Raw genomic sequence first — 143,860 nt, 5'->3', positions numbered from 1 at the left:
AGAGAAGTGTGACTAGCCCAAGGTCACCCAGCAGCTGCAGGTGGAGGAGCAGAGACGCGAACCCAGTTCCCCAGATTACAAATCTACCACTCTTAACCACTACACCACACTGGCTCTCTCAGGTTAAGCTTGTGGTCCACTAAGGCCCTTAGATCCTTTTCACAAGCCAGGTGTCCCCCATCTTAAATTTGTGTAGCTCCTTCTTGCCTGTGTGCAGAAACCTGACATTTGTCCCTATTGAAATTCATTTTGTTAGTTTGGGCCTGGTTCTCCAATCTGTTAAGGTCATACTGAATCCCAATTCTGTCTTCTACCCCTCTCAGTTTGGTGTCATCTGCAAAATTGGTAAGCATCTCCTCATTCCTTTTGAAAGATGTTGAACAACAATGGGCCCAGGACAGCACTCTGCTTGTCACTTTTTTCCAGAATGACAGCCAGTGCCATTGCTTGGGCTGGTTGTAAGGAAGATGGCAGGCTGAGGTGGAGGCTGGATGAAGGCTGACTGAGGTTGGTGGAGCTGTGCTCCTTTTGGCCGAATGAACCAACCTTCTCCAGCTATGCTCGTGGCTTGTGGTTTATCTCAAGTGTTACAAAATAATTTCAAGATTCTGTGAGAGAAGTAACTTGGGAAGGAGGGTGGTAGCAGTTGTGATGAGAGTTCGGTGCTTGTCCCTGGTTGTACTATGTAAATCACATCCACAGTGTGTGTGTGCATGCTCACACACAGACACTTTTAAGCTGTTGAGAATTAGCTGGGTTTCCCTGACCTGTGTCCACTGTACAACTTCAGGTTCCACCTTAAACAGGAAAGGTGTATGCATAACCCTGAGGTTTTATAGCTGTGGAAATTTGGAATGAATCCCAAATGCAAAACAAGAAAAAGGAAATCAAACAAAGGGATCTTAACTGAGGAAGTCTTTTATTCACAGCTAAATGCTAGCATTACAATCTGGCTATCTGTTTTTAAAAGATTAAAGGGGAGGGGAGAAGAAGGTTAAAACAAAACATTTATTAAAAAATTAGAAAGGTTTTTTTTTTTTTTTTTTGCAAAGCTTGACTAGAACCAGCTTACTGGGTCTGCACACCAAACTGTACAGATATTCTAGCTGAGCAAGTAAGCAGTTGAGAGAAAGGAGCGAGATTTCCCTCCCCATGCACAAAATGCAATTGAGAAGGTGGGAGAGGCAGCAGCATTGTGTAACGCGGTCACCCTTTCTCTCCCGCCCCTCCAAAGACAGTTACTGTACACAAAATAAATACCTTTTACAAGAGGCTCAGTACAATGCTACAGTCCTTCACTGAAGGGAAACATATATACATATAAATCCTGTATATAACTTATTTTACGTACATCACCATCAATGCTACATGTTTGTTTGTTTTTATTTGAAAAAAGAAGGGCTAATTCAGGCAGGCATTCCAAATGCAAAAAAGATAGTAGCATTACAGGAGTGGGCAGTGCAGAGTCAGGAGGTTGGGGTTGAAGACAAACAGTAGAATTTGAGTAGAATGATCCCCAAGGAAGCATCTTTATGCTACAGACTTAGGGCCCTTCCAGACTGGTGTTAAGTTTGTTTGCGTAGGTGGGTGGGTGCAGACATGTATTCTACAACATGTCATTGACACAATAACAGTGCATGAGTGGTGGAATTATACTGGGCAGTCCACACATTATTTTGCTGTATTGTTTTGTGATACTTCTCCAATGTTACCACATTATTGACTTCTGGAGGAGCACCCTTGTGCTGTAGCGCACCAAAGGCGGGACAGTCTACCCCCACATAAAATTTGTGGTGTGAAAAGTTACAAGATTTCAGCAGAAAGCTATGGGACATGCACTGACTGGAAGCAAAGCAGTTATGTCTGCCCCAAAACCTTTGTAGGCACGAACAGTATTGAAAGCAGAATCATGTATAACCATCCAGATACCACCATCACGAGCACAAATGACCATAAGTGCACAATAAAAAAGGACTCTGAGGAGGTCCCTAAACTAGTTTAAGTTGGGATTGTGTGAAACCCTTTTGAGAAATATTTAATCTTACCCAGTTTGTTGGGGTGTGTGTATCCTTTAAGGTTTCTTGGTTGTTTCACCTAAGAAGGAACCTCCAAATTTGCTGTGAACTTCACTTCAGTTGAAATCCAACAATAACCTCAGGCATACGTGGACTTTCCCAAGAGGAATTTAATTGTATACATCTTGCTGTTTCTTTCTTTTTTTCAGCAAAGCATAACAGAACGAAGAACCAAATTGGGCTTTAAAACGAGCAGCTTACTGAGTAAGGTCTATTTTTCTGTATAAGGGAAAACCAAAGTACTGCTCTGACAGTACTGATAGATGAGATGTTGCTCTCCCCAATTCCAAGACTAGCACAGGCTTTATGACAGCGTACATATCTCTAACACAGCCTCAGGAAAATGTCAGGCTAAAATGCCGGGCATATTCCAAAGAAGTGTTACTTACAGCCCGACAGAAAAGACGCACACAGTGACCTTTTGAGTTTTTGGAAGTGCATTGCGAGAGAGAAGAATGAATCGGGGAAAGGACAGCATCCAGCATCATGTTAGAGTGACTGGAATTTCACTTCCGGTAGATGACCTCATACATGGGGTGAAGACACACAGAGGATTTTAAGCATGGTAGATGTGGCATGAATGCACTTTTTCTGCCTTGGAAAAACATGTCACTTCTTCCAGTGAGTTGGGGAGGGAATGGTTTTGCAAGTTTCTGATGTGTTGGAGAAAGGCTGGCTTAAGTGGGTACCTCTTGACAAGTGCCCCATTAGCCTGGGCCTGTGACACTGGCAGCGTACCAGGGAGTTCATTATTTTTTTGTAGGGCAAAGGATGGATGCATGGAAGAACAAATGTGCATGTGCTGCTTTGATCTAGCATTTGACTTACCAGGCAAGACAAGATGCAAAGTTTGGTTGGCTAACAAAGAACTCACAGATGTTAAGAATGTTATGACTAACTGGATAGCTCAGTTAGAGTGTGGTGCTGCTAACAGCAAGGTTGCAGGTTTGATCCCCATATGGGATAGCTGCATATACCTGCATTGCAGGGGGTTGGACTATATGATCCTCAGCTCCCTTCCAATTCTACGATTCTGTCTTCAGAATACAGCACAACTCATTTTCACAGTGCTGCTGCTTTTGCCTGATCTCCAGGTAGCATCACACAATATGTAAATATAAATAGCTAGTAATCTCCCCTTTCTTATCTACCCATTCTGTTTCTCAAAAAAGCCCAGATATTCCCCCTGATAAATGTAGTTTTCCTGCAGTTATTAGAGATAGGTCTGATTTGCACACAGCAGGGGTAGAATTTAGCACTATACCAAATTTTGAGGCTGGCCTTGACTTTTCTTTTAAAGGGCACATTAGAAAATCTGGTGCTAGTCCTACATATAGTAGACACATTAAAGTTAATGGGCATGACTAACTTAGGTTCATTAACTTAAGTGGGCCTACTCTGAGTAGAATTTAGTTGTATACAACATCCCAGAAGAAATAGTGTATGGCTTGGATTCATCTTTTGTTTAATGGGAAATGTATTATACCAGTAAAAAGATTTATACTATTTTTTTTAAAAGAAACTGCAGTTTAATGCGAAACAAGGACAAAAAATAGTGAGAGGAATATAGGTATTATTTCTTACAAACGAAGGAGAATATCCAAGGATTATCCCAGATATCTGAAAGAATGTGAAGTGCAAGACTTGTGGTTTGGCTCAGGAAACTAACCCTCGGTCATAAGGAACCCTATCTTCTCTTCAACCTTCTTCATAGGGTAATAAATGTTCTTGGCTTCTATAGGAGCTCTCTGCATCCTGCAAAAAGGGAGAGTGGGATTGTTGTTGCCAAATGTCTTGTGTCTACAAAATTAAGATAGCTGTTTGGCAAGGAAAAGCTTTCTGGCTAAGAGTTCCAGTATTTCCTGTACTGGTCAGGTCTCTCAAACTACTTTTTGTCCTCCTGGTGTTTAGGAATTTCTGCTTCTGGTTGCACCCAGAACCTTGAAAGGCAGTGGGAGCATCCAAGGTTTTTTGACCAGACAAAGTTCAAATTGGTGGTTAAAGACTGCGGGAACCCTTTTTCTTTCCTATCAAAAGTGGGATCTAAAACTCCAGACCACCTTACTCCCTGGTTTAAATAAACCCTCTTCTCCTTTTTTTGTCCCTTTAGAGGATTTGGAATTGCCTTTTATGGAGAAGGGCTGTAGCATGGGGTTTTTGTGTGCAGGTAGTCCTAGGTTCAATGCCTGGCATATCCTGTTAAAAAAGCAGGGCTGGGAGCATTGGTGCAGTAGTCCAGGGTCATGGTGGGAAATCAGAGACCCCTTACTCTTTCTGTAGCAGAGTCCCAGTATTCTACAGCCACCCTATTCAGCATGAAAGGGAAGCTTTTTTAGTCACTGTGTACTTCAAAGATAAACATTAAGAAACACTGAAAACATAAGATGCTTCAGTTACTATGCATATTAGATAATTAGGTATATTAATTGTATACAGTAATGTGTATATTAGGAGAAACTTGCACTAAAATACTGCTGAAGTTTCAGGATTAGAGAGAGAGAACACAAACAGATGTGGAATGCGGAGATCTGAACTTAAAATTGGAAAAGTGAGAAAGTGAGAGAAACCTAAATTGGCAGATTCACCCATCCCTGATCACTACCAACTATATCTGTTTCAGGCTGCAGCTGTTCCCTCCCTCTGGCCGTTCCAGCGGGATAGCTTTTAGGCAGTCATTAACTGGCTCCGTTCAAGGGGAACAAAAACAGCTTCCCCTTTATTGTCAAAAAGGTGCTGAGGGTCAGAGCCCTTGCGTAATGGTGGATCCTCTGAGAAAAGTTCTTTTCCTTTTCATGTAAGCAGAATGAAGCTGCAGCCTTCACACAAAGCCGAAGCAGCAACAGCCGAGGAGCCCATCTTAAAACCTGCACCCACTGTGCAGAGTGGCTTTGTTTGAAAGGTTGCCATCTGCAGGAAACAGGGTCATCCTTGCCTTGGACTCACCCGTCTCAAAGCTGCCAGAGCACATTCCGCACTGTTTCAGCCCCGAGAGGGAGCAGCCAAGTAGCACCACGGAATTCCATTGCTTTTTCCCAAGAATGCACCACATCTCCCAATCTCCCAACAGCCAGATGCTGAATGACCTTCAGCGCTGGCATCCCAAATCCTGCATGTGCTAGATACAGAAATCTGCCTGTGCCTTGTTTCCACAAGAAAAAGCAAAGAGGAAACAGGCAGCAGCTTTGATCACACCAACCTTCTGCTGATGGATGTTGCCCAGCAGCAGCAAAGAGTTGTTCCATGCGTTGCGCAGAACGAGTTGGCAGGCTTCTGGACTGTACCATTGAGCAGTAGATGGGGTCATTGCCAATGTTCCCTCATGTAAAGAAACTCTCTGTACACCATGAACTTGCACGTCAGGGAGAAAAGAGTAGGGCAGCCCTCTCTGGGATCCAGGAAGCTTTCCAAGTGAAGCATTTCAGGAAAATATGACCCCCTCCATCAACAGTCTGATGTGATTCAGTCTAGCATTATACCGCCTCAAGGTTTGCAGTCGGTAGAATGTCTCTAAATTTTTGGCCTCCGTCCGCATTATACATTTCAATCCGTATCATAGCACTTGAAACAGTCACATATTCCCCTAAAGACTCCTGGGAACTATAGTTAATTTTAAGGGTGATGAGAATTGTTAGGAGGCCCTTGTTCCCTCACAGGGTTATAGTTCCCAGAGTTCCCTGGGAAAAGAAATTGACTACTGAACCACTCTTAAGAATTGTAACTCAGGGGAGTTGGGATCTCATAAGAAGCCTCAGAGAGCTTAACAAACCGCAGTTCGAAGGATTCTTGGGGGAATCCATGCCTGTTTAAAGTGGTTTGATACTGCTTTCAGTGTATAGTACAGATGGACCATTTGTCTACATGGGCATGGGCATTACATTTCCAAAGCAGGAAGAGCCAAACTATCCTATTTTTGTCCCCAAATGCCCAGTGCTTTCCTTGGTCTGTTTACATGAAGAGCAGCACGGGGCCTTACATTGAGCAAGGATACCAAATGTCATGTTAAGTTACAAGGTGGAGGCATTTAATTGTGGGGAGACTCCATGCTGACCCTTTTCCCAGACGTGTCAAGATGGAACTTTAACAAAGTGAATCTGCCTTTCTTAAGGTTGAATCCAGCCTAGTTTCTCATACAACTGAATTCTTAAATAAGAAGCTATTCCCCCTTCTCAACACCAAGTTAATTCAGGATATAATTCTGAGTCATTTGAACATTGGGGGCCTTAGAAAAGAAATTTGAGGACCACACAGGTTTTGATGCAGGAGGAAGCTCGTTACAAGCCTGTTGTGCACTAAATGTAAAGGAAGGTGTTAGGCCAACCTTCACTAAACTGATGCACTGGATAGTGCTGATGGGAGTTGTAGTCTGAAACATCTGGAGGGCCCTTGATTGGCAAAGGTGCATTAGACAAACCAGGACTGACCTAATGGTGTACAGATTACTACATGGGTAACCAACACCATGTTGGCTACCCTTGGAGTACTAACTCTTACAGCAGAAATGAGCAGGCTCCAGGACTTGAAGGTTCCACTAAAATAGAGACTGGGTTTTTTAGTGCATAGGTGGATAAAAGAATAGGGTGCCCCTATATTGGGACGCAGGTGGCGCTGTGGGTTAAACCACAGAGCCTAGGGGTTGCCAATCAGAAGGTCAGCAGTTCGAATCCCCGCAACGGGGTGAGCTCCCGTTGCTCGGTCCCTGCTCCTGCCAACCTAGCAGTTTGAAAGCACATCAAAGTGCAAGTAGATAAATAGGTACTGCTCCGGCAGGAAGGTAAACGGCGTTTCCATGTGCTGCTCTGGTTCACCAGAAGCGGCTTAGTCATGCCTGCCACATGACCCGGAAGCTGTACTCCGGCTCCCTCGGCCAATAAAGTGAGATGAGCGCCGCAACCCCAGAGTTGACCACGACTGGACCTAATGGTCAGGGGTCCCTTTACCTTTAAGCACATGTTAAGCCCAGGATTTTGTTGTCAGTACCACATCACTCCTTGCAACTACTGCTTGTGTGCTTTTTTGTGTGTGCATACAGGGGTGGAAAGAGGAAAGTATGTTGTATGTTAAAGCCTTCTCTATATAAAAGAATTTTACTGGGAGATAAAATGTTCAGTTGATAGACAGTACATCTCAGGATGGTCCTGATTAAGCAGAAGTGAGGAAGGAACCACATGTTATGGAGGCACACCCTTGTTTCACAAATATGTACACTCCAGTTAACACAAATGCAAGGGTGAGGAGGAGCATGTGCAGGAAAGAAGTGGCAGCTTGGAGGAGTGCATAACTCTCCACACCTACTAGCTCTCCACTGCCACCCACTTCCAGCCCCTGGAATATTAGCATGCGTGATCAACATAAGCTGCTTTATAGTACTGGTCCAGCTAGCATAGTCCTGTCTGCACTAGCTGAGGGCAGCTCTCCAGGGTTTCAGGTGGGAGTCTTCTTCAGATGTACCTGGAAACTGAACCCTGGGACTGTTCACATGCAAAGAATGCATTCTACCATTGAGCTATGGCGCTTCCCCAGAGGTCCGAGAACCCAGTCTTTTCTCCCCAACACACATGCTTCTCTACTACATGCTGAATCCCATTAATTTCAGAGGAATCCAACTCTCACTGCTTAGGAGACAGGGGTGTAAGTTTACATGTGCCTCCTGCACTAACTTGTTCTTTGGCTTCCAGTATTTAACCACTGGGATTACTAGCAGGATCGTGCCTGCTGGTGTAAGATTCAGAATGAAATGTGATATATAGTTAGGGCTGCCGGATAGTGTTACTGCCAAGCATTGGAGCAACGTGCGCATTACAATGGATAGCGAGGATAGTTCCTGGAACTCAGGGTAAGTATTTCTGTCCTCTTGAACAGAAACAGTTGACTAGAGTATCCACTAGCAATGCTGCATCCTTCAACCTCCCTTCCTCCCTGCAACTCTATAGAGCTGAGGGTTGCTTTCTGAAGCAGCTTGTCACACAATCTCCACCTGCTGAAATCTCTTCTGCACAACAGGTGCAGGAGTCCTGTCCTTTTTTGCTTCTGGCCATCCTAGTTCTCTTCTCACTGTCCCTGGAGATGCCAGAGATTGAACTCAGAACCTTCCCCATTAAAGCATATGCTCTGCTATCCTGGTATGGCTCAGTGCAAACTTGCCCTAGTGAGAGATGGGAAGGTGTCAAGCTTAAGGCTTGGGTGCTCACCTTATACTACCAGGTAGCATGGGGAACTAGATTCCTCCTGCTTTCGGCAGCAATCTATGTTCTTGAGTATCTCCTTTGCTGCCAGGGAGCATGGGAAATATTGCTTACAATGCATTCCAGTTCAATTCACTGAGACAAGCAAGGACTGGGAACTCCATTTTCCATGCGTCCCAGTGGCAACAATAGCACTGGGGCCTAAGCTTGAGGCCTCTCCAGTGCTTTTTATAAACTATATAGTGATTTGAACTTTAAGGATGGATAAGCCATTATGAAGAATGTAGGGCTCTTAATTGGTGCACAGTAATTAGAGCTACAATCCTAAGCGCAAAGTCTTGGGTAGAATTGGAATACAAGGGAGATATGAAAGATTTAGCAAAATAACAACATCTGCTGGATATTCTCTTAGTTTTTTGGGATGGAAAGTTGCAATTTTGATTCAGTGGAAATATTTCCTGAAGTTCTACATACTGCCACTATTTTCCCTGGCTGCTATAGCTTCAGCACCATTCCTGTCCTCCCCACTCTCCGAGTTGCTACTTCTCCTTTCTTCCTAGGTAACACATGGTTTTTAAGGGATCACATGGTGTGGAGGATGGCACTAGAATGTCACGTATCCAATCGGATTGATGGCAACTGAGAGAGGAAGGGCAAATGGAACGTAAGGAGAGGCCCTGCTGGATCAAACCAAAGGCCCATCAATATTCTTGCATTCTTTTTCACAAGGAATGCCAAAAAATACCATAGAGGAGATGTTTTTCAGCTTTTCCAAAAGTGCTTATAGAAACTGAGTAGCCAAAGCATGTGAAAGCCACCAATATCTTTCTAGAATATATAGATTATACATTCATACCATACTCACATACCACTTTTAACTGTCATGGACTGTAGTTTATTAAGGGGGTTGGGAACTGTAGCTCTATGAGTTCAGCATCTTTAACAAACTAAGGTTCCCAGGTTCCTCTGGGGGAAGTCATGATTATTAAAGTGGTCTCATAATGCTTTAAATGTGTGGTGTGGATATGACCTTATCAGCTTTGGGAATGTTAACACTGTCTATGAGCATGATGCCATACACTTAAAGCAGAGACAGTAGAAATTGCTTTAGCTTTGATGCCTACTTGATCCAATAGCTGTAATGTGATATTAAATCACTGTTTCCCTGTTTCATGTGCATGAACCTTGAGTCACCTTAGCTTGAAAGCCAGTATGAAGACATGGTACATATAATAAATCCACAAGTAAAGCAAGCTGTTGGGTGGGGAGAGGTACTGGGGAAATATGCGTAAATATAATCACATCCATATTATTATATACACTGAAACTGAGCCAACTATTTACAAGTAATGAAATACCCAGTAGGTATTCCGGTTTCTTTTTCTGAATAATCGCCTTATCCAAACATGTAGCTGACAATCACATAATGGCCTGGAAGCAACAAAGGTTTCCATAGAAAAGGAAATGCTAAACTGTGCTCAACCCAAGAGACGGCTGAGGCTCCTTTCTTAGACTGTATTACGCAACTGAGCAAAGGCATCCAAATGTTTTGGATCAATGAGCCTGTGTCAATTTCCAACGTATTTTGTTGTGTCTCAGTTTATAGAGTTTGTTTGCTGAACTCACTTCCTGATTTACAAAGCCTGGATCCAACTGGGAAGGGAGTTTTCTTTTCAGGCCATGGCGGGACATTGCTTGGTGACATCACCAAGGAGCCGTTTTCAAGGACAATACTCAGAGTAGATCAGTTGAAATTAATTAACCCAAGTTAGTCATGTCCTTTAACTTCAGTGGGTCTGCTTTGAATAGGACTAGCCCTTCAGTGAAGCCCAATTGTGTCTCCCTTCCTAAAATAAGGGGTGGTGGTATACCTTTCACAGAGTTAAACCTATATCATCTTTCTTTTGCTCACAGCATTAATATTGAGCTTAACAAAGCTTCCAAACTGGCAGATGTTGTTGCATGGCAACGAAAAGGAGGATGAGCCACACCTGCCATTCTCAATCCCTAAAAGCCAGGGGTGAGGATTGAATGCTGCATGTCAGTGCCATTCTGCTCATGCTGCTTTTAACCATGACATGATGCTCTAGTCAGAGAGCAGGTGAAAAGAGAGGTGAAAGAAGCTGCCTTATACTGAGCTAGATCCTTGAGCCATCTAGCTGAGTCTTATCCACACTGACTGGCCCTCCAGGGTTTCAGATAAGCTTGCATTTGATTGAGCCTGGGGCCTCTTGCATGCAAAGGAGATGTTCTACCACTGAGCTACAACTCTTCCCAGGGTTTCTATGTCCCTCATGCTGCTGTTCCCAATGACTTGAGAGTGCAGGTATCAGATCAGTCAGCTGCAGAATTTTGATCTAATGGAGAACCAGTCTATTGTAGACCATGGCCAACAAATCACTGCAAGAAAAACATCACCATATAATAACACTGTATATAATAAGCCTTCGACTAATCCTGACGAAAGCCTGCAGAACAGGTTTGAATTGTGTACCTTGTTTTGCAGCTGAGACAACCGTCGGAAAGTCAGTTACTCTGGCAGAATCCTTCTGATTAGGAGCTATGAGTATCATGGCCAGCGTGGGATTAAGTGGCCTGCTCATTCATATACAGATATTCAACATGGGGGCTGGGTTAGGGGCCCACAGTAGATATTTGCTATACTGATTATGGGAGCTGCGTACTACTGAAAAACTGATTGAGTATCCCTGTATTTGAAGAGTGATAGGTTCTTAGATGCCATTTCTGTGATAAGACCCACAAAAAAGCTTGGGGAAAGTGTGAGGAAAATTCAGGTCCAGCTTAGGACCTGTTTATAAATTCTCCTAGGTGTAAAATAGTGGCCTGAAAAAAGAAGAAGAATATTTTCCAAAAAATAATTACCATTATTCATCCAAAATCCCATGCTATTCCGCGCTCGCGCCCCTGAGGTAGATGCCAATTTGGAGGAAGACAATGCAAGAGAGAGAGATAAAGAAAGTGGTTGGTATTCAATGCCTGCTATTCTTTCAAACAGGTCTACCCAGCAGGGCCTGTTCAGGTCAAATAGTGCACATTTGCCTTTAAACCTACATCCTTGCTTGGCCATGCCAAGCCTGGTTCGGGTCAGGTTAGTAGCCTATGTTACACATGCCTCTGATCATGTGTTGGCCATCCCTTTGCCCTCAGCACTCCTGAAGCATGCAGGCGGTGGTAGCTGCTGGCGGCCGCGGCGAACCACATTTCTCTGAGGCGATAGGTTTCCCTGTGTAGTCAACGCACAAGGCGCTTCGTGTCCGCATTCCCTCTCCACACGTTTGAGAACAGGGGGACCAAGGCCCCATCTGCCAGATAGGGCACGGGAAGTCACTGCAGGGCTTGATGTCCTCAGGCTTGAGGGATTTGTTGCAGGCTGAGGAGGCCTGCCCTTCCACATCCAGGCACTCCACCGCTCGTCTCTGCCAGCCAGAGCCGCATGATTTCGAGCACTCGGACCAGTCTCCCAGGACCCACTGTGACGTTAGCATGGGCTTGATTACGTTGGCCAAGTTCTTCTCCTTGCTCTTCTGTTTGCTGAAGTGGACGTCCTTGGGGATAAAGAAGGTGTATCTCACCCTTGGGGGGAACAGCTCAGCGGAAACGGTCAACACCTGGACAGTAAGTGGCTCCGGGAGCTTCTGGAAACTTTGGATGCGTTCCAGGGTGGTAAGAGAGCCACTGTATCTCAGTACAGTCCCCTTGATGAAAATGTCTTCTTCCATAGCTGAAATGGCAAGGTTTCCATTCAAGAGGTATTTGCCATCCAGGGTTTTCAGAGCTAAATAGTTCTGGTCGGGCCACACCCCTCGGCGACCGTGTTGCTTGATGTCAATATTGGTTGCTCCTGCGGGGATTGTGACAATGTCGTTATATCCAAATCTGTGGAGACCAAAGAGACGTGTTTGTTTGTTGTATTAATATTGTGGTTGCCTCTGGCTTTAAACAATAAAATTTTCCTTTATTCCTTCCTCCATGGTCAGATAATTTTGTTACGTCCGTGGTTTTTAAAGAGTTGTTTTTATTTCAATTTTCAAATAATTATTTCATACCATTTTATGCAAATGCTTTTAAAAATTAAGTGGCATGAAATAAATATTTCCAAATAAATAATAAAATAAATCATGAATATGTATTATATCTAGCACAGAATGAAATTGGCTTAAGTTGTCATTTCTCCCAAGCTACCCCTAGGAACTGTGGCTATGTCAGGGGACAAAGGACCGCTAAGGGAATGCCTAGCACCCTCACCAAACCTGTAAGTCCCAGGATTCTTGGAGGTGGGGGAGAGAGGGGTGATAATTCAGAAGCAGTTAGGGCTGTTGCTGCATCAGGTGCAGCATCCTAGAAATGTAGCAGAAGCTAGAGAGACACTTCATTTCCCAAGAAAACAGGGAATTGGACAGATAGGGCAAAAACAATGAGTTTTGATCATAAATGCAATGCTTTTTTTTTATTTTTAACAATTCCTTTATATATACCTGTCTCAAATCCCCGGATGAAGTATTGAAAGAATATTGCTATCTGCCTGAACTTCAAGGTCTGTATCTCCCTTGAGGGTTGTTGGAGAACTAAGCTGACATATCCTTAAGAATGGTAGCTGGCAGATCCTTGTTCTTGCTTGCACATCAGAGCTGTTTCTGGATTCCCCAACTCAGTTACACAGCCCATGCCCTACTGGTAGGAACATACACTGAATGGCAGCAGCTCTCCTGGGCTTTAGGTAGGGTTCTCTTCCAGCCCTACCTGGAAACACTGGGAAGTGAACCTGGAATCTTCTGCATGCAAAGCAGATGCTCTGTCACTGAGCTGCTGCTATTATTATTATTATTATTATTATTATTATTATTATTATTATTATTAACCTACTTCACGGCAGAAAGCCATCAAAATAGCATACAAAATAAAAGTGGAATAATACACAAGCTCTCAAAACAGTAACACCATTACTACAAACTCCAGAAACAGCACAACAAATTTCTTCAGCTACAAAATTGATATTCCATAAAGGACCATGGCCCCTTCTGCAAAGGAACTCTCCCCTGTCCTCAGCAGGGAAACTGCTTTATACATCGGTCGATCTATCTTATTACTGTTTGCACTGATGGGCAGTGCCTCTGGAGGGATACAGACAGGGAACATTCCTAGCTGTGCCTGAAGATGCCAGGAACTGAAACTAGGGCCTTCTACATGCAAAGCTACGAGCTTTCCCCTTTGATCTATGATTTTTGTGCTTCTGCAGCACCATCTTTAAATCCAGCTCCAGAACCATGATAAACAAGGAATCAGGTCAGCCATCGCCTCCTATGCAGTCTTCCTCTGGTCTACCCCGCCATCACCCAACCATCTCCCTCCTTCGCAATACTGGGATTGGCTGAAGCTGCCCTGGTCTGCCTCATACTTAGATTTGTTGAGTGAGCCAGATATTTTCTTGCAAGTTGAGCCGTTGCCACCGCAAATCCCACACTTGTCTAACTTCTTGGGCGAACCAATGATGTGGTCACAGCCAGCCTTGATGCACTGCCCACTCACACAAACAGAGAGGGTGTCGGGTGCACAGAGGGTCCCATCAGCTACCTGAAACAAAAACAAAGCGAGAGCAAAGTGAGGTTCCGTTGCCCTTCTCTGTGATACCATGATTTAGGACAGGCATCCCCAAACTCGGCCCTCCAGAGGTTTTGGGACTGCAACTCCCATCATCCCTGACCGCTGGTCCTGTTAACTAGGGATGATGGGAGTTGTAGTCCCAAAACATCTGGAGGGCCGAGTTTGGGGATGCCTGATTTAGGATAACCCCAGTCTGCTAAAATGTACATACAGTTTGCACATAATTCATTTTTTTGCTTTTTCGTTTAGTTGCAAAAAGAAGCTCAAATATTAAGAAAAGTGAATAAGATGGATTATAATTGGAAATTGTTTTAGTTTAAGAATGATATTGGAAAGCTGTTACTTTCAACTACAAGGAAACTCAGAAGGGAGGGACTAGATGAAGTCAACCAATATGTTTAAAAGGTTGGATTTGTAAAGAATTAAGTTTGTTGTTATTGTTTATTGTTCCTTTTTTCTTTTTTCGTTCATTGATGTATTTTTCTTTTTTCTGTTTTTTCCTGTGTTTGTGTGTCATTCTGCTTTGTGTTTTTTGTTATAATTGTAGAAAATCTAATTATTATTTTCTTAAGTGCTGTAACTGCTCGAAGGGATTTTGAGGTTACTCTCAGAGCAAAGAGCAAGTCTTACTTTGGACTCAAACACTTTGAATTGACGGGTTCCCCCTTTAGCCCGGCAGAACAGCTTGCAGCGGTCGCGAGGTGACACGCCTGTGTACATGGGGACCCACTCCAGCAGATTCCCGTTTGTGTCTGTATAGTTGTAAGTGTCATACTTTTCACACTGTTGCTCTCGAAAACTCTTGCCTGCAAAGGAAACGAAAGGCAGCTGATTGCACATGAAGACATGGAAGCCCAGAAAAATAGCCATCCTGGCTAGTAGCCATTGATAGCCTTCTCCTCCATGAATTTTCCTAATCCTCTTTTAAAGCCATCTCGGGTTCTCTGGGACATGCTTCTGTAGCAAGTCCTGATCTTGTTCATGTTAAGGGGCATAGCTAGACTGCAGTCATCGGTCGTGTTCACATCATACATTCGAAGCGCTATGTTATCACGTTAGACCAGAGCTTTCCAACTTTTCATGTTGGTGACACACATTTTAGACATGCATCATTTCACGACACAGTCATTCAGTTTTACTAGCAAACCGGAGGTTAAACTAACCCCTTTCCAGCCCTGGGAGGAGGACGGGGAGCGCTTGCCCGACACACCTTCACACTGCAGCCAACACACTAATGCATCGCTACACACAGTTTGGAAAGCTCTGGGTTGGACAGTCGCAGCTTCCCCCAAGGAATTCTGGGAGCTGCAGTTTGTTAAGTGTGTTGAGTGTTATTCAGAGACTCCTATTCTTCTCCCAGAGCTACAATCCTCAGAGTGGCTTAAAAAGCAATCTCTCCACCCAAGGAACTTTGGGAACTGTAGTTCTGGGAGGGCAATAGGGATCTCCTAGCAACTCTTAGCAGTCAATAGCAGACTACAGCTCCCAGAATTCTTTGGGAGAAACCATGATTGTTTAAAGTGATATCATACTGCTTTAATGGTATAGTGTGAATTTGGCCTTAAACTAAGTTAGTAGTCATTCTGTCATTCCAGGGACCCCAGGTATTGTAGTTTTCTGGGGGGGAGGCAATATTAATGATCTCTAACAGGTCATTCTCTGCATCCTGACTAGACTAATAATCCCAGGATTCATGACAGATAAAGCAATAGAAAACTGACAAATGTCTGCAGTGTAGTTAACCCTTACAATATATTAGCTGATATCTTAACGGCTTCCTGCCCATCCTTACAATGGTTGCATTCTTGTCACAAGCTATTTCCCTTTGGTTGGGGTGGGGTCAGCTCTGCTTCTTCCTTCTGGAGTCAGTGGGAATTAAGGTTTGCCGGGAAACAGCTGATTACCATTCGGTGGGCATTCCTCAGTGTGGCATGATTCATACTTGACTCTTTGGCCTTCGCAGTATTTGCCTCCATTCTTAGGTGTGGGGTTGTCACACCCTCTTTCGGAGAAATGGACTCCTCCACCACATGTCCTGGAACATGGCCTCCATGGGCTCCAGGGTCCCCAGTTTCCATCCACTGCCGGCTGCAAAATACAAATCCCTGAGTTAAGGCCCTGATTCCAGCTGATTTGCCATTGGGAGGCTGCCCCAGCCCCTGTCATCATGGCAGAGAGAAGACCAGCTTGCCCCCATCCATTGGCCATCCAATGTGGAAGTTGCTCCAATGCTGGTTTCCCCTCTTCCCTCCCTGGTCCTCTTTCCTTTTGTATCATGTCTACTGGATTTGTATAGCAATTAGAAATTTTTGCATGCTTTAGTTAAATATATGACGACAACGACAACGACAACAACAACAACAACAACAACAATAGTATCAGGCATGAAGGGAAAATACACGATCCCTGTATATTTTTCCATGTGAGTGGGAAGGTGTTCTTGTGTTTATAATTTTGAAATGGCAGAAAGAGAAAGGGGTACACACCCCTTCCTGTTTGGAGGAGAAATCATAGAAACTGTGTTATTCAAGTGTTATCTGGCGTTTAGTCAGAGGTGGGCTGCCTGCTTCTCACTAGATGATTACCTCAGGCATCACTGTGTCTTGGGCCACACAGTGTCCATCCAAACACATCTTCTCTGCCCCACAGGGTGTCCCATCTGCCCAGGGCAAGCTGCCATTCCTGGTGTGGCACAGGCGCTCCCCTGCCTCCAGCTTACACCAGAGCTGGGAACAGATGTCCTCCTGCGTGGTGTTTGGGCAGTGTCGAAACTCCTTGCCAAAGATCTGCTGGCACTGATGATCAAGGTTGTATAGGGGGACTTGGCCTGGAAGGTCTGTGGGGAGGGCAATGGGTTCGGCAGGTTTGTCAAGCAGGCAGTCACCTGGTGAGGGAGAGAGGTAAAGAAGGTCACACCAAAGGCTACTTTTTATTCATTTCAATAATGAATAATAAGGATTTCAAAATATGGTTGTATTTTGGCTTGCATATTGTTTAGGAAAGTGTGAAACAGGTAGGTATGTCTTTAAATGTCTACTGAATCAGCTTCCCAGCTACTGCACAGCCAAAGTCAAATCGCATACATAACAAAAGAAGTCTGTATTCCAACTGGAAATATCACCAAATCTAGAGAAGCTAAGGATTTCCTTGCATAAGAACAACCTCCTGGATCAGGCCAATGACCCAATGAGTCCAGCATTCTGTTCTCACAGTGGCCAAGCAGATAGATGCCTGTGGGAAACTCACAAGCAGGACTTGAGCACAAGGGCACTTGCCCCTCCTGTGGTTTCCAGTAACTGTGTTCAGAAGCATTGATACCTCCAACCATAATGGCTAACAGCCACCCACTCTCCTCCATAAATTTGCCCAATCCTCTGTTTTTTAATTTTTAATTTTCAATGCAAAATTACAACAAAAATTACAAACATAAAATCCAGAAAAAAACCAAACAAAAATAAAGCAAAACAAAACAAACAGAAACAAAAACAAAAACACACACACACAAAAACCTACAGAGAAAACCATGTCATCATCATAATCTTTACATACATATACACATATTGACTTCCGTACGTATACACATATTGACTTCCTTCCTCTGTTTTGAGACCTCAAAATTTTTAATCTTTCTGAATTGTTGTATCTAATGTAAATTACCTCTATCTTTATACCCTTTGCACCGTTTTTCAATTTCTTTAACCCTGCAAAGCTTCATTCGTTACATACCGATATACTTACTCCTGAACAATGTTTTTTTCATATATTCTTTAACACAATCCCATTCTTTTGCTAATTTTTGGTCTGATTGTCCCCTTAAGAATGCTGTGAATCTTGCCAAATTTATATATTCACAAAGTTTAATTTGCCATTCTTTTATTGATGGAATTTTTTTATTGATGGGGGAGGGGAATGCCCAATCCTCTTTTAAAGGCCATCTCTACCTCCTGTGGGAGCAACCTTCACTGCTTAACTATGCGCTGCATGAAGAAGTACTTTGCTTTACCTGTCCTAAAATCACAAAACCGTAGCACATGAAAAGTTGCAAAAGTGTTCAGATTCTGACACATAGCCTATCTTGAGTTTGGCATTGACTAAATGCCTTGTGCAACTGAAGAGGGAGAAACCACAATATTGTCAATATTGTCAGAGATGTAATCTTGACATTACCAAGGAGTTTCTAATAGCCATTCTCAAAAGATGGATGGGCATCAATGGGACTGTCCCAGCAGACATCTGAAAAGGATAGCAAGTTCGATACCTACCGTGCCCTCCATCCAGAAATTCTGTGATGTGCATGGCACTGCAAGGGGACCATGGCAGAGTCTTGTTTAAGTGGATGAACAGAGGGGCCATCATGTGATGCTTCCCTAAGGTCCCAAAGTTCTTCTCACAGGCCTTGGAATCGTCATGAGGCATGCTGAGTACATGCCCTGGAATGAAAGAGCATAGAAACAGGAGGTGAATGAGCTATTCCTGCCTTTCTGAACTGATAATTGTCCTTGGAGATGGCTTCATTGCCCTAAATTCCTTTGCAATGTCTCTCCCATCCCCAAACAAAGTGCTATAATACCCTAGTAAACTTCTTTCCAAGTCTGCCATCTGAAAGCTCTGCTCACCCTGTACAAAAAAGGCCACTGAAAATAAAAAGTTACCCTAAAACAAAGCTTCGGTTTTCAGTGCCATGATCCCTGTTACGCAATAAGAAAAGCTGAATTTTGAAACCTGCATTTTGCAAAGCTGCAGGTTTTCTATTTTTGCAGCACTCTTCTGCAACATTTGCATACTGCATAGTTTATTCTGCTTTTGCTAGTTAATTACACAACAGTGCACATGGCAATGAAAAACTTGTTCAGCAACTACTTGGGAAATGACTGTAGTTCAATGATTGAGAGCATGCCATGCAGGCAGAGAGTTTCGGGTTCAATTCTTATCACAGGACTGGGAAAGGTTTTTGGCAGCCACTGCCAGTCAGTGCAGACAATATTGAAGCAGATGACCAGTGTTCAGACTCCGTAAAAGACAGCTTCTGAGATTCCATTGGCTTCCTAAATTTCAGCAGTCATTGTTTAAATATATGCAAGCTTATATTTCCAACTATGAGGGCTAGAAAAGTGTGGTGGTTTTTTTTTAAGAATGGCACTATGATGGGCTTCCTCCCGCCTGCTGTGCACATCAATATGGGCATGGTAACTACCTAGTTCATGGGCCAAGGTGTAGGCTGCCTGGAGACCCTCATCTTCGATCACAGAACAGCTCTTGTTTGGGTTGCACATGGTGCCTGTCTCAGCCACTCCAAGGGTCCTGCAGCCCTGGTGTCCACAGAAATCCTGTGAGTGAGAAAATGAAGCAGAAACTAGTACACAAAGGAAACGGAGCCACCGTCATCCCCAATGGACCTCTCACACAATAATGTAAATGAACAGATCGTTCCACACTTGAAAGGAACTGATGTTTCAGTGGGGTAGCACCTGCCTTCTGGAACTGCCTTCCCCTTGACATCAAGGCAATCAGTATTTCAATGCCGGTTCTAAGTGTGTTTTTATTGTATTATAACTATTGTTTTTAACTGCTTTGTCTTTATTACTTTGTGTTTTAAAATTGTTTTTAAAATTGTACGTTGCCTTGAATCCCAGCTTGGGATTTTTTAAAAAATTATAGCCCTGAGGTTTTTCTTAGGTCAACTTGTTTTTTAACTTCTGGTTTATACCAATAATTTTAATGTATATTTTATGTAAACCACTGAGAGTTTTTTTTTTTAAAAAACCACACCAATTAAGCGGTATACAAATCCTGTTTTTTAAAAGCAAATAGTGAGGAGGGCCACCTAATAGCTATTCTGTTATCTTTTTAGTGTCAGGGAAAGACCTTGTCATTCTCCAATGGCTTTTTGAACTTCTTAGAATTTGTTAATTCTTTTAAGCAACTGTGAGGGTTTTTTCATAGAATTGTAGAATTTTAGAATTGGACGGTACCCCCAAGGGTCATCAACTGCCTGGAATGCAGGAATCACAGCTCAAGTGTTCCTAGCAGATAGCCCCCAGTGAAGGAGAGTCCACCACTCTCTCCCTTCCTCTCTTAGTGATTTGTTGTATGTTTCAGTTGCTGGCTTTGCTATATTATTTTATCAAGCAGTATTGTTTTCAACCTTCCTGCTAGTCCAGCCTTCTAAACAAACCCTTATGTCAGGCATCCCCAAACTCAGCCCGCCAGCTGTTTTGGGACTACAATTCCCATCATCCCTGACCACTGGTTCTGTTAGCTAGGGATGATGGGAGTTGTAGTCCCAAAACCACTGGAGGGCCGAGTTTGGGGATGCCTGCCTTACGTATTTGGGGTGTGTGTGTGTCATCCCTAATACAGTGGTACCTCTGGATGCAAATGGGATCCGTTCTGGAGCCCCGTTTGCATCCTGAAGCGAACGCAACCTGCGTCTGCGCATGTCGCGATTCGTCGCTTCCGCACATGCGCATGATGTCATTTTGAGCATCTGCGCATGTGCGAGCGGTGAAACCCGGAAGTAACACATTCTGTTACTTCTGGGTCACTGCGGAGCGTCACCTGAAAACGCTCAACCTGAAGCATATTCAACCCGAGGTATGACTGTAGATATTTACTGCAAGTATACTCTTATCTCAAACATTTTGATATGAATGCAGATGCTGTTTCCCACTCTGCATACAGTTCAGACTTCTAACGGTCATTTTTCTGGTTGCCTATTGCAAAGAGGAAAAAATGGCAATGTAACAAAGGGTGCTCCCAGATGACCTCTTTATTGAACCTTCAACCTGGTTTGTTTGCAGGGAGATTAGACAACGCTGGCCTCTGAGCAATTCTGTCTACACACCTGACTGCAAGCGTCTACACACCTGTCTCGTCAACAAGACTGCCGTGTCATAGTGCTCGGGGAGACGGTCACTTGCAGGGTTGAACTGCTGCTGCCACTCGCAGAAGTTCCGTAGCATGAGCCCTCCGTTGTCAGACACTTCTGGCCCAACCTTCTCATCTTCCACCACCACCACCTTCACCACCACCAAACTGATGGAGTTCTTCAGGCTGGGGTGCTTGTAGATCTGAGCAGCCACAGACATCAAGGTGAGGATGTGATTCTGAAACATAGAAGCAGCCAAGCGGGTCAAGGCAGGGGATGATATCTCATTCTTCAGTCAGGGGGTGATACTCTGCATTCTACAGAGGGATCTATTTTGTTTTGTTTTGTTTCAATTTTTTTATTGATTTTGACAAATATAACATATATATAAAAAAAGGAAACACATTACAATACTAAAAAAGAAAAAGAAAATAAAAAAGAAATAAAGATATAAATACATATTCCTTCTAAAGTTCATTTTTTTATTTTTTTTTATTTTCAATGCATAATCATAACAAAAATTGCAAACATTGAATCCAAAATAATACTATACAAACAAAAAAGAACGGAACATAAAAAAAAAACAACACAGAAAAAAGCAAAAAAAAAAGCAAAGGAAACAAAACAACACTAAACAAAAACGAAAAAGCACACATCTACAGAAAAAAACCATATCATTACGTACATATACATATATTGACTTCCTTCCTTTGTTCTAAGACCTCAGAAATTTTACTCTTACTATATTGTTGTGTCTGGTTAGATTACATCCATCTTTGTACTTTTAAAAAGCAACAACAACACAATTCCCCCCCCCTTTAACCCTGTAAAGCATCATTCATTACATACCAACCCTAAAGTTCATTTTAATTTCCTCGAATCCCCCCTAACTGAATTTCATTATATCCCCTTGTAACAGCTCTCCTCTTCTTTCTAAAAATAAAATTAACTCTCAGTTTACTATCTTCTAGTCTTTTCTTGATGTTCAAAATCCACAATGTTTAACAAATCATTCTTATTTTATTCCTAAACCTATTTAATATTGTCAAGTGACTTCAAATTATCTTATATTAAAATATTTGGCTAAATAGTCTTTAAATTTCTTCCAATCTTCTTGATACTCCTCTTCTTTCTGGTCGCGGATTCTTCCAGTCAGGTCGGCTAGCTCCAAAAAGTCCAACATCTTCATCTGCCATTCTTCTACTGTTGGTATTTCTTGAGATTTCCAATTTTTAGCTAATAGCAGTCTTGCTGTTGTAGTGGCATACAAAAACAATCTAACGTCTTTTTTGGGCAATTCCAATCCTATTATTCCAAGCAGAAAGGCTTCTGGTTTCTTAACAACAGAGGGATCTATTTTGAGGGTTTGGTTTGGAAGCCGTGAGCTGGTACAGAAGTATCCAAAATGCATTACAAAAAGAGAGGGGCAAGTTGTGTTTTTGTTGCTCTTAAATATTCCTTAGAGCAGGGAGGGGGAACCTGTGGCCCTCCAGATGTTGCTGGACTGTAACTCCCATCATCCCTGACCATGGACAGTCATGACAGCTGCTGATGGGACTTCGAGTCAGCTATATCTGGAGTACGAATTGTGCTTTACACAATGAATAGGGGAGTGAAGGAGTTACCACACAGATTGTATTTAAAATATTGATTCCAAGCCATTTTTGCCTCCATTCTAACTGAAAGGCAATTTAAAGTTTCAAAGAACGTGCGTACTGAGCTGTCAAAGAAAATATGTCCAGAGACATGTAACAGACAGCTTAATCCTCGGTGCAAATAATTTAAGCCACCCTTCTTTTTGTGACTTCCTTCCCACCCCTCCAAAACAATCCGGATAGGATTGTTTGCTTTGCAGAGGCACCTACAGTAAATGTTTGCCTTACAGGATCAATTTGCCTTCAGTAAAGAGGACTATTCACTTTCCAGAAGCCTTTGTATGGCGACCCCCCCAGCGAGATGCTCTCTTCTTTAATGACTCAACAGGTTGCATTATCTAGCCTAAGATAACCTGTTGAAACTCCATAAGGTAAAGGATCCCTGAACGGTTAAGTCCCGTCAAAGGCGACTATGGGGTGCGGCACTCATCTCACTTTTCTGGCCGAGGGAGCTGGCGTTTGTCCACAGACAGCTTTCTGGGTCGTGACCTGCATGACTAAACAGCTACTGGCGCACAGAGGGCTGTGATGAATGCCAGAGCACACGGAAACACCATTTACCTTCCTGCCATAGCGCTACCTATTTATCTACTTGCACTGGTGTGCCTTTGAAGTGCTAGGTTGGCAGAAGCTGGGACAGAGCAATAGGAGCTCACACAGATTCAAACCACCAACCTTCCAATTGGCAAGCCCAAGAGGCTCAGTGGTTTAGACCACAGCGGCACCCACATCCCTAAAACTTTGTGTCTGATACTAGTTGCGATGGTAGAATCTGGCAATTTCAGTTCTCATTTTTCCAAACTTATGCTTAGTTCTCCACATTTTTATGTTGGTTTGCCATGATGATGATGATGATGATGATAATAATAATAATAATAATAATAATAATAATAATAATAATAATATCCTCCTGAAAATTAATCTATTTAGGTGCAACTTTCTCTGAATATACACATTTTCAATGCAATTTTGCCTAACTGTATTTTTGCCAAGCCATTCTCCCTAATATGCATTTCGGTACAATATCTTCACTAATTTGTACATTTAATGCACATTTTACTCAAATATATGCTGCTTGGCTGGAGAACTGTATTGCAAAATTCAGAAGTGCAAACTTTGAAGAATGTCTGTGTGTTGGGTCGGTCCACACATTGTTTCAGGTGAGTCTTGCATGTGAACTGAATTGAATTCCTCCCTCATCTCTAGCTACTAGTGACATGGTTTTCCCTACCTTGGCAAATACAGTTGAACACAGCAAGAGAAATGGAAGGCATCAAAAGATAATTGACACCCCTAATCCCCCCTGATACTGATAATTCTAATGTCTGAACTGCAATGTACCACAAGTAAGAGGTCAGAAGCAGTTAAAAAAGAGAGATGGTTATAAAGGTTGCCAAAATTGGGGGGCTGTGGACACATTTGCAAAGCTGAGAAACTGTTGAGGGCACCACACGCCCATACAAACACACACACACACACTGCAACCTGTTCTATTGGATGCAATAGAATGCTTCATTCGAGTCTAATTTCATTGTGTGGGAGGGGCTCTAATTGATTGGTGTTGACTTCAAGCCAGCATGGGATTAGCTACACTCCAGAGTTTCCAGTCAGGAACTCTGGAGCGTAGCTGATCTCTGCCAAAAATGGGGCTTGATTGGTGCTGACTTAAAGCCCCACATTCAGCAGGGACAGGCTCCACTCAAGAGCTCCCAAGTGGAAGCAATCTCAGCAGGATTGCCTTTGGTGCCAAACTTAAACAGTGAGAAATACAAGCCTCACTTGCCAAGGAATAATCACAGCACAGCAGAAGAGGGCTGTTGCCTTCATACCCTGCTTGTGAGTTTTCCAGAGGCACCAGGGGCAGAGCATCAGCTTAGCATGCAGAAGCTCCCTGGTTCAGTCCTTGGCATCTCAAGGGAGGGTTGGGAGAGAACCCTGCCTGAACCTCTGGAGACTTGTTGTCAGGTAGTATAGACCAGGGATTGCCCACGTGTTCTGAAGACATCACAGTCCACAATTCTCATCATTCCTGCCCACTGGCCATGGTGGCTGGGGCTAATGGGCATTGTAGTCCATCTGGAGGACACCATGTTGGCTACCCATGGGGTTGGTTGGCATCCATTTGTCTTGGGAGACAATGGAGGTGCGTGCCTTTGGGGGTGAAACCAAACTGTTGGAAGGTCACAGCGTCTGCTGTGGCTGTAGAGACCAGAGGTCGGCAACCTAAGGCCCATGGGCTGGATACAAGGGGAATCTGTGGGGTTTTTTTTCATGGCACGGGCACCGCTCCCCCCGCTGACATTTTCCCCGCTCTCCCTCACTGCGGCGGAATCTCCCCCTCCTCCCAGTGTAGCAAATCGCTGGCCAGTCGCCTGCTAAGGTTTCAGACCCTGGCCAATGGGTGAGCGGCACCTGAGCGTGGCCAAGAGGAGGAAGGGGGCTGGGCTGAGCTGGCCGAGTGCATTTCCAGCAGCCCCTCGTTGGAGCAAGCTGTTTGCTGCCGCCACCTGTGCCACTGCTGCTCTGCCCTTGCGAGCGGCAGAGGCTGTCAGAGGAGGAATAAGCAGCCCGAAAGCAGTCCTTTTGGGCTGCTCATTCCTTCTCCGCCACTTCTGCCACTGTCGTTGGTGGAGGAGGAGGAACGAGCAGCCCCAAAGCAGCCCTTTGGGACTGCTTGTTCTTCCTCCGCCGCTGCTGCCACCAGCCTCTGCCTCTCAGCAGCACCCTAGGTAGGCAGGGGGACGGGAGGGACTGGGGGGGTGGAGAGAGAAGCCCCCTCTGCCATGTGCATGTGCGCACCCACACATGCACTCTGGCTCACCAGGAGGTTTGTGGTGCGGTGAACCGGCCCACCCCCCAAAAAGCTTGCCGACCCCTGGGAGAGACTGATGTGGGAGAGATACGTTTTGTTGCACCTGGGACAGATGAAGCTGTTTGGTTGTGTGGCTGCAGATGCACCACAGCATTTCTTCTCTCTGCGCTCCTCCCAGCGGTCATTCCTCCTCTGGTCACTGCTATGGATGCTCAACCTGACTGCCTGTCTCCAGGCACTGCAGTCGTGTGCAAGGGATTCCCACATGGCGGGGTTGATGTTGCCAGCCTTCATGCTATGTTTGCAGACATCTTTGTAACACAGAGTTGGTCTGCCAATGGGCCTGGTGCCTGAAGCCAGTTCTCCTAAGGGCATGTCCCTTGGGATCCTGCCATATTCCATTCCGAGGACATGACCAAGCCAGTGTAGAGGTCACTGAGACAGGAGTGCAAACATGCTGGGAATGTAGGCATGGGAGAGCACATCTTTGTATAGAGTGGCAATACTTATCTAGAAGGACCATCTATAAGGCAGCTTCCTATGCTCCTATCTGGTTGGCCAATGGATCAGATGGACCTTTGGTCAGATCTTTTGTTCTGCAGCCTTTTCAAAGAGGCCCAGCAAGGCTGACTCCAGCCTTGCCTTTGTGAGATGTAGGCGATACACACCAATGACACATTTGTGAATGGGATGTCTTCCTACACAGACCATTTGCGTATGCTCTTGAGCCTTCACCCTGCAGCACCTCCTGCTCGGGTAAACAAGACAGTGGGGAGATGACCTCATATATCAGACACTCCAGCTATGTTTAAGTCAGATGTTAACATCTTATCAGAATTCTGGCTTCTTTTGGCACTGGCTCACGGAACCGTCTTCATGACAGAAAAATGCAGGCGTTACACAACGACGCGGCTATTGAGAAACAGCAAACGGCCCCTGCATTCCCAGACGTGCTTCCCTGTGTCAGCTTCTTGCCTTTGTGACTTCACCATAATTGTTCAATTAAGGCACACCAATAATGCTTAGAAGCAACTGTGCAGACTGTGTTCTACTCCCTACTCCATGCACCTTCTCTGCCAACTGAAGCCGGGGAAGTTAACACAAATACAGAAGAGATTAGAACATTGGGCCCAGTTCTTAAATAGCCAGCCTTGCTTTTGAATGAATAGTATCTGCTACCAGTCAGTGGATTATGATTGTGTAGGCCAGGGATGGGGAACCTGTGGCCATCCAGCTGTTGTTGGACTCCCATCAGCACAGCCAACAGTCAGAGATGATAGGAGTGTCGGAGCTTCCATACAACCGAGGTGTAATAGCTCTCCTCCTCGTCGTATCTTCGGAATCCATCAACCTCTGCTCTGACAGTGATTAACAACCTAAGTCTTTAATGAGGCTTCAGGCACGCTCCCCATTACGCAGAGTACACGGACAGCAGACAGAGCCAGGAAATATGTGCTACATTGCTACATTTATTTCTATCTACGCAGGACAGAAAAGAATATGCATCTGTTCTCTGTGAGAGACAGTGAATAACAGGAACAAAGAAACAGGAAACCAGTAACTTCAACATCCGTCTCCCGTGAGACTTCCAACAGTCTGGAATGTCAACAGAGTCTTGTGACTCCAAAAACTGCACAGTGGCATAACAGAAATCTAACAAGGAGTTGGAGAGCCAAAGGTTAGCCAGCCCTGATGTGGACTGCGGATGAATGACTTTTACTCCTCTGAAGTTCAAGTGCAGCTGGGTCTTTTGGTCAGGTGGCAAGCAGGCAAGCTGAAGGTGTTCAGAAGAAGGCCCTGACAGGCTCCCTCAGTGACATCATGCCCAGATGAAGGGAAGGCAGGAAGTCTGAGAACTTGACATCACCACATGTCAACAGATTAGCCCTGGTTTGCCAGGCCAAGATGATTATGGGCTGTGGCCCGAATGCCTGTTATTCCTTTCACTAACCTGGTGAAACAGGAGGAAAGTCAGTGTCTGATCTGGAGGCTCCTGGTCTGAAAAAGTCCTACCATGTATTTCATCAGGCCCTTTTCAGAGGTTATGGCAGCCTGAATGTGGATACCATCTGGAGGAACCCAGACCATGTGGGGCCTCTCCATGGGATGGGCTGCTTGTGCAATGCTGACTATGCCTATGAAACTTTGCATCGTTAAAATGGACCTGAACTGTATGGCTCTTGCTACACACGAAAAGCCAATTTAGCAGCTGCATGGTTTGATTTCCCATAAGCAACCAGAACCCACCCCCAATATTGTATGAAGCTGGCCCAAGGCCCCTAATGTTTGGAGCAGAAGAGAATACAACATTTACTCAGGCTGTGTACACACGGTACATTTAAATCATATGTCTTCTCCCAAATAATCCTGGGGACTCTTAATTTGTTAGGGATGCTGGGAATTGTAGCTATGTAAGAGATAAACTGTGGCTGACAGGATTATTTGGGGAAAGTCATGTGCTTTAAATGTGCTTTAAATGTATGGTGTGTGCACAGCAGTAGAGAAAGGGCAAGTGTCCACACAAGCCACTGGTGTGGTTGCTGGTTATGTCCTTCTTGCTATTTCCAGGCTGACAGTGGATAGCAATCACATCACTGATGTCTGGTCACATAAGCTGAGGTCGCTTTTCTCAGCACAGATCCTTTAATTTTTTTCCTCCTCTTCTTATCCCCTGTCCTCCACCCATCCAGCAGCCCTGCATACAAATGCTCTGGCTCCTTATCCCTGCCTTGAATCCACAAACAAATAAAAAAGCTGGAAAGCAAAGATGTAAACTAAACTGAGCAAACAGCTATTTGATGAAGATTATGAGGTCAGGTTCACTTGTTCCACCATCTGGTGTCTATTTACACCCTTTCCCTCAGCTCTTTTCTCTTTCAGGAGGGGAACAAAGACGCTCGGCTGGCCCCAGAGTGAGAGAACCTGGCTGCTCTGGGGTAAACAACAGTCACCTGGGTAAAGAAGCCCCTTGGGCTGGTGATGGAAGGGACATTTACGGTAACTAGGCTGGACTCTTGAGGAGGCGGATTCAAGAGAGGTTGGTTGGCCCTGTTTTCTCAACTGAAGACAGATCTGTTGCACGGGCCTTGAGCTTCTTCAAAGGTGGGCAGAATTCCTCTTGTCCCACTGCTTTCCGCAGGGGAAAACCACTCTTTAGCACTCAGTTGGAGCAGACGGCAATAGGATTTTCTGTGGATTGCCATTTGTTCCGATTTAGAGCTAAAGAGTGGGTTTTCCCTTGGGAAAGGAGCAGGGTGAGGGGAAAACAGCTTGGACCCGTGCCTAGAAAGCATGGGTCAAGCAGAAAACTGCTCACCCCATGCTTTCTAGGCATAGGACAAGGGGAAGTGTAGACAAGCCCTAACTGTCTCCAGTAGCTTCTCCAAAGCTGGTTATTAATGGTCTTGACATCAGCCAGGTTGTCATTCTGCTTGTGTGACTTGCTAGTCTTGTTCCAGGTATTCTTCATCTGTCTTGCTCCTTACCACTTTCCTGTCTGCCTGCCAGCTTCCCAACCTCTTTGCTGCATCCTTCTTCCCAACCCTTTTGAGCTGTCTTTTCCAGATTCACAGACCTCCAGGTTGATCCTGCCAGGATTTAAGGTAGTTGCTCAGGCCTGCAGGCAAACATCTATGGGCTCATCCAAACTTGTGTCACGATTTGTAAGCACAAGTCCGTGCTTTCCAGGCACAGGTCTGAGTAGGGGTTTTGTTTTTTGGTCTCCTCAGGAAAACCTGCTGTTCACTGTTGAATCAGAACAAACGCCAATCAGTTTTTCTGTGGATCAGTGTTTGTTCCAATTCAGTGGTAAACAGCGGCAGTGTTTGGCAGAACAACAACAAAACAAAAACAAGAAACCCTGCTCAGACCCATGTCTGGAAAGCATGGACCTATGCTTACAAATCATGGCACAAATGGAAGTCTGGATGAGTCCTCTGTCTCTCTTCCCAAGCCACACACCCTTAAGGGTTTTTTTTCCTGCCTAGAATGTATCCTCAAAACTCCTGCTTCCTTGGAGGGAGGACATAGAGGGGTGTGTGAGTGTGCATAGACTTTGCTTCTGCCCCACCCACCACTGGCATGTGGGCCCAGGAAAGTTGCCCAGAAGGGAATATGGCTTTCGGGATGAGAAATATTGTGGGTAGGGAACCTATCTAGGCTACTATTGTCTGTTTTGACTGATGGAGTAGAGCTTTTTGCCGCCACCTGCTACTTTTAGTTGGAGGTGTCAGAATTTGAACCTGTGACTTCCTACCTGCAAAGCATATGTTTTACCGCTTTCCTTCCTCGGTTGTCCCTCAGCTTCCCATGTGTTCAAACAATTGCAGCTCTTCACTGAAACCACTTAAAAGATGATGGAGGTAAAGGGATTGCAGCTTCCTCAGGACCACCCAAAGAGTGTTTGAGCTGCGTTTGACCTCGAACTTTGGGTCAGAGTCTAATTTAAAATATCACCATTTGAGTCTTTTAACAGAATTCCACTTGTAACAATAATAACGGAACTATTATAGTGACTCAGTTGCACCTGATTAACAATCTACAGTGCAGAGATTCTCCACAAAACATGACTCACTGAACTGTATTCATATCCTTGGCATTCACTTGGACCCCTGTGTAAAACAGAGTGGAAACAATCCACTTGGCACTTCTGTGTAGCTTAGAGCTTGCTGATGACTCTTGGTTGAAATATTCGGTTAAATATGTCTATTGTTATAGTCCAGTCAGAGGGCAAATATTTAGCATGAATAAGGTGCCAGCTTCAGCCTCTGATAACTCCAATTAGAGAGTCTAAAGTAGCTAGGGAAGAAGCAGAGCTAGGAAACACTTTTGTTGGTGTGTACAGACATACATAATCAGAGGTGTCAATCCTGGATAAAGCTGAGGAGGAAATTGGTTCTATTAATTTCCATCCTGCAGAACTGATTGGCTAGACTTTATGACACAACACACATTGGCTAGCTTTTGTGACATCATGGAGCCAGCATATGCTGACTGATTAGTTTTTCTGATGTCATGGAGCCATCTCTCCCCACGCCCGATTCTCTAGAGTAGTTTCTCAAGGAAGAAGAGAAAGGGGAAAGAAGAAATTGAACAAAACCTAGTAGGAGAAACCCAGTTGAGTGTCCCCTTGATTGAAAACGCAGGCTTGTGCCGGTACACGTCAAGCATGTTCAGTGTACACTTCCAAAGTGTGGCTGCGTCAACATATTTTCAAACCTATCTAAGCTCATTAGGGAGTCCGAACTGGCTGCAGCTCTATTGTGTGTACACTCAGAACCATTTCACAACTTCCACAGTATCAAATCCAGGTTTGCCATCAGGTACACGCTCAATTGGGAACTGCAGCCAATCCTGGCTCCCCAATGAGTGTATTGTGCTACACATTGCATTTTTGGAGTGTACAACAAATGCACTGTAAGCGCACAAATAAGAAAAGCAAAGTGAGAAGAATCAGCTCCAAGAATCAACGCTCCGCTGGTGCCTTGCGGTGGAGACACTATCAGGTCAGATTGTGTCTGAGGGAAGGCCTGACCACAGTAGCTGGCCACACAGAACAGACTCAAGAGGCACCGTCCTGGAGCTAGTGGTGCAAAGCTAATAAGAGTCAGCTTGTTGGGAATCATTTGCCTTGGGGAAAGGGGAGCGAAGCCGGCAGCCTGTGCTGTTTACCAGACTATCAGCAGAATTCCTGGTAGTTTCTGCAAGGGCCTTGGCTCCCATCTCAAATATAGCACCTCCGTTGGCGGTTTAAAGTGCGAGCCAGGAATTTCCTTGCACAAAGCCAAGTGGCAGTCAAAGGATGCTGCAGGCAGTGTTTGGGCATTGGATAGCTGGAGAGGGGCTGAATCACCCCACACCTTGGCTTCCTCCTTCCCTTCTCCCCCATTGGGACTGCACCCACATTTCATTTCCCTAAGATCTTTCTCCACCTCTTTGTCTTGCCTCTTAAAACAAATCCCTTCTCCCTTTCTCTCCTGCATTCTTTCACCTTCTCATTTCATCTTTACAACTTTGATCGTTTCAGACCTGCATTGAGGGGCTGTAGCTTTGCATGCAAAAAGTCCCAGGTTCAGTCCTTGGCTTCTTCAGGTAGGACTGGGAGAGAGACTCCTTGTCTTAAATCCTGCAGCACCACTGCCAGTCGGTGTAGACCAGGGATAGTCAACCTTTTTATACCTTCCGCCCACTAATGCATCTTTCTGGATGGTAAAATTTCCTTTCCGCCCACCAGTGCTTGATGAAAGAAGGATTCAGCTTGTGCCCTAGAAGCCCCTGCTGCCCACCTAGAATCCTGAAACGCCCACTAGTGGGTGGTAGGGACCAGGTTGACAACCCCTGGTGTAGACAGTGCTGAGCTAGATGGATCACTGGTCTTACACGGTATAAGATAGATTCCCATTGTTGTGAGTTTGGGCTGTAGATTAGGCTGTACAATGTCCAAGTCCCTTCTAATTCCTGGGTCCTGCAAAGGTTAAATTCAAAAGGGTTTAAATGGGCCCTTTCCCTCTCTTGGCTGGTAGTGAGAAGGGCAATAGCCAGTGTGAGAGAGAGAGCTGGGCTCTAAGCAGGTGTCAGGAGTGCGTGCAGGAGCCAGGCCCTGTGACCAGTAGGGCTTCGCAGGACTGGGGCCTTCCAAAGTTTGTTCTGGAGAGGCAAGGTGTGGCCGCACAGGTGAGTCCACTTGGTAACTCACTGCACCTGGTGGCAAGAGCCGGGAAGGGATATAAGGTCAGCATTTCCCTTTGGCTCTTTGCCACAGCAACACTTTCCCTGCCTTGCTGTGTTTGGCTCCTTGCTTCCTGATCATCGGACCTTGGCTCCTTGACTCCTTGCTTCTCGACCCTCGGACCCTTGACTTCGTGACTCCCTGCTTCCTGACCCTCGGACCCCTGGCTTCTGGACTCTCGTTCCTGCTCCCACCCCGCCATCTTGCCCCTGGTCCTGACGTCCTCAGCCGGGACTTTGATCGCCCATAGACTGGACCATGACAGCAGGCTGCAGGCAGAAGCCTGAGAATGAGAGTAATGCTTGATTTCTGCTTGAAGCCAAGGCTGTAGCTATGGAAGAAGCAATACTGAACCTTCTAGGGTGCTAATGCTGTGAGCCCTTCCATCTTTGGTTTGGGTTGTATATATGTGTAAATAAGCCATTTATCCTAAGTCCCCACTGTCCCTCATTCCAAGGAAACTGAACCCTGGGCAAGTGTCTGGAAGCACTGAATCAGCTTTCCATGACAAGTTAGTAGGAAGAAAGAAGTGGAGGGAGAAAAGGTTAGATTTAGCAAGGTCCAAAGTCAAACTCTTTGATACGTTCAAAGTTCAATTGTGGGAAAGTAATTTCTAGGAGCATTTGCTGCAGTTTTGATAATTGGTCATTAATTTTTTTTGTAATTTTGTTTTGATTTGGTATCACAGTGCTTTAAATGTATGCCATGAATGTGGCCAATGTCCAGTTGTAATCCGAACAACAACCCTGTAGAATACGTCAGCATTGTTATCTCTCAGGTTGCAGATTGGGCAAGGGGAGTAAGACCGAGGGAGGGTGGCTTGTCTGCAATCACAGAGTAAGTATTTTTAAATTAATAGCTGAACAAAAACTTAATTGATTCTAATTTGCTTCAGTAGTCTCATATAAATCTTCTTTTCTGTGTGTCACTTTGAGACTTTGTTTGTGGGGGAGGAAAGCAATCAGATAATTAAATTTAACGCCTGCCCTTCACCATGGCTTTTAGCAATTTAAAATTTAGAATTAAAAACAGTTAAAACGGGTTACAGGAATAGGGTGGGTCCTGAAAACGTCTCAGGTGTCAAACAAGAGTATGGATTGAGCCTTCATCCCATCTTGTAGTATTTTGGCTCAAACATTGACCTCCCCATAATCCAATTCCCCACTTGTGGGAGGAAAGTGGCATCCCTCCCTACGGCTGCTTTCCCATTTCCGGTGTCTGTCCCCTGCGATTGCATTTCATTGTTTAAAAAAAGTGTTGGGAGAATGTTACGTGTTTTCCTTCTGCAGTGCCTGAGCTTGGCCCAGAGTCCTATAAGGGAATTTAAAGCTATCTTATTACAGCAGGAATAAAGGGAGGCACAAAATGGGAAGCATATCTTGGCAAAAATCTCCCGCTGAGCAGGCGAGAGGAGGGCCAGTTCCAAAACTTTTTGCTGCAACGATGGTTCCCTGGTTCCTCAAAAAATCCTGCTGGAAATCACCGGTGAGTCTTCAGAAACTGGGGCATACCCGCCCATCATTCTCCCTGACCTAAATCCGGACTCTACCCTTATTTGCCTATCTGCATTGTATGCAACATGGTCCAATGGACCTTTGCCATATCCCGTGAGCCACACACAGAAGCTGCTCCCCATAACTCATTTGGGGATTCTGCTCTGACCCTCCACTTAGGCATCCTTCCTCTAGATCATGTTTCCTGCCACAAGCAGAATGCTGGAGTCCCTGACTCTGTCCATTTAAAATATGTAGACCAGCTATTTGTAAGCTGGATGCCATCCAGTTGCTAGTATGGCGTAAAAAAGTACAACCCTCTTCCCCACAGGGCGGCTGCCTGATTTATCTCTGCACTATCCGTTGCTTGGGATTTGCCTCCTGCCATTTGTTGGGAGCGGGCAATTCTGTCCCACTAGGAGGAGACTGGTGTATTCAGTCACTCGAAACAATATCAGATAGCCCCAGATGGGGCTGTGTGCTGTGTGTATATGCATGAGTCAGGCACCGAACTGTGTCCTGAAAGCACAGTGCAAAAGGAAGTCTGGATGAGCCCTTACTCGTATGCCGTTTTGGGGTGAGAATGAGGCATGCATCATTAGACCTTATGAAGCACCTTCATGCATCAAACCAAAGGTCTGTTTACATCCAGCATCTTTCCCCCACAATGGCCAACCAGATGTCGCTGGGAAACCCACAAGTAAAAACGGAAAGCAGTATCCCCACTTCCAACAACTGGTGTACTCCTGGAGTACTAGAGCTGCCATGGCTGGACTCTCCTTCTATGAATTTGTCTGATCACTTTTTCAAACTAATAGATGGCAGGGAGTTCCATAATTGTGTTTAGTTGGATGTACCTCCTCATTGAATGTACCTCTTCCACCTATCAATCTCACTGAGTGACCCTGAGTTCTGGTATTATGGCAGAATGAGAAAAAGCTCTTTAATGCACATGCATAATTCTACTAGATTGATTACATCACTTGCTGCTTAACTTTCTTTTTCTGAACTAAAATGTCCCAATTACTGTAGCCTCTTCTCATAGGCCAGACACTGCAGCCCCCTTGATAATCTCAGTTCTCCCTTTCCTGCCCCCTTTTTGAGTATCCTTTTTGAGAGGTTCAATTTTTATGGGAGTTGGGGGGAGGAGTGTGTGTCCTCCATCAAAGTCTTAGGAAACACTGACACACAGGGGACATTTCACAATGAATTCTGAAGCAACGTCACCTGTTTCTTTTCAGCGTGGGACATGAGCAATTGTTTGACAACCTGATAACCATAATACTATTCCAGGGCTGGCCTGCTTTCCTCCCAGCCCTTGGAAGCTACTCACGCTGGGTCCTCAGCCATCGCCTCCAGAATAACAATGTTCACTTGTGTGGCGCGTTTTTCATACCAGAGTGCTTCATAATCAGTTGTTTTGCCAATGTTTGCTCTAGAGGAGGACTGTGGCAGCTGTTTAGCATTACATAGAAGGTAGAGGAGGAAGTGGAGAAGAATCCTGTAGTCCACTGTGTGTGTGTGTGTGTGTGTGTGTGTGTGTGTGTGTGTGTGTGTGGATTGCAGACTTGGAAAGAGCCCTACAGCTTTTGTGTGGAGATACCGGTATGTTTCAGAATCTGCATATTAACTCCTCAAGCTTATGGCTCCAAGCAGATACCAAACACAGTTCAAGCTGCTGTGCATGAGAGCAAACATCTAGTCAGGTGCTTTGGAAGAGAGAAGGGCAAATACCTAAATGGCCCTTGGGACTCTCCTCAGGTCACACTCACTTCCCCTGTTTCCTCCTTCCGTTTACTTCCTGGAGTGTTTCTACCACTGTCCATGAACTCTGATGATGCCTCTTTCTTGCCAGACTGGGGACAGAGAGGGGTATGTGTAGAAAGCAGCCTACTGCACAAAGGTGAAATGTATATTCATTGTTCCGCCCAGTCCTGGCACCTTGATAGTGGCAGAAGGTTGCCCAGGAGGGAGTGGTTCGGAAAAGGTTCCCCACCCCTGACCAAATGGAACTAGACCCTCATTTTGCTTATCCTTTGGGTCTCTTCCAAGGATGTAGTCAGACTCCAGATGCGGCCTGAGCCGAGCCTTGCAAATTGCGCCCCTCCCCATTATCTGTCTAAGCAGCTTGACCCCTCTGGGAGCCACATGTCAGTGGTGGGCAGGGCCAGAAGCCAAAGTGGGGCAATGACAAACATACGGTTTCCCTTTGTGCGATGGATTATTGGGTCTTCCCTGAGTATAGCTAGCGTATGACTCACTCTATCCAGAGCAGGGGACAGCAGCCTAGGCAACGATACAAAGCAGGAAGGTATCTTGTGATGGTTGTTTGGGAGGTAAAACAGAAGCCACCCCCTCTTTGTCCATCTGTGTGAATCTGAGCTATTTCGGGGGCCCCTCCACCACAATTAATGTTGGAAAACAACTTGCAAAGGACGCATCTGACCTTTTAATGTTTAGTGATGAAAATGCGGCTGCGAGGATTGCAAGGAAGCCAAGTAAACATGGACCCTTCTGACTCAATGTTTCTGCGACATGTGTGTACCTTTTCAGGCAGACCAGACCGACACACACGTATTTCCCCTCCATCTAACCCCACCACCAGTGCCATCAGAAACAGCTGTGGGCAAGTGATATACATGGATCCTTTTGTTTGGTTAGTCTTCCACAGGAGATTGGAATGATGTACTGCTGCTAATGTAGGCCTCCTGAAATGTGAGGAAGATGGCAAAGAGCTTTCATTGAACACTATAGACTAGGGGAAGCCAACGTGGAGCCCTTCAGATGTTTGCTGCATTTCAGCTCCCATCATCCCTAACCACTGGCCATGTCGGCTGGGGCTGATGAGAGATAGAGCCCAACATCTGAAGGGCACAGCATTGGCTATCCCTGCTTAGCTTTAAATGAGCTTAGCTATCATGGATTCCCCTCATGGAAGTCTAGAAAATATATCCCTGTAGCTGTTGTAGGCTAGCCCTCCACAGCCTGATGGGGATCTACACAGCATTGCTTTCTCAACTGTTATGACTTCTCCACAAAGCAATCTTGGAAATTGTAGTTTGAGAAGAGAGATAAGCCTTCTCCATTTGACATCTGTAGCCTGGAACAACCTTCCCTGACCTGATGCTTTCCAGATGCCACCCAGCAGCGGCTGATGAGAGTAATAGTCCCAGGCATCTGGAGAGCATCAGGCCCTGCAGACCTGCATGCCATAGGTCAGCCGCTTAGCACAGTATTTGAGTGTCAGTTGGGTGGTAGAGGGAGCAAGATTGGGGGCAGGTACCCAGCACCTGTTGCAAATGCCTAACCAACCCACACTATAAAGTTAAAGGGGCATAGGAAGGGGTGTGTGGTACGCCCTGGGTGCCACCCTGATGGTGGGTAACAAAATGGCCGGCGGCACTCACTGCAGGGTCTGCAGCGCGCATGAGCCACGTGTCTTGGCACCTGCAGGCTCCGCACTGTCTGCTGGCTGCCTCCCCCTGTTATGTACTGAAGTTCTCACCCTGGGCCAGCAGGGGGATACTGTAGATAGTTTTCACTCAGGTCCACATATGCAAATAAGGGATTGAAAGTGATGTTCAGTGATTGGATAGTTACAGAAAGTTGTTACAGATGCGTTGTAGTGGAGCTCTATATAAGCAGGCTGGCTGAACCCTTCAGTTCAGTTCTGTGAATAAACAAGAGCTGTTTGAAGAATCGCTGTGTCGTTTGATATGGTCACTCACAACTTAACACCCCCCATCTGTGGGGTGGCTGAGGCCCCACGGCATGCCCAGTCCCTCCCTAAGGGCACCCCGCGCTCTGTGCCGCCCCTATGGATGCTGCGCGGCACCCATAGGGACAGGACACGTGGTGCACATAGGGAAGGCACAGGCCATGCTGTTCCTATGGGCGGTTCGCCCTGCTCCTATGGGTGGTTTGCCCCACCCCTGGGCACACCTCCCCAGTTGCCCAAGTTCCAGTGCACATTTAAAACACATGACTTCCTCCAAAGAATCCTGGGAGCTGCTATTCCAACCTCACAGGGCTACAATTCCCAGCACCCTTAACAAACTATAGTTCCCAGGGTTCATTGGGGGGAAGTCATGTGTTTTAAATGTGTGTCTTTAAGTGTGTGATGTGGATCTGCCCCAAGGCAGTCTCTAACGTCATCCCAAGTCTTTAACAGGGGGAAACACACCCGAGCAAGATCCAAAATTCCCAGTGTGCAGAGGATTCCTATGACTATGTATGGACTGTGAAGGACTGTAAGGGGGGGGGGAGCTTCCAGATGGACATACTGTTCCCATTTGTTGCGTTGAGATCAGAATCCCAGGCTAGGAATACTGCAAAGCACATGGGTTTGGCCACTGCTTGGATGTGCTGCTGCATGGGACGTGATGTATGCTGCTCTGAAAGGCAATCATAGCTGTCAACGTTTCCCTTTTTATAAGGGAAATTCCCTTATTCCGAATAGGATTCCTCGCAAGAAAAGGGAAGAGTTGACAGCTATGAAGGCAATACTGTTAAGAAATTTAAGAAATCAGCACACTTGTGCCCAGCCCTGCTCAGGGATTCTAAGAAACCAAACAAAAACCAAACACAAGTGCAGTTTTGAAACCACAAGTTAAATCAGTGCAGCTTTGAAAGCTTCAGCCCGCCATCTTGATTCAAAATGGTGAACAATTGTACCCAAACAGAGACAAAAATCTGATGCTTGTTCTCAGCAGTCATCATCCAAATATGGTTACAATATCTTAAGAGGTGTCTAAAGGCATAGCAAACAGACAAACAACTATCCAAAATAAATCACTTCTAGGGAAAAACAACAATTGTCGTTCAATATCTTCCTATTTTGGGAAATCCATTGTATTTCTTGACTACTGTACAGATTTACGATTCATATTTTACCCAGTTTAGACATTCTACTGCTGCTGGCGAGATTCCCAGATCCGCATGACGTCTGGATATAAGGGGGTTATTAGTATTACAGAGGTTTGGCACTGTAGCAGGGAGTCTATCGTCTGAGCCAGAGTTCAGCTTAGTGAGATGTCTACTGAAGCATTATGTATTCGTATAGCACCATCCAATGTCTACCATTTTTCAAAGCGACATAGCAGTTTTATATATTTATTTATTTACTCACTTTACAAAATTAATATACCACTTTTGTTTGTCGCGAAACCTCTAAGCGGTTGACAAAAAATATTAAAATAAACAATGAAAACGGATAAAATAAGTAAAACATAAAAAAATTAAACCAGCAGTTAACTAAAAACTGATTAAAAGCACAGCAACATATACACATCTCAATAGGCCTAATAAAAAATGTGTTAAGCAGGCACACAAACAAACGAAAAATAGTAGAAGTCCCTGCCTGATATCAATAGGCAGGGAGTTCCAAAGTGCAAGTTATGGCAAGCTAAAGGAGGAATTTCTGAAATGTTTGGAATGGGTATTGTGCGACTGTGTGACTGCCAGTTCTACAGATTGAAACTGTCGAGTGGGAACATAGGGGGTAAAGCGATTACATGAGTAATAATAATAATAATAATAATAATAATAATAATAATAATAATAATATAATATAGGTCCCTACCCTTAAGGATCCTGTAATTTTAACTCCAGTAATGGAGAACACAGCAGACGGAAAAGGATGGAGAAAGGGAAGAAGCAAGAGCAGCAGGACGACTGAAGAAAATGCAGTTCTGTGTACATAGCCTTCTTTGCAATTGGGGATAAGGATTAAAGGGTTAAGCCAAAGGCTTGAAATAAATCCTTTCTATAGGGAGATGATGGATGTAATTGACTCAGCTCTAGTCTTCCTACAGACAAAGGACTAGAGTGTTATTTTTATTGAAATCGTTTTGAAAAAGTGATAGCTGCTTGTGGCATATGTGCAGCCGTGCGGTTTTCACCTCAGGCAAATAGAGCTGGAAAGTTTTTTTCCATTGTTTAAAAAAATCTGCAAAATCTGTTTGATCGAGAGCAAAAGTAGGATAAAGGAAAGTTACACTTGTACGTATGTCGTGTGTGTGTGTGTGTGTGTGTGTGTGTGTGTGTCGACACCATAGGAAGCAAAGTCTCTAACCGTTACAAACTTTTCTCTCTTCCTGCCCTAAGAGTCACGGTTTCTTTAGTTCAGCAGTTCCATGTCATTTCTGCCAGCTGTTCACTGAGCACACATTCAGATTTGTTTGTTGGAAGGGTATATCAACCTGTGCCAAGCAACTATTATCCCTCGCTTTCCAAGGGTGCGTTTCCCAATCGTTTCCCTCATCACAAAACGTCTGATTTGAGTGGGGAGGGTGGTTTGTTGCACAGAGCAATAACCAGCTTTATTTGTGCAATCTGAGTTTGCTGGCATGTGGTTGAATCCCACCCCAAAAGAGCAAAAGTCTGGAAGAGACCAAAGTGTGATTCCACATGCATCCGGCCTATCATGGAAATGTTTCATACATCTTACTGCGTAATAAATATTCACATTTAACATTTCTGAAGTTCCACCTGCTATGTGCTGAAAGAAGGAGGTCTCCCGAATAAACCTGACTTGTACTGAGCCCATTCCTGCTATTAGCACCTCAGATAAAATACTGTAACTTCCCCACTAGAAATGCAGGGACTGACGAGGAACATGCCCCCCCACAAATACTCTGTTAGCAGAACCCCTTGTAATGGCCCATGCACCTCTGTTCCCCTCTCATTTTAATAGAATGTCCTTCATATAATTTCTGCTTAATTTCACCACTGTGAAAGCCGCTGTCCTAGCAGAAGTTAGGATTTTCCTTGCACACAAGTTCCAGGATAGAAACTTCCCTTTTAGAGCTAACAAAGCTGAGTAAGACTTTCACACGGTGAACATAAATTTACTGATGTAAATGGTACTTGTGAAATCTGTGGGTCTCCTGGTTCAAGTGGTTCTCTTCAACCACGGCTTGGGGTGGGGGTGGGGATGCAGCCCGAGAGAGAGGGAGGCTCCCATCAAAACATGACTTCTAGAACTTTTACTAATCTTATGTGGCTACTAATAGAGACTGTGCCTCTTCCCCTTCTCCTACTAAACAAAGCCCCAGCTCCCCCCCCATTAGTCTCCAAAAGGTAGTATCAGGTACCAAATTAGTATACCAAAGAGGCAGACCTTACAATAATGAGGAACACAGATTAGCTTAATGGCTGTAATATCAAATTGCTTTACAGTTCTCATGTCATCAGCTGAGCATAGGCAAAATATGCTGTGCTTGTTTCCCACAATAAATTTTTTTAAAAACCCACAAAATACGTAGTTCAATTTTGCCTCTCTCTGGACAAAATTATGCTTTGAAAAATACCAGCTTTCAAGTTCTGCAGCGCACTTTACCAGGTACAAAGAAAACGATGAGTTAAAATACAGACGTTTCATCTCCACCAGACAAGGTGCAACTACATGTTACGGCAGACTCAGGCAGCTGCTAGAAATGTCATCTGGGTGTTGAGCTCCTCACCCCCACTCCATAACATCTAGGAACATCCATCAGATGTATGACTTCATCACACTGTGCAATATTTGATGATGTGAAGCTGGGGCGGGGAAATGCAGAACGTGATGACATCATATTGCGAGGGATGTGTTAATTGTGTTATGGGGGTGGGGCGGTGAGCAGGGGATAACTCTACCCAGAGATGCTGTTTAGTGGAAGTTCCTTGTTAACAAGTCTGCCCTTCTTTAGCAGTCTCAAAGAAGTGTGTTGTCCCACAACGACCCCGTGCACACCCCAGCATGGAGCATCATTCCCCCAGATGTTTTCCACTATGATCATTTTTGCTATCATGTGCCTTAAAGTGTTCACAGTGCTTCACAAGTGTTATTCCCAGTAAGTAGCTCTGCAAAGTGGATCAGAATTATTATGGCCCTTACCCCATAAAATTACAGACAGGAGGCTGAAAGACAGCAATGAACAAACCACACATTTAAAGCACATCACACACACACCCCCCGCAAGAATTCTGGGAATGGTAGTTTGCTGGGGATTGTAGCTGTGTGGGGTGAACTACAGTTCTCAAAGATTCTTAGGGTATGTGTGTGCTTTAAATGTGCTTTGTATGTGTTGCATGAACACAACGAGGAGTTAATGTGCATTAAATGTATGGTGTCTATGCAGCCAGAAGTTGAAGGCAAGCGAGATTTGGAGAAGTACTGCTCAGGGTTCATGCTTTTACCATAACCTGCCCTTGACTGCATCACCCCAGATCTACCACCCCACCCACAGCTCAAAGATTCCCTGCATATTGGCATGCACCGCTCAACCTGCACCTGCTCTGAGCATCTAAAAGGAAGAGAAGGAAAGTTGTAGCGCTGCTTACCGTCAGGTCTTCCCCATAGAACTGGAGCATGGAGGCATCAGCCACCAGCAGGGTCTCCACATAGCGGGCTTCTGAGATGAACCTCTTGGTTCTCCTGGTGCTGTTGGACTCTGCTACCCGGGATCCCTCTTCTGGGATGTCCTCTCCAGCTTCTTTTGCCCACCCCTTCTTCTGGAGCTGGTGGGCCTGCAGCAGAGGATCTCCATTCTCATGACCTTGTGGGTGGATGACATATTTGTCTCCATCCACCAAGAAGGAGCCACGGATGCCCTGGCACAGGCTGACAGCCACCAGGGAGTCTGGCTGGGAGTTCACAGTGCCAGAGTAGAAGCAGCTCCGGAGCCCCACGTCCTCCTTAGCAAAGAGCTCCTTCCTACCCACGTGCTGGATCTTCAGCCCAGGTGCCAAGAAGCTGGCATCTGGCTCCAACTGCAGGACAAACTCCTTCCTGAAGGCACGGATGGAGAAGGAAACCTGCCCTTCGCTTCCCGGAGGGACCATCCAGACTGGCACCACCCCCTGGGAGTCGCTGTCCTGGGTGGGCAGCGCCCAGGCATTGCCAAGCAGCCGCAAGACCAGCAGCAGAGGGAAGAAGAGCGTGCGGCCAGCGGCCAGCCGGCCAGCCGAGGGCTGCGGTGCTTGCAGAGAAAGGGGCATTGATGCTCTCAGGGAGCCAGTCAGTGACGGGATGGGAAGAGCAGGCTCGGATGAAGAAACAGCAAAGTCCCCAGCTGTGTATGCTGCAAATTGGCAAGCCGCGATCCCCGGGGGGAAAACTGTGGCTTGAAATGGATAGGAGAGGAGTGAACAAATTTGGGGTTTTAATGCCAGGTTTAGTCAGCGACAACTTGCCCAGCGTAGAGGGAGAATTGAGGGGCCCCGGGAAAATCCTCTTTCTCCCCAAAGGCTGGTTTGTGGGGTTCCTTCTGTTACCAGCTTCTAAAGTAGCTCTTGCACCTTTCCGGGCAAAAGATGCAGCAGCAAAGCGGGCTGTCCACTTGGAAAGAAGTGTGTCGAGTTGAAAGAGGCTGGGGCTGGGTGGGTGTTGGAATCCTGATCTCTCTCTCTCTCTCTCTCTCTCTCTCTCTCTCTCTCTCTCTCTCTCTCTCTCTCTCTCTCTCTCTCTGCCTCTCTGAGTTTCCCTCCCTTCCCTTCCTAAGAAGCTCTCTAGCTCTCTCCCTAGGCTCCTCCGCTCTCTCCCTGGGCTGCTTCTTCTCAAGCCTTTGAAGCACCAAATCTGGCTGCAGAGTCCTCGGTATTTATACTTTTCTTCCCCCCTTGCTTTGACATAAGAGGTTTATTTTTGATCTCTCTCACTATTCCACATTCTCCCCTGGGACCTAGAGAGCAGGAGGAGGAGGAGGAATGAAAAGGGGGGGGGGAGGGGAGGTTTTTGGATAGAACTTGAAGCCAATCAGGAGCTAGGAGGACACGCCTCTCTTGTTTAAGTGTCAACTCAAACATCCCCCCCACCCTTTTCTTATTCTCTTTGTGTTAACTCTTTCCAGGACTTTGATCACCCTTTGGCAATCAGACATTCTTTTTAAAATTTACTTTTAAAAGGCTGCATTCCAAGAGATTTGTCATCAGTTGCATTAATTCTGCACTGTACGGGGTAAAAGAAGAAGAGGAGGACTTTCACTTGTTCCTTCCTTTTTTAGGGGCTCTTGGGGAAGGGAAATAAGTCTGCCATGGGGAAAAGTTCCAAATCCTAAAGAGATAAAACTCCATTTTATCAGATGCTAGCATACATCCGGGTCCTCCCAAACGAGTTCTTCTTCATCCCTAAAGGAGCTGCTGCTATCTAAAATCAGGAATATTATCATTGTGCCAGGGAGTTGGACGTTTCATCTGAGAATGTTCTTCAGAGGATACAGAAGGAAGCATAGGGTGGTTTCCTAATGAAAGCATTAACAGGGCCATTTGGAAAATTAGAAAAGCAATGCATTCAGTTCTTCCACACAAGTATAGCTGGTCATGTTTTCTTTCCTTTTTTAAAAAAAGGAATGTTTTAATCAGAATTCAGCTCCGTCCCCCTTCTCCAAGTACCTGATAAACTTGGAAAGGAAAAATAAAAATAAAAGGAAACATAGAGATTGGATTTTGTGCTTATTTGGTTTTTTTTTTTTAAAAAAAAACAAGCACCCCAAACATGAACCATTTTTTGTCTTATGACTGTCTTTATTTACAGCATGTCTTTTATTACTCACAAACCGCCCACTGCACAAAAGTATCCGTTTTTTATTCCGGTGTATTGCTGATGTAGCTGTTAGATACGCTTTATTTTAAGCAGCTTCGCTTCCTGTATACATCATGACACTGCAGAACACCAAGAGTGGCCTTTCATTTCATTCAGTGGACTTTTGCTTCTCTACATAGCTCTCCACATTCCAAACACTACAGCTCTGGGCAGAATGAAATACTCATGTGTATAATCCTCCATCCCTTCATTTCATTTTAGTAAATAATTATTCTTCAAAAAAAACCCCAAAATTTTTCTGAGCTTCCCCATGCACAGGCCCCTCAAGGCAGTTTACAATCAACTTGTTTATAAAAATCGCATAAAACAAACTTTTTAAACTATCCTCTAATTAATGAGCAGCGACAACAAAGAAAGTTCAAGAATTAGCACTTTAGCCAAGTACAGGGTTCTTTAAAAAGCCAATATTGATGGGGCCGTGCCTATTATTCCCTAGGGGAGAGAAGTTCAATCATGTGGGGCCATCACTAAAAAGTCCCTGTCTGTGATAACTGTCAATATAATAGATCATGACAGCAGCACAAGCAAAGAACAAGGGACTCTGAAGCCCAGCTTAAACTGGGCAGGCTTATAAGTATGGATGCAGACAGTTTGGAAACATTTGAGCTGGTATCTCTTCTTAACTGTAGAGGACATACGATGCATTACATTTACCATGATTGGTCTAGATTCTGGAAATCCCATTGTGCTTGACCAAAAGGAACTGATTGATAAAGGAGAAAAATATTTGAATAAGGAACAGCTAACTGTGAAGAAAGGAGAAATCGTTTTAAAAGGTCCATATGCCATGCACACTGGAGGTAACTTCCACAATGGAATTCTGCCAAGCCTCGTCCCAGTCCCACACACCCAAAGGGATGCATTTTGCACGGTGGAAAGGGACCCACAGTTGCCCCATTAGTTCTAAGGGGAGTTGTAGGTTATCAGGGATCAGAGAAATTTCCTTTTTCTCAAAGCGCCACAGAGGAATCCCCTTTCCTCCCCCTTAAAACGTGCTGTTCGAAAGCTTTAATCCTCAAACTATTTGAAAGGATAATATAAGCAGTGTTTTGAGGTTCCAGATACCTTCCTCCCGGGAACCTAGGAAATCAGCTTTATGGTAAATGATTGAGGACGAGGGTCAGTGTTTAAAGGCTGTTTACTCTGGACAAATATCTGTGCATCCCTTTGAGGGGGATTATTTACATCTGCTTGGCTCTGTTGAAAAGCCACCTCCTTCTACTAAGACACACACTAGCTGTGTCTCTAAATAACTGCATCTTTTCCGGGGTTGGGGAGTGGGCAAAGTTTCTGATTACCGAATTTCTTTTTATAAAGTGTGATTCTTTTGACTGTAAAGAAATGAAGCATGATGAGCATTCGCTGATGCGTGTTCTAAACAGTCCCATATCAAATATGCTGTCAGCGGAGGCTCCAATGATGCAATAAGTGATGGCAGGATAAGATCCATGGGGTGTGACAGTCAGCAGCCTAGCATAAACTGTTGCAGAGAAAAACCGGTCCATGGCCAGAGATGGTCTTTTGGTAAAGGGAAAGAGAACAAGATTGGAGACGGGCAGAAGATCTGAATGGACAGAGCAGGAGTTCTGGGCTGAATCAGGAGCAGATCGCTTAGTGAAGAGCCTTTTATGCCAGGAGGATTGACCCGGGAGCTGAACCAGCAGAGGTTAGAGAGAACCAGTCCTGAAGCTGGTTTGTGGTCTGATGATGCCAGGGAAAGAGGCCCTCTGCTGGTGTTTTTAACAAGAGGATTTGTGGAAATTCTGATCGCTGTTCCTAGGGCAGCAAAGGTCCTTGCTCAGTCCTATCAGATGTTCAGTTTGCAAAGTGAAGGGACTTGTACTTAACAAAGGAGCATAGGAAGTTGTCTTATACTGAGTCAGACCATTGGTCCATCCATCTTAGTATTGTCTACACTGACTGGAAGTGGCCGCCCAGGATTTCAGGCAGAGATGTCTCCCAATCCTACCTGCAGATGCCTGGGATTGAATTAAAACAGAAGTTACACACAGCATTTAATATAGTGCTATGCAGTTCAGCAGTGCCCTTCCCTACAGCCAAGATCCTCCTACAGTTTTTACATAGAATTCAGTCTCAGTCAAAAACATAAAACTGCCCTGGTCTCCTTTGAAGGCAGTAATAATACTTAGCGCTAAGCCCCCTGCAATGTTAATTGCAAGTTTCCTTTCTGCAGGTTCTGGCTGCGCTATCACTCCCCGTTCAGATTTGCTGGAGGTTAGTGATGAATTTCCCCTTCGTTAAGTCAGCATCTGCTCTGGGAGGAGACAGTTTTAACTTATGCAAGGAAGCCAGCAATTAGAGCCCACCCTAACCCCTCCACCAGAAACGTAAGCTTACTAGTCCAGGCACCAATTCATTACACCCCACACTGCCCCAGACAGGAAATAAAATGGGTGGAACCTGTATTGAGGAAACCTAACAATTGGGCATTGTCTGTAAAATAAGAATGGAGCAAGCATGGCGGTTCCAGATAAATGGGCGAGTGTCAAAGCAACCTAGCACAGTTATGGGATTTGTTACTATGGTAGTCCTTTCCTGTCTTCCTAAAACCCAAAGCAGCTACTCCGCAGAGGTCTTAGGTGTGGAATTCCACAGCAGGGAATGCTGTGCACCTTGTAACCTCTTCTTAAGCACATAGGGACATGGGAAGAGCCTGGTGGATCAAGCCAATGGCCCATCTAGTCCAGCATTCTCACAGTGACCAACCTAATGGTGATGTTGCCATTGAGGACTTGTTTGCTTTATATCCCGCCATTCCTCTTGAAGGAGACCAGGGTGCCAGATGCCTTTTGCTTGCAATTTCCAGCAACTGATACTCAAAAGCATCCTGCCTCCAGCAGCGGAGGGGGAACTGAGCCATGGCCATTGTGGTTCCAGGCCCTCCGAGCAAGCTTCCAGTTGACTACTCACTTGAGCTACTCTCTGTCATGCTCCATGCCACAAGCATCATGCATGCAACATAAGAAAGGAACCTTCCCAGCAAATGTCTCCAGATCCATCCCTCAAACTTAAGGAGACAGCCTCCTTGCTGCAAAGGGCCTCCCTAACCCTTCAAAGTTCTTCAGCTAAGTTTGGGGTCAGTTTCTTCCTGTCTGCAGATAGAGGAAAAGAAGCACAAGCCCACATAGACCCCAGATTGTGGCTGCATATACCCCATACTATTAAAGCATATCCCCTCCCCACTCCACCCCCCAAAAATAGTCCTGGGAATCTTTGGAGAGGTTAATGTGCTTTATATCTATGCCAAAGTGTGTGTGGGGCTAGCTCTGGATCCTAGCATGTATGTGGGAGGGGGTAAAGAGGAAAAGCAAGATGACCTGTTTATTGTGCATTCACCCTGATTCGTTTGCAGGGAATGTGGGCTATTTAAAGGATAGCCATTGCAGGGAGGTTAGCTGATGTTGCAACAAAGCAAGTGTTATTGCGCATTTTCCAGTGTATTTTTTTTAAAAAGATATTTATTAAAGTTTCAAAAGTTATATAAAAGAAAAAACAGTAATACAAACAAAACACAGACAAAAACAAGTATAGTTTCAATCCCTTATTTTCTTATAACTTACTTCCCCGACCTCCTCATACCTCCCCTTTCTGTATTCCAATTTCTAATTCATTAGTTCAGCAAATCCTCTCCCTTAATTTTACTTGATTTTTGACCTTTCTTTTCTTTTTACTTAATCATTACAGCTGACAACCACTTAATTTCTAAAATCAACATCGTTCTAACATTCATTAATTTTGCAATGTTTCCTGAGATAGTCTTTAAATTTCTTCCAATCTTCTTCCGCCGTCTCTCTTCCCTGGTCACGGATTCTGCCAGTCATTTCGCGCATTTTCCAGTGTAGTCACGCTCATCACTTTCCGTATGGCAAAAAGTCAGACCTTTGGGGGAAGCAGGTTTGTTGCACAAAGACCTCCCAAGCAACTAAATTTACCTGCATGTGACTGAATCCCACCCTGGTAATAGTGGCAGTCTGGAATTGTAACCCAGGCACCCTAAATATAAGGATCATAGATCTAGCAAGGTGGCAGAGGAACCCATTTCATACATAGCTCTGATGAGGCAGGCTCTAGCAGAATCAAAGCTCACATCAGCTACTTAAATATTTTGTTGTTTTATTTCCTTTTTTAAAAAGAGCATTTCCTTCTACTACAGTGAACTGGCCTCTTCTTATTGCAGAAAAGGGGGTACTTTCTCTTGAGGAACACTAGCCTCTCTGCAAAACTCTTATGTAGAATAGAAACAGGTTTCCTTTGGGACAGCACCATCAGTTTCTAGATGGTCACTCATTTTCAGTGGAGCTGTATCATGAACTTTGCAAGTGCTGAACAATACTCACTTATCTGCAAGGCAAAGAGTTCTACCAGAACCTCTTTCAGACTCCTTTGTCTGCACCACCTTTTGCAGAACGATGTGGTTGAGGTACATAAATAAGGGAGAGGTCCTTGGGACTGAGGACTGCCCTAAGCACCAGATGGGAAGCCTCTGCTTGCTGGATTGAGCCATATTTCCTGCTGTAACAGCAGCAATGCTATTGCTGTGATTTGTCAAGGCTGAGATTTGCCTGTACAGATTCTGCAGCCACTGGACTATTTGCAAGTAAGTAAATCAGTTTGTTGGCTCTTGAAAGCATCACCAAGTACAGAATGCTGCCTGTAATAGTCCAAAGACAATACTTTGGAATGGGACACACTTCATTCCCATGCCTTCCCTTTACCTTTGAGCTTAGAAGAAAGACACTTTTTGGTAGTTGTTGATTCTAGGTCGTCCTGGTTTTCATTAAGTGTTCCTGGTTAAATAAAAGGAAACCTGGTAGCTCCAGCCAACCTTCCAAGGGCTTATTAAAGCAAGTCTGGAAGAATTGTGTTAAGGCATCCCAGGCAATCAAGATTTCCACCTTTCCAGAATCTCCTTTAATCAGAAGAGCAGAAGATGTGAATGGGAAAAGTTCCAAGGGTGTAATGGTTGGGTCTAGTCTACCTTCACCTGTCATCATTAGAGATCATATTTAAAAAGGGTCCTAGCTAATGTAAGTTAATTTAAGTCTAACCCTGAAGAACTCACGGTCTCCCCACTGTTTTCAGAAAACCACTCATTTCGCCTTGCCCCTGCAGATCCTTGTTGAGATAAGCTGAACTGGAAGGGCGAATTGACTTGCCCCTTCTGGAAAGGCCAGGCTGCATGGCTCCCCTCTGTCCTTCCTGCTCTTTCAAATATCCTATCCCTGTTATGCTCTTGAAATCACAGGGAGTAATTCACACAAAGTGCCCCGTGCACATTGATGCACTGCTTTGCATTTTGTAGAAAGCAACACAACCATCTATGCTACACTGATCTATGCTACACTGAATGTTGCTTCTGAAGCTAGTTCCCACATTATTCTGCAATGGGATTTTGCACACATTGGTGCCATTCTCCTGCACCCGCACCCATGGATGCAAGAAGCAAGTGGGTCAGGTTCTCACAAATGTCAGCTTTGACATATTGAATGGTATGAGTCTCTGAACAAACAAACAACCCATGCTAGAAGCTGATGCTTCTGGCAGCTGCTATCTGCCAGCACACCAGCTGCCTCCCTCACGCAAAACTCATACCCTAATGTAACTTGGGAACCAGTCGTTAGGCCATTGCATTTCAATATGAAAACAGGGATACCATTAGTAGTTGCACAAGAAGCTCTCATTAAGACATCAACTTGCAGGGTCTTTGTGATAACATTCTGGTTGCTTTCTACTGACTCCTGTGTACAAAGTACATTCTACAAACCTTTTTGCAAAAACAAAATAGAAAAGGAGTACACTTGAGAATGACAATATCTGCATTTTGCCCAAAATGTACCCCTTTGATGTTGGAACTCATGTTTTTATTTTTTGTAAAGGGCTTCCATGTACTCCAAATTACTGTTAGTAATTGTCACTCACTAAGTTATTTCTGTTAATGCAGAACTTAAAAATATAAGACCATTAAAAATCAAATTCAAATAGCTTCTTCTTATTATTTTTAAAAAAGAAGTTTTGTAGCACTGAGAAATGAAAACAACCCCAGTCTGTAGCAGTAGATGAGGAGATGTGCCATATCCCCATAGAGTGGAATTGAGAACGAGAAACCTTCAGGCCAGATCAGCTTTCTCCCTGTAGACATTTCCTTATTCACCAAGGACACTGAACAGTGGGAGATTCAGGACAGACAAAAAGAAATACTTCTTCATGTACCGCACAGCTAAACTATGGATTTTGCTGGCACAAAGTTGAATTACAGCTGCCATCTTGCACAACAATAAATGGGGATTAGCCAAATTCAGGGAGGACAGGTATAGGGGCCCCTGACCATTAGGTCCAGTCGTGACCGACTCTGGGGTTACGGTGCTCATCTCGCTTTATTGGCCAAGGGAGCCAGTGTACAGCTTCCAGGTCATGTGGCCAGCATGACCAAGCCGCTTCTGGCGAACCAGAGCAGCGCACGGAAACACCATTTACCTTCCCACCGGAGCGGTTCCTATTTATCTACTTGCACTTTGACGTGCTTTCGAACTGCTAGGTTGGCAGGAGCTGGGACCAAGCAACGGGAGCTCACCCCATTGCGGGGATTTGAACCGCCGACCTTTTGATCGGCAAGTCCTAGGCTCTGTGGTTTAACCCACAGCGCCACCCGCGTCCCCTTCAGGGAGGATACATGATGGCTATATTATCATCAATACCAGAAGCAATATGCCTCTGTATACGTTGCTGGAGGTTACTGATGGGTTAACGCTATTGCACTGAGGTCTTCTTTGTGCGCTTCCTGGAGGTATCTGAGCAGCCACTGCAAAAACAGTGGGCTAGATGTGTCTTTGGCCTGCTCCAGTGTGGGTCTCTCCTAACATTCACCTCTTTCTCAAATGAGTCCAAACTAGCTGGCTTAGAGTCTCATTAGCTTATTACAATGTGAGCTCTTTTCCTTCCAGGTGCACATAGTCATCCAGGACCTGCACTCGCAAAGCGGCCGAGATACATTGAACATGCACACAGATGTCTGAAATCCCCAGTCGCAGGAAGTTGGCTGTTCCTGTATTGATGGCACTCTCAGCCTGGAATGCAAATGTCAGTAGGAACAGAACAGCTCTCCCCTGTCACAGAAGCCTGCCAAATGTTCTGGCAAGACAGTTCCTAAAACACCCAGATTTTAAGACCTTAACTTAATCCGTTCCCTGTCCAGTGACTGTTACAATTTTTTTTATGTTTAAACAACTTCACCCGTTGATAACAGAGCCCATTTGTTGTTGCCCTTTTATAAAGCCACCACCAGATGTCAGTGTTGTCTCTCTGGTTTGTTGTGAAGTGTAGGTACAGCACATGTGCCCACAGCCGATCTGCAGAACTGATGGTGTTATGGGGGCCGCGTAAGGTTTGCTTCACAGTTGCAAGAAATCAGCCTTTTAGTGTGGCAGCACCTACACTTTGGAACTCCCTGCCTATTAAAATGAGGCAGGCGCCTTTGCCGTTGTCTTTTCAGTGCCCGCTTAATACATTTTTTGCTTTGGTGAGTGTATCCAAACATGCAGATGTTGATCTGATTCTTTTCTTTTTTTACTGTTAATCTGAATTATCTTATTGTCTATCTTTATTGTTTTTAACTGCTTTGTTGATAATTGTAGTATTTCTTGTAAACTGCTTAGAGGTTTTACTACAATCAAGCAGCACCTAAGTTTTGTTAAAATAATAAAATAAAATAAATAAAATAAAATAAAATAAAATAATAAAATAAAATAAAATAAAATAAAATAAAATAAAATAAAATAAAATAAATAATGGAAGAGCAGAACATGCCCCCCTCACCCCACTGCAACAGGTAGTGTGCTCTGGCTCTAACTGATGGAGTAGCAGCTCTCCAGGGACCCCATCTGCCACAAAGATGGACATTTTGCTAGGAATGGGGCAGGGGATAGGAGAATGGCATGCAAACACCCAGAATTTTAATTTCTCATGGAGTGCTGAATTGCAGGTATGCAACACAGCACTTTCCCCAGTTATAACAGCTGGGGTGTTTCTCCTTGCTCTCTCTTGCTTTGCTGCAGATACAGAGATGTGACCTTAAAGCAACTCGTAGGACAACCTATGCAAGTCTCTGTTGAAGTAAGTCCCGCTGTGTTTGATGGTGCTGACTCCTCAATGAGTGTGCATAGAGGTTCAGCCTTAGTGCACGATTAAGAGAGCCAGTGTAGTGCAGTGGTTATGGTGTTGGACTAAGACTTGGTAGAGACCAGGGCTCAAATCCCTACCCAGTCCTCAAGCTCATGGGCTTGGTCCACACTGCCTTAGCCTAACTCACCTTGCAGCCTTGTTGTAGGGAGAGAACTGGGTAAGCCACCTTGAGCTCCTTGTAGGAAAGGTGGGCCATAACAATAATAATAATAATAAGAATAAATTAATCAGTAAATTAATATTTAAGTAAGCACCAGGGGGCACTCTTGTTTTATTCTAGTTTAGTATAATGTGGTTTGATGTTCCTTTGAAAAAGGAAATCCTGGTGGGATCCCTCGACTTACAACTGCAACTAATTTTTCAGAGGGTCTTTGAAATGAAGAGGACCACAGCAACACCTGCTTAGCCCAGGGACTCACACTCAGGAGAGACAAGCAAAAGGGCTGTTTAACTTCCTCCTTCCTGGTGGGCACAGCCACATGCTTTGGCAGAGTCTTCCAGTTACTGTGGCCCTTGGCTACTGCCCCCTCATTCACCACTGGTTCAGCTTCCGCTTCCGCAACAAAGCCAAACGTTGAAACGCAAAAGGGAAGAAAACTGCCAAAGGTTTGCACTGTTAACGCAGCAAAGTGGATGCTTCTCCCTTTGCCCTGACTAGGCCAATGTGTGCAAGTGTAAAGGACACAGATTATCAGAGTTGGGAAGGGTCCTCGGAGATCATCCCAGGAAGCTTGGAATGACAGCATCCCTGCAGAATGACCACCCAACATTGATGGAAAATTCCTCCAGTGAAGGAGAGCCCACCTTGGAGAACTGTACAGTTAGAAGGGACCCAAAGTCCAACCCTCCTGCAAAGCAGCTCCTTCTTAGGCAGTCTGTTCCATGGTCAACATAGGAAGCTGCCTTATCCCAAGCCAGACCATAGGTCCAACTAGACAGCATATACTGACCACCAGTGGATCTTCAACAGGGGTCCCCCCAGACCTACCTGCAGATGCCCACCTGTCAAAAATGGCCCACAGAAGGTGGATCAGTTATGGATCTGATTCTCTGGCTGGATGCAGTTCCCCACTCCTGCTATAACTGAACTATGTAATGTGCACAGAAGTGCTTTCTTTTTCCCCTGCCTGCCATCTCCTGACATGAGGGACGTGGGTGGCGCTGTGGGTTAAACCACAGAGCCTAGGACTTGCTGATAAGAAGGTCGGCGGTTTGAATCCCTGCGACAGGGTGAGCTCCCGTTGCTCGGTCCCTGCTCCTGCCAACCTAGCAGTTTGAAAGCACGTCAAAGTGCAAGTAGATAAACAGGTACCGCTCCAGCGGGAAGGCAAACGGTGTTTCCGTGCACTGCTCTGGTTCGCCAGAAGCCGCTCAGTCATGCTGGCCACATGACCCAGAAGCTGTACGCCGGCTTCCTCGGCCAATAAAGCGAGATAAGCGCCACAACTCCAGAGTCGGTCATGACTGGACCTAATGGTCAGGGGTCCCTTTACCTTTTATCTCCTGCCACTGTGTGAGTGTATCAGATGAGCCCAGAGTTTTTGCATTATGAAAGCAAGAGGGAAAAGTTATTTCCATCTTTCTTTACACTGTGTAATGTTTTATAAACTTCTACTTTTTGGGGGTCTGTTGGTTGGAATACTTTTTTTTTGTCAGTTTAGAGAAAAGAATGTTTTGGATAAGGAAGTATTAAGTTGATGGGGGGGGGGAACTGCGTCCAACTAGGAGCAAGTGTCCCTGACATTGTGCGTTTTTGTAGGCTTAGTTTTAATGCAATGGATGTGCAGGTGGAATCAACATGAATTCAAAAACTTATGTCACATGGTATGGCTTAATTTCAAAATAAGAGGTATGGAGTCAATCTTTTTGTCAAAATCTTTATTGGATCCTCTTATATGGAAGTTCTTCACCTGCCCATAGATGTGCAAAGAAAAAGATATTTTGTTCAGCCAGGAGACAAAGACATTCTGTGCATGTGTAACAGCACACTGCCCTAAATAAATGTTGCACAAGCCCTATTGCGATCAAAACAACAAGGTTAAATATTGCAGTCCTGCTGAGTCAAAATGTCACCAGTTGCCTTGCATATTCCCTAGCAGTTCAAACCTCATCAGTGTTGTGAAATCAGGATTGTTACTATTATTGTCCCAATGTGTGTCTCTTATCGCTTGTATTTTTGTTGCCTATTTATCCAATCTGGAAAGTTCACAGTCTGTTTAGGCTTTCACCATCTTGAATAATTGGGTGTCATCCACAAATCTGGCTGTCTCATGGCTCACACTTTATTCCAAATGAACAAGTTAAAAAGCATCAATAACCAACACAGACCCCACTCCTTACTTCCTTCTATTTCAAGACTTGTTTACTCCTATTCTCTGCTTCCTGTTGTTTAACTAGACAGGAATCTTTAGGAGAACTCATCCTCTTATCCCTGCCTGCTAAGTTACTCAGGAGCCTTTGATGAAGGATCTTGTCAAAATCTGGTTTAAAGGACCAGTTATACAATGGTTACTGGACCACCTTTCTCCACATTCTTGTTACTCTTAGCAGGCAGCTGATGCCCAAAATAAGGGATTCTCCTTGAGATCAGAGGTCTCTGTGCTGGGGCATGGAACAGATTAAGCCCCAGGGCTGTCAGCTGCCAATCCTCATCCTAAAATATAGAAGATGTGTGTTCTGGTTGTAGTACTGCTGCACATTCCTTGGATCACCTCTGACAAACTAAGTTAAGGCTGCTCCATTAGGGCATGTGGGGCACATCCAATATTTCGCGGCCATTTTAGGTGTTGTGATCTCACACACTCTTGCTCTGTGCTCTCACCCTGAAAAAGTGCTTTTTTGGGGGGGCGAGAGCAATGCTTGGGTCACATGACTTGCATGGCAGCTCATCTTGGAAGATGAGCTTTGGGTCTCCAAATGTTGGGTGGTATAGTGGGGTGCTGCCCCCATACCCCAGTCCGCCATCTATCTGCCTTATTTTTTAGAACCAGCCCAGGAGGTGGCCCTGCCTGCCTGCTAGCTTCTTCTTCCTCCTTAGCTTCATGGTTTTCATTGTAGGGAACAGCAAGGAGGAGGATGGGGACAAAACTAGAATCTGTTGGCTTTGCCTGTCATTGGCTCTGGCGCCACCTACTGTTGGGCCTCCAGCCTTCCACCCCACCAGTCCAACAGGCACCAGGTGACACTGGACCAACCTTACGTTCAGAGCAGAGTCATCCAGAGACCACAGGAGCCTTCTGTCTGTGCAAAGGCCTGCTCTCATTTTCTTTTTTTTCTTTCAAACATAATTTTTATTGATTTTACACCATAACAACAAAAATAAAAAGATTTACATCTTGTTATCACAAATTTCTTTCTTTAGGACTTCCTTCAGCTTCTCCACAAATCATCCGTGCCCTTATTTAGAAAATTTACGCAAATCCTGCTTTATATTGACATTATTATCTCCTTTCTTTCTTTTCTCTTTAGACAATATTCCTACTTTTTCACAGAGCTTTTTTGAACCCAACTAGCGTTATCTGACCTTCACTTATATTTTCCAGATACTCCACAAATTTCCCCCAGTCATCAATGAACCTTTGGTCTTTTAGATATCTAATTTTTCCCGTCAATCTATCCATCTCCGCGTAGTCTAACAATTTCGTTCTCCATTCCTCAACTGTCGGTATATTCTGTTGTTTCCAATTTTGGGCTAGTAGGACTCTTGCGGCCGTTGTTGCGTATTGAAAAAATTTACCATCAATATTCTTTATATCCCTTCCTGCTAATCCTAACAGGAAAGCTTCCAGTTTTTTTTCAAAGGTGTATCTTAAAATTCTCTTCATTTCATTATATACACTTTCCCAAAAACCTTTTACCTTTTTGCATTCCCACCACATGTGGAAGAAGGATCCCTCTTTTCCCCTGCATTTCCAGCACTTATTACAAGTTTTATACATTTTTGCTAATTTTGCAGGGGTTATATACCATCGGTACAACATCTTCATCAGGTTCTCCTTCAACGTTATGCAAGCTGTAAATTTAAGGTTTTTTTTCCAAAGTTTTTCCCACTCTTCATAATATATGTTATGACCGATGTCCCTAGCCCAGTGAATCATCACCGACTTCACTTCCTCGTCTATCAAATTCCACTCTAATAGCTGATTATACATTTTAGATAGGATTTTATAGTCATTATTTATTATTTCAATCTGGAATTTAGAATCCTTGTCCGCATATCCTCTCTCTTTAATATCTTTCTTGAACATTTCATTTATTTGAAAATAGTGTAACCAATCAAATACTTTTTCTTTAACCTGGTCATACGGTTTCATTTTCCATTTCCCCCCTTCTTTAATTAACAGTTGTTCATAGGTAATCCAATCACCTCTCATATTTACCTTTTTCACACTCATAGCTTCTAATGGGGATAGCCAGTGTGGTACTTTAGGTTCTAATAGATATCTATTCCTCTCCCACACTTCGATCAAAGGACCTCTAAAGATGTGGGTTTCGAAGCCCTTATGGATTTTCCACTTCTCATGCCATAAATACGCGTGCCACCCTGCTCTGTTGTCAAATCCCTCCAGATCTAAAAGTTCCTTGTTATCCAATTTTACCCACGTTTTCAGCCAGCAAAGGCACGATGCCTCATAGTATAGTTTTAGGTCTGGCAGGGCAACCCCCCCCCCCTTTCTTTAGCTTCTGTTAAAAGTTTAAACTGAATTCTTGGTTTTTTGCCCTGCCAGACATATTTTGAGATCTCTCTTTGCCACTCTTTAAATATCTTAGTGCCCTTAATTATCGGTATATTCTGGAACAAAAATAACATTCTCGGGAGCACATTCATCTTGATTAAGGCTATCCTACCCCAGAATGACAATCTCAACTTCCCCCACCTCTCGAGGTCCTTCCTTATCTCTTTCCATACCAGCTCATAATTATTCTTAAATAAATCTATATTTTTCGGGGTTATCCATATTCCTAGGTATTTCACCTTTTTAGCCACCTCTATTTCTGTTTGTTGTTGCATTTCCTCGATTGCACTTGGATCCATATTCTTCACCATTATTTTAGTCTTTCTTTTATTTAGTTTGAAGCCAGCCACATTACCAAATCGTTCAAGGCCTGCTCTCATTTTCAGAGATCCAAGATGTTCTATGAGCGTGAGCAGCCGGGGTAGCCCTAATGATCCTCAGCCCGCTCCGAAAGTTGGAGGGTTGTGTGGTTGCTGTGTTTACAGGCTGTTCAGAAAAAGGAATGAACTGTAAAACCATTGGCCTGGCCCGTAAGTGTACATCCTTGGTATTTGGGTTGCAAACATGCTGAGAGCCAGGTTTATTCCAGATGTGTAAACTTTGAGCAACCTCTTGTGGTCTGTTGCTTTGCAATACTGGAGAGGCAAGCTTTCCTCCAACCCAAGCTAGGGCTCTGCCTACGCACTTCCAACAGGGACACTCAGCACGAGGCTTATTAATCTGGAATGAACCCTGTGCCGAACAAGTGTGTGCAATATAATGCTATATCAATATTGGCTGGACGCTCCGGGGTTGTCTATTAAACCTCAATCCCAGGCCCAATGTGTGGGAGACTGTTTTGCTGCAAAAACAGAACAGCCTTGCCAAACATTTCCAATCTGTCTTTTGGCCCAGCTCACCTCTCAGCGGTTCACACCCAGCTCTAAGCACTTTTTCCCATCCCAGGGGTAGGAGATCTGCTCCCCTCCCACCAAATACTGCATGTTTCCCCTCCCCAGGCTAAACTTTAGGCCACTAACCCAGGTGTGCTGCTGAGTTTGCACAAAGCAGAAGGCTACCACTCATTTTGTCATGTGCTACGATGTGTCTGCAAACACATATTTGCGGCCTTAATGCATTGTCCTTTCAACACGCTTTTGTTTCATCAATCAATTACACTTTTAGATGCATGCACTGTTAAATGGGAAGAAGCTGCCCTGCATTTGATTGTCTGGGAGCTGTGGGCTCTCATCAGTACAGCACATATTTGGATGCAGTCAGTTAACCTAGAATAACAGCTCTACTCTCAAAGTTCATTTTAACTTCTGTGGTTTTTTCTGCATCAGATCTGAATACCTTGTGATCTGTTGAACTGAGTGCAGACTGCCAGAAGAGAAGACACAGAGGTGACATGCTAGACATCTTCAAATATCTGAAGGGCTGTCACACAAAAGAGAGAGCAAGCTTGTTTTCTGTTGCTCCAGAGGGTGGGATCTGAACCAATGGATTTAAAACACAAGATTAACAGAGACAATTAGGGGACAACCCAGACAAGAATTTCAAAAAGAATGGGGAAAATGCAGAGAATACTTTACCAAACAGTGCCCCCCAAAAATATATCTGGACTTGTTTCAATTAATTTCTACAGGAGACTTTGTGGTTTTTAAAACTCATAACTAGGAAAAATTGTAATAATCACATATAAGAAAAATATACAAGAAGTAAATAAGGAGGCCATTTACAGGATAAAGGAAGTCTTTTATTTTTATATTACGTTTTCTTTATGTAAGGGGATAGGAGTTTAATTTTGATAATTGAATTGTCAATGGTGGTGGGTTTGTTTGTATGTGTGAGTTGATGTGGACTATGTTGTAAATAAATTATTAATAAAAAATAAAATACAAGAAGAGATTCTGACTAAGCATTTGGAAGAGCTATATGACAGTGGAATGGACTCCCTTGGAAGGCGGTGGACTCTCCTTCATTGAAGGTTTTTGAACAGAGGTTAGGGGGTCATCTGTCAGGGGATTCTTTAACTATGATTGCTGCACTGCAGGGGGGGCTGGGCTAGATGACCTTTGGTGGTACCTTCTGCAATTTTGTTATTGTATTGTGCCCTGCCAGGTACTTCAGAAATCCTGCTTCTGCAATCCCAAGCAGGCAGCAAAATAAAGCAACATCTTGAGTCGCTGGTGGATGAATCAACTATTTGTGGTTGGTGGGATGTTCCCAGTGCGGTGGCTCACACTCAGCACTTTTTAACATGTTCAGGGGATGAATCAGAAGAAGCTGACACTAGTAATAACCCCGAATTTTGCATTTATCTTATTTAGAGTATGGATTTCTGTGGTTCACAAGGCTTCGATGCAATTGGTGATTTCATACAAAGGTCGTGTCCACACCAGAGCATTTAAGCGCACACCGGGATCAATTGCTGTGTGTTTGTGTGCCATCATCTACACATGAGCTTGTTCTGTTTTATGGATCTTGAAACGTGATACTTCTCATCCACATTGGTGGGTGGGGCTTGACGGGATGGGATACACCAACATCACTTGGCTAGCTCATTCTGTAAGAACATCTCAGTTATCCACCAGGAACCTTTGCATGCAATTAATGTCCATGGTGTAAGAGCCAATATGAATTACTTTTGACATTCGCCGTTTCACTGCTCAAATGTGTTCTCAAAGGCTGTTGAAGGAAACTGCACAGTACTATTGATGAAATGCCACTGTCTCAGTTTGGGGCCAATGAAATAAAAAATCGACAGACCGGCTAGACGCTGATGTAAGAAAAACCTGCACCCTCCTTAGATTCTTCATCCCAAGTGTTGCTTATTGATTTATTTGTTGGCAAAACATGCTAAACTGTAAGTCCCTAATGCAGTACAAGTCTGTGGTTTTCAAGGTATGTTAAAAACCCAACATCAGGGTTATTTGGCTGCAAGGGAAGAACCTTCAAGACTCTAAATCCATCACCTGGAGTTGTTTAAATTCCCCAAATGCAAACAGTCCCTTTGCAATTGCTAGAGATGACCCACTACAGTTCAGTCTAATAGGATGTCTGCCCAGATGTTCTAGGGTACAGATTTGGAAAGCAGTAAAAAAATAAATAAATAGCCAATCTGATGGGCATCCTATTGCTCTTCTAATATAAGCCCTTTTGGGGCTCTGTAGGCATGGCCAAGGCTGACACCGTCGCCGCTGCCTTATTTGGCGACCATTTTGATGACTCCAGAAAATGGAGGACTGTGTGTTGCGGTTGCTAGGCAACACCAGGATGTGCTTTCCAGCCGCATAGGTGACTGAGGAGCATCTCCTATGGTTGCTTAGTAACCATGACATGCTCTCCCTGTTTGTTGGAACTGGCAGAGTGGCTGGCTAGATTTGCAAAGGCGAAGCTGGGGAATGCCACAGGCAGCCATATTGTGGAGAGAGGCAGCAGTAACCATGTGGTTTTAGATGTAGTGAGGATGTGTTAAGTGTAGCTTTTAAAAATGCAAAATGAACATGGCAAGCAGGTGTTTGAAAAAGGTGGGCCGTACACACCAGGGAGCCTGGTGTGAAAGCACATCAGGTGGCAAACGCAGGGTCTGTTACCAGGAAGGAGCAAGGGTGGGTAGGAAGAGAGCTGGGTAGATGGCAGAGGTGGGAGGAGTAGGGAACCTAGTTCTGTCTGGGTTGCAGCTATGGGGGGTCGGGTGGGCTGGATATCAAAGAATAAGAATACAGTGGTACATTGGGTTAAGAACTTAATTCGTTCCGGAGGTCCGTTCTTAACCTGAAACTGTTCTTAACCTGAAGGACCCTTTAGCTAATGGGGCCTCCTGCTGCCGCTGCATGATTTCTGTTCTCATCCTGAAGCAAAGTTCTTAACCCAAGGTACTATTTCTGGGTTAGCGGAGTCTGTAACCTGAAGCGTCTGTAACCCCGAGGTACCACTGTAATATTTATTAGCTGTCCTTCACCAGAAGTTCCCAAGGTGGGTTACAGCAATAAAAAATGCAGTATTAAACACAGCTTTAGACAAACTATAAATGTATCTAGAATGGCTCCGTGTGTGTGTGTGTGTGTGTGTGTGTGTGTGTGTAGCCAAAGGTCATGACAAAGAGGTGTGTCTTCAGCATACAACAATAGCTGTCCAATGAAGGTGGTGGATGCACCTCTGTGGAGAGGGAATTCCAAAGCATAGGGGTCACCCATGTGAATCTCTGAAGATAGTGGAACCAACAAGAGCCCACCCACCCACCACTGATCACAAGACCCAAGAGGGTCTATAAGGAAGGCTGCCATCTCCTATTTATTTGGGACCTAGGACATTTAGGGATTTAAGCACTAGTGTGAGCACCTTGAACTGGATCCGGAAACAAAATGGCAGCCAACATAACTTTTAAAAAATAAAACGGGTGATATGAGTTCTAAAGGGAACCCCAGCTGGTAAACCGGCCTCTGCACATTGGACCAGTTGAAGTTTCCAAGTTGTCCTCAAGGGCAGCTCTTGTGATCAAGTCATCTCTGTTCAAAAAGCCCAAAACTGGTGGAGCAGCCGGAGCTGGAAAAAAACCCTCTCCTTGCCATCAAGACCACCTGAGCCTCCAAGGACAAGGTTCAACCCAGGATATACAGAACTGCTTTTTCCAGGGGAATGCAGCTCCCACTATGGCAAACCATCTCTCCATGTCCCAGACTTGAAAACTCAGTGCAACGGATAATCCCTCTGCCTTTTCAGGCTACAGCTTCATACACAAATGCTCACTAGGGAGCCTGACTTGGGTGTGTCTGCTGGCACAGCAGGTGGCGTTGCGGTCTATATCACTGAGCCTCTCAGGCTTGCTGATCAGAAGGTTGGCAGTTTGAATCCCTGCCGTTGCTCTGTCCCAGCTCCTGCCAACCTAGTAGTTCGAAAGCATACCGGTGCAAGTAGATAAAGAGGTACCACTGCGGTGGGAAGGTAAATGGCGTTTCCGTGTGCTCTCGTTTCTGTCACGGGGCTCCATTGCACCAGAAGCAGTTTAGTCATGCTGTCCACATGACACGGAAAGCTGTCTGTGGACAAACACCAACCCCCTTGGCCTGAAAGTGAGATGAGCGGCGCAACCCCATTGACTGGACTTAACCGTCCAGGGGTCCTTTACCTTTTACCTTTTTTACCTCTGCTAGCTAGCAAGACAAAGTTTACCACTTTGGGATGAATGAAATGGCCATAAGTCCCATGATGCAGCTCTCCCACAAGCATCTGATTACATTTAGGTTGGGCTTGATTTTGTTCCACCGCAAGAAGCCATCCTTCTTGGTCAGCCTGAGAGCTGTTGGCCCAGGCAACAGGAAGAGTGTGTCCCTTGCACACTCTTGGGCCGGTATCCAGCTTCTTGCTGCTGCCAGCCTTTCAAGTGAAGGCAAGTGGAGTGGAGAGACAAAGAGAACATTTCCTCAGCTCCTCAAGCCCTTTCCAGTCTATCTTTGGCTTGGAACTCTTGAAAGGGCTATATTAAACCAGAGTGATTGTTGTTTTCGAAGCAGAATATAGGGTGAGATCTCTGGGTTTTCCTCATCTTTCTTCTGGCTTTAAATTACTGACATTTCACACAAGGCTTCCAGAAGAGACAGAAATGTGCCTTTGTAGTAGGGGAAGATGGATGCAGTCAGAGAAAGAAGAGGGTGAATGTGAATCCAGAATAAGTGCTCTGATTTGCAGATTAAAGGTAAAGGTACCCCTGCCCGTACGGGCCAGTCTTGCCAGACTCTAGGGTTGTGCGCTCATCTCACTCTATAGGCCGGGAGCCAGCGCTGTCCGCAGACACTTCCGGGTCATGTGGCCAGCGTGACAAGCTGCATCTGGCGAGCCAGTGCAGCACACGGAACGCCGTTTACCTTCCCGCTGGTAAGCGGTCCCTATTTATCTACTTGCACCCGAAGGTGCTTTTGAACTGCTAGGTTGGCAGGCGCTGGGACCGAACGACGGGAGCGCACCCTGCCGCGGGGATTCGAACCGCCGACCTTTCGATTGGCAAGTCCTAGGCGCTGAGGCTTTAACCCACAGCGCCACCCGCGTCCCCATGATTTGCAGATTAGGGCAGGGTAATTTGGATTTACTTAGCCAGAAAACTTCATTGCAAATTTTTGGAGAAATGTGAATTTCAAAGGATAGCTATGTTTGGAAAATTCAAATTTGCTTCAGTTCACTTTTAAATGGGAACTGAATTGAATTTCTTCCTCTTCGCTGCTCCTCAGATTAGTTAAACCCACACAGACTTTGAGTTGCAGATCTTGATGTATTTATGTATTAAAAAAATTGTTTGGAGATGTGATGTTAAAGGGTATATACTATGTCTTTAACATCACATCTCCAAACAATTTTTTTTCATAACGAAGCAAACTTCCATAATTTTGGGGTACCTTTGCCAGGGACCACCAGATAAAGAGACCAGGCACAAGGCCATTGGATAAACTAAGGTACCCCAAAATTATGGAAGTTTGCTTCGTTATGAAAAAAATTGTTTGGAGATGTGATGTTAAAGGGTATATACTACGTCACAAGGCACTCAACCAAGATGATTGGTCGAAAATTGGTTTAGAACTAACTTTCATGGTTTTGACTGATGAGTCAACTGATTTAAACAGTCCCTTGTGAACTGGAGGTGGTTTGATGATTCAGAATGAAGAAAATGGCGCAGTAATGCTGGAGTGTAATTTTAATCTATCATAGTTTGCCCCACCCCACAAGCCGAAATCAGATTTAGGTGGCAAAAGCAGCATTTTGCCATGAGCTCTTGAATCCTTCTCCAGATGTTCCTCTCCATCAGAAGCTGAAGTCCACACCCCTCATCATAAACGTTGGCTCAAAAAATGCAACCAAAGCAGGAACTGCAGTTTCAGTCCTCTCACCTTCCACCTGGCAATTGATATTTTTCCATGAATTGGCACAGATGAGGAACATGTTCACACGTCGTCATAATGCGCCACAACCACCAACATCTAAGACAGTCCACATGAAATCTTCTGGCCGTAGGACCTCACCTTCTGCATCATAAACCATTAGTCTTCTTGATGTACTGTGGCTGTTCACACACCGTAACTTGAAAGCACATTTCTCACCCCCATAAAGAATCCTGGGAACTTTAGTTCACCCCTCACATTCCCTCACAAACTACAGTTCCCAGGATTTCCCTTTTTGGGGTGGAGGAGGAAATGTTCTTTATCTGCTCTTCAGCTGAAGTGTGTATTTCTGCCCTTAATGATACAATTAAAAAGCGCTTTGCTTTCATGGGTCTGCCCGTTATCAGGTGCCTTTTGAGAGTCGGTGCTCTACCGGATGGAGTTGACCTGCCCATTGTGTTTCTGTGCCCCTCCTTCGGCAAAGTCCTCATTCAACCTTTGCCAAAAAGTCTCCAAGTGCCCATTAAGGGGAGGCGTTTCCTGTTGACTTAGCAATTAATGACCTTTTCCTCGACTGCTCCCCTCTCCTTCCTCTTTACCCTTCCGTACTCGAAACACAAATACAAAAACTAAGGGGTGGCGAAAAGAGATCTGTGCAAACGCTACAGTGGCGGTAAGTTGACTGCACACAAGGGGAGGGCCAGGATTTCTTCCGGAGGCTTATTCTGATGTCCCCCCCCTCACAACACTATAACTTAGGGTTGCCGTCTTTGAGCTATTTTTATGGAAAATCCAGACATATGGCAACCCACTAACTCGTGAACATCCAATGGAGCTTAGGGTTGGAAGATTCAGGCCATTTTGGGTGCCCTGAAATAACGTGATTTGGGGCCAAGATCTTGTCCTGGAAAAACAACAACTTTTCATGGCCGCAGTCATTTGCGGCACCCAAAAATGGTGCATTTTGGGGCACCATGAGAGCACATGTTGAACAGTATGCAAGTGTATTTTAGCAGATTCCTCCCCCCTCTTTTGTCACTGGGCCCTGGTGGGCTTTCCAGTAATAGACAACTGTGGCAGCAGTGGTGCTCCAAGCAGTTACCCACAATGCACTTGGTGCAGGGTTACTTGCAGCTATTTGGGGATGTTAAAATGGTGGCAAGACCCACATTCCTTGCACTGTTTGAAGTACCCAGTCAGAAATGTTTTTAAAAGGAGCGGGGGCTTAGGGTATAGGTGGGGAACCCCCAGCTCACAGTCTGAACATGACCCACTAGGCCAGAGTGGGAAAGGTCCAGCCTGCTGTAGGTATATTGATCCAATGGCATCAGGGATGGGTAAGCAGATTTTAGGACTACAACTCCTATCAGCCCCAGCCAGTGTGGCCAATGGTCAGGGATGATGGGAATCATAGTCTAAAAGATCTGGAATGTATCATGTTGACTTTCCCTGCAAAACACACACACACACACACACACACACACACACACACACACACACACACACCAGTGCATAATACCCATTAATAGGATCACATACCCTCCAGCGTTTCTCCTTTGAAAATCAAGACATCCCGTTCCATAACGATAACTTTACTATTTGTACCCCACATATCTTACTTGGTTGCCCCAGCCACTCTGGGCAGCTTCCAACATGTATAACAACACAATAAAACATTAAACATTAAAAAACTTCCCTATACAGGAATGGCTTGGGGGTCGGATAACTCCAGACCCTTCAACATTCCTTCAATGAAAATAGGGACATCCTAAGGAAAAACGGTTTCTCTAAATCAGGGATGTCCCTGAAAAATAGGGACACTTGGAGGGTCTGGGACATGAGTAGGCAAACTAAGGCCTGGGGGCCGGATCTGGCCCAATCGCCTTCTAAATCCAGCCCGTAGACGGTCCGGGAATCAGCATGTTTTTACATGAGTAGAATGTGTGCTTTTATTTAAAATGCATCTCTGGGTTAATTGTGGGGCATAGAAATTTGTTCATATTTTTTTTCAAAATATAGTCCAGCCCCTGACAAGGTCTGCAGGACAGTGGACTGGCCCCCTGCTGAAAAAGTTTGCTGACCGCTGGTCTGGGATCAGTGTAACTGCAACCCTGTGCAGAGTTTTCTGGGTGTAAATTTCATTGAGCTCTGTTGAGCTTCCTTCTGACCTTGTATGTTAAACGCCCTGAGCTCTCACCTTTGGCCTTTAATTAGAAATACCTCGGGTATTAGAAGTACCTCGGGTTACAGATGCTTCAGGTTACAGACTCTGCTAACTCAGAAATAGTACCCCGGGTTAAGAACTTTGCTTCAGGATGAGAACAGAAATTGCTCAGTGGCAGTGGGAGGCCCCATTAGCTAAAGTGGGGTCTCAGGTTAAGAACAGTTTCAGGTTAAGAACAGACTTCCGGAACGAATTAAGTTCTTAACCTGAGGTACCACTGTATTGACAACTTTGCAAAGAAGTGCCACCACTGAAACTCTTCATTCAAAACTGTGTATCCCTTTCTACATCAAAAGAAAGAAAGGCCCAGCCTCTGCCTCATTCATCTCCTCATCCTCTGCTTTCCTCTATGCTAACCTCCCACCCAGAAATGATAAAACTTGAAAGCCATGTTATCTCCTCATTCACTTGCTAGAGCCACGAGGATCCCTCAATGACCCCGGTGCTCTGGCAGATGACATCATCACTCTAATTCTGAGAAAGGTCCCGGAGGAGCCCCACTTGCCTGCATTCTCCCTCCCTTCCAGCAATGATGGGAACGTCATTTTTGTCTCTGAAGGATCATCTGACATGCATCTCAAGAGGTACACACAATTAGGGCCCAGCACTCTTTCGGAGGAGACAGTTCCAATTAAAAAAACCACACGTCAAATATGCAATTACTGAATCAGCCCATTCAGCTATACTCATTCGTCCGTCCCCCCCTTTTCCTTTTCCAGCAATAAACTGTCACGTCCCAGAATAAGGGAGAATCTTTTCAAACAAGGAACATCTGACTTTCTCTAAGTGAGTGAGGTGCTTCTGGGTGGGGAAGTTCTGTTAAGTCTCTGAAGTCCTTGAGCCCTGTAAGTGCAGCTGAATAAAATTCCCTCTTTTCATCCGCAAAGTACTGTTCATTCAAGTAACTGAGCTCATTAGCTAAATTCACCCATTCACTCGCTCTGAGTTGCTCAGAAAGCTTTTGTGGGTCACAGGTTTGGCCCAAAAGAGGCCTTGATGATGGCTGATGTGAGCACTAGCAACAGATCTCTAATTTTATGCGCTAGCAAGACAGGCTTGTGGGGTGGAGGGAAAGCTCTCTCTCAACCTCCTGGTAGACAGCCCCGTTGGTTTAGATTTCAGAAATGCATAAAATTCTTCAGCTGCAGCTGTCTCCCTGCCAAATCTTTAAATCAAAGCAGAAACCAGCTTGTCTGCAAGGACGGCTTCATTTACCATTAAACCATTTCAGGGCAATAAAAACAAGCATTGGTTTTGACTACGTGACTTATGTGCAAACGTGTTGCACAGGGGCGGGGAAGGCGGACACCACAGGGTGTGTGTGTGAGAGTGGGGCAGGTGTCAAGGGGCACAGATTGCTGGCAGAAACTGGCCAACTTGATTTTATCAAACTATTCCCATGTGATTTGCACCAGCTGCCAGTTAATTTCTGGGCTCAATTCAAGGTGCTGTGGTTCACCTTGAAAACCTTTAATGGCTTGGGACCTGGGGCATCTTTTCCCCAGTGCTTTTGCCACCATTAGGCAGAGTGAGGCAAGTGCCTCAGGTGGCAGATGCTGAGGGACAGCTCCCTGGCTGTAGTTTCTATTGGGGGACAGAGCTGGGTTTGCCACACAGCCCAAGGCTGATCCTTCCGATGCAACAGAGGACACTGTGCCACTTCAAGTGCTGAAGGCACATTGAACCGCCTGTCCAGACAGCTTATGGATCAGTTCTGCTTTCCCCATATGTTTTCCCTTGCATGTTCTGATTGCCATCTGAGCCCCTGCTTCAAATCTCTTGGCCTCAGGGTGCAAGGCTGCTGTTAGCAACCAGTGGCAGGGCCTTTTGTGTTGTGGCACCTACCTTGCCAAGTGTGGGTTGTCAGGCTCCATCGCTATGCTGCTTCAGGTGATTGGAGAAGGCCTGGCATTTTCCTTTTCCTTTTCATAAAAAAGATCTTTTGTTATTTATGTTCTTTCTGTGCTACTGAAATTTGCTAAAATACACTGAATATTGATAAGTTATTCGTCAGAGGTCAGTATAATGGAACTCCTTCCCTAGAGAAACTAGACGGGACCCCTCCTTGTCCTCCTGCCGGCAGGTGAATATGTTCTTGTTCCAACAGGCTTTTGGAAAATAGCTACAGTGGTACCTCTAGTTACGAACTGAGTTCGTTCCGGAGGTCCGTTCTTAACGGACGAAGCTGTTCTTAACTAGAGGCGTGCTTTCGCTAATGGGGCCTCTTGCTGCCGCTGTGCCGCCGGCACACAATTTCCGTTCTCATCCTGGGGCAAAGTTCTCAACTCGAGGTAACTCTTCCAGGTTAGCGGAGTTTGCAACCTGAAGCGTTTGTAACCTGAGGCATTTATAACTCGAGGTACCACTGTACTTTTAATGAAATGGTTGGTGCCCTGCTGTTTTTATTGTAATTACTGGTATGGTTTTAATAGATTTTAAGGTCGGCAGTTTGAATCTGCATGATGGGGTGAGCTCCCATTGCTCTGTCCCAGCTTCTGCCAACCTAGCAGTTCGATGGCATACCAGCGCAAATAGATAAATAGTACCACTGTGGTGGGAAAGTAAACGGCATTTCTGTTCGCTCTGGCACTCATCATGGTACTCCGTGTGCCAACAGCAGTTTAGACATCACCTGGAAAGCTGTCTGTGGACAAACGTCAACTCCCTCAGCCTGAAAAGCGAGATGAGCACTGCAACCCCATAGTCGCCTTAGACTGGACTTAACCATCCAGGGGTCTTTTACCTTTACCTTTACCTTTAATAGATTTTAATGTATTTATGTAGCTTTAAAAAAACAATAAAGCATTGATAGAATTAAAGCTACATAAATACATTAAAATCTGTTAAAGGTAAAGGACCTTTTGTTATTTCCCTGTGTTTTTAGCTGGTCTTATTTGATCTGTAAGCCACTTTGAGTCCTTGTCCAGGAAAAGGGTGGGGTGTAAATAAATATTTGATAATGATAATAATCATATAAGGGGATTGTGTATGTTTTATTCTGTTTTTATTACTTTTCATTAGCCGCCTCAAGTCTCTTTGGTAAAGTAGGTGGGATGGAACTTTTGAAAATAAATCAATAAAAATAAATCACTTCTCCTAGCAGAAAGCCTTTCAACCATGTGACTAGAATAATATTTAAGATGAATGAATGATTCATCTTCATGAAGGAATAATCCTGCTTTGATCAGGGCACAGGGATGAAACAGCAAGTCACAGGGGAGACCTGGGCAGGATGCAGTGCCCAAAGCGGTCATGTTTACATCCCTTTGATGATAGAACCTTATAGTCTCCTCTTCCATCTTGCGTGCCTGTCCAGCAGACTGTCAAAACCTGCCTTTTCCTCCTCCCTGCTATCTGCTGCATATCCATAAACTTTATTTAATTGACCATGCACACCAGCTCAGAGAAACTATGAAGGGAATGTACAGCGATATACGCAATAAGACATCAACCACCAATAAAACAATACCTATTAACTGCCCCCTCTTTTTATCATGTCTTTAAAAGTCCTGAGCGCAGAAACAAAGAATTTAAAAACACTAAATAAGCCTGATCTATAACCAGCTGTTGTCAGTGTTTAGGAAATACTTTACATCTTCCGAAAAGACTGCAGTCCTACAAACAACATGGGGGTTTGTGCCACTGAACTCAATATGGTTTATATATAGGATTGCATCACATGGTATAATCCCAAGATGCAGACGTCTTGTATTTTTTGAAGGGACGTTCTTAATTATTTCAGATTGCTTAATAAACGCCTCCTCTGCAGTTTTCAAATGGCTGACCTTTGTGTCTGTTTCAACTATGGATGGGAGTTAACCATTTTCAGTCTTGCATTTCTTTCTGTTTATGCTTTGGCCAGCTCTCTCTGCTCTGTTTTGCAAGGAAAAGCAACAGACAGCATCCTCTCATTCCTCTGCTGATGTCAGCATACAAAGCTCATATGATGTTGCTAGTGATAAGAAGAGGTTACTGGAGGGTTGCGAATCCCATGGAGACTTTTTCACATCCACATGGATGCTTCCCTTACAATTCGTTGCAGACAACTTGAAAATAATACTGAGCATTCATATAGCACTAGTTCCCCAGTGTTTTCGGGGGTGTGTGTGTGCTTTCAGGTGGGGAGAGGGTTTCTTACTGCAAATGGGTCCTTGAGATATTGCAGATGTGGCACTGGCAACAGCAGGTTTTTCCAATTGGATTTCCCCCAGGAAGAGAACATTGGGTGAAATGGAGGAAAAATACAAGCTGTTTCATTCATGCACAAGTTTAACATGGTGTGTGTGTGTGTGTGTGGGAGCAGCACAGTCCTGCAACGTTGGTGGGTCTGCCCCAATCGGAGGGGACCTGAGAAAATGCTTTCTGTGTCCACACGTAGGCAGTAAGCACTTGAGAAAGGCATTCTCATTGGCACAAAACGGATTATAACTTCTCCGCCGAACGCGATTTAGGTTGACAAAACAGTGTGGCACAGGGACAACATAGGGAATGACATTGTGTGTGCAGCACCCCTGGAAGGCACTTGCCTGCAGCACTGAATGCACATTATCACATAGTGTGTACCATATATATTTGTTTCATAAAATTTATACACTGCTTGTTTTTTGTTTTAAAAAACAACAACCCCAAGAAACCAAAGCGTTTTACAAGGAGACATACAAAGGTTGAAACACTGAAACAGATTAAAATTACCACAACTTTCTAAGCATCTGGACATGTTTCTAAGCATCTGGGCAGGAATGTTTTTATCAGGTGCCGAAAAGTATAGATGGAAGACACCTGCTAGATCTCAATAGGCAAGGAGTTCCAAAGAGCTAGAGCTGCCACACTAAATGATTGAGTTCTTACAAATGCAGAATAGGTATTGGGTGGCAGCTGCAACAGTGTCCTTCCCACTGATAGAAGTGGCTGAGTGGGTTATGGCAATGTTGTAGGCCGGGTGACTGGAGGCCCCTTCCTAGGGCCTAGCCAGACTTACACCGCCATGCCAGGAATGCACTGCGAGTTTATAAATTTCTTCTAGCAAGACTCCTCCCCTGGGCCTTAGACAAGCTCTGCATTGGCTTGCTCATGGAAACAGATGGATAGGTAGGCAGGTAAATAGAATCAAGGGCCAGGATAAAGGCAAACAACTGCCTCATGAAGGTGCCGGATACACCTCTTTCCCGAGGGAATTCCATCATCAACACCCATCGGGAAGCACCCTCCAAACCCTGACAGACAGGAATATTGTCACAGTCCTCACAACAGTCCATGAAAGTCTGATCAGCAGAAAATTACGCCCATTTTTCTGATGAGGGGCTGAGGCTGTGTGAGCAAGAGAGGTTTTTCTAAGTCCGTCTCTGGACTTTGTAGGCGAGGCGACAGTCAAAACCCAGGCCTTTGCAACTCAAGAATTGGCCTATTTCTTCGTGACTCCATACTGGCTGTTGTTAACCCACCTTCTTCTCTCAGGAGCTCAAAGTGGGGTACAAAGTGATTCTCCCCCCTCATTTAATCCCCACAACAACCCTGTGAGGTAGGTTAGGTCGAGAGGCAGTGACTGGCCCAAGGTCACCCAGTGAGCTTCGTGGCCACATGGGGGGATTTGAACCCTGTTCTCTGACAGTTCCATGGTGAAAACAAAAAAAATTCCTTCCAGTAGCACCTTAAAGACCAACTAAGTTAGTTCTTGGTATGAGCTTTCGTGTGCATGCACACTTCTTCAGATACACACCTGCACACATCGCATGCACATGAAAGCTCATACCAAGCAGCGGCGTAGCGTGGGTTGTCAGCACCCGGGGCAAGGCAAGTAATTTGCGCCCCCTAACCTGTGGATTTGCGCCCCCTAACCCGTGGATTTGCCCTAACCCCAGATGTTGCGCCCGGTGCGGCCGGCCCCCCCTGCACCCCCCACGCTACGCCACTGATACCAAGAACTAACTTAGTTGGTCTTTAAGGTGCTACTGGAAGGAATTTTTTTTGTTTTGACTATGGCAGACCAACACGGCTACCTATCTGTAACTAGTTCCATGGTGGTCACACTGTTCTGAGCTACACCTGCAAGGTCTTTTGTCTCTAGGCTGCAAGGTGTGTGTGAACACAAGTGTGAAAATAAAGAAGGAATATCTGCAGACGAAGGAACGAGGACAATGGAAAAGGTTATTTGTTCAATTGCAAGCGGCCGGTAACAGGCGCTGCTCAGAAGTGCACACAGAGTGCTTTCCAAGTAGGAAATGATAAGGCGAAGGCTAATGAAGAGAAGGGAGACGGAATGCAGCAGCCCAAGGCACTTTTTGGCACATTCGGAGTGCATCTTTCTTTAGAAAAACACATACACGCACACACAAACATCCTTTTGGCTGGCTGTTTTGGCTTGTCAAGGCTTTCCTGGGGTTCAGGAAAACGCAGAAGATCTGGCCACAAACACAACAGCCCTGTGAAAAAAAGCAGAGTCAGTGGAACTGAGGAACTTCAATGAGAGAGGGGCTGCGCTGGAGTGGGGCGAAGGGGCTGCAGAGGAGGCAGGAAAAAGAACAGCAAACGCTGCAGATGGTCTCACTCTCTGAGCGAGAGAGCGAGAGCGAGAGCGAGCGAGAGAGAGAGAGGAAGCCCCATAATTGCAAAAGTCAGCTAAACTCGCTCTGGCTCTTTAAAACGCGAGGCGAGCGCGCCGCAGCGCGCTACTAGGAGGCACCGGGCGAGCTGCAAGTGGCTGAGGGCAGGCCCAATAAGCGCCTTCAGCACCTCCCCTCGGAGAAAAAAGCAGCAGGCGAAGGAAAAGCAACTCTGGCTCCGAAGCCTTGATAAAAAAAAAGAAAAGAAAAGGGACAGAAATTGGCACACGGCGGCGATGTATATAAAGCTTTCCTAGCAAGCGCGCTGCCTGTTTGCAAAGCCAGGCACCGTCGAGGGGGGTGGTAGCAGGAGCGCGCCGGCCGCGATGCCTCGCTGAGTGAGTGAGTGAGTGAGCGAGCGGGCAGCGGGCTGCTCCCCGACGCGGAGGACCTGCAGTTGCCCCGGCCGGCCCGGCCCGCGCCCTCCCCGCCGCGCCATGCCGCTCCTCCTGCTCCTCCTCCGTCGGGGTGCCCTCTTGCTCTGCCTGACCGTCCTGCGAGGGTTGTGCGCCCCGGCGGAGACGGAGCTGGTCACCCCCATCCGCCTGGACCAGTCCCCGGAGGGCGGCCGGCCGTATTTCCATGGTCCCCCCGAGGACACCCCTGTCGGGCAAGGAGCCACCTTCCAGATCACGGCTTTCCACCAGGATTTCTACCTGCACCTGCGCCCCGACGCCCAGTTCCTGGCGCCCGCCTTTGCCACGCAGTACCTGGGCAGCGCCCCGACGGCGGGGGCGGCCGAGCAGGAGGGAGACCTGCGCCGCTGCTTCTACTCCGGGGACGTCAATGCGGACGCGGACTCTTTCGCGGCTCTGAGCCTCTGCGGAGGGCTGACGGGGGCTTTCGGCTACCGCGGCGCCGAGTACCTCATCCGCCCCGTCGAGAACAGCGGCGGGAACCGGGCGCTGTGGAGCGGCCCCGGGGAGCACCTGCTGCAGCGCCGGAGCGCGCCAGGTCCCGCCGTCCCGACTTCCCGCTGCGGCGTGGGCTCGGGCTGGAACCCGGCCATCCTGCAAGCCCTGGAGAAGTACAAGGGGGCCCCCGGGGCCCGACGGGACCCCCGCAACGGGACGGGCCACGCGCCGCAGCCTCCACCGCCCCGGGCCAAGCGCTTCGTCTCCATCCCGCGCTACGTGGAGACGCTGGTGGTGGCGGACGAGTCCATGGCCAAGTTCCATGGCGGCGACTTGCAGCACTACCTGCTGACCCTCATGGCCACGGCGGCGCGCCTCTACCGGCACCCCAGCATCCAGAACCCCATCCAGCTGGCCGTGGTCAAGTTCCTGGTCATCGGGCAGGACGACAAGGGGCCCAAGGTGACGAGCAACGCCGCCCTCAGCCTGCGCAACTTCTGCGCCTGGCAGAAGAAACTGAACAAGGGCAACGACAAGCACCCCGAGTACTGGGACACCGCCATCCTCTTCACGAAGCAGGTGGGTGGGGGCGATCTGACGGGGTGGGTTGACGGGTTGCCTCATGGCTCCTCCGGCTCGTCCCCTAGGGCAGGAGGACCAGGAGGTGCTGCCAAGCGGGGTGGGTGCGTCTCACCTCCACCCTAGTGGTCCCTGCAGGGGCGTCGAATGGGTCCTTGGAGGGGAGAGCCTTGAGGTTGGACGCCAGCGCGGGTGAGGCTGATTCCCCTCCTTGGCCAGCAGGAGGCGCTGTAACGATGGTGGTTTTTACTAATCCAACATTCTCTGTGTGTATGGTACCGGGTTCTGGTTTATTGCATCTGTATCCAGCCTTTTCCTCCAAGGAGCTCAAGGTGGCGAGACTGGTTCTCCCCTCCATCATTTAATCCCCACAACAGCCCTGCGAGGTAGGGTTGCTGTGAGGTGACTGCCTCAAGGTCAGGCACTGAGCCTCATGACTTGTGTATGTGCGCACGTGTAAATGTGTAGTTGAATCCTGATCTCTTCCAGGTCCTAGTCTGACACTGTCATCTTCACAACGCCATGAGGTAGGTTAGGCTGAGAGACAGTGACTGGCTTACGGTCTCTCAGTGACCTTCATGTGTTTGGCACACTAACCACTGCACCACTCTTGACTCCTCCCAAAGCCACATTAGTCCCCTTTCCCTTAGTCCAGTCTGGGGCCCTTCAGATGTTGTCAGATTACAGCTTTCATCACCTCCTCACCCTTGGCCATGCAGGGCAGGGGCTGGTAGGAGTTTTAGTCCAATGTTTCTAGGGCATCACGTTGAGGAAGGCTGCTGTGGCCTCAGTGACCTTCAGGCTACCATGTCCAGTACACACTTGCTTAGGAGTAAGCCCCATTTGTTTTCAACGGGTGGAGACTTCTTCCCAAATTAATTCAGGATTAGGTTGCACCTGCCCCGAATGAGCCACGAGAAGATGCCTGCCCAAATGAAAAGCAATAGCGCTTACTTGGCTGGTCACTTTCGGCTTTTCTGATTTTTCCAGAGAAGTGCAGGGAATCTGGGAAGCTGCTCTGATGCCGTTCTCCTTTGTTTAGCCCACTACACTGCTGCCTGCTTGGATTGGCAGTGCCTTTTGTGGGTCCCGGGCAAGTACAGCCCTGATGTCTTAAGGAAGCTCCTAGTTATGATGGCTGCACTCTGCCTCCAGCATTCAGGTTTCCCCAGATAAGAATCCCGCTGGCCACTGAACCAGATGCTGGACCAGATTGGCATGATCTCTGAGCCAGCAGGGCTCACTTTTTATGTTCTGGTCTTTTTGCTGAAGCTGCCAGGGGGACGTGGGTTTGGGACCTTCTGTGTGGGATGAACGCAGTCCAGCCTTGCTCTCTGCCACCACCACCCCAATTGCTTGGTTGCAGCTCAGAGGGGAGCACGTGGGTTGTGAGCTTGGCATACATGGAATTCCTTTTGAACAGCAGCCCAGAAAGAAATAAAAAAAGAGGGTAGAGAAAAAACACCCGTTGGCACAGTTTTTTTGCGAGGCCAGTAAATGGGTCAAGAGAGAGACATTCTTCAGGAAGAGTGATTTGTGACAAGAAGCTGCCCTTTGCCAGTGGAGCATCTCACTGGGCGGGGCGGAGCCACGATTCTCCTCCTCTCTCCTCCTTCTGTCTCTCCCTCCTTCTCTCCTTCCTGCCTCTGCCAACTGGGCCAGAGCTGCCAATTACCCAATGCAGTGTCTCGGTTTGCCTGCCATGATGTGGCTGAGAAAACCATTGCAGGATGCATTTGTAGTTGCACCTTAAGAGTAATTAAAAAAACCTCAAGAGGAAAAAGGCAGTTCATAGAGGCGATGGAGAATATAAGAAGAGCCTGCTGGATCAGGCCAATGGCCCATCTAGTCCAGTATCCTGTTCTCACAGTGGCCAACCAGATGCCCCTTATGGAACACCTGTAAGCAAGATTTGAGCACAAGAGCCCTGTGGTTTTCAGCAGCTGGTACGCGGAATCATTGCTGCCTCCAGCTGTGGAGGGAGAGTGTAACCATCCTGGCTCATAGCCACTGATAGCTCTCTCCTCCTCTTCCATGAATTTATCCAATCCTCTTTTCAAGCCATCCAAATTAGTGGTCATCACTGCCTCCTGTGGGAGGGAGTTCCACAGTTTAAGTCTGCACTCCATAAAGAAGTGCTTTTTAAAATCCGTCCTAAATCTTCCAACGTTCAGCTTCAAATCGTATCATTTTTTTACATAGTAGGAGATACATAAATTGTAGGAAAACTTATGGAGAAAGTGGAAAGAGATGCTTCCACTCCCCTCCCCCGACCCTTAGGGTGATAAAATGTAGAGCAGGGGTGAGGAACCTGGAAGTTGCTCCGCCATGACCTCCCCGCCAATTTCGATACAATAAAGGAACTGGAGGCCCCTCGACTGTCCTCGGGTCCAGTATTGGACCACTTTGACCGGATATCCCCAGCCGATGTGGACAGACTCCTCCGAGCTGGAAAGCCCACCACTTGTCCTCTCGACCCGTGCCCGTCCTGGCTGATTAGAGCGTGTCCAGACGAGGTGCGGGCCCCCCTGGGAGATATCATCAATTTGTCCCTTGGCACCGGGACATTCCCAGGGGAACTGAAGGAGGCAGTGGTGCGCCCGCTTTTAAAGAAAACATCATTAGATCCCTTAGATCTATCCAATTACCGCCCGGTTTCGAATCTTCCATTCCTGGGTAAGGTGATTGAGAGAGCGGTTGCGGAACAGCTTGGTAGGTTTCTGGATGAAACATCGGCTCTGGATCCATTCCAGTCCGGCTTCCGCGCTGGTCATGGGACCGAGACGGCTCTGGTCGCCTTAACAGATGATCTCCGTAGGCAGCTGGATCAAGGCGGGTCGGGGCTGCTGATTCTTCTAGACCTGTCAGCAGCCTTCGACATGGTCGATCACCAACTCCTGGACCACAGCCTTGCCGACGTGGGGATCCAGGGCACAGCCCTTCAATGGCTGCGCTCGTTTCTCTCTGGTCGGGGACAGAGGGTGGCGCTTGGGGGGGAATTGTCATCCCGCCACTCCTTGGTGTGTGGAGTGCCTCAGGGTGCGATTCTCTCCCCGATGCTTTTTAACATCTTTATGCGCCCCCTTGCCCAGCTTGTCCGGAGTTTTGGGCTGGGCTGCCATCAGTATGCTGATGACACCCAACTCTATCTGTTGATGGATGGCCATCCTGACTCGGCCCCAGACACACTGACCAGATGCTTGGAAGCTGTGGCTGGATGGCTACGTGGGAGCCGGTTGAAGTTAAATCCTTCGAAGACAGAGGTCCTCTGGCTGGGACGGGACGATATGAGATTGAGGGGGCAACTCCCTTCTCTTGCGGGGGTGCAATTAGTGCCAGCACCGTCCGTTAAGAGTTTGGGTGTAATCTTCGATACCTCCCTCTCCATGGAGGCGCAGATTGCAGCTATAACAAAGGCGGCATTTTTTCATCTCCGCCAAGCTAAGCAGTTGGCTCCTTACCTCTCTCGCCCTGACCTAGCCACTGTGATCCACGCGACGGTCACCTCCAGACTGGATTATTGTAACTCGCTCTACGTGGGGCTGCCCTTGAGACTGACCCAGAAACTCCAGCGGGTGCAGAATGCCGCAGCGAGACTCCTTACGGGGTCTTCGCTGCGAGATCACATTCATCCGGTGCTATACCAGCTGCACTGGCTCCCGGTGGAGTACAGGATCAGGTTTAAGGTGCTAGTTTTAACCTTTAAAGCCCTATACGGCCTAGGACCCTCGTACCTACGGGACCGCCTCTCCTGGTATGCCCCACAGAGGAACTTACGGTCTTCAAATAAAAACATCTTGAAGGTCCCAGGCCACAGAGAGGTTAGGCTGGCCTCAACTAGAGCCAGAGCTTTTTCGACTGCGGCTCCAACCTGGTGGAATGCCCTGTCGCAAGAGACAAGGGCCCTGCAGGACTTGACATCTTTTCGCAGGGCCTGTAAGACAGAGCTGTTCCACCAGGCCTTTGGTCAGGGCGCAGCCTGACTCCCTCCTTTGGCAATCTCTACAAAGCTTTAGTCTATGGTTGCCATCAATTTGTATTTTAATTAATTTTTAGAATGTATCTATAATGTTGTACTGTTTTAGTGTTGTTAGCCGCCCTGAGCCCGGCTTCGGCTGGGGAGGGCGGGATATAAATAAAATTTATTATTATTATTATTATTATTATTATTATTAAGTCCAATTGCCCCTGGAGCATCGGAGGTTCAGCTCCTGACTTGGGATCACCCCCTGAAATTAACTGGCAGCAGATTCAGCAGACAGAAGGGGGGGGGGGAATCTCTTTCCCCCTTCCCTGCATAGTGAATTCATAGGTTTTCCTTGCACCATGAAATGGTTATGGCTGTTGACATAAGTCCTGATAGCTAAATGGAGATCCTCCATATTCAGAGGCAGTCTACCTACAGCATAGCTGTTGTTGTGGGATGTAGTTGCGGTGGGAACCTTTGATGCTGTTGGATTCCAGCTTCCCTCCACCCAAGATGGCATGACCTATTGGTCTGGGATGATAGGAGCTGTAATTTAAAAACATATTGAGGGCCATAAACTGCTATCTCTGCTGTAAGGGAAGTTCTATGAAAAGGAAGTTAGGATCAATGGACTCTTGGTTTCATCCAGCTCTTCTCATGTTCTTGTTGGTCACACAGAGCCAGGGATTTGCTTTGTTTTCTGAACTCCCCCTCCCCCACAAACAGCTGGGCAGAGCACCAATCTCTTTCTGAAATCTCTTGCAGAACCCTCTATTGCATGAGGTTTGGGAAACTTGAGACCAATTGGGGTGTCTCCCCCACCACTAATCTACTGTCTTTCTTTAGAAATTGTTAACTCTCACTCGCCTCATGTGTGAAGTGGGATTTATTCCCCCAGAGTAATTTTTCATGTCAACATCCGTTTACAGTGGACGTAAACAAGTTAAGTTTGTCTGGCTGCACGACTTTGCCCTTAAATAAACATTCCTGCGTTTTCCCCGCTTAATTAGAAGGATTTGCTACTTCCTTTCCTGCTGTTCTTTTTTTGTTTGGGGTGGTGTTTGTGAAATCCAGCGGAGAGAGCAAAGTTAAATCCTTAGTTTGTCAGTGGAAATCTCACGGCAGTCAGGGATGTCAGATCAGTGGCGGCTGCTGTCCGTGGGGACTGGTGGGGTAGAAGTCTGGGAGCCCAACAGTAGGTGGCGCCAAAGCCAATGACAGACAGAGCCAATTCATTCTAGCTTGGTCCTTGTCCTCCTCCTTCCTGCTGAGTTATACAAGGGCAACTCTGAGACAATGGAGGAGGAAGGTGACAGGCAGTGCCACCCCCGGACTGGGTCTAAGTGGGAAGGCAGGCAGGTGGGGCCAGCCTAAGGTTGGCGGACAATGCCCAATTTGCCCTAATGGACCAATCTGTGCTGACATCCATCATGCATTTCCTTCTGGAATCTATTACTTATTGCATTTATTTCCTACTTTGTTCTTTAAGGGGTTCAAGGTTCTCCCCATCCTCATTTGATCCTCAAAACAACCCTGTGGGGTCGGTTAGGGTGAGAGGCAGGGACTGACCCCTAGGGTCAACCAGTTAACATCATGGCTGAGCGGGGATTTGAACCCAGTTCTCCACAATGCTAATCCAAAACTCTAACCACTACACTGGAACCCTGATCTTCGAATATTTTATATCTGTGTGTGCGTGTGCGCGCGCGCGTATACACACACACACACACACACAACTTCCAAGGTTCTAGTTCCCATTTCATCTTCACAACAACCCTGTGAGGTAGATCAGGCTGAGTGGCAATGCCTGGCCCTCAAGGTCGCCCAGTGAGCTTTGTGACCAAGTGGGGATCCCTGGTCTCTGAGGTCCTAGTCGGACACTCTTTCCGCTGCACCACACTGGCTCTCATTCTGAAACCTGGCTGGGCCTGTTCCTAACTCCTCCCCTCTGTAGTCCCTGGTCTCCTGCATCTCCATGTTGATGCTGACAGCCTCAGCATCCTCTGCAATTGCTCCTTGATGCTGTGGGCTTCGTGCCCGACAGGAATGCAACTGCTCCCTCTAGACCCGGTCGCTCAGCAGCCATCATCGCCTAAGAATGAGTGGTTTTTGCTTCCCTACACCTGGACGGGCTTCAGGCAGGTGATTGACTTGGAAATCTCCTCAAGGAATCCTTTGTCATCCTCGGGCTGAGCCTTGGCTACACACACTGTTCTGATCCATGGCAGCCTTCCCAGTTTTGCTCGCAGGAAACATTTGTATGCATCCAACTGGGATTTCTCATTTGACACGGCAGGAACTTTGGCCAAACTTGTACCGGGAAACGTTCTGACCGTTCTGTTTCCATCTCTACCATTTGCTCGTCGCCTTCCTCCTCCTCCTCCAGGGTTCTGTTGCCTAAGTGAAGGCTTCCTCCTCTGTGTTTGTGCGGCCGGCTGCTGTGATAGGCAAGTTTAAGGAGGTGCTTCTTGCCTTGGGTCTCAGGCAAAAAAATGCCTCTCCATCTTAACCCCAGATACGTGGCCATAGTCTGGCCCTTGAATTGCTGTTGGACAACAGCTCCCATCATTTCCAACCTTAGCTGCGATTCCTCCATTGCAAGGCATTGGACTAGATGACTCAATGTTCGCAGTGAGGCAATGAATATAGGGAGGGCCACATCTCTATTTGCTGATGAAGACAGATTAGAAAAAACCTTCTGGTAGGAATGAAAGGCATCGCGATTGTGTATTTGTGTGTGTAAGGAAGCAGCACAACACACACGACCACTCATGTGTGTGAAATATCTCAGAGACTACTCCATCCCTCTTCATCCCTTCCATGACTACAGCCAAATGACCGCAGCAACCTGCATGACTCACACCTAGACTTGGGTTGTTGTTGTTTTTTTGGGCAGGCACAGCCCCTCCAGAGCTTTGAGCCATTCTGCGAATTTCCATAGGCACTTCTGTTTGTGCGAATCTCAGAGAAGGGGTCGAGGACAAGGGGGATGGAGAAGCAGACCCAGAGATGTTTTGGGGTGGCCTGTCACTTTTACTCATGTCACAGGCATGGCCCTCCTAACACATGGCAGAGGCTGCAATCGTTTGCACTCTCACCTGGAGAAGGGTCCCATGCAATTCAGTGAGACTTGTTTGAGAGGAGACATTGGTGCGATGGCAAATTCTGAAGTGCAGGAATGCATCGTGATGGCAACTCCTATGGCAGGGATGGGGAACCTCAGGCCTGGGTGATAAATGCACCCCCATCCAGGTCTTTCTGTTTGGCCCCCAAAGATCTCCCCTTCCGAAGCACAAAATGAGCCTGTTCTATGGCATCTTTGAGTGCTTTTGCCTGGTTGGATCCTGCTCCTTGCTTGCCTGGATGGAGGACAGGAGAGGTGCAGGTGTGTCAAACCTCTGATTTCTGCCTGGCTAGTATGCAGCTTATTGTAAAAAAGTAAGAGTCACATCCACTGCTCCTCCCAATTTTGTATCTGGCCCCTGCATGCGCCACCCTGCAGTACAGCTATAGGGACTGTGTGTTCCTTTAGTCCCTAGCCAGACCAAAGACATACTCACAAGTTAGACCATTGTGTGTATCTGAAGAAGTGTGCATGCACACGAAAGCTCATACCAAGAACTAACTTAGTTGGTCTTTAAGGTGCTACTGGAAGGAATTTTTTTTGTTTTGACTATGGCAGACCAACACGGCTACCCATCTGTAAGTTAGACCATTGTTCATGGCATTGACTGCAATCCCGTGCATCACTTTCTGGGAGTAAGCTGAGTTCCGTGGTACTTCTGACTGTAGAGGGTCAACTTGGAAAACACACTGAGCTTCAAGAACAAGTTTTTCTGCCAGCTGCAATGGCAGCCTTTTCAATTAGAAATGCTACTATCTTGCAAAGAAATGTTGAGGACGACAACAACAACGCTCCCATCTGACTGGTGTGAAGCAGGTACCTCATCAAAGAAATGGAAGGAAGTACCTAGCCTTGATTAATTTTCTTGTTCTCTGACTTCCTCAATGCTAACATCCCACAAATCCTGGAGGTGGGGGAAACGACAACCTTGAAACCTCATTCAGTTGCTGAAGAAAATAGAGTCTATCAATTCCTCTGGTGCTGCAATAGTTGATGTCATCGCTCATGCTTTGAAAAAGGCCCCCAAACTGTGCTCCCTCACATCCTCCCTCTGATGCACCACTGGGAGTAAACATGTGTGGGATTGGACTGTAAAACTCCTAGAAAGAGATGCAGACTTTGAGGCGGTGAGTGAACATGGGACTCCGCCCTGTGACGAACCCTCCTTCCCTTGTCCCCTCAATTCCTCCCATGATATCAGGCTGGAACAAGCCAGGTTTGGCTGCTCCTTCCCTGCTGGTCTATTGAGTTGGGACTGCAGGAGCCTCAGATGGAATACATTAGAGCAGGATGTGGCTCGGGTGCATGAGACCCTTGCCTTGTTGAAAATGAGACCTGGAACTTTTCCACCGACTTTGGGAGGAGGGAGCCAAGGCTTCCCCCAGTTGCTGCATCCCAGCAGTGTGGCGACGGAAGTGAATGTGACAAATGCGATATTATTTGCCGGATTGTCAAAAAGCTGCCATTATGTAAAAGGGGAGAGAAAAGAACAGTTTCTGCATGTTAGGAATCTGAAAGAGTGATTCAGCCTCACAACTGCCAAGGGAACAGTGAAAAGAAAAAGAAAAAGGGGGGGGGGGAGAGAGGAAGAATACATATTTTTAATAGATAAAGCAAGGTGTCTTTGATTTTCATTTTCCTCCCGATTCTGTGGAATTCTATCCTGGAGCAGATGAGTAACTCCCTTTCCCCTTTTCTTTTCAGGATGAGGATTTCCACTGAGTAGGTTCCAAAATAAAACACTTTTTTGGAATCACAGGAAATTGGGCTCCACGAGTTTGTAGCTATTTAGGCAATGTGATGACTACAAGGCTCGGATTTAGTGTTGACCTTCAGTTCAACCTGAGCTGCGTGTCCTGATCCTTACAAACATCAGATGGAGAAGATAAACGTGGGTGCAGAGTCATGCGACTTCAGACTGGTGGGGAAGGGAGGCTGGAAGGAAACATAGAATCATAGAATAGAATTTGTAGAGTTGGAAGGGGCACCACTGGTCATCTAGTCCACACCCTGCAATGCAAGATTTATTTAAGCCAGACTTAAATAAAACAAAAATCATTGCATCTAGAAAACTAACATGTCAGGGAGAAGGTGTGACTAGAACGCTTCCTCCCTTGATATCTGTTGCCGGGTTTTTTTGTTTTTCCAGAAGCAGGATCTTTCGGCTCTGTGATTCTCTCCACCACACACTGTAGACTACAATGGTAGAATCCAGAACCATTTCTACTCTGTTGGGTTTGAGTTGTGTGCCATTGAATCCAAGGCCCTCCCTCTGGGTTGGTTGTGAGCAATAACAACAAAAGAGTAGGCGGCTTCTCCTCTTTGCATCTGTGGGTTGTGTCCAATGCTAGCCCTACTCAAGAGCAGACCCTTTGAAATGAATGAGCCATGTCTGCTAACTTCAGCAGGTCTCCTCTGAGAAGGAGGCAACCAAATACCTTGCACCTATTGGGGATGCTTCCCAGGAATGGGGTTACAGTTTTATGGATCAGAACCTGCCTGATTTAAGAAGATGTAGATTGTGTGCACACTGTCCCTTTAAAGCACATCTGGAGCACATTTTCTGCCTCAAAGAATTCTGGGCACTGTAGTTTGATAAGTGCTGTTGGGAACTGTAACACTGCAAGGGCAAACTACAGTGCCCAGGATTCATTGAAGGAAAGACTGTCCCTTGAATGTGCCTTAAAGGTGTAGCGGTACGCAGCTCACAAGTATGAAAAAGGCAGCCTACGGGGTTATGTTTGGGGAGAGTTTGTGCTGCAGCATTCTTGGGCCTTGTCCCATCTTCCGAATAATAGCCAGCTTGCATTTTTTGCGCATTACTGAGCCGCGCATTCCTCAAACCCCAATGTGAGGGCACTGGATCAATGGAGACATCTGCCTTTCTTGAACTCCTCCATCTGTGGTCTCTTGATACCGCAAAATGTATCTGCCTGCCAAAAAGGCTGTTGCGTAAACCCCGAGCTCTTGTTTCATTAAAAAAGGAGGGAGGGCGACAAGCTAATTGATAGGCAGTTTGCAGTGGCAGTCGACAAGTCCCGTGCAGAGCAGCTGGCGGGCGGGTTGGGGTGCTTTGCTTTCTCATTCTGGTATCAGGAAGTTCTGGGAAAGGCAGGTTACTCAGTTCAGGAGTGGCACCAAACTTGAGAATGGCTGCACTTCAGTAGCGGAACATCTGTTTTGCAGGCAGAAGATCTCTGGTTCAATCTCTGGAATCTGCAACTAGGACTGGGAGAGACAGCTTGTCTAAAATCCTGGAGGCAGCTGCTGCCAGTCAGTGTAGACAGCGCAGAGCTAGATGGACCAATAGTTTGACTCAGGGTTAGGCAGCTTATTACATTACTATAGAAGCATCTGCAATTGACTTTATTCTCTAGCTGTTTCATCCTGATCTTCTAAGCAGGTATGAATTGGAAGTCTCATTTTTTGCTGGTAATGGTGTAGCCCAGCAACTGCAACTCTGTCCCATAGGATGAGCCCTGCCAGATCAGAACAGAGTCCAGCATCCTGTTTCACACACTGCCCAACCATGTGCCCATGGGAAGCTCACAAGTAGGATGTGAGCACAGCAGTCCTCTCCTGCAGAAATCTCCCGGAACTCTCTGGGTGATCTTAAGCCACCCTTCCATATCTGCAGCTTATGGATAATAATACCAAGCCTACTTTACAGGATAGTTGCTAGGACTGCAGCAAGATAATGTTTGCAAAACACTCAGCTCACTCAAAAAAGGGCAACAATCACCAGTGGCGTAGCGTGGGTTGTCAGCACCCAGGGCAAGGCAAGTAATCTGCGCCCCCTAACCCGTGGATTTTAGTAGGGGCAGAGAGCTGCGAGTGTGAGCGCCCCCCCCCGATGTTGCGCCCGGTGCGGCTGGCCCCCCTGCACCCCCCACGCTACGCCACTGACAATCACTATTCTAATTAGAAGGTGCTTGGGAAAATGTACCAACAGTGACTTTTAGAGTGATATAGGAAAGATCCCTATGCACAGGACCTTGAAGGCACATCAGAATGCCGTCTCGGTGAGGTCCAGCTCTGGGGTTTGGAGAACAGAAGAAAACACGGTGTAAATGCAACCAACAATATTTAGCATTTATATAGAGCAGGCACATCCAACTTCCAAGAGACTGTGATCTACTCACACTGGCAGTGATCTATCTACCCATTGTATTGATCAAAGTTGTTGAGCTTTCTTTAGGGGAGGGTGAGCTGGGAAACAAAGTTGTTGAGCTTTTTTTGGGGGGATCCCGCAATAGATCATGATCGACCTGTTGGACAGGCCAGATATAGAGGTAAAGGCACTTCATATACATTATCCCAGGACTCCTCCTAGCTTGGGATGCCTGAGGAACTCGGCATTCATAAATTCTGATGCACATTGACCTGATTTACATCTTCAAATGGGCAGGTCGATGCGGAAATGGGATGGGAAAAACTTATGAATGAACATGTGCAAAACAGACATGGAAATACAGTGATCTGCCCATCTCTCTGCTTACAACAGTCCTGTAAGGCAGGCCAGTCTTATTCTTTCCATACTGCAAATGTGGGCAGGGCAGGGAGTGGTCTGGCTGAAAACAGCAGCTGACTTATAGCTACTATAGGTACCTTCTGTCATAGCACTACACGATTCGCTTACAATTTGTTTACAGAAAGGCACCTTTCCTGTAAAAAAAAAAAAGACTTTCCTTTAACCTCTTACTATCCATCAGCGATCTCAAGCAATGCTACTAGACCAGGACCCAGGGCCTGTCATCATAAGCTGCATGCTAGGTCAACGAGGGTCGTATGATCTCCAAAGAAAAATGACTTTGGGTGACCCAGGTCTGGGATGGGGCAAGAGGGCATTAAAGGAGGGCCTGTTAAAAGCTCCTTGTTAATCTCTGTCTGCAACCAGGAGGCAAGGCTCACTAGAGAAAGTGGGTCAGTATGTCAGTGCAAGTCTTAGGCAAAAAGCCAAGAGATCCTTTCAGCTTGCAAGGCAAGGAGAACTAAAATGAAGAAAAAAGGAATGAGTAAGGCAAAAGAAATAACCAACTTCCATTTTTTGGTCAGAGGCAGTAATGCTTCTGAATACCAGTTGATGAAACCACAGGAAAAGGGGGTGCTCTTGTGTTTGGGTGTCCTGAATGAGGGCTTCCCCATTGGGGCACCTGAGAACAGGATGCCTGTCAAGATGGGCCACTGGCAGCGGAGCTCTTCTGCTGTTCCCATAAAGCAACATTTCTCCCTCTCCAATTAACTAAGGTACGACTTGTAGACCGTATTTTATGAACCTAGAAGCTCTTCAGGGACTAAAGACCCATCATGCTCTGCTTCCTCTGGGCTGCATGTTTGGACAAGGAGCAGGGGCAAGCTAGGATTGCGTCCACAGTTGGCATCTTTGCCTCAACACTAAGCTGGGCTGCCCTGCAGATAACACTGGACTCCAGCCCCCACCAGCCCCAAGCAACATAGCCAATGGCCAGGGGTGATGGGAGTTATCATCCCACAGCACCTGTAGGTCTACAGCTCCACCAGCCCTGGCTTCATTGTTGTGGGCTGCATTTCTCCAACAGAAGAGGTGTGGAAGAGTATATGCAGAAAACGTTTCTGGAGATTGGTGAGAATCCGCATAGACTTTGCAGGGAAGATCTGTGAGCATTAAGATCTGCCTTCCTGGATCAGACCAAGGGAGTCCAGCTAGCTTTTCCTTATGTTCTCAGCTGAAGCTACCCATATGCCTCTGAGAAGGCCACAAGCAGGACATGATGCTTGAGACAGCCAACCCCAACCTTTCTGGGTCCTGCTTACAAACCTATTTATACATTCAGCATAATGAGGTGGCCACATCAGCCTGAGAGAGGGGCTGAATGACATGTTTAAAATGCCCCCCTTTATAGAAAAGTGACAAGCAAACAAGCCCAAACTCCCTGCACTTAGAAAGCTAACACTTACAGAAGGAAGCTTCTACCTTGGTCCTTTCTCTTGTGTGCTAGATTTCTGCATGCAAAGACACCTTTTTATTTTTTTTAAAAATGGGGTGATATTTGCATTGCAATCTTATTCATGTTTACTCAGCAGTGACTCCCACTGTGTTCAGTGGGGCTTACTCTTAAGTAAGTGTACCTTATAACCCAAAGCAAGCAATCCTACACCAATAATCCCTAAAGAATGATGTTGCGTACATTTTTTCTGAAATGTAAAGATTGACTTTCAATCTGAATCCGGTGGCTAAGTTATTTTGCAGGGTTTGGAGTTTCTCTGGCAAGGCATGTTGTGTTTCAGAGTGGGCGTAAATGGTGAAAGCGACTAGAGGATGAACAGAGAGCGCAACGTAGCTGGATACCATGAGGCAGGAATGGCTAGCCTGCTATCCACACAGGGCACAGGTCCAGTGACCCTGAACTTGAAGCCTCTCACAGGAAGTTACTGTGTGTTCTCAGATGTTATCTTTGCATGTGCAAGGGCTTGAACATTGTCCTTGAACTAACAAAATCTCAAAAGCTTAGATTCTTCAGGGTGAGATTCCAAAATAACCACAAACAACCATGCTTTTAAGCAGTATGTCAGGGGTGGGGGACATCTGTGGTCCTCCAGTTGTTGCTGAACTACAACTCCCACCATCTCTGACAATTGGCTATGCCAGCCAGGGCTGATGGGAGCTGGAGTGCAACAACACTCCTTACTGTGCAAGGGGATGTATTCAGCACGATGGCCTTGGCTGTGAACCTTCTGTGGAGTTGGCAGGTTGACTTGGAAATTATATTAACATGGGTCATTGCAAAGTGTGATCAACAGAGCTGTCTTGTGAGCAGAGAGTTTATTCCCACCCACTCATGTTCCTCTTCTGCTAGCTGCCACCCTGCCTGAATCGTTCCAGAAAATGGGTGCAGATGGTTGCTGACCAAGGAATTTGGTAAATTCTCATCTTGATCTCCTGAGAAGCGGGACATGACAATCTTGCTGATGGATGAGCTTAGCTTCCTCCTGGTCCATCTATCACAGTGAGATGAATGTGATTCCCATCCCCTGTGGCTGCAGGAAAACAGCCCCTGGGGAACACCCCTTCCAATTTCTTGCTTCAAAATGCCTGTCAAAGCTCCTTAGTGCAAGCCCGTAAGTGGCCTGTCATCAAGATGCAATTGATACTCCTCATACTCTGCAAAGATGTGTCAGCAGGGGTCCTGCCTCACCTTGACCTCATGTAATCCCTTTTAGCCCTTGGGGGCTAAAATAAGCCAGAAATTAAATCAAGGTAACAAAAGAAAGAAAAAAAAAATGCTATGGGAAATTGCTTAGAAATTTCTTTTTGCTCTCTGGTGCCATCTGGTGTTGCATGTTTATAATGCATTCAAAACACTGTTTCTTGGCTAACGTAGCTGAGTCCTGGGACTCAGCAGAAAAAGCCCTGGGGCTCCATTGTGCCTTGAGGGGTACCAGGGCCACATTCACACCATACATTGAAACCACTGCAATTTCACTTTAAGCAGTTATGGCTCCACCGCAAAGAATTCTGGGAGCTGTGGTTTGTTAAGGGTGCTGACAGTTGTTAGGGAGATTACCCGTTTCCCTTCCCTGAGCTGCAATTCACACAGTTCCCTGGGAAAAGGGCTTGATTGTGAAACCTCTTTGGGAATTAGAGCTCTCCAAGAGGAATAAAAAGGTAAAGGGTAAAGGGACCCCTGACCGTTAGGTCCAGTGGTGGCCGACTCTGGGGTTGCGGCGCTCATCTCGCTTTATTCGCCGAGGGAGCCGGCGTACAGCTTCCGGGTCATGTGGCCAGCATAGCTAAGCTGCTTCTGGCGAACCAGAGCAGCGCATGGAAACACTGTTTACCTTCCCACCGGAGCGGTACCTATTGATCTACTTGCACTTAGACGTGCTTTCAAACTGCTAGGTTGGCAGGAGCAGGGACCGAGTAACGGGAGCTCACGCCGTCGTGGGGATTCCAACCGCTGACCTTCTGATCAGCAAGCCCTAGCCTCTGTGGTTTAACCCACAGCGTCACCCGCACCCCACCAAGAGGAATAGGAGTCTCCTAACAACTCTCAGGACCCTTGAACTACAGCTCCCAGGATTCCTTGGGGGAAGGCACTCTGACTGTTTAGGGGTTTGATCATCATGCTTTGGCTGCATGGTGTGGATGTGGCCTTTAAAGCCAGCCCTGCAGTCATCTTGAGGCTCTTACTGGGGCAAGAAATCTCATGTCCCTCTCTTGCATAAGGGCCAAAAGTTACATGTAGTGGCTCTAGACCAACCACATTCTGCATTACCAGATTGCTGTTAAGGACCAGTGATTGCCTAACAGGGGAGAGAGTTTTTGGCTCATTGCTCTCCGTTCACTTTCCCTTATTCCTTTCTTTTATTTTTTTGGTTAAAGCCAGTGCCAGATTATCTGCTCCGTTGACCATCATCTGCCACAGAGAGGAGCGTGAGCTGGCTAGGGAGAGGCAGTTTGCACAGACACAATGGAAAACTCTCTCTGGGTCACAATGACGAAGGGCTTCTCTGGTTAGCATCCAGCATGGAGAGGAATCTTGGCTACCTTGGCAGAAGCAAATTCCAGAGGGAGAGGGAGAGGGAGAGGGAGAGGGAGAGGGAGAGGGAGAGGGAGAGGGAGAGGGAGAGGGAGAGGGAGTGTCTTATGGCACCCTTAAGATAAACAGCTGTATTGTTTGTGTACTAGTATCCCAGTGGATGCTAATCATTTGGGCGAATGGGGGCACCATCCCACCAACCGCAGTCCAGGGCGCTAGCATGGGCTGTAATAAGTTAAGTAAGTAAGTAAGTAAGTAAGTAAGTAAATAAATAAAACCCCACCCATCTGGCTGGGTTTCCCCAGCCACTCTCTGCGGCTCCCAAAACATGATAAAAGATCAAAAATTTAAAACTTCCCTAAACAGGGCTGCCTTCAGATGTCTTCTAAAAGTCAGGTAGTTGTTTATTTCCTTGACATCTGATGGGAGGGTGTTCCACAGGGCGGGTGCCACTACCGAGAAGGCCCTCTGCCTGGTTCCATCTTCTTCCACCTTAGTCTTGGTCAGGCATCCCCAACCTGCTGCTCTCCAGATGTTTTGGCCTACAACTCCCATCATCCCTAGCTAACACGACCAGTGGTCAGGGATGATGGGAATTGTAGTCCAAAACATCTGGAGCACTTGGGGATGCCTGGTTTTGGTGTTACCCTTGTAGATCTCAGCAAGTCAGAGGATAGGAATGAAGGTCTAATTCCGGCATAGGCAAACTCAGCCCTCCAGATGTTTTGGGACTACAACTCCCATCATCCCTGACCACTGGTCCTGTTAGCTAGGGATGATGGGAGTTGTAGTCCCAAAACATCTGGAGGGCTGAGTTTGCCTATGCCTGCTCTAATTAGTTGGCCCTGCCTGTTATTGGCTCTGGTGCCACCTACTGTTGAGCTCCCTGCTTTCCCACCCAACCATTCCCCATGAGCATTAGTTAGCCCACTGGTATCCGAACTCCTCCAGTCCTGATTCTTTTGTGTAATATTTATGACTTATCATGGCCGGCTCCTGGTGGCTCACATCCCGAGCATCTTCATCCTGGATTCCTTCAGGTGTCGGCGAGATTGCAGAAGACGATAGCGTTGAAATACGATGCATCTTCCGCAAAGGTTGAAGAATGCCCATGTGTGAATTCCATGCAGCCATTTATCTTCCTCCTCTCTCTCCCCACCTCACTCTCTTGTGTGGGTGCACTTCAAAGGAAATGATCCACACAGGAAAGGAGGAGGCTGCATTTGCCTCTGAGAAGGAGAAGCACACACAGGGACCTGAGTGGGATTGGATGACTCAGGATGCAAGCCCAGTCCTGGAGGTCAGCCACCTCTGTGATGTTTGGAAAGGAATGCTCTCCTGGCGGGATCATCCCGTCAGCTGACTGTGCGCTGCTGGTGCAGAGGCATGGCGCTGATTCTCAGGGTGTTCCGGACTCGACAGAAGAAAGGCCCTCTTCACAAATAGGCAAAATCGCCAAAAGACGCGGTGATGTAGAGTTAGGTCACCTGTTTTCAGAAAACGAAAACAAAACTGCCAGTATTATTATGACAAATCTGTGCTGCGGCCGCATTTGGAATACAGTGTACAGTTCTCACCTAAAAAAGGATGCAATAGAGTTGAAAAAGGGCAACCGAAGCGATGGTTAGAGGAAGGGACTCATGGACATCTCATAACACAGGGACTCATGGACATCCAGTGAATGTTGGAAGATTCGGGACAGATAAAAGAAAGGCCTTCTTCAGGCAGAACTTGCTCTCTTGGGAGACAAGAGAGCCCTCCATATGTTTTGGGACTACAACTCCCATCATCCCTAGCTAACAGGACCAGTGGTCAGGGATGATGGGTCCCAGAACACCTGGAGGGCCGAGTTCGCCTATCCCTGACCTAGATGGCTAGACAAATTTGTGGAAGAGAAGGATTATCAGTGCCACTTGCCATGGCGGCCACAATTGGAGGTAGCAATGCTTCTGAATGCCAGCTGCTGGAAGCTACAGGAGGGGAGAGGCCTTTTGGGCCTCAGGTCTTGCTTGTGGGCAACTGGTCAGCCACTGTGAGAATGGGATGCTGGACTGGATGGGCCATTGGCCTGATGCAGCAAGGTTTTTCTTTCATTTCCCCCACCCCCCAAAATCCAAAATGATCACAAGAGAAGGTGGGACCCACACCCTTGGTGTAACCCCAAGAGGATACGCTATGCTACATTTGGGTAAGGTGTTATTAAGGTGTTCTCCACCCTGCCATAACCTGCTGCACTCTGCACCCTCTCCTTCGGGCTCCACATTGTGATCGCGGAACATGACAGCACGCATTCCCATTGTTGTTTTAGTTTAACGTTGTTCCTGAGGGCATGCCTTGAATCTGTTCACTCTTGTCTTGCGACCGGAGGATATGGAAGCAATTTGTAAGAACGCTCATGCCGGCACTGCCCTAACTGAAGCTCACGCGCTGGCCTCGGCAGGCAACATCTGCAAGCCATGATGTCAGCCCTGGCTCCTGACAGCAGCAAGGGGGCTTATCGCTTAAGATGAGGATGTGGCAGAAATCCCCCACGGTGCCTCTGACGCTGGAGGCCAATGCTCTTGTCTTTTCCAGCTGGGCGGGTCATGGCCTGGGGCTTTCATGCTTGCGAGATGAGAGGACGAGAGCTGCAAGGAAGTAGCTAACCGAAACCCTTTCCTCTTTGCTTGCCCTTTGCCGATCGAGAGAGCATCTCTCGCACACATGTGCGCACCACGGAGGCCTTTTTTCGCCTGCTTCCTTGGCTGCAAAGAAAGCTGGAAAGTCTATCAGCAGCACCTTGTCAAGAGCAGGAGGGACGGCCTCCTCTATTGCGGAAGGAGCCCTTCCAAGCTTTGAAAGCAAAACCGTCTCGCTTCCCTTTTTGGCCCTGGGGGGTTTCCATCCCCTGCCCAGTTCTTTCGATTATTTTTGAAACCTATCTCTTGCTTCCACACCTTGATGCCAATAATCCTTCCTGCCCTGTTTTTGTGCTACAGAACAGGGGTGCCAACTTGAATAAAATATTGGGGGGGGGGTAGGTAAGCCCCACCTTGCATAATAGATCACAAGATACAGCATGCACACACCCTTTGAATGGGCAATACCCATCAATTTTGGGAGGCCCCAGCAACTTCAAATATTTTATATGGGGGGCCCGAAGGGACCTTGGCCCCTAGGACTTGGCTCCTATTCTACAGAAGGTAGTCATGTCCAGCCACTGAGAGCCCCATTTTCCAGCTTTTCCACAGGTACACGGGATTCTCAGAATGGCAGGTTTACTAACCTGAGCTGCTCCACAAAGCATACACCCAGGTTTGGATTTTAAAGTGTGAATGTGACATGCAGGGGTTAGCAATCGCAGGTGTCCTCCGTGGCTTGGCGTGCCTTTTCCCAGCTTGTCTGGTTCACCAACAATGGCTGTTCCTGGACAGGGATAGCCTGACTGCTGTAGTCAGGGTCAGATCTATTATGAAACTAATAAGCTTAAGATTTGGGGCTCCTAATCCCCAGACTTTAGTCCACATTGCTTTAATTTTTTTTGCATCTAGTAGACCAAATTTGAATCGCACATCTCAATTTGATTAATTTTCCTCTGTATCTATTTTAACAATCCCAAAGTTTGAGAGTCGGTTGGCTCAGGGATATTATTTTTCTACTCACAATAATTAGCCGATAGAGGAAGTTAAGATGGGAGGTGCTGTAGAATTTCATCTGGATTGCATTTTAAAGTGAACTCGTCTAATTTTTTTTACTTCCCAGACTAATATGTGGATTGGAATGCAGTTATCCTGCAGACAGAGCATTTCTCAGAATTTTGCAAAAATTCGTAAATGATTGTGTGTTATGGGGGGGGGCACATGCAAAAATGTATTTACTTGGAGGAAAGGCATACCACTTAAATGCAGACTTTATGTGTTTTAAAAGCAATGGCAGAAAACACGAGAGAACGGGCATTTGAGTCAACGTGTGTGAGAACGACACAGACCCAAAATAGACTGATCCTCCCATCCCTAGTTATGACTCTTATTGGCAAAACATTTCCCTTCTATGGATGCAGAGCTTTGGTATGGACAGTTGAACCTACCATTGATCCCCGTGCCTGCGATCAGCTTCAGAGACCCTGCTGTCTTGCTTGTTGCTATTATTAGTTAGTATAGACTTGGCAGCTGCAAGGCCTGCTCAGTGGTGTCTCCACAGCTGTGGAACTCCCTTCCCAATGGACTCCCTCTTTTCACCTTCTCTAGACATGCAATGAAGGTCTCTGTGTTCCACAAGGCTTTCTGTGTGCAAGGCTTCCTGACTGTATGTTGATTCAGTTTTTAGGTTCTTCTGCTGAAATGCTTGCTGACATACCTTTTCGTTCTTTGCTGTTGTTTTTATTTCATGGAACTGTGGAGTTGGAAGCGACTCAAAGGGTCGTCTAGTCCAACCCCTAGCGATGCAGAAATCACAACTATTTCTTCTGTTGTAAACCACCTTGGAAAGATTGTATCTCGAATAAAAGAGATAAATTGTGGTTGCCTTGAAAGTGCATGTTCTGGGCCAAACTCAATCCAAGCAAAGATGCTCTTTTGTAACCACCTTGGCTGCAGCAGCCAACAACCCCGGGTACCTTTCTTGCCATGAGATTAAAGAGCATCCTTTTGTTCTGTGCAGGATTTGTGTGGCGCTACCACCTGCGACACCTTGGGCATGGCAGATGTCGGCACCATGTGTGACCCCAAACGTAGCTGCTCTGTCATTGAGGACGATGGCCTCCCCTCTGCTTTTACTACAGCTCATGAGCTAGGTAAGTAGTAGCTTTGGCAAAGTACGAGATTTGGTCTGAAAATGCATTCGGCATCATTTACTTATTGTCATTTCTTATATGATATAATTATACCGTTGACCCCACACTCTTCTGCCAAAAGGGTTCCTAGAGCAGCTTGCAGTTCAATAGAAACAAGCAAACAAGATAAGTCATGACCTTAGGATTTCTATCTAAAAGACACAACACACATGGGAAAAGGGAGGAGGGCAGAGGAAGAAGAAAGCAAACTCAGGTGTTAGGAAGGGGGCACGTGTGTAAACATGCTCAGAGCTGGGATCCCCCAGAATATTGCTAACAATCCAGCGCCACAGAACAGCGTAGAGTCTTTTGCTGCCTGAGCTATTGCATCTGTCTGGTTTTGCCGGCTCTCCTTCAAATGTTCGCCAGACCGTTCTTGGCTCGAAGCCTCCATTCATCATCCTGTGGCTTAGGAAGCGGCCACTTAAACTAAAGCCACAGCAAAGAGGCAGAGCCCCTGTCTGTGGTTTCCACCTGGGAAGCAGATTTAGACCAGGGGGAAGTGGAGACACAGGATTGGACCCATTTATGTATGTGTGTGTGTGTGTGTGTGTGTGTGTATATATATATGTGTGTGTGTGTGTGTGTGCGCGCGCACATGTGTGCACGCGTATGTATGCATGGAGAGAGAAAGAGAGAGACAGTCAGAGTCAGTCTTAATCCATAATTTGGAGATGAGCCTGATTTTAAAAACAAAAAACAAAAAACTATGACTACTTTGCTCAGGAAGTTTAGACAATAGCAAAGCTTCCAGAATAGCTTTCTTGGGAAACTCCACATGTGTGTGTGTGAGAGAAAAAGAAAGCGAGTGAGACTGCAGCCTTGTTCCCTGTGTGTGTCAGAAAGAGAGAGAGAGAGAGAGAGAGAGAGAGAGAGGGAGGGAGGGAGGGAGGGAGGGAGGGAGAAACGCCAAGTTTATTCCCAAAGGGGCAGGGAGGTTTGAGTTAAACTGTTGGGAAAGCAGCTGTTGGGAAGACAAGGGAGCCCAAGCCACAAATTCGCCTGCTCTGGCTTGGTCACTACCTCGTTTCCCAGGCTTTAGAAATCCTGAAATAACATGTCATGGCCAGGACGCATTCGACACACACCTAGATCCGGAGAAGTCGAATGCCAGATTGTCAACAGGATTCGTGGCCAAATTGCTAGACTCTCATTTGGATAACAGGAAAAGGCTCTGCTATTTTTCTTTACTTTTTTTTAATTAGTGCCACAACAAATTCTGCATCCGCAATTTTGATTTGGACTCCGCTGTACAGCCAGAAATGGAACTGCCAGGAATCAGATTTCCCTGGCGGGAATGGGCTGGTTCACACACGTTCAGCTGTGCAAATGAGCAGCCCCCGGTTCAGGTTGCCTCCCGGCCGTGGGTTGTATCAAAGTTTATAAAATTATGTATGGTTTAGAGCAGGGATTTGGATGTGGGCCCTCCAGGCTTCTCCACCTGGTCTTGGGACTGTCTCTGAGCCACACCTAGAGAAGGGCCATTGGTCTGATCCAGCAGGCTCTTCTTGTGTTCTTAACAGCACCTGGCTGGTGATAACGCCTCTTTGTTGCCTCGATGGAGGATGGAGAGACATGTCTGAGGATCAGGAGCGGCTGGCATGATGCCGTGACAGAGCCAGCCTCCCTGAAGCAGCAGTGCTGATACTCACCAGGATGGGGTGGGGCAGAGTGGCAGTCAGGATGGAGTGGCACACTTCGTTGCCTGGATCTCACCACCCTGCTCTGTTCTGATAAGTGGAAGTGATGCTCCTGCTGGAAGCCTGGATGCATGAAGTCACATTGCCCGACTGTTTGCTCTATAGAAACCTCAGTTTCTTGTGCATACTGGAGCATATTGTACAAAGGGGGAAAGCCACATCTATTGCCCTGCCCATTTTTGTCTCTGGACACCATGGGCATAAGAAGAGCCTGGGCTGGTTCAGGCCAGTGACCCATCTACGTATAATAGCAGCCTGTTTCTCACAGTGGCCAACCAGATGCCATAAAGGGAAACCCACAAGCAGAACCTGAGCACAAGAGAACTCTCCTCTCCTGTGGTTTCCAGCAGCAAGTACACAGAAGCATTGCTTTCTCCAACTGTAGAGGCAGGACACAGCCATAAGGTAAAGGTAAAGGTACCCCTGCCCGTACGGGCCAGTCTTGACAGACTCTAGGGTTGTGCGCCCATCTCACTCAAGAGGCCGGGGGCCAGCGCTGTCCAGAGACACTTCCGGGTCACGTGGCCAGCGTGACATCGCTGCTCTGGCGAGCCAGAGCCGCACACGGAAATGCCGTTTACCTTCCCGCTAGTAAGCGGTCCCTATTTATCTACTTGCACCCGGGGGTGCTTTCGAACTGCTAGGTTGGCAGGTGCTGGGACCGAGCAACGGGAGCGCACCCCGCTGCAGGGATTCGAACCGCCGACCTTTCGATCGGCAAGCCCTAGGCGCTGAGGCTTTTACCCACAGCGCCACTCGCGTCCCGCCAGGACGCAGCCATAGTGGCTAGTAATCATCAATAGCCCTCTCCTCCTCCATTAATTTGTCCAATTCTCTCTTAAATCTACCCAGGTTGGTGGTCATCCAAGGGCATGTGGTCCTTGGAAGTTTCCCCATGAGGGGTTGTGACCCTCAGGCTGAAAAGGGGTTCCCTATCTCTAGTGTGGAGGCAGTTTTCCTCCCTCTCTCAGAATGCTAGAACTGGGAGTCACCTAGTAAAGCTGAACAGCGGGAGATGCAGAAGCAGGCAAAAGGAAGTTCATCTTCCCACTACAGTGCATAACTCATTTGTGGAATCTGCTGCCCACAAGGTTGTGGGTGGTGATGCCCAGTTGTCTGGGTGGCTTAAAAGAGGGATTAGGGAGGAAAATCATGGAGGGAAAGCCTGCCAATGGCTGCTTGCCATGATGGCAGTATGCAATCCTCCCAGATCAGGGGCCACAGAATATCAGTTGATGGGGAGCAACAGCAGGCAGTGACATAATGAGGGGGCACAAGAGTGGTTGCCCCAGACACAAAATTCTTACAATTTCATCAGCCGGTGCTGCCTCAATACAGCTGTGCACTTCAAGAACTCCGTTGAAAACCCGTGAACCAGCAAGTGACCTCCCCAGACAACAGAATTACTCTTCTTTTCTTATCTCTGTGGCTTCAGTCTCCTGGGTGATGCGCAGTTGAATGCACATGCGTGCTCTGTTTTGTTCCCTGCTACCCACCCCTGCCATGCCCCTGGCACTGGCAACCCGTGTTATGCCACCGACAGCAGAAGGGGGCTATTGCCTTCAGGCCCTGCTCATGGTGTTCCCAAAGCCATCAGTTCACCTACTGCAGAAAACAGGATGCTGGTCCAGTAAGGCGCAGGAATCTGCCTTATACCGAGTCAGACTATTGGTCCATCTAGCTTAGTATAGCAAGCAGCTCTTCAGGCAGGGGAGTCTCTCCCACCTTTACCTGGAGATGCCATTGAGGACCAAACCTGGAACCTTCAGCATGCCCTGCAGATGCTCTGCCACTGAGTTCTGGTCCTTCCCCACGAACGTATTTGTATGTTTAACACAGATGCCCAGGGATGCAGGTGCCTGCAGGATGAATCAAATCTTCACATTTCAAGTTTGCTGCCTGGTTTTAATGTTAAGGTTTTGGCAAGTGTCAGATTTAGAGGGGTTTGTGGGTTTGGTTTTTTTAAACAAAACAAAACAATGTAGCCCTGATTTTAACAGCTTTCCCAATCATAGGAGGCATCTGCTTTCAGACGTCCAGGGGAAATGGGCAGTTGTGGCAGGACCTTCCTCTCCGGGTAGCTGGGGAGTTGGAAGGAGGAAATCATTTCTTGTCTCCCCCTCTCCTCCCTCGGATTCTCAGGTTTCCTCCTTCTGCCTTCTGCAAGGGCGAGTGTCCACACACAAAGCAGATGGTGTGAACCTTGGCCAGGATGTGGCTGGCTTGCAGGCTCGACCCTGGCAGGGTTACACGCATCTGGTGTAGCTTTCCCCCTGCCTTTGGGGGGCAATCTGATTAGAATGCGAGAAGCGGGAAACAACGCAGAGCCAGGAAGCGGATCCAACGGAGCAAAGGCTTTACTTGCAGGCTTTTGCAGAGAGCCGGGAGTCCCAGGAGCGACCGAGATGCCTCTTTTATGGATTATGCAGGGAGGGTGACGGAAGAAGCGAAGACACCACTTGTGACCCACCAGGCCAAGCCACAGTCTACCAGCTGTGTGTTCGGGGGCCTGCCAAGCCATTGGCGCTGCTCTTCAGGCTGTTTTCTGCTAGCCCACGCATCCAGGACAAAGAGGAGAGGTTTATCAAGCCCCTCGTGGGCCGCAGTACGCTGTTGATGAGCTGTGTTTGACCAGACATTATGCAGGCATCCGCCGCAGGATGCAAGTCAAAAGGGGATGTGCAATGAGCATCCCGGACAGGCTTGGGGAAATCTGATCTGGGGTGTGTGATGAGAAGCTTCAAGGGACGTCAATGAACACCTGAAGCTGCCTTGTTCTGAATGTTATATTAGCCTAGTATTGTTTACTATGATGGGCAGTGGCTTTCTGGCATCTCTCGTGTCTAAGGATCATAGCTCAATGGTACAGCATCAGACTTGCATGCAGAAGGTGCCAGGGGCAATTTCCAGTAGGGTTGGCAGAGACCCCTGCATGAAATCTTAAGGATGTGTAATATGTGGCTACACGGCTACACCCTCCCGCTGTCAGGGCACAGTGAGAGTGGCTCTCAGAGTCCTCTCTAGCAGACTTACAGGAAAACTCTGAGCTTCAGCTCCTATCATGTGCCTATCTAGCAAACATGCATTGTTGGCTTGACTGAAGTGTAAATATCCCACAGTGTAGTCTAATTGTGCTCACCCTCTGCAGACCCAGGACCCCCCTTTTGCCCCTGCATGTGTTTGGGGACCCACTTCTTAATTCCTTACCCTCTGTCTTTATGGTTATAGGGCTGCTGTTGTGACCCACCTGGTTATAGGGCTGCTGTTGTGACCCACCTGGAGAGAAATTGGATTCAGTTCCAAGCGAAAGATGACCCTACCTGATCTGCATTGTCCCAATCCATACACAAACCGAAACAGAGCCATCCTTTGACATTTGCACTTCTCTGAATCTTGCAATGCAACTTGCCAGGAAAGCAATACATTCAAAATGCATATATTGCTGTAGAGTGTCCATATACATGCATACATTAGTGAAAAGCATTATATGATGAGAAACTGATGAGGCATCTATCCTCCCTGTTTCTTTTCCTAAAGGCTTTTTGCTGCCATGACAGCCATATCTTCTTTGCAACTAATGCCCTTGGAAAATGCTGTGTCAATGACTTGGTCTCCTTCCACTCCTGGGTTTAGGGTGGCAGTGGCCCTGGAATGTGCTGGGTGCCTCTCCAATGTCTGCTATCATCAGTCTGAAGTGCAAACCCACAGCGAATTTGTGTATGGAGTTTGGTGACTCACTAGGGATGCGGGGATAAATTGATACAGTTTGCATTTGAAGCCAAATCTATTCAATTCACACGCTCTGAAACAATATGAAAATCGAAACACAGACATCCTTCAAAATATGCACTCGTCTGGATTTTATGATGCAGTTCTCCAACCAAACAGTGTTTACAAAAATGCATATATTACATGGAAGTTTGCCTAAATAGGAATATGTTAGTGAAAATAGCATGCAAAAATGCAGGCAAAATGTGTTCAAAATTGCATACAAAAATATGTTTGAGGCTGGAGGAACATCGCCCAGCTGTGAGGCACGAAGGCCGCTCCCTGCAAGGCCCTTTCCACCTGGCCTAGGGAGCTGTGCCCACACTCACCAGCCCCACTGAAGAGGCTCCTCATGACGCCAGAGGAACATCACCTGGCTAATGTTTTATTGATTGATTGATTTTAACATGCTGTACCCCACTTTGGCATTTTAAATAAATAAATAAATAAATAAATAAATGTTTATTAGGAGACATTTGCACTAAAATGTAATAATATTTTTTTAAGTTTAAAAAAATGCAACTTGCCGTAGAAGCGTGGGAATTTAAGAACGGAAACATGAGAAACGGAGAGAACTGAAATCGCCAGATGCTTCCATCCCTATGGCTGACCAAATAATTTAGATTCCACACTCAGCCCCCCATGAAATCACTGGAGAGGTGATTGGTTGGACACCTTGGTTAACTGTGAACTTTGTTGCCCAAAGGCTGCTGGAGATACTCTCCGTGGTTTTCAAATGACAACTGTTTCTCCTTCTAGGACACGTGTTCAACATGCCCCATGACAACGTGAAGGTCTGTGAGGAGGTCTTTGGAAGGCTGAGGACCAACCACATGATGTCGCCCACTCTTATCCAGATTGACCGCATCAGCCCTTGGTCGGCTTGCAGCGCTGCTATCATCACCGACTTCCTGGACAGCGGACATGGTGAGCAGGGGATAGGGAGTAGGTAGGTGAAAAGGGGCGAGCAAAGGAGGCATTTGGGTGCCAGGACTGGGTGCCACCCTGTGTATTGCTTTGTTGTCAAAGCTAGCCAGAATTAGGAGGTACCTTACTTTGAAATTTGCTGGGCTTAAATAGCAGCGAATGCTAAATAGTTTCAGTCACAAACAAGGAGGCAAAGGGGAGCTTCTAGGAGCGTTCTTCCAGGCCTGAAGGATAGCAGTGGAATGGCATGTCTGGAAGACCAAGGAGATTGGTTAGGCCAAAGCTTCTGCTCCGCAGTTCCCATTCTTCTCCCTGGCAATGACGAAGGCTGGAGCTTATGAAGAGAAAACCTATGGAGGCCTCCGAGTGCAGCACTTGTATTCTTCCACCGCCAGTGAACTGAGTCCTCCTTGCTTCTTGGTTGTCATCCAGTCATGGCATTTGATATGAGCTCAAGTCTCTCCCTGCCTCCAGACCAACGTTTGGCCAGAAGCTGCCAGGAAGATTGACATATAAGGCACCACCTTTCTATAGAGCTGCAGCTGAATTTTGCCCAAAGTGTAGTTTTAAGGTGGATATTGGAGGTTCATCCTCAGGTAAAGCCCCCAATGGATTTCTCCACCTTAGTTTCATGTGACTTGAGACCACATCCTGGAACGACACCCACAGAGCAGAGCTGGGGAACCTCTAGATGCAATTCCCACCACTACTGGCCAGGCTGGCTGGGGTTGATGGGAGTTGGAGTCCAACAGCATCTGGAGGGCCACAGATTAGCCACTCTTGCCATATTTGGATACGAAGCCTTCGACTTAACATTCACTGGTCTTGAATGTCTCACTGGCTTCTTTTCATAGAACTGCAGAGTTGGAAGGGACCCTCTGCTTATCAACCTCCAAGGAAGGAAAGTCCACAACCTTCTGAGGGAGTCCATTCTGCTGCTGAACAGCTCTTACTGTCAGAAAGTTCTTCCTGATGTTTAGCCAGAATCTCCCTTCTTGTAACTTGAATACATTGCTTCAGGTCCTGGCCTCCAGAGCAGGAGAAAACAAGCTTGCTTCATCCTCCACGTGACAGCCCTTGAGATATCGGAATATGGCTATGCATTTCTCCTCTCATCCAGGCTAAACATACCCAATTCCCTCAAACGTTCCTCATCAGGCTTGGTTTCCAGACCCTTGACCATCTTGGTCACCCTCCTCTGCACAGCTTCCAGCTTGTCAACATCCTTCTTAAACTGTGGCGCCAGAACATAGTATTTCAGGTGTTCAGGTATTCTGACCAAGGCAGTATAGAAGAGTTTGGATTTGATATCCTTCTTTATCACTACCTGAAGGAGTCTCAAAGCGGCTAACATTCTCCTTTCCCTTCCTCCCCCACAACAAACACTCTGTGAGGTGAGTGAGGCTGAGAGACTTCAAAGAAGTGTGACTGGCCCAAGATCACCCAGCAGCTGCATGTGGAGGAGCGGAGACGCGAACCCGGTTCCCCAGATTACGAGACTACCGCTCTTAACCACTACACCACACTGGCAGAGCCCTTGATCATCATCAAGATTGTCATTATTTGTTGAATTTATATACCGCCATATACCCGCAGGTCTCATGATCATGTTCAAAGTGCATCTGATCTTCTTTACAGTCCCTCTGGGAGCCGTTCTATACAACATCTGTGACACACATCCAATGGAGCTGTGTGTACGCGTAAGCAGAGTTCGGCAGAAAGCTAGACTGTTTAGGAATGTGGCAACTTACTTGCTTGGGGAAGCTGTCAAAATCTATGAAGTCTCTCTTTTGCTGACTCCCTCCCCGTTCCCCTCCTCTCCCTCCCTCTTCCAGGCGACTGCCTCTTGGATGAACCCACCAAGCCCATCCCACTGCCTGAAGACCTCCCTGGTTCCAACTACAACCTCAACCAGCAGTGTGAGCTGGCCTTTGGCATGGGCTCCAAGCCCTGCCCATACATGCAGTATTGCACCAAGCTGTGGTGCACAGGGAAGGCACGGGGACACATCATGTGCCAGACGCGCCATTTCCCTTGGGCGGATGGCACCAGCTGTGGAGAAGGGAGGTTCTGCCTGAAGGGTGTCTGTGTCGAGAGGCATAACATCAGTAAGTACCGGGTGAGTACCTGTTGGCTCCGTACTGAGGATGTGGCTTGGGAAGGGCTGATATCTGTGGAGGTCTAGACCATGGGTAAGCAAACTAAGGCCCGGGGGCTGGATCCGGCCCAATCGCCATCTTAATCCGGCCTGCGGACGGTCCGGGAATCAGCGTGTTTTTACATGAGTAGAATGTGTCCTTTTTATTTAAAATGCATCTCTAGGTTATTTACGGGGCATAGGAATTCATTTTTTCCCTTCAAAATATAGTCCGGCCCCCCACAAGGTCTGAGGGACAGTGGACTGGCCCCCTGCTGAAAAAGTTTGCTGACCCCTGGTCTAGACTTATGCGTTACAAAGCTCTAAATCATGTAAACGAAACAGATGTGTGAAACGCATCTTACCCTCTTCCATTGACTAAACCGACGGCTTTAGAGAATTTGAATCTTTGACAGGCTTCTGAGATTTCACCGGCCATCACTGACACGCTTCCTCTTTTACAGGCGTAACAGCTAGAAACTTGCTTTAAACAAACAAACAAACAAACAAACAAACAAAACCAAACAAACCCTAAAAGCTGAGCTTCTCAGAACGCTGAATTCTCCACCCAGTATTAACTGCATGCTTGCACAGAATCAAGGAGTTCACGAGTTCTGCATGAAGGGGTTCCCCAGAGGTAGTGATGCTAGAAACCTATCTCTTTTCTTTCCACTGTTTTTTTTTTTTTTTGCCATTGTATGTTTGGGATGCTTAGCAGCGAGAGCAGATTGCAATTTGTGCAGTGCTGATCTCTATCCTTGCTCCATGTTGCATGTGCCTTATTTTTGTTGGGGCACGCAATTAAGGTTGAAGCAGATTGGTCGATGGATCAATTGGTCACATTTGCATTGGAATAAAAACAGCTTCCGAGCAGAAAGCAGTGTTGCATGCTTGTGCCTTAGCAGGCAGGCATCAGAAGAGGCATTGCCTCTTGTGTGAGGAAGAAGGGGTGCTACTGGAGAGGATGCTTGCCATCTACAGACTTTTACAGTGGTACTTGGTTTAAGAACAGCTTGGATTAAGAACACTGCAAACCCGGAAGTAGGTATTTTGGTTTGTGAACTTTGCCTTGGAAGCAGAACATGTTCTGCTTCCTGTTGAGTGTGTTCCATTTGTAAATTGAGTCCCCCCGCTGCTATGGGAAAGCACGCCTTGGTTTAAGAACGCTTTGATTTAAGAACGGAATTCCGGAATGGATTAAGTTCGTAAGCCAAGGTACCACTGTACAATGATTGCACCAGCGCCATCATCCAGAGTACCAGAGTACTATTTTAGCCCACCGCAAGGGTTTAAATTAATTACATATTGATTAAATTACATAATGAATTTTCATAATTGCATGTCATCAGGGCCTTTTCACTCAGTTCCAGCACCTGTCAGGTGTTCATGATGAGTTCTGGCACCTCTTTTTCAAGAAAAATAGCACTGCATGTCATGTCATCCACAAGTGTGGCCATATCTGGACCAGGGATGGGGAACTTGTGGCTCTCCACGTGTTGCTAGACTACAACTCCCATCATCCCCTGGTCATTGGTTGTGCTGGCTGTGTCTGTTGGGAGTTGGAGTCTGACATCTAAAGGGGGCCACAGGTTACCCATCAATACAATGCAAGACTGAATTGTTGGGCACTGCATGAGCAACTGACTTGATTAATTGCTTGCTGGCTTTCTCTCTTGTCCTTTGCTTGTAGAGCAGGAGATAATATTTTTGAAGCTACTGACTACAGAGAAGGGTGTTTTGCACATGCTCAAAAGATAGCCCTTTCTTGCCTGAGCAAACCATGGCATACAAAGTTCATGATGTTGTTGTTTTTATCAAGGCTAGTGATGGCTTGAGCAAACCATGGCATACAAAGTTCATGATGTTGTTGTTTTTATCAAGGCTAGTGATGGCTTGAGCAAACCATGGCATACAAAGTTCAAGTGTTGTTGTTTTTATCAAGGCTAGTGATAAATCCTAAGTAGAAATGTGATGAATACAGTATAATTAAGCTGAGGCATTGGCTGTGGGTTTCATGTCTGCCTCTCTGCGGTGTGCCTTGGCAGGTGGATGGCAACTGGGGGAAATGGGCGCCCTACGGCCAGTGCTCTCGGACCTGTGGCGGCGGAGTCCAGCTGGCAAAGCGGGAATGCAACAACCCGCCCCCTGCCAACGAAGGGAAGTACTGTGAAGGAGTGAGAGTGAAGTACCGCTCCTGCAGTCTGGACCCCTGCTCTGATTCAGGTGAGCTTTGCAAAGGGGTGGGCCTGGCTAAGAGCCAGCGAATGGTCTGAGACCATCTGAGGCTGCAGCTTGGGTGGAGCCAGTGAATGGTTTTGGAGCATCTTCTTGCCACCTGCACCAGCTTCTGCTGCCACCGCCACCAGATGATTGACAACGCCTGTCACTGGACAGCAATGTGTGGATTGCACTTTTTGTGACTGTTGCTTTATGCATATTTTCATTTTGCAGTTGTTTTAATTACTTATTTAATTTTGTTGTACATTGCCCTGTGCTATGTTTGAAGAAGAGTGATTCAGTAATAATAATAATAATAATATTAATAATAATAATAATAATAATAATTAATAAATATCTGAGGCTGAAGCACCGATGAATCTGAGCAGATGACGAGGCAGGCAAATCCTGGATGAGAGGCTTCTGGGGGGAAATAAATCACAAGAGCAGGATATAGTAAAAGCAAACATATAGTATATGATTTCTCATATTAAAAATATATGGGAAATGAAACTCAGTGCTATTTTTTCCAAATAATTTTTTATTAGTTTTCCAATATTCCCCTAATAGTAGCTGAATTATAACAATATCAAAACTCAGTACTTTGTTGGTCCCCTGCAGTCATTCCAAACTGTACCTTAAATACCAGACTCTGACCATTGGGCCACGCTGTCCGGGGCTGATGGGAGCTGGAGTCTAACTTCACCTGGAGGGCAACAGGTTCTTGTATCCCTGCTCTCCCTATGTAAACTCATTATATGACATGCTTATTTTATGAGACTTTGGCCCTCCTTCAAGTGTAACCTGCATCATATAATGCATGCAGCAAAGTGACCTGCCTTCTTCAAAACAATGGTCACTTGGAGGAGACCCTAAATCAGGGACAGGGAAGGTGATGGAGCATCTGCTTTGCATGCAGAAGGACCCAGGTTCAACCCCTGGAGACTCCAGGCTGGGCTGGAAACTCTTCTGCCTGAAGCCCTGGAGAGCTGTGTAGGCAATACTAAACCCAATAGACCAACAGTCTGAGTTAATATAAGGCAAGCTTCCTTGGTTCCTTTGGACAACTCCAGCTCCCATCAGCCCAAGCAAGCAATAGCAATAGCCAGAGATGATGGGTATTGTAGTTCAACCACATCTGGAGGGCCAGAGGCCCCAAAGAGTTTTCTCAACCACTGCCTGCAATCGTGAGTGTGTGTGAAATAGACATGGAAGATGAAATAGCACGTCAAACACTGGGGATGGCTCCGACACTCAGTGGAGAGTCGCTACATGATGGCATAACCTGATAACTTGTTTGCATGTGTGAATCAACCCCAAAGGGTTGTTTCTTCTTTTTTTATAACTGCATGAAATTGTTTCCATACAGTCCCTGGGAAGAGCTTTCGGGAAGAACAGTGTGAGGCTTTCAATGGCTACAACCACAGCACAAACCGGCTCACGGCCACAGTCTCTTGGGTCCCCAAGTATTCGGGAGTGTCTCCTCGCGACAAGTGTAAGCTGATCTGTAGAGCGAATGGAACCGGGTACTTCTACGTCTTGGCTCCAAAGGTGAGCTGGGATCCCAAACCGTGGTCTCTTTGGTAAATTGGGAGAGGAAGACCGATGTGGGGGCAAAAGCTGTTTGCAGAGTTGGCTTGAGCGGGGAGGGAAGGGGAATGCAGTGCAAAATTTAATCAGTGATAATGTGTTTCTGCGAACTTTCAACTAAGAACCAGTGAGAATTAATAACTGGAAAGAACTGTCGTCAGAGAAAGAACATATGAGGTTGTTTTAATTAAATGTTACTTGAAATAGAAATAAATTTCCCCCCGTTGAGCTAAATGGAGATGTTCTGGAATCACTTGAATGATGTGGATCATAATCTGGATTTGTGTGAATCATACACTGTGGTCTAAACCACAGAGCCCAGGGCTTGCTGATCAGAAGGTTGGCGGTTCGAATCCCCGTGACGGGGTGAGCTCCTGTTGTTTGGTCCCAGCTCCTGCCCACCTAGCAGTTTGAAAGCATGCCAAAGTGCAAGTAGAAAGGTAAACGTGCGGGAAGGTAAACGTGCGCTGCTCTGGTTCACCAGAAGCGGCTTAGTCCTGCTGGCCACATGACCCGGAAGCTGTAAGCCAGCTCCCTCGGCCAATAAAGGGAGATGAACGCCGCAACCCCAGAGTCGGTCACAACTGGACCTAATGGTCAGGGGTCCCTTTACCTTTACCTTTACCTTCACCTTCACCTTACCTACAACCTAGCAATGCTTCACTAGCCCTTAACCCCACACATTTGGTACAGCTGTACTGGAATGCAAACACAACATAAAGGGTGTGTCCCAAACCATTCCATCTTCATGGGTGGAAGATCGGCATTCTGCATTCCAGTACAAGTTTGCATTGGGCTCTGCTATTGTTCAGGACTAGTTCTGGTCATGGTGCCATTCTTTCAAGGGGAGTATATACCTGCCTTCCAACCAGATGTCTGTGGGAAACCCACATGTAGGTCCGGAGCACAAGAGCTCTCTCCCCTCCTGTGATTTCCAGCAACTGGTCTTCAGAAGCATTGGTGCCCCCAACCAGGAGGTAAAACATGGCTAGTAGGCATTCCTAGCCCTCTCCTCCATGCATTTGTCTAAAACCTTTTTTAACTGCCACCTAGGTTGGTGCCTCCTGTGGCAATGAGTTCCATAGTTTAACTGTGCATTGCATGAACAAGTGCATACTTTTATCTGCCCAGGTGGTGGATGGCACGCCATGTTCCCCAGATTCCACCTCGCTGTGTGTCCAGGGCAAATGTATCAAGGCTGGATGCGATGGGAGACTGGGTTCCAAAAAGAAGTACGACAAATGCGGTGTGTGTGGCGGAGACAACAAGACTTGCAAGAAGGTCTCCGGCTTGTTCACCAAACCCATGTGAGTGAGCTTCTTTTTTAAAAACCTCTGCCTGCTTCCATGGAGAGGAATGCAGACATAGCTAAGTGGGGCAGCACCCAGTTTGCGTCCAGAAAGCCTGAGGTCAGAACTCTGGCATGCAATGTTGAAAACCGCCTTATGTCACGTCTCACCATAGGTCCGTCTAGCTCAGGGATGTCAACACTGACTGGCAGCAGCTGTCCAAGCCCTACCCAGAGATGCCAGGGATTGAATCTGAGACCTTCTGCATGCAAAGCAGATGCTCTGCCCCTGAGCTGTGGGAAAGTGTTGGGAAAGAGCCCTGCTTGAGATCCTGGAGGGCTTTCTGTAGACATCACAGAGCGACACCCAACAAATGTCTGATTCAGTCCATAGGGGGCTAGATTTGAATAACAGAGAATAAGTATCAACATTTAGAGTGGGGGTGGTGGGGAGATGCTGTTGGACTTCCACCAGCTGCATCCAGTCAGGGATGGTGGGAGTTGCAAAGCCACATTGGCTACTATTGCTGCCCAGCTCAATACATATTCTGTATGTTTATTTTAAGCTTTCTTAGAGAGGGTGCAGTCTATGTTGCAAAATGACTATCGACATCTAGTTTAGAATGGAAGTGCTTGTTTCAAAGCCAGTTTCAGCTGATGCCCTCTTATGGGGCTCTTGGAGGGCAGGCAGTGGCCCTCTGATTAGCACTGGAGGGTGAGCCTCCGTTTAAATTTCCCACAATGCCCTAGAATGACATTCATACCATACATTTAAAGTGCTATGATACTACTTTAAACAGCCATGGCTTCCCTTAGGGAATTCTGGGAGATGTGGTTTGCTAGGCATTGTTATGAAACCCCTATTTCCCTCCCAGAGTTGCAATTCCCAGAGTTCCCTGCAAAGAGGGATTGATTGTTAAGCCACTCTGGGAATGGCAGCTCTGTGATGGGGTCTCTGAACAACTCTCAGCACCATTAACTTAGTTCTCAGGATACTTTGGGTGGGAAGGAGCCATGACTGTTTAAAGTAGTATCATAGTGCTCTAAATGTGTGGTGTCAGCCTCCTGAAACCAAAGGCTCACAGCAGGCCGGGGGGGGGGGGGCTGTAAGGATGTAGCCTTCCCATCAACTGCTTGAGGATGCGGTTGCTAATTCTGGGCCCAACTGGCTCAAAAGCTTCCATCCTGAGATATTCTAAGACTGAATTCTGCACTCCATGCAAGCCCTATCCTGTGTGAACTTGCTAACTTGTATCACATCTAATCCCCCCCCCCTCATCCAGGCATGGCTACAACTTTGTGGTGCTCATCCCAGCTGGAGCTTCCAGCATTGACATCCGGCAGCGGGGCTACAAGGGCTTGGTCAGTGATGACAACTACCTGGCTGTGAAAAACGGGCACGGCAAATACCTCCTGAACGGGCATTTCATTGTCTCGGCGGTAGAGAGGGACCTGATGGTCAAGGGGAGCGTGTTGCGCTACAGTGGAACCGGGACAGCTGTGGAGAGCCTCCAAGCCTTTATGCCCATCCAGGAACCGTTGACGGTGGAAGTGTTGTCTGTGGGGAAGATGACCCCGCCTCGGGTCCGATACTCTTTCTACTTGCCCAAAGAAAGCAGGGAGGACAAGTCCTCATACCGCAAAGATGGGAAGCGCCCGCCGGTCCTCACCAACAGCATCCTCACCCTCTCCAACCGCCTTGATCCCGGCAGACCGGATTACAAACGCCCCTCCTACAAGTGGGCCACCACCAGCTGGGAAGACTGCTCGGTCACCTGTGGCAATGGGCTGCAGAAGCGCATGGTGCAGTGTCGCGATGCCCTTGGCCAGTCAGCCTCTGCGTGTGATGCCACTCAGCGGCCCACTGACATCAGGATATGTGGGGACCCCTGCCCGGTGTGGGAGGCCTCCTCCTGGTCGCCGTGCTCGAAAACATGTGGCCGGGGTTTCAAGCGACGCATGCTGAAGTGCATGGGCAGGGGGGCTGTCCTGCTGCCCCGCGACCGCTGCAACCTCAGGAAGAAGCCCCAGGAGCTGGACTTTTGCACCCTGAGGCCGTGCTGACCGGGCTGGACCCTCGTATTGACCAAGGCCTAATGAGCATAATTCTGGCTCTTGACGATCAAGTGGCTGAAAGTGTAAAAAAAAGAAACAAAAATAGCCTCCGGGGGGAGGGAAGGAGGGAAAAGGGAGTTGATTGAGTGGAGTGGGATCTGTTACATAGTGCATTTGGACGAACTAAAGGATTCTGAATGGGCCGAAAGAGAGAGAGAATGAGAGCAAGCAAGGGAGAGTGCCAATGAGAAGGGGCTGAGTAGGAGGGTTTGACGATCTGGGCGCTCTGTGGTGAAGCAGGAATAAACAACTACCTCGAAGCTGCCAAACCACCCAATCTCTGCCTCCCATGGCGCAACCTGCAGTCATGAAGTAGAAAGGCAAGATCGGAGATTGAGAGAAATTGCCGTCCAAGATGGACCAGAGACAATGGCGGCCGTTCCTTAGAGTCATGGCCCCAACCTATTCCAAAATACAAAGGGGTCATCTCCTATTGGGGACCCATCACCCTCCCATTGTAAAGGACCATAAGGGATTACCATTGCACCCACAGCAAAATGCAAGGCTTTCCAACTGGTACAGTAAGGTACCTCCAAGGCCGACCAGCCCTGATGCGTTGTGGGTCTCTAGAAATTCCCACCCCCTTGTTGCTTTCCGGCTTCTGTGCAGGGCTGACGATGGATGGGTTGCTTTACTTCTGTTTATGTTTACGGGCCAAACGTGTAGGTTTAAATGGTGCTTGACCTCTTTTTCTATTCTTTTTTGTCTTTCTTGGTTGAAGTAAACCATTTGTTTGTTGCCTATTTCCCTTGGAACAACCCCTATAGCAGTTTGAGGGGGCATTTTATCTCTCCAACACATGCACAAGGGAGTGAGAAAACCCAGATTCTTCTCTTCTCTTCTTAGGAGTTATTCATAAGCCACACCTCTTCCAAATTCATTGCTGTATTATGAGTATTTCCAGAGATTGCATTAAGCCTCTGCAAAATACCTGTGAATCTGAACGCCTCTTTCTCTGAAGTGCTCTGGATATTTGCCAAGCTGACTTTGTACTGTGCATGAAAAATCTTTAAGGGCCAAATTGAGTTTCCCGCAGCCATCCTTGTGTGCTACTTGAACAATTTGCAGGGAAGGGGGAAATCATACGGTCAGGTGGATATTTACAGCTGCTCTGATGCCTGGGGCTAAGTCAACCATTATACTAAGGATATACTGAAGAGGTGGTCCCCATTACTCCACTTCTGATACCTGGAGCTTATTAGTGTGATATTGCACCTTAAGGTTTTAGTCTTTAACTATCCAGGCTGGAATGCTATGGTTGTTCCCTTATAGTGAGAATAGCGTGCTTGTTCCCACCATGAGACGAGAGGCCTTAGCTTAGTGGTAGAGCATCAGCTTGGCATGCGGAAGGTCCCAGGTTCAATCCCTGGCAACTCCAAATTGGACTGGGAGAAGCCCTGGTTTGAAATTCTAGGGAACGGCAGTTTTCCCCCCAATAAAAAATTGTTGCTCCTATTAAACAGCAAATCAGCCAGAGATCTCACAGTCAACCTGCCTTTTGCCCATCCATGTCTTAGAGTCCCTATGCCCTTCAGTTCAACTCTGCTAGTGCCTTTTCATGTGTCTGCAAATGGGTGAATCAACACCACCTTTCTCTCCAAGTTATTTTCATTGGATGTAAGGTGGTCAATAGCTTTCATAGCATTGTAGAGTTGGAAGGGACCTCCAAGGTTCATCTAGTCCAGCCTGCTGCAATTCAGCAACCACAGTGAAAGGATCCCTGACAGATAGTTCCACCTCCACCTCTGTTTAAGAACCTTCAATGAAGGAGAATCCACCACGTTCCCAGGTGGCCCATTCCACTGCTGAACAGCTCTTAGCACCAGAGGTTTAGTTGGAATCACCTTATCATTTGAATCAATTGGTTCAGGTCCTCCTCTCTGGAGCAGCAGAAAATTAGCTGGCTCCCTCTCCCATGTGACAGCCGTTTAGATATCTGAAGATGGCTGACTATCATATCATCTCTCAGTCACCTCCAAGTTAGACATGCCCAACTCCCTCATGGGAGTGTTCCTCATAAGGCTTCGTTTCCATACCCTTCATCATCTTGAGAGTCCCTTCCACTTTGTTTGTTTCTCTGCCACATGTAGCAAATAGAGGCACTCTTGATTTCAAAATGGTGCTGATTCTATGGTATTTGGGGATGGGGATTTCTGTTGACTAAAAACAGTGGCATTCCCACTTCTTCCTTAACCGATTGTTTACAAGGTTGTAAAATGGAATTATATATTAAGAGAGGTTGTGAATTCAGGTCGCTGGGCCTGATATTCTGCTTGTCCACACATGCTTGGTATGTTCCATTGAAACTAAGAGATCTGCAGCGATATTCAAATTACTTGAGAATGGAATCAGAACTTCTGGGTTTATTTATTTTCTTCTATAGATGGTGAGAAGAAAAAAATTGTGAAGTTATCAGGTTGATAGATATATCTATATTTACAACATGGAGGACATTGGGAAAGTCACTGGGTGGGGCAAAATGGTCCCAGTTGACATTCTTCTCTAAAAGCACCATGTGGCCAAAGTTCTAGATCCTTGCCCTCAAAATTCTAGACCTGGCGGTCCCTCTGGAAACCAGTTACACCTGTCAAAACATATTAGTGCAGCTCTAGATGACAGAGGCCTGCCCTCTAGAGGCCTGCCAACCTAGCAGTTCGAAAGCACCTTCGGGTGCAAGTAGATAAATAGGGACCGCTTACTAGCGGGAAGGTAAACGGCGTTTCCGTGTGCAGCTCTGGCTCGCCAGAGCAGCGATGTCACGCTGGTCACGTGACCCGGAAGTGTCTCCGGACAGCGCTGGCCCCCGGCCTCTTGAGTGAGATGGGCGCACAACCCTAGAGTCTGTCAAGACTGGCCCGTATGGGCAGGGGTACCTTTACCTTTTTCTTTAGATGACAGAGATGGGGAACCTGTAGTTCTCCAGATGTTGATGGACTCTATCAGTCCCAGCCAGCTTAGCCAGTGGCCAAGGATAATCACAGATAGGGGCCAATAACATCTAGAGGCCACACGTACCTTACCTTAGGTTTTAGGTCTTTGTTCACCATAGGTGTACATTGCATTTATACCAGTTTACCAGGCTTGCAAGTAGTTGCTTGCCTTGTCTGCCAGTGAAGAGTAAGGAAAAGAACCACAAAGGAGTAGCAGAGTTACATGTGGTATGATGGGTTAGTACACCTTGCAAATTTACTTGCAATGGTGTAGTTTGGCATGGAGGAGTCTCGAATAGAAATCTCACCCTTTTGCAGAACTACAGCTCTCCGGGGGAGACAGAAGGACCTGTGACTTGTACAGACTTCAAACTGACTTTCTGACTTCTCTGAAAATGCATTTTAATTTGTGTTGGTTTTTTTTTAAAAACTGTTGTCTTCTGCCATGCCCAGTAATCCAGCCTTTGATGGCTTCAGAGGCTTCCCTTTATCAAAACAGTTGGTTTCCATCAACTATGCAGCACTGACATCCTTGCCCATTGCAGTGTGTTTGGGAAGGGAGGGGCTTTTAATTTTTGTTAAAGATATGATTCTTTTGCAAGATATACAGCAAAAGGATGGAAATGCCTATTGTACTGGCTGCTTTGTGTATACCATGTATACTATGTGTTGGTCTCTGCTGTTTGTGTGTGGATAGCAAACCTAAAATAAAACTGTTAAGTATTTAAACAATCTGGCTGTTGCGCAGTTTTTGGGGTCCTGGTGCACATATAATCACTGAAGGGCACATTGCATCTTCTATAATCTATATTACGAACTTTCAGATTTCAAAAGGTTTGTATTCTATTTATCTATACTGTTTATATTCTGATACCCTACAAGCGGTGTGCATGACACGCACTACAGAAAAGGTAAAAATCGGTCAGAACTCTAAAATCAGACCCAGTTATTTATTTATTCATTACATTTCTACCCCACCTTTTCCTCCAAGGGGTTCAGGGTGCAGTACATGGTTTTCTCCCCCCTTTTTAAATCCCCACAACAACCCTATGAGGTAGGGTAAGGCTGGGAGGCAAGGATTGGCCCCGGGTCAGCCAGTGACCATCATGGCCAAGGGGGTGGAGATTTGAACCCTGGTCTCACCTAGATCCTAGTCCAACACTGTAACTTTGATTAAAATGTTTGGTGGAATAAAATATGTCTTCAGTGGGCACTGGAAGTTCAACGGCTTGAGCTGGCTGGGAGTTGCACTAAATTGGACCCACAAGACTGAACGTGCATGGCTTCCGGTGAATATGAGTTGTGCGTCTGAGCCATGGGGGACCAGTAAAAAAAAGGTAAAGGACCCCAGGATGGTTAAGTCCAGTCAAAGGCCGAGGGAACCAGCGTTTGTCCACAGACAGGCTTTTCTGAGTCATGTGGCTTCTGGTGCAATGGGACACTGTGACGGAAACAAGAGCGCACAGAAACACCATTTACCTTCCTGCCGCAGTGGTACCTCTTTATCTACTTGCACCGGTATGCTTTCGAACTACTAGGTTGGCAGGAGCTGGGACAGAGCAATGGGAGCTCACCACCAACACACAGATTAGAACCGCTGACCTTCTAATCGACAAGCCCATGAGGCTCAGTGGTTTAGACCACAGCGCCACCTGCGTCCCTACTGTGGGACCACTAACAGTGACCAGGAAGGGATATAAGGGATTACGTTGCCCTTGAGGTATACTGAGCCCAAATTGTTAAGGGTCTTACAAATCAATATAAGAACCTTGAATCTGTCCCAGTAGTGTGGGCAGCCTGCACAGTCTTTGAAGCACTAGAGTTACATGCTGGCATAATTCTGTCCCCATAAACATTAGCCCTGTGGTATTTACATGCTGGGGTGAGGAACCTTTTTCCATGCAAGAGCAAGATTCCCTCACTCCCTGCTGCATAACATTCTGGAGGCCACTGCCAACTGGCTGGATCAATGGATGCTGCTCTTAACTTTGTAGACGACTTGCTAGCCATGCAAGATTCAGAGATTTGAATGTTATCTCAGACATGCAACATTTGAAATGTCATTGGAGGCCATCATTCATTCTTCCGCCACCATAAGGCCCCATGGCAGCCCACATCAGATTAAAATACAATATTAAAAGCAGTTGCAAACCAGTTAGTCACAAGAATAAGGTAGGTCCAAAAAAATCTCTGTCAAGTGTCAAAGGCCAATGTAAACCGATGTGCCTTCAGCAAATAACAGAAACTGCAGAATGAAGGTGCCAGCCCCACCTACCCACCCAGCCATGTTTTTCCCGTCAGATAATCAAGGTGACATCATTATGCTTTGAGGATACATTCTAGCCAGGCAAATGCATTGCAATTAAAGCGGATTGGTGGCATCTGCCTTCAAAATTATGGAAAGGGCTTCGTTTGGTGCAGGTATTTTATTAGTATAAACAGGTTAGTATAAATAGGGCTCCATTTTTGCACCTGCACTCTCTCTCTCTCTCTCTCTCTCTCTCTCTCTCTCTCTCTCACACACACACACACACACACACCACTTTTAATTGTTCTCTGAAACGTGGAGGGGAGGAAAAAGGAAAAGCAGGACATTCCGAGATCAAATCAGAAACAGGGATGGCTTCTGTAATTCTGGGATAGTCTCTGGAAAATCATGACACTTGGAAGGTATGGAAGATGACTCAACCAGCTTCTTGCCACCTTTCCCCCCAGGACATCCTGGATGAAACAGTCTATTCTTGGGAAACAAAATTGGCTCCAGCCTTGTGATAAGGGCTTCAGCCCCATCACATTTCTCCTCAGAATGTGTTTGTGATGAGAGGTTTATCTGAAACAGAACAAGGGGAGGGGGAGTCTATTCTAGGGCACATCATCCTGCTCTCTCTTAGAAAAAAAGTGCTCCGCTCCAAAATAAATGAGACTGTCTCTTTTTTTTATTGCAAAATTTGGCAAATTTAGAGGGCCTCTCAATTTTGTGGCAGAGACAGAAAGGTTTATTTGCGTAAAGATGGGGGTGGGAAAACCACGATCCTTTTCCAATAGCAACACCCTCTACCAAAATCCTCTTTAAACCATTCACGGAAAATGATTGATAATTTTGTCTTCAGCCAAAAAAGGTCTTGCATATGTTCCATTTTGCTGTGACAAACAAGCTTTATTAAGAACATATGGCCTTCTCTTCTAGCAAGCCATTAGGCAGAAGGCCCTTGCATGGTGACAGGACATGTGCCTTGCATGTAGAAGGCCGTGGTGTTGCCCATTACAAGGCTTGGAAAGTCTCTGGAGGGCCAATGTTAGTCAGATGAGGCAGCTGAGAGTGAAATGTCTCTCCAAAAATAGCCTCAATGTATGTACAACTGCATTAGAATTACTTTTTTTGCAGTCTTTTATCAATGCATACAGGGACGCGGGTGGCGCTGTGGGTAAAAGCCTCAGCGCCTAGGGCTTGCCGATCGAAAGGTCGGCGGTTCGAATCCCCGCAGCGGGGTGCGCTCCCGTTGTTCGGTCCCAGCGCCTGCCAACCTAGCAGTTCGAAAGCACCCCGGGTGCAAGTAAATAAATAGGGACCGCTTACTAGCGGGAAGGTAAACGGCGTTTCCGTGTGCGGCTCTGGCTCGCCAGAGCAGCGATGTCACGCTGGCCACATGACCCGGAAGTGTCTCCGGACAGCGCTGGCCCCCGGCCTCTTGAGTGAGATGGGCGCACAACCCTAGAGTCTGTCAAGACTGGCCCGTACGGGCAGGGGTACCTTTACCTTTACCTTTACCTTTATCAATGCATACATTGATTGTTTTATTCACTGCACAACAAAGGCAGTGAATAGAGAAACAGATTTTTAAAAAAATTGCTAATGTAATTCTAGGTTGCATCAACAGAACAGGGTCCAAGTCAAGGGAAGTAACAGTACCACTCTGTTTTGCCATGCCTGGAGTACTGTGTCCAGTTCTAGACACCACAATTTAAGAAGGATAATGACAAGCTGGAACGTGTGCAGAGGAGAGAGACCAAGATGATCAAGGGTCTGGAAGCCAAGCCTGATGAGGAATATTTGAGGGAGTTGGGAATATTTAGCTTGAAGAAGAGATTGAGAGGCGATATGATAGTCAGCCATCTTCAAATATGTCAACTGGAAAATGGAGCAGATATCTTTTCTGCTGCTCCAGAGGATAGGACCTGAGCCAATGTGTTCAAGTTGTAAGAAAGGAGATTCTGATGAAACATTAGGAACAACTTTTTGATGGTAAGAACTGTTAAACAGCGGAACGGACTAACTCGGATGGTGGTGGACTTTGCTGGAGGCTTTTAAACAGAGGTTGGATGGCCATCTGTTGGGATTCTTTAGCTGTGGTTCCTGCACTGCAAGGGGTTAGACTAGATGACCCTTGGGATCCTCCCAACTCTACAATTCTATAAAAATCTGAAAGCAAACTGCACCTGTCAGCAAAGTTCAGGAAAAACAACAATGGAGACTGCTGATGCATCTGTTCCATTTTGGAAAGAAGACCAGGTAATTCAAAAGGACAGTGAGATGAGAAATTTGGATGAGGAGAATCCCAAAAGCAGCCCTCATTTTTCTGCTGAGCAAAGTTCAGCAAGAAAAATGCAAGCTTGGTTCTAACTATTCCAAAGCTGGATCTAATGAGATGTTTTCCTGTCCCTTCATGGAGAAATCTTACATTCAGATGCAACATCAAGACAGGGATGGAAAGATCTGTGGGCAGGAGATTAGATGTCTGCACCCTGTTGTGTGTGTGGTTGCGCACATGGATTTCTGCATTTGTCAACATTGTTTCTTCCCATGCATTCCTCCACGGGTGTTCCTCTGTGGTGGGAAAAATGTGACACTGGAATTCATCCTCAGGCAGCATAATATATATCAGCAGAGGCCTGCAGTCAAAGATTTTGCTGGGTTCTTGAGGGTTTTCTCCAAAGGAACACTAGATTTCCACCAGTACATGGCTTTCTGCTTGCACAGTGGGACTGCCTCCCCCTCTCCTCCCCTGTATGTCCCCTTTATCTGTTCTGGGGTTCCCCCAATCAGCAAATATGGGGAGGGTGTGGGGAGTGCGCAGGGGGGAGGTCCTGTTGCACGACCAGAAATCCTGATGGGCTGTGATAGTTGGCTACCACCCCTAGTCAGTATAGAACCTGAACATTCCTCAGTTCTTCAGCAGCTGTCCTGGCTATGCACAACTCTCCTCTCTGTATTCCTACTTTCCCCAGACCCTTCTTTCCAGCTTTTCCCCCTGGACTTTTCGCTTTTCAAATCCCCACTACTAATTTCTTAAATCTCCCAGTTTGTTTCTTTTTTTCCGTCTGCCTTCTTGTGCTTGGACTTTGTTTGCCCCATCTTTCCTAGGCTTAGGTAAAGGTAAAGGGACTCCTGACCATTAGATCTAGTCATGTGATGCTCATCTTGCTTTATTGGCCGAGGGAGCCGGCGTACAGCTTCCGGGTCATGTGGCCAGCATGACTAAGCCGCTTCTGGCGAACCAGAGCAGTGCACAGAAACACCATTTACCTTCCCGCCGGAGCGGTACCTATTTATCTACTTGCAGTTTGACGTGCTTTTGAACTGCTAGGTTGGCAGGAGTTGGGACCAAACAACAGGAGCTTACCCCGTCGCGGGGATTCGAACCGCCGACCTTCTGATCGGCAAGCCCTAGGCTCTGTGGTTTAACCCACAGCGCCACCCGTGTCCAGCCCACAAAGGGACGTATGTAGCTCAGCCAATGACACAAGAGGCACTGCTGCCTTCTATTCCATGACATCAGAGCAGCTCAGCCAATCTCCGGTGGTTTCTGCACTTCTTTGTGTCACAAGAATATCAATGGGTAGTTTCCCACCTTTTTTTCTGTGAGGTTCCCTCCAAATAACAATGAGCTTACTCTTTCACAAGCCTATGGGATCATTTGTATTCACTTAAAGTTTAAACAATGCAGGTGGAGTCCAGAGAGGAAAGGATAATACTGGATAGGCTGAACAAAAACAGGACATAATGCGAGGAGAAAAAAAATTAAGAGGTTTTGTCATTCTTACAGGGTTCATGCCTCATTCATTGCAAGAAGATATTAAACAATTAAACATACGGGGGAAACTCCCTCAGAACCACACAGCCAATCAGCACTTGAGTTACTCGCAAGGATCATGCCAATCTAAGTGGTTGCTAGGCAACATCAGGTGCGATTGTACTGATGATTGCAAGTGATATGTGCCTTGATTACAGGTTTCATTACTGTAATGCGCTTAACAGCATCTTAAACAGCATCTTGAAAAGCAGAGACATCACCTTGCCAACAAAAGTCTGTATAGTTAAAGCTATGGTTTTCCCAGTAGTGATGTATGGAAGTGAGAGCTGGACCATAAAGAAGGCTGATCGCTGAAGAATTGATGCTTTTGAATTCTGGTGCTGGAGGAGACTCTTGAGAGTCCCATGGACTGCTAGAAGATCAAACCTCTCCATTCTGAAGGAAATCAGCCCTGAGTGCTCACTGGAAGGACAGATCATGAAGCTGAGGCTCCAATACTTTGGCCACCTCATGAGAAGAGAAGACTCCCTGGAAAAGACCCTGATGTTGGGAAAGATGGAGGGCACAAGGAGAAGGGGACGACAGAGGACGAGATGGTTTGGACAGTGTTCTCGAAGCTGCCAGCATGAGTTTGACCAAACTGCGGGAGGCAGTGGAAGACAGCAGTGCCTGGCGTGCTCTGGTCCATGGGGTCACGAAGAGTCGGACATGACTAAACGACTAAACAAAAATGTGCTTTGTAAGGGGTGCCCCTGAAGACAGTTTGAACACAGCTTCCTTGGAAGGGCATTCTAAATAAGATGTCTTTTGTGTGGTGTTTTACCAACACACAGGGAGGGGAGCGGTGAGCATTTGCAATTAGAGGAAACATTGCACTGAAAGAATCTTGGTGCACTCTTCTGTAAAGTCACCAAAGAATACCTCCTTTTGTAGTGTTTCATTGCAGGGAAAAGCAAAGTTGCAAATGAACTGGCAGGAGTGAAATGCTCCACTTTCGAAGTGAATTTGGAAAAATTCTCCTAGTTATACCAGAGGGATGGTGTTGGAAGACACTGGGCAAAGCAAGCTGGGGAACAATCCAGAAATGGAAAGGGAGAAATTGTTTTGTGCCAGGCAGAACTCCTTAGAGGAAGGGTGGGCTGCAAGGATAATAAACAACCATGTACAGGAAGCCTGAATCTCCACAGAGGTTGTGGGTCAAGGAAAAGGATGGTGCCAATGAGGAAATTTACGAGCAAGAGAAAGGAGAACGGATTGCCTGTGTGTGGCACATGTGACTCAGCTGCCCATGGTTTGGGGAAGCCGGTGTGCTCAGTGTTCCTGTGAAACAATAGGGATTATGAATGACTCAAGTGAGAGTGGCTATTTTCGGTAGGCATTGTTGTCAATGGATGAAGCAGATGATGTGGTCCCCAAACTGCCATTTCCTCCGACTGAGAATTTTCCCTGATTGCCAACTTGGCCGTGATCATTTATCAGCAGGAGACTTCATCACCGCTTCTGCATTGTGCCTTTTGAGCTTTCTTGTACGGGGGCCGGCCCTAACAAGAGGCAATATGAGGCAGAGGCCTCTAGCAGCAGAATTTGACTGTTATTACAGGTTGGAGTTTTGTATTTTATTCTATTTATTGAGGCTCAAACAGTATAAGTATCTGAGAGAGCAATGAGAGAGGTGTAAGAGAAAGTATATTTTCATGGAACATTGTGGGGGGTGCGGCTGTTTGCAGGATGGGAGAGGGCGTAGGATGATGGGGGTCTGAGGTTAGGTATAGCGTTCCCAGGTCAGGAGCATCCCAAAGATTTCAGGGCCCAAACCTGAGACCTAAAAGTGGCCTTTGGTGATGTCACAGGGGTAGGTCCCATTGACGTTATTAATCACGACACAATAAGCATTAACCACAGTCAGGGACCTCAGAGCGGCTTTGCAATAATTTGCAAGCTGCAGGCATCATCATCCTCACCACCACCACCAATAATTGTAAGGTTAACTCACCTACCTGCAGATTTAAACACTCCCCCTGCCACCTAGGGGAGGGGCTGGAAACTGGGAGACTTCAGGTGAGCCATGGGGGTGGTCTCACAGCCTTAGTTAGGAGGGATGGGGAAAGGGGCCTTGGGATAAGGAATGAACAGAGGGAATGACAAGTGACAAAGGTGATGGGGTCAGGAGTGGAGCTTCCTTCCACCCCCAGTCTGATCACTTTGTCTTGGAACATGCATAGAGGTTGATCTTCAACTGGCTTCTAGTTTATTGACATGGGTGGCGCTGTGGGTTAAACCACAGAGCCTAGGACTTGCCGATCAGAAGGTCGGCAGTTCAAATCCCTGTGACGGGGTGAGCTCCCATTGCTCGGTCCCTGCTCCTGCCAACCGAGTTCAAAAGCACTTCAAAGTGCAAGTAGATAAATAGGTACCACTCTGGCGGGAAGGTAAACGGCGTTTCCGTGTGCTGCTCTGGTTTGCCAGAAGCGGCTTAGTCATGCTGGCCACATGACCCGGAAGCTGTACACCAGCTCCCTTGACCAATACAGTGAGATGAGCGCCGCAACCCCAGAGTCAGTCACGACTGGACCTAATGGTCAGGAGTCCCTTTATCTTTACCTAGCACTCCTTTTAAGATCTTCCATAGATGCTGCTGAGACCATTCGTGCTAAATATAATGAATCAAGATGTTTAAACAAGCTTAATGAACAGAAAGGCTGCACAACAAATTACTTCTAATAGTGTGCTTTGTCACATTATTTGTTTGCATCATTTGGTCTGGGGGGAGGTCCAGCTCCCACTAGAAAGGGTTGCCAGGGGGAATCTTCTGCCTCTGGCATCAAAATGCCTTGGCCCAGCCATGGTTCTTACTTCTCTGCCCCTTCCTAAAAATCTCTATGTGCGTGCATACCTTCAGAAAGCCTTATCTCGCCCCCCTCTCTCTCCCAGAGTCAAGCTTGTTGCTGTTATTCCTCTGCATGGAGAAAATTTTGCAAATGCAATCTGTTTATCATAAAAAGCAGAACCTCTTCTACCGCTCTTCCATTCCAAGGTCAGAGTAACCCCAAAGGTTTGTGGTGCTGTTACCCAGGCCAAGCTCAAGTGGCCATATTTGTCTTGCCAGCTTTCTTATTCTGCTGTTTTATTTCACTTGAATAGTTCAGCAAACTGGAGGCAAAACACAGCAGGGAGAGGCTGCTGTTGCCAGCTATAAACCCTTCTATTTAAACAATTTTTAAAATAAAAGATATGATGTCCCTGTTTAGGGAAGTTTTTAATGTTGAATGCTGTACTGTGTTTTTAATATTCGGTCGGGAGTCACCCAGAGTGGCTGGGGAAACCCAGCCAGATGGGCAGGGTATAAATAATTTATTTATTTATTTATTTATTTATTTGCGGCACCATAATTTGATTATTTTGCACATTAGGCCTTCAGGCATCTCAAAAAATGGGAATGGATGCCGTGAAAGTCAAATGGGCTGTCAATAGACTAGGGAGCGATGATCCGTCAATTTCACTTTTCTCTTCCTTTTTTTATAAAAATCTTAAATTCAGTTCTCCACAGTTGTGCAGCAATTTTCCACCGGTTTTAAAATCCCTATGAAAACTCACCAGCATTTTAGAACTGATTTCATCAAAGCAGCACATTTTTAATGCAATGTTGAATAATAAACACATTTTTGCAAGGGTTTTCCCCCAATATGATGCAGCTTTGTACATTATTTTCACTTATATATGCATTTCTATGTACACTTTCCCCTAATATATTTATTTTAGTGCATACTGGTTGCAGAACTGCACTGCATTTTTTTAAAAATAAAAATTTCAAAGGGCAGCTGTGTTTTAGTTCTCACATTGCTTCAAGAAGTACAAATTTAGTCATTTCTTGTTGACATGCAGGCTTGCAATCAATTGGACATGGCACAAAAGGAAAAGGGGACTGAGGAGGGAAGAGGAAAGCAAGCAGAGGAGCAGCTACTCCTTCATTGGTCAATGGATGAAGCCAGGCTGGTCTCCCCCTTGCCATGATTTCCACATGGCACAACCAGATGCAGAGAATTTCTGCGCACTTATTCTAAATTTCACACACCAAAAAATAAAACATTGGCCCAAGTAACTCCATGCTACAGAATATATTCAGATGTATCCCCTTGCAGTGCCTCATACCTTCCAGTTGTGCTCTCATCCATGACAGGAAACCTGTAAGGATCAAAGACTTGTCACTGAAAGTTTGCTTAACACGAATTTCAAAGCAAAATGTGAAAATTTAGATTGCAAGCGTATATGTACTGGATTTTTTTTTTAAAAAAGTCTTAATACTGATTACATTTACCATTTATGAAAGAAAAAGTATTAAAGTGACTTGACAAGATAAAATGCAAGAAACCGAAGCAATTTAAAACCAGAAAAAAAATGCTCATTCAGTAAAACAGAGTATGAATAAGGACAAATCACCACTAAAATATGAGCCTCATGGAAGGAGGAAGTTTAAGGAAGTGCACTGTAAGAGAAGCATGTGAGGAACTTCAAGGGCAGTTGAAAGGGTTTCCACTTGCCTGGTGAAATTTCCTAGGTGGGTAGAGAAGGACTGTCCACAAAGTCTCAGGTTGTCAATGGTTTTTGCAACAAGTGAATCACTGACCCAAATATGGAATAACTGAAGCCAAAAGAGTTCCAAAATCAGCCCCATTACTTTCCTCAGGGGGAGTTTTGGATTTCCTCAGTGGGGGAGCATCTGTTTCACACACAGAAGGCCGCAGGTTCCTGCATCTCCTGGTAGGGCTGTGAGAGACGCCCTTTCTGAAACCCTGGAGAGATGCTGCTGGTCAATATAGTAGTCAGTAGTAAGTTGGATGTCCCTACGTACAAGGCAGCTTAGTTCATGACCTGGAAAAACCTGACGTTGGGCAAGAAAGATGACCTCTTCTTGGCCTGCACAAGACTTGGTCTTGCAGCAGCCAAGAAAGCTATTAATGGTTGGCAATTGTGGTGGTGTTTGAAGGGGGAATGTCACAACAGGATCTGGCCTGAATCCCACCCATCCGTCCAATGTAACCCCTGATGAGCTGTAAGGAGGAGAAAACACTTCAAGTTGAAATGGGGAGCAAACTGGGCCCAGTTCACAGGAGTCACCAAGATGCTGAGTGCCCCCAGCTCCTCCTCAACTCTCATTTCCTATTCTCATTCATTACCACCCTCTTGGCTGGTCACTCTGGAATGTTTAAGTAATTTGACCCTGGTCTTTTGGACAATGCTAGAAGCTGCAAAGGTTGTTTCAGAGGACCAGTCTTTAGCATCTTCTTTCTCACTCTTGGGGACTTTGCTCCATCCTTGTCCTGTAAGACGAATATTTATGTGTGTGTTTTAAATGATATCGTGTTGATATATTTTTCCTAAGCCTGATGATGTTGTATTGATGTTTTTTTCTTTATTGCTGATTTTAAGTATTCAACATCTTTTAAATACAGTGGACCCTCCGGATACGAATTATATTCATTCCGGGGGTCCGTCCGCAACCTGAAAAGTCTGTAGGCAGAGGCGCTGCTTCTGTGCATGTGCATGGTGCTATTGAATGCTTCTGCGCATGAGCGCGCGGCAAAACCCAGAAGTATACACGTTCATAACCTGAAAGTTACATATACAGAGCGGTACGTAACTAGAGGGTCCACTGTAGTTGTTTTAACTGTTTTTACCAATAATTTTATTGTTTTATTTTTTTATGTAAACCTCTTTGAAGTTTTTATTACAATCAAGTGGTCTATGGATAGCTCAGTTGGTATAGCATGAGACTCTTAATCTCAGGGTTGTGGGTTCGAGACCCATTTTGGGTGAAAAGATTCCTGCATTGCAGGGGGTTAGACTAGATGATCCTCATGGTACCTTCCAACTCTACAGTTCTATGATCCTGTGATCCTGTTGGTCTACTGTTGGCATCTGCCTGTCTCGGGAGACAATGGAGGAATGTGCCTTTGGGGCTGAAAACAAACTGTTGAAAGGTTAGCTTCTACATGCAAAACACGTGCTCTACTACTAAACTACCTGGTTTGTTGACCAGGATTTGATCAACGAGTGACTGTTGTCATGATAAGAGATTATTACATGCTTCCAAAGTTTATGTCTGACTCTCTACATATTGGGGGAATCAAAGGACTGGAGAAAAGCAAGCAGCTGTGAAAGATTATAACTCTTTTAGCTAGGTAAATCTTCCTGCTATTGTGGTCAAGGCTGACTGTGGTAGGTTTTTTGATGGACGCCCCCATTACCATGTGGTTGCTGGGGGTTTCCATTTAGTGTAATTAACACTGACCTCAGCAGAGAGATGCCGAGCCCTCGAGGCTGTTAAATGCATGTAAAGGCGGCATGAGGGTAATTTAATTTTGGTTCAGCCATTTATTTTTGAAATGTTTGATATTGGGAGGGGGAAGATAAAGAGAGGGAGTGTAAATGGATTCAGCACTCCCAAGAGGTGCCAGACAGAAGGCTACAAAGAGGCCTGGAGCATAAATGAGAACTGGAATCTTTGTTGGTAGATGGGCATCTGCACCAGCAAGCAGCCACCTCTGAATAGCTAAGGGGCATAGCGTGGGTTGCCTGTGCCCAGGGCAGGGCAAGGGGACTGGGCAGTAGTCAGTCCTTTCACTGGGACCAGCATCTAATCAAGGGAGTCTCTCCTTCCATAACAGCTCAAACTTGGGAGCAGAGATAAAACAGGCAAACACCAAGCCAGGAGCGCCGTGGTGTTGCCTCAGCTTCCTGTCCTTGCAGCAAGGTGCTTTGGCAATGCATGTGGCTCCAGCAGTGCTTTCCTGCCTTCTTCTTCCTCCCTCTGTCCATGGGGGGGGGGGCAATGGCAATGGCTTCAGCTTCCCTCCCTCTCAGCCAGCCCAGGGGAGTGGGCATCCCTTCGCTGGCCACAAAGAGAAGAAAGAGGTGGTGGTAGCTCCCCAGCCCCAAAGGCCCGGCCCAGATGCAGCTTGCCTCCCTGCGGCTCTGGTCTCAGTGAGGGAGCCTGTCATGGGAGTACCTGGTTGCTCCACCTCATAAATTTACACCTGCACCTCATGCCACTGAAATAGTCCCCCATGTTTTCGTTTGTTTACGGAAGAAAAAGATAAGAAGGGGAGGACAAAGTCTTGCTTTTGCACCACTGAGTTAACACAAAAGCCCTCTGCTCTGCAGTTGGGATGGCCTAATTGCAACCTAGACACAAACCTTAAAAAGCCACAGGAAGTCACCTTTTACCGAGTCAGACTATTGGTCTTCCTTGACAAGTACTGTCTGCATGGACTGAACATATGAAGAGTCTTCTGGATCAGGCCAGTGGCCCAACTAGTCCAGCATCCTGTTCTCACAGTGGCCAAGCAGATGGCCTGGTTGACCTCTTACTTGCCCCCCCCCTCCAAGTCCCCAAAATAGCAACCTTTCCTTCTGGGGAGCTGCTCCATCCCTTTCATCATTTGGGTTGACCTTTTCTGAACCCGTTCTGGATGCTTGCCTGTTGCCTGGCTGATAGGAAAAGAATTGCGAGGGAAAGAATTGTAGAAAAGCTGGAACTACCTGCCTCTGAAGGAAATAGGGAGGCCATACAATGCTATCTGATTCCTGTAAAAGTGCGTTGACCTCATATCACCTTGCTATGAAGGCTGGCTTATATACAGGTCCGGACACTTACCAGAGATGGATTTCTCTATGGAGAAAGCTTTTCACTGCATGTTTGTAGTGCACACGTGAGGGGCTCCTCTCGCCTGTTGCCATATGGGAGCGCCCAACACCTCCCGGAAGTGGCCTGCAGGAATCTCGGCATTGGCATCTCATATCCATCTGGCAACTATCTCAGCAAGCACAAGTGAATGCAGGGAGCAGATAAGACTCAAAGCCATGGTTTCCCACATGGCCTGTGCAACACACAAAGGAACCGGTGATAAAGAGAATAAAGCAAAAATCCAGGCATGATCAACGAGGCAAACAGAAATCTTTCAGACTCCTGTGACAGATACCAGAAGGGCAAAAGGCCAGAACAACCAGAAAAGCAATGGGAGTTTATGATATGGGATGCGTCCAGAAAGCTCAGATCCTGCCACATCTGCACCATAGATGTAAATCACTATTATACCACTTTAGATATTCAAATGATAGACTGGGAAAGGCTAGGGAAGACAGATCTGAAATTTACGGCATGTACTTTACTGAAAGAAAATTACATGAAAATGATGTGCCGGTGACACTTGACCCCCGTTAAGTTAGCAAAAATATAGAGAATAAATGTTGGAAATGTAAAGAGACAGAAGGAACCTTTTACCACATGTGGTGGAAATGTAAGGTAGTCAAAACATTCTGGGAAATGATTTATAATGAAATGGGGAAAAATGCTTAAAGTAACTTTTATTAAAAAAAATCCAGAAGGTTTTCTGTTAGGAATTATAGGTACAGAGATCCCAAAAGATCAAAGGAAGCTGTTTATTTATGTGTGCCACAACAGTCGCCCAGATGGTGTTAGCCCAGAAATGGAAGGAAGAAGCAGTCCTGACAAAAGAAGAATGGCAAACCAAGTTAATGGACTATGCTGAAATGGCAAAATTAACCGGGAAGCTCAGAAATCAAGACGACAACAAATACAAAAAAGAATGGGAAATGTTTATTATGTAGTTACAAAATTATTGTAAACAGGTTGAAACATTAGTAGGATTTTAGGAACACTTGTAATTAAGGAGGATTTATAGATAATATGGGTTGTGAAAAACTGGAATACTATTGATATGCAGTTGAAAATAAAATCTGAAGGACCCAGGGACGAGATGGAGGGAAGTCGTGACATTCATAGAATCTCAATTTTTTTTTGGATTTGATAATGGTTTTGGTTGTATATATATCACTTTTTTTCTCTTTTCTGTTATTTCTTTTTGAGAAGCAAATAAAAAATATTAAAAACAAAACAAGACTATTATACCACTTTAGAACATAGCCATTTTGATTGGGAGCCACTGGTAGCCTGATCCACCATATGCTTAAAGCAGTACCATACCATTATCAACAGCTATGATTCCCCCCCCCCCCAAGAATCTTGGGCATTGTAGTTTGTTAAGCATGCTGAGAATGGCTAGGAGATGCTGATTCCCCTCTCACAGAGCTAAATTTCCCAGAGTTTCTTGAGAAGAGAGATTGATTGTTAAAACACTCTGGAAATTGTACAGACACAACCAGGTGTAGAGGTGCTGTCCTGGTCTCCTTTGGGACGAAGGCTGGGATGCAAATCTAATAAATAGAGGCCAGTTTTTGGAAATAATGACTGCCATTTAAATAAAAACACATCTCGCCATGGTGGCAAACACATCTGTCCCTAGAAACATGCTGGGTCTGCTGCACAGGTGCTGCTCACCTGGGCAACTTCAAGGCTCCTACCTTTTCTCTCTCTTCCTAACAGGGTTCATTAACCTTAAACCGGACTTGGACACTGGGCAGCCCTTCAGACAGAGGGCTGTCCCCTGCAAAGCAGGACACACGACCACCCCATGAAAGGTGAGACCCACCTTTTAAAAACAAAAACCCTCCAAAATCTAAGCTCCAGGAAGAGTGTCTCACATCTAAGGATTTGTAGGCTGTGCTGACCTTGTTGTGGGTGTCAGAAAGTCCAGCTACTTTGGGTTGACTAATTTGCTTTCAACTGGGAGCAGTTAAATGGCCTCACTGGTGACGCCTGAGACAGCTCGGAATGAGTAATGAGAGGGTGGAGGAAGCTGTTTTACAAGGGAGGAGAGACCCTTCGTGCGTTCAGCAGGCCAAAGGCGCAGGCTTTTCTCGGGGGCTGAAGGGGGCCCAAACTGGGAGGCTTGTTGAGAGGAGGAACATGTAGGTCTGGGGGAAAGGGGATACAGGAGGTTGCGGAAAACTCTGGAGAATCAAGGGAAAGGTTGGGCCAGGCCTGTTAAAGCGAGGTCAAACCGATAAAAAGTTTCTGCGAGTCTGAGAAAGTGTGTGTAATTGGTCACCCTCTGGAGATGGTTTTGGCAGGGCTGCACATGTAATAGCTATCAAGTGCAATTCAGTGGTTTAGCAGATTGGAAAGGACTGGTGCGGCGTTGGGGAAAGTCGAGGAGGCGGGCTGAGCCTGCTAGGGAGTCTCCGCACTTTGCACAGTGCCCAAATGCAATCTGTTTCTGCCACTTGAACAGATTTGCCTCTTAGCATCTGCAAAAACACTCGTCTCGTGCTGCGTCATAGTGTTGCAAGCAAGAAGAAGCTGGGTGCTTCCATTCCCTGCCAGCCTTCGGTGCTGCATGCAATGAGGTCAAAAAAATCCCCTCGGTTTTCCAGGGTATGGCCAGCAGCGAAGGAAGCCGTTCGGAGGAAGCCATGGGGCGGGATGCACCACAAGGCCTCTGGAGTCTGCCTGCCTCCTCCCATTCAGCCGCCCTACAGCTGGGGGGGAGGCAGCGGGTGGACCGTTTGGGCAGCCCGCTGCAGGCCCCAAGATGAGTGCCGCCCGGCATTTTGTCACCCCCCACAGTGGTGACACCCGGGGTGGCCCGCCCCCACCGGCCCCCCTTCCTCCGCCCCTAGGTATGGCAAAATCAAGGAAAGGCAGATGTAGATGGTAGTGAATGTCTCGGGGAGAACACGAAGCAGAGACTGTAAGGACACCTATGATGTGTGATCTACAAAGACACATGAGACTTGGCCCTCCCTCTCTCCTTTTCTGAAGATTCAAATATCTGCCACCTGCCCTCTTGCTTTAAAGAAACTTTCACACCTAGGACAAAGGGCCTCTGAGCATTTGCACAGTTGCTTTGCTCAAAGGGAAAGAAATTATTACAAAAAATACTGATGGACCTAAGCAGAGCGTCCTGGGCAAGCTCTTCTGCATTGTCATAAAAGGTAAAGGTAAAGAGACTCCTGACCATTAGGTCCAGTCATAGACGACTCTGGGGTTGTGGCGCTCATCTTGCTTTATTGGCCGAAGGAGCCAGCATACGGCTTCTGGGTCATGTGGCCAGCATGACTAAGCTGCTTCTGGTGAACCAGAGCAGTGCACAGAAACATTGTTTACCTTCCCACCAGAGCAGTACCTATTTATCTACTTGCACTTTGACGTGCTTTCAAACTGCTAGGTGGGCAGGAGCAGGGACCGAACAATGGGAGCTCACCCCGTTGCGGGGATTTGAACTGCCGACCTTCTGATCTGCAAGCCCTAGGCTCTGTGGTTTAACCCACAATGCCACCCGCATCCCAGTCTACATTGCCCTAAAACAGGTCAAAACAGAATGGCATAATATTTGCACAACCTAATTCCTAGGTGCAGAATTAAGTAGCAATCTGATACATTTCACCATAGTGGGGAAGACTGTGACCAAGTGACCTGTGTGCCTGCTAAGTCTACTGTAAGTAGATTGTAGTGCTTTCAATGCATGGTGTGCTTGTGGCCTAAGTGTCTGTACCACATCGTTGACAGTAGCTGCTGTCAGGAGGTGGGAGGGGAGGGAATGGGATGGCAGGCCATGGGCTCATTGGTTCCCAGGCCTTTTCTGGGCATTTTCCCCATTGGTTCCAGGAATTCATCCCAGGTGCCTCCTACCCTATCAAAACCACCATTCAGAATTGTGGTTAAAGAAGATTCTTTAAATCTAAAAAACACAGCAAGATTCAAAACTGTAAAAATATACTCCTTTTGGGGAAAAGGTGTTTCACGTTATTTCCAAAATTCCACAGCAATCCCAATTTGGCTCTTGCCTTGTTATCATTAGACTCAAATTTAAACAATTACCTTAAATGCAGAGATTTAGTATTTCTTCTATTATCAGCAGCCCAATTAACAATAGCCCGATACTGGAAACAACCTATAGAAATCCCCATTGAAATCTGGTTGAATAATATTTGGAATGTGGCTTCATTGGAATGCCTTATTCGCCACAGACGGGTAATTGAAGTATAGACACTTTTGGCGGGACTTGGCTTTCTGTCTTTTCCTTTAGAAACGAGACAGAAGATACTTTTATTCCACCAACAACACAAAAATCTCTGCGGAGAGGGTAGCCAGATTGACAAAGCATAAATAAATGTATTGCTTGTGTACTGTGTACAGCACATGAAACTGAATAAGATGGAACAAGTTATTGTAGTTATATATTGCTCTTGTATTTACCGGTACATGAAAATCAATAAAAATTATTTGGGTGGGGCAAGGAACCAGTAACAATTATTTGCACATTTATTCAAAATCCAATTAAAACTAAAATGGGTGAACTTGATGCAGTGATACCAACTTTTCAGGGACTGGTTGTCATTTGCATCTTCAGTGCCCCCCTGCTGCCCCCTTGCCTCTTAGAGTCCCCCTAGGTAACCCAGCCCTCCCAGGGGGCAGTACCGCTAATTTGGGAACCATAGGATTACAGGAATGCACTGTGCGCCCCCCTCACCCCAGGCGATGTCTCAATGCACAAGCATGCTCAGCTACAACATAGCGCGCACATGTTCAAGAATGGCCCGGCTTGAAATTGCAGCCATTCTTTCCATTCTCTAAATCTGGCAACCAGCCAAGAGGATAACATTTCGGCTGTGCCAGTAAAGTGCTGGCTGGCTGGATACCCTATAACATTTTCAGCTTGATGTCCCCGTCCCCCCCCGCCAAGAAACTGGAACTGAAATGTTACTGAAGTGCTTGGGATTACATCTTGAAACGAGTTGTTATTGACGCAAGTGAAACAGCAACAAAGTGTTGCAGCGTGGAACGCTCCTGTCCAGCTGCACCTCTTCTGAGAGACCTCCGCTTCATGTTTCCTTCCCGCACTGGCGGAGGAAGAGCAATGTGGGGGGGAGCGCACTGCCCCCGGCAGTGCGATCCCAGTAGGGTGTCATCGCGGCTGCCCTGCCCCCAGGACGCGCGACAGCCCTGCCCCCGCCTGCTCTCTGCCCCCTGGTGTCAGAGCATGAAGCTCCGCCACTGCCTTCCCACACACTTTTTTGGGTTTCCTCCCTCCAGCAGTCAGCTAGCAACTGAGTTCATTTGTGGGTCCATCTCGCTGAACATTGGGCATCATTATTGGAGGTGACTCTTCAGGGTTTCAGAGAGAGATTTTGCCCAGTCCTACCTGGAGCTGCCAGGGACTGAATCTGGGACCTCCTGCATGCAAAACAATGTGAGCCTGCCCACCCCCCACATTCCTCTTTTTTTCAGTGTTTTGCTTGGATTCCAAACTTTAGGAAAGAGTTCTGCCTTGTAGACTGATGCACATCTTATTTAGATGTAAATATGTGCTAGTCCAATGATGGCTTGTTGAGAAAAAGATTCAGCTGATTTCTTTTTAAGAATTCACATGCAAGTATATCAGGACTGACTACAAGATAAACACCTGACTGTTGTTGATCTTTCAACCAGATGCAACTGTTTTCTTTTTGTCCCCTCCAGGGCCCGTTTCACATAACTCCAGCCTAGCGATTCTCTATTTTTCTTTGCCGAGCAAAAGATCTCTGTGTTGTTCAGGCTAATCTCTCCTCTCTGAACCTCCTCAGGGCTGATAATGGGGAACTTTTCCACTGCTTCTGAAATGTTGCTTTTCCAGATTAAGAAATAATGCCTTGCGGAATCCCGGTTTGCAATAACAACGGCAGTTATTAATGAAATGTAATTTGGGAGGAAATCTAGCCTCCCTTTTGGGTGAAACGCTCAGCCATTTGGGAAAAGGAAGGCAGGGTGTCTTCTCATTGGGAATCCAGTACAATTCCACAGAAGGATGAAACTGGCTAGCTTGATCCCCTGCCAGGAAACAAATACTCCTCACAATAAAAGGAAATAATAATAAAAAAAGACTTTAAAGGAAGTGGTAGCTAGGAGGCTTCTCCTGTAACTTTATGGATCATACAAGATGTAATTATTTTTCCATTCTGATTTGCAGTTTCTATCCAGTCTTTTTGGCCGTTGTTCAGCGCTCCACCTGACCTAAATAAATAAATAATAATAATAATAAAACTCTGCATGAGTCACAATACAAAAATTGGCCTTGCGGACTTTAACTCTGTAAATGCACCCAAACCTCAGTCCTCTGTGGATGGTTCCGTTCATCTCAGGTGCTGTTTGAGACTTCCCACACTGCGCTTTTAAAAGGGTGACAAGCAAGTGTCTGACTCACCAGTTTGTTACACCTCAAATGCATAAGTTGTGAAGAAGTCCATACGAACGCCAGTTTAGGTTATGGCAGGCATGGGGGGATCTGTGGCACTGGAGAAGGTGGACTACAGCTCCCATCCTCCTTGACTGTCGGCAATGCTGGTCAGGGCTGATGGGAGGTGAGAGTCCAGAAAGTGGTTGCAGGGGGCGCAGGTCTCCCATCCTTGGGTTATAGAATGGGTTTGCCCATCAAAGAACTGGAATTAGCTGCAGCCGCATTCAGGGGTAAAGCCAGAATGGTTGCAGGGTAATGTGTAAATCAGTTGTATAGGATTTTTGTTGGAAAGTGAAGACTTGAAGTGGTAGGGGCTGTCACTCTTAGAATTGTAGCATTGGGAGAGACCCCTAAGAGTCATCTAGTCCAAGTCCCTGCATACAGAAGGTCATGTTGTTGTTTAGTCGTTTAGTCGTGTCCGACTCCATGACCCCATGGACCAGAGCACGCCAGGCACTCCTGTCTTCCACACCCTCCCGCAGTTTGGTCAAACTCATGCTGGTAGCTTTGAGAACACTGTCCAGCCATCTCGTCCTCTGTTGTCCCCTTCTCCTTGTGCCCTCCATCTTTCCCAACATCAGGGTCTTTTCCAAGGAGTCTTCTCTTCTCATGAGGTGGCCAAAGTATTGGAGTCTCAGCTTCAGGATCTGTCCTTCCAGTGAGCACTCAGGGCTGATTTCCTTCAGAATGGAACAGAAGGTCATACAGAAGGTCAATTCATAGCTCCAACAAGGACCAGGAAAGACCCGATGCTAACCATGGTCCTGTCCACACCATACATTTAAAGTACTCTTATACCACTTGGACAGCCATAGCTTCCCCTTTGGTAGTCTGTTAAGGGAATTGTAGCTCTGGGAGAACCCTCGTCACCCTTAGTAAACTACAGTTCCCAGGATTCTTTGGGGGAAACCATGACTGTTGAAGTGATGAGAAACAACTCAACCTGTTGTCTAGTGACCATCACCCGGACTCATGCTAGCAAATTCAATTAAGTTCATAGACTCTTGGGATTCTAGAGTTAGAAGGGACACACAGCTAAGTTAACGGCCGATGAGTAGGGATGTGTGAACCTGGCAGTTTTGGCTTCTTTGTCTCATTTTTTCCTATGTTAAGTTCAGCTCTCTACATTTCCACATCGGTCTGTTTGTGTGGTTTCCTTTTTTTAAGTCCTCATGAAAATTCATCAGTCTTTTAACAGGCATTTCTACTCAAATGCATATTTTTGTAGGGAATCTTGACTTACATGTGCATTTTTTGCAAAGCAATTTTCTCGTATGTGAGGCACTCTTGTATGCCGTTTTCACAATGCAGGCAATCTCTAGGCGTACTTTGCCCTGGTGTATGCATTTGTGATCACATTACTCGGCTGGAGGGCTTGCACTACAAAATTTGGTGAGAAGAGTGAGGAAATAATGCAGCATGTACCTCTTGCGTGGCTTACTCTTCCTCTGAGAGACAGACAGACAGACAGACAGACAGACAGGGTAATGGAGACAGTGTTGAGAAGGATATGGGTCCATGCTAAGGTGGGGGCGGGGGGCGGGGAAGGGATCTCACTGAGGACATTTTGCCCAAAGCTGCCTCCCTGCAGAAAAACTTTGATCACCCATGGAAGGCTATCCTTCATGGATCCCATTTCTCAAAGGGGTATTTGCTAATGACCATTGCTACATTTTGTCGCAATGCATTCTCCGAACGGGTTATATTTACAAGTCCTTGGGAAAGCTGTGTTTTCAACGGTATTTTTTTAAAAAAATAAATAAAGATATTTATTTTTACATCAAAGAATTTTTCCGAAAGCTGCTTTTTTTTTTTTTAAGCTCCCCGCTCCCCCAAAAGTTAAAAGGTTCTGAGTGACACCAAACCAAACATTTCTCCCTTATGTACACACTTGGACCAGTCCTAAGCATGCGGTAAGAAGTAACGGAAAACCTTCTCCTAATAGACAGAGCAGACACAGAAGAACGGTCCAAGTTCCAGGCACAAAGGATTCTGGGAAATGTCAGCATCCCCCCGGTCAGTGCTCTTGCTCCCTGAGAACCATCATTCGGTGTGTTTATTTGTGAAAATGCAGTTCCCGTTTCGTTCTTCATTGCCTTATATAGCAAGGCAGCCGGGGGCCTAGACTACAAGCAAGGAGGAGGGTTGGGGTGAGGGGAAGCTCATCCAAGTCCCAGCAGTGGAAAGAGGTTCAATGCAACTAAGCTTCCAGGCTTGGAAAATGACAGATATGTGCATTTCTGGAATGGGGATATTGCTGGCAATTTTTTTATCTTTTTTTTGCAAGTTCCTTTTCAAACAATGGGCTCCCATTGCAGTCACAAAGAAACAGTCCAGCAGGGCTCTTCTTGTGTTAGTTGTTTTCAATTGTTTTTATATTGTGTTTGAATGCTGTGATCTGCCCCAGGACTTTAGGGTGAAGGGGTGGGAATGAATGAATGAATGAATGAATAAATAAATGTAATACCGTATCAAGGTATCTATCAAGCACTAAGGTAAAGGTAAAGGGACTCCTGACCATTAGGTCCAGTTGTGGCCAACTCTGGGGTTGCGGTGCTCATCTCGCTTTATTGGCCGAGGGAGCCGGCATACAGCTTCCGGGTCATGTGGCCAGCATGACTAAGCTGCTTCTGGTGAACCAGAGCTGTGCACAGAAACGCCGTTTACCTTCCCGCCGGAGTGGTACCTATTTATCTACTTGCACTTTGATGTGCTTTTGAACTGCTAGGTTGGCAGGAGCAGGGACCGAACAACGGGAGCTCACCCTGTCGTGGGGATTCAAACCGCCGACCTTCTGATTGGCAAGTCCTAGGCTCTGTGGTTTAACCCACAGCGCCACCCGCGTCCCCTATAAACCACTATTTTTCTAGAAAAAGAGGTGCTGGAAGTCACCACGAATACCTCACTGGTTCTCCTATAATGGCAATGGCGCCCAACTAAGAGGTGCCAGAACTGAGTTCAGGTGATTTCCGGCTGAAAAGAGTCCTGTATATTATTATTATTATTATTATTATTATTATTATTATTATTATTACTATTATTCCTAATCTTTGTGAGTGTATGTAGACTACTTTTGTGATGGGGGTTGTAATTAATAATTCCCTTGGGATTACACCCCCCTCTCACACAATTACCTTCCCTGCATATATCACAATGTGAGAAAGGAAATTTATTTTCACTGAGAGCAGCAAAAAATCTCCTGATCGCTTTCAGCCCAGGTTATGGCTGAAGTTCATGACACGTCAGGCGCCTCACTATGGATCTGAATCAAAACATTACAGGCTCCAGTTTACACATGAAGATGTCCAAAGCTTTCCTTTTGATGCGGTCTCCTTCCTTCCTTCCTTTGGGTAACCTGAATCCCCTCCAGGTTCAGGAAGAGGGGGGGGGGGAGGTGTTTCTGTAGCACTTGCAGGCCACTTTCTCTTTCAAGACGCTCTTCAAAGTGATGTTTCTCATTCATGCTTTTGAAGCCCGGCTCAATCGAATGCTTCCTCACCTCATCAGCTGAGCTTTTGAATCTTGGCACCGTCTTGACCTGCCAAAGGTGGGTTGTCTTTTGAGGAAACGCAGGGGGAAACCTAATCTCTGGATCCAATCTTGCCTCTCATTAGAAGTTCAGAGAATGGCTCTGGCCCAGAACTTAACTCCAGGAAAGGTAAATAAATGGAAACTCAAACAAGGCCCTCGAAAGGCAGCTTCTATCACTAACCACCTCGCCTGACCAGCTTGAGCTCTGTGTTCTCGGTGGTCCTACAGCTGGTCCCTTAGGTGTTCCCACCTCTGGTTTGGCTCTTTGCTTTCTGGCAAGCAAAATGGAGGGTAAATACCCAGAGCTGACCAAAGTATGAGCCAAACCTAAGTGTTTTTAGGCAAAAGATGCATTCACGCAGCTCTCTCTCTCTCCAACGTTCCTCTCAAATGTCAGCCAAGTCAAGATGGTGCTGGTGATAGGGTTTCCCCCCTCCCATTTCAGTGGCACCCCCTCCAATTCGGTGCCTCAGTTTCTCTCAGAGAACTGAACAGCATCCAGAGATGTTCAGGGGCCAGAGGTGCCAGCTTCTCAAGTTGATTGAGGGGGCCCTGCTTTACGTTGTGCGATGTCCTGATGACTCCCTCTGGACATTGAGAAGGTCTGGCCCTCTCAGAAGAAATATATTGGGGCCGGAAGTGCCAAGGCCCCCAGGAACCAGTGTCTAAGTCAGGGACAATGGGCTGGTGGCTATATCTCTGCCCTGATCTTGTAGACCTAAGTTTCTTAGGATTCACTGGAGCCTTCTGGGGGAAGAAATGATATCCTCGCTGATGGCTGCCATTTGTTCCTAAAACCACAGACCTGGGGACTGAGTGTGGCCCTCCAGAATTCTCAGTCTGGTCCTTAGGCTACATTTCTTTTCCACAAGCCACACCCCTCCCTAACCCTGCTTCACACTCAAGAGTGTTTTGCCTGACTGGAAAATGTCCCTGAGCTCTGATCATGCCTCTTCCTTGTCTGGATGGAAGTCGGAGATGAGTGCATGTAGAAACTAGCCTGCTCTACAAAGCTTTTGTTTGTTGCTCCACCCTGTTTTGCTTCTGGCCCCACCCACTGCTGACATGTGGCCCTCGCAAGGTTGCCCAGAAGGAAATGTGGCCCCCAGACAGAAATAGCTTTCCTGCACTATGTGGTGAGGTAGCTTTGCTCACACAGACATTATGGGAAAGAAAGAGAATGGGAGCCACTAGTGAACCTGTAAAGCAGTTGGTGCCGTCTGGCAGTGGGAAAGCAGTAAGTGAATTTCTCCTCCTGCCTCCCCACCAAGCACCCCAAAATTCACCTGAAATCCTACAGGCTTTAGCCTGGGCTTAGGTCAACGCCTGCTCTTAATGTGATTCAAAAATGGGTACCGTCAACCTCCTCTGCTGACCTGGCTTTTAGCTTCTCAACCTTCAAATCGGCCGTGCCAGGTCTCCTTTGGGGAAACGTGAGATTTGCCTGAACGCTAAGGGAGAAAAATGCATTCATTTGTTCGACTGTCAAAGGTGACTTTAAACAAGCCTGATGTGAGTAAACATGGGGGTGGGGAGACTCGATTGCCAGGACTTTGCAGGGTGAGGGATTTATATACATTAGGCAGATGTTTTTGCTTAAACGAAGAGCGGCTGCAAGGTTGAAATTACGTGCGATTTGCAGAAGTAAGGAGAAATGAAGGGCTCTGTGTGTGTGTGTGTGTGTTGGGGAAGAGGGTGAATACCAGGCCCTCTTCCCCAACACTATTGGACACTAATCACTGGGCTGGCATTTCAAAATCACAGCCTTGCACAGACACTTACGTCTGGGGTGATGCAGTTGTTTGGATGTTGGACTCTGGCTGGGGAGAACAAAGTTCTGCATCAGCCATGAAGCTCACTGGATGCCTCTGGGCCAGACGTTCTCTCTCAGCCTAACCTACCTTGCAGGGCTGTGGTGAAGGTTTCCCACCTTTCTGAGCTCATGATCAGTATCACCATTAAGATACGGATTCCTTGGGATGCCAAATAATGTGATCTTTGGTGGTTTCAGAACAAACACTGTATGTTGTATTCCAACTCCCACCAGCCACAGTCCACATGGATGATGGGGGTTGTAGTCCATTGACATCTGGAGGACCACAGTCTCTTGGCCCTGTTCTACGAAGTCAACGTTTTCTTATCCGTTGTGTATATGCCTATTTTTACATACCTAAAAAGGGATCCACAATTACAGCGATCCCACAATTTATGTGGGGGTTACGTTCCAAGCCAAGATACCATATTTACTAGAAAACGATGTGCACCTTTTTGGGCCAAATTACATCGCAAAAATTACGGTGCGCATTAAATTTGATGGCGCATTTACATTTGCCACCAAATACTTTTTTTGGTTTCAAAGTTTCAAAAATTCAGCTGCACATTAGAGCCAATAAATACAGTAGCATATAGTCAAAACACATTGGGTTTGATGATAGGTGGGGTTGCTAATGTCTTTTTCTCCAGAACCCTGCCCCCTTTTTATTTCTTATCACACCTGTAAAGCTGAATGTGCACAAGTTGAATGCAAGTGGAATGCATGCAAGTTGCAAGCTTATTATTGACTTTCTCATGGGGAAATGTAGAGGGCTTGAGTTTTGTAGTGAAAAACAATTAATGTTTAATGTAATTGATTATGGTTTGTACTGTGCTTAGTTGAGATTTATGGTTTGCTTGTTTGTTTCTTTTGCCTATTTATAGACCAACCCAGCTTGCAGGATAGGATATTCTAGGTTGGGGGGTGGGGAACTTTTTTTCAGCACAAAGGTGTGTCCTTTGGGGGGGGCAACCTTTTGGGGAGGGTCACATGTTAATGATGGGCAGGGCCAGATACCAAACAGGGCAGAGCAATGGATTTCATTTTTACCTTTGTATACACAAACACCCCTCCTTTCCAGGCAACCCCAGAGCTATTCACATTTCCTTTAATATATATATATATATATATATATATATATATATGCTTTCGTAGATTTTCACGGGTACAGGAATGCAGGTTTTGGTGTCCTCGGGTGTCTTCCCGTGTAAAAGTTGGGGTGTCTAGGCGACGTTTCGACGAGGTCTCACTCGTCATCTTCAGGCTGGTGTTTTCGGCTTCTTGTTACTGGAACAGAGCAGGACCTCAGTGTTTGAGTTCCTATAAATACTGTTGAAGGTGTGGTGTATGCTGCACCCCCCTGCAATCCCTACACAGATCTGGCTGGCACAGGCCACAAAACCACAGCTCGCCCCTATACACGAAGCCAAGCCAGAGCACAACCAAATGCAGTACAGCCATCTTCTCAAAAAAACTCTTCACAAAGTTCAAGAGTTCAAGACACAAAGGCTTGAGAAACTAATCCACACCTAATGACCCACCTAAGTGGGATTCAGGATATCGCTCAAGAAATCACTCAAGATATCCCTCAAGTAATTAAGGAACAAAAGAAGAAAAGGCACACTAGCCTGGGAACCTCCTCTCTGCCCAAAACATTGGAGGCTATACACCACACCTTCAACAGTATTTATAGGAACTCAAACACTGAGGTCCTGCTCTGTTCCAGTAACAAGAAGCCGAAAACACCAGCCTGAAGATGACGAGTGAGACCTCGTCGAAACGTCGCCTAGACACCCCAACTTTTACACGGGAAGACACCCGAGGACACCAAAACCTGCATATATATATATATATATATATATATATATATATATATATATATGCTTTCGTAGATTTTCACGGGTATAGGAATGCAGGTTTTGGTGTCCTCGGGTGTCTTCCCGTGTAAAAGTTGGGGTGTCTAGGCGACGTTTCGACGAGGTCTCACTCGTCATCTTCAGGCTGGTGCTTTCGGCTTCTTGTTACTGGAACAGAGCAGGATCTCAGTGTTTGAGTTCCTATAAATACTGTTGAGGGGTGTGGTGTATAGCCTCCAATGTTCTGGGCAGAGAGGAAGTTCCCAGGCTAGTGTGCCTTTTCTTCTTTTGTTCCTTAATTGCTTGAGGGATATCTTGAGTGATTTCTTGAGTGATATCCTGAGTACCACTTAGGTGGGTCATTAGGTATGGATTAGTTGCTAAAGCTTTGTGTCTTGACCTCTTGAACTTTGTGAAGAGTTTTTCTGAGAAGATGGCTGTACTGCATTTAGTTGTGCTCTGGCTTGGCTTCGTGTATAGGGGCGAGCTGTGGTTTTGTGGCCTGTGCCAGCCAGATCTGTGTAGGGATTGCAGGGGGGTGCAGCATCCGGAGGTGCCACCATGGTTTGGCTACTGGATGGTGTCTGTAATTTATCTGTGGAGAGGGTCTGGGTTTGGGTCTGGTGTGGTTGATTGGTGATGGCGTTCTGTGTGCCTCTGGATCTGGTGTCAGTTTTTGTGGGGAGGGCTAATTTCCAGATGTCTGGCAAGCGGGATGTGTCGTCACGCTTGTTCATGTTGTGAGGGTGTTTCTCTATCTCGATGGCTTCCATGATTATTCTCTTGTGGTGATGTTCCATGTTAGAGAGCAATTTGGAATCTGCAAAATTAATTTCGTGTCCTGTTTCTTTCATGTGTTGGAAAAGAGAGGAAGTTTTTTCTTCTTTTTTGACGGCATTCTTGTGTTCTGCGATACGTGCATTTATTCGTCTGTTTGTTTGTCCAATGTACGTGGCTGGGCAGACTTTGCAGGGTATTTCATAGACCCCTTGGTTTTCCAACTGGATTTTATCCTTGGGGTTTCTGAGGATATTGGCTATTTTTTGGTTGGCGCAAAAGGCTGTTTTGATATTGTGTTTATGGAGGATTTTGCTAATTTTATCTGTAGTGCCCTTGATATAAGGAAGGAGGGCCATGCCATTGTTTTCTTCTGTGTCTTGGTTTTTGGGGGGTGTTTCTTTTTGGATTAGCTTCGTAAAATATTAACAATTTCATCATAACAAAATATCAAAATGTATTGTATTCATTAATTCCCCCCTTTTTTTCTCCACCTCCCCATCCCCTCCCTGAGACTTCCCTCAGCTCCTCTCTCTGATTTCTCAGCACATATTGTTCTCTGCATACTTTGAAATTGTCTAAATCCTTATATTATCTGTCTACAATGTTAACAATGAATACATTTGTGTATGTTTATTCAAAACCTGCCAAGGGGTCCAATTCATTTTGTTGTTTTTTTAAGTAATTTGTAAAAGTTCCCATTCTTCCTGGTTTGTATGTCAGTTTAGCCAGTTCTACATAGTTCATCAATTTCTCTTGCCACTGTTCTTTTGTCGGGATTTCCTCATTCTTCCATCCTTGTGCTACCAAGACTCTTGCTGTTGTTGTTGCATACATACGGTAAATAAGTTCTTTATTTTCCTTGGCAGGTCTTGTCCTAAAAATATGGAACGCCTCACAAATTTGTGTGCCATCCTTGTGCAGGGGCCATGCTAATCTTCTCTGTATCGTTCCAATTTTAGTGTATGTGCTGCCGAAGCGAGCACCAGAGCCATTCACATTTCCAAGTTGCCTTCTAGTCAGGAAAAAGCACTTGAGGGTGAGAAAAGGCACTGTGGAGGGAATATGTGAGGGGGAGGGTCATGGCTCTCTCAAGTCCTGAGGGCACATAGAGAGTCTTGTGAGGTTCCACACTCCTATTCTAGGCATATCAGCAGTGGGGTGTGGTGGTTAGAGATTTGGATTAGCATTGTGGAGAACTGGGTTCAAATCCCCACTCAGCCATGAAGCTCACTGGGTGACCCTAGGGGCCAGTCACTGCCTCTCAGGCTAACCCACCCCACAGGGTTGTGGGGATTAAACGAAGAAGGGGAGAACCATGGGTGCCACACTGCGCTCCTTGAAGGGAAGGGAAGCTGGGATATATGTGTTGTAATAATAATAATAATAATAATAATAATAATAATAATAGTAGTAGGTTGTTTAATACTTATAATTAGATATTATGTATATAATTGTCTGAATTGTAGGTTGTAAATTTATTTATTCATAGGATTGCTTTTCTTTCAGTACCCCCGAAGAAGGTCTGCAGTGAAATATGTTTGACATTTTATATATATAAAAAATATTCCCTTCCCTGGACCATTTTGAGGCTTTCCTCCTCCTCCTTCTTCTTCTTCTTCTTCTTCTTCTTCTTCTTCTTCTTCTTCTTCTTCTTCTTCTTCTTCTTCTTTTTGCTTCTCTGGGCTGATCTGGAACAGTTCCAGAAAGGAGAAATGTCATTCGTGGCTGAACTCGGTCAGAAATGAAGACTCACTTGTTCAGTCATGACACCAACCCCTTTCTTGCCCTGGATTTTCTGGCCTTTGTCGTCTTCCAAAAGGCAATTAATCAATCAGTTATAACCCCTGAAACCTGCCGACACAATAACCAGATTATGAAAAAGAATACCTCCAGGATCACACGCTTGACTTTTGAGGGCAGGTCTCAAGGCCAAAATTCTGCATTTTCTCCCCCCCCCCCCAAATAATCAAGTAGAATTTTATTTCAATTTTAGCTCTGGTCCAGTCATTCTTGAGAGTATGAAATCAAAAGACGCTTGGGGAGAGGAGTTAAGAATGTGAAAACATTTTATCGAGACCCAGCCCAAACCAGTTTTGAATATCTGAACTGAAATACCAAAGGCGGTTAGTGATCGCTCCCTCAAGGAGAAAGCAGCCCCTGTCCTCTCTCTGTATTAAGACTCCAAGAGCTCATCCTTGACTGGACCTCCAGCCTTGCTGGACGGATGATCTGAAGCACACAATTAAATTCATTGTCAGAGGCATTTTGAAGGGGTGGTTCAGGGCCCCAGGCTATGTCAAAAGGAGCTTTTACCAGCTCCCTTCTTCTTCTTCTCAAAGCCAATCATTCATTGTCTGCAAAGAACAGCAGGCAGTCTATTATACAGTGAGACAAAGTGGAGAGTCAAAACAGGTCATCAAGACAAAAAGGGATGCGTGGGTTTTAATTCACCTTCTCCATCACCAGACAGAAAAGTCACAGAGTACCACAGCCATGCATGTTTACTGCAGTCGGTGTGTGGGCCAAGTCATGCCCACATTGAAGGGCAATAATTCATTCA

General features: G+C 46.3%; 2 protein-coding genes and 1 non-coding gene across 3 annotated transcripts; 1 reads left to right on the top strand and 2 right to left on the bottom strand.

Moving 5' to 3' along the window:
- Positions 1–902: 902 nt before the first annotated feature.
- ADAMTS8 (ADAM metallopeptidase with thrombospondin type 1 motif 8) lies at positions 903–43,085 on the bottom strand. Its single transcript, XM_028708090.2, has 9 exons — positions 41,757–43,085; positions 20,746–20,985; positions 19,074–19,206; positions 18,142–18,309; positions 16,465–16,763; positions 15,784–15,967; positions 14,510–14,685; positions 13,674–13,849; positions 903–12,154 (listed from the first exon to the last, which is right to left on the bottom strand). Exons 1-9 carry the CDS (start codon positions 42,411–42,413, stop codon positions 11,422–11,424), a joined length of 2,766 nt encoding a protein of 921 aa, XP_028563923.2. The 5' UTR covers positions 42,414–43,085; the 3' UTR covers positions 903–11,421.
- Positions 43,086–72,586: 29,501 nt separating this feature from the next.
- On the top strand, positions 72,587–113,885 carry ADAMTS15 (ADAM metallopeptidase with thrombospondin type 1 motif 15). Its single transcript, XM_028707803.2, has 9 exons — positions 72,587–74,061; positions 94,310–94,442; positions 100,709–100,876; positions 102,712–102,995; positions 105,059–105,236; positions 106,600–106,781; positions 107,952–108,127; positions 109,392–112,844; positions 113,124–113,885. The coding sequence occupies exons 1-8, from the start codon at positions 73,066–73,068 to the stop codon at positions 110,170–110,172; spliced, it is 2,898 nt and encodes a 965-aa protein (XP_028563636.2). The 5' UTR covers positions 72,587–73,065; the 3' UTR covers positions 110,173–112,844; positions 113,124–113,885.
- A 28,291-nt stretch (positions 113,886–142,176) lies between these two features.
- On the bottom strand, positions 142,177–142,283 carry LOC114586015 (U6 spliceosomal RNA). Its single transcript, XR_003704030.2, has one exon. It is a non-coding gene; the product is annotated as a U6 spliceosomal RNA (small nuclear RNA).
- Between the last annotated feature and the right edge of the window lie 1,577 nt (positions 142,284–143,860).

This window comes from Podarcis muralis, chromosome 15 (assembly GCF_964188315.1).
Source record: "Podarcis muralis chromosome 15, rPodMur119.hap1.1, whole genome shotgun sequence".
In the NCBI taxonomy this organism is placed as follows: Eukaryota; Metazoa; Chordata; class Lepidosauria; order Squamata; family Lacertidae; genus Podarcis; species Podarcis muralis.
This window is presented reverse-complemented; position numbering and strand designations above follow the sequence as displayed.

Excerpts from the sequence above, each read along its gene's own strand:
- ADAMTS8 (XM_028708090.2), bottom strand. The coding sequence starts at position 42,413 with ATGCCCCTTTCTCTGCAAGCACCGCAGCCCTCGGCTGGCCGGCTGGCC. Across the intron at positions 18,310-19,073 it reads CACCTTGGCCCATGAACTAG|GGCATGTACTCAGCATGCCT; the intron begins GTAGTTACCATG and ends CTTTCATTCCAG. Across the intron at positions 13,850-14,509 it reads TCAAAGTGTTTGAGTCCAAA|GTAGCTGATGGGACCCTCTG; the intron begins GTAAGACTTGCT and ends TTTTTGTTTCAG.
- ADAMTS15 (XM_028707803.2), top strand. The coding sequence starts at position 73,066 with ATGCCGCTCCTCCTGCTCCTCCTCCGTCGGGGTGCCCTCTTGCTCTGC. Across the intron at positions 74,062-94,309 it reads CCATCCTCTTCACGAAGCAG|GATTTGTGTGGCGCTACCAC; the intron begins GTGGGTGGGGGC and ends TGTTCTGTGCAG. Across the intron at positions 94,443-100,708 it reads TACTACAGCTCATGAGCTAG|GACACGTGTTCAACATGCCC; the intron begins GTAAGTAGTAGC and ends TTCTCCTTCTAG.